Genomic DNA, 116,142 nt, shown 5'->3' on the forward strand with positions numbered 1-116,142 from the left:
AACCGGAAGTGGCGCTGTAGTTCAAGTGGTAGAGCACTAGCCTTGAGCTGAAGAGCTGAGGGACAGTGCCCAGGCCCTGAGTTCAAGCCCCATGACCTATTTTTTAAAAAAAGGTAAATATTTGGACTCCAAAGGCAACCCCACCTCCTTGTACAATTTAGATAATGTCTACTGTGAAAGTCAGAGCAAGCCTTAACGCTACGTGAAATGGGCAGCTCATCATCATAGGATTTCAGGAGCAAGAGTAAGTTTGCCCAGCCTCCTTCCTCCAAAATCTCTCCATTTCTCTACTGTGCTCTAAGAACTGGGACAGCACTGCCTGCTGAGTAGGGCGGGGTCCTGCTTTCCCTGGGTGCATAGCATGGGTCCAGTTTTCACAATGGAAAACCACTTGCCACAGGCCTTGAAAGACTGAGCATTAAGCTGACACATTCCATCTGCAAACCTGCTAAGCAGCAGCTGTTTCTAATTGAGAGGGGGCTAAAGCTAATGATTCTGGAGGATGCCTTGAGATGCAGATATTGGTCAACCAGGGAGGAGTGGAGAAGGGATTGGTCTGCAAAGAGCATTTTCATTATGCAAATTACATTTAGTGTCCATTCTTAAAGGGGCAGCCTCCTCAGTTCAGTCTGTATCAAGTTGATCAATCCAGAAGCACTGCCCAGTTGGCTCTACTACATTTCCACATGAGATAGGAGCCTTTAGGGTTCTGGTGATTGTTCTGTGCTGAGGTATGAGCCTATGGCATTTATGGAAGTTAGCCTCTAGCTACTTCTTATGAATACATATATAAACACACCTTTTATTGCTCAATAATGTTTTCCCTTTTGCAACTTTTTATGAACCACAAAAAAATAAATAAAATGGAGCTTGTCGTTTTAATTTTTTTTCAAGAGAAACAAGCACAAATATATCATCTCTTCCCCAAATGGGAACTTCTGTTGCCTGCTGCTTCTACCAAAAATTATTTGTCAGGGGAGTGGCCAATGTTTCATCATCAACAACTCAAGATATTAATTTGGTCCAAATCCAGCTAATCTGCTCTCCAAACTGAGTTATTGCATTTCTCTTTAGGAGCCCAAACCTCCTCCTGCACAGCACTTGAGAAGCACTGTGGTGGAATTCTTCAGTTCTCTAGGCCTGTGGGATGTGATTCCCACTGGCTCAGCCTCTGATCAATGTTCTCTGCCATAGGCTCCCAAGCAGAAGAACTGATCCTAGCATCCACGCTTTTACATGGCCACTTCCACCCAAGCCCAAGCCTCTACAACCTCATTCCTAATAACCTTCCCAACCCATCCCCCACTCCCTCAGCACCCACCTCTTCACAGCTGAATAACCACATTGCTTCCAGTTTAAAGTTGGAGAGATGACTCTATCACCCAGCTCAGGTATTTAATAATTCTCCCACTCAAGCTCTATAAACTCAAGTGCAGCCTTTTTCATCTGTTGGTGACCTTACACATCCTGGCTCCAAAAGACCTTTCCAGATATATGTTTCATGGTTTTCCACAGCTAACCATGTGGAGGGTCTGACACTCTATGGTGTGAGCCCACACAGGGTGTTACCCTTGACATTGACATTGAAGACCACCAAACTGACTGGCCACTGTAGAGGAAAGGGATATACTAGGGGACTGTGGAAGCTTCCAGAAACAAACAAGTCAGGCCCAGTGAGGCTAGGACCCAGAGGAGCTAGGGGGAGGATGGAGGGTCTCAGAGTAGAAGGAATGCTGGAATGTTTCTAGGGTCCCAGCTATAGTGAATGAATGACACCAGATTCCTGCTTTCTTCCCACACTGCTCAGTTCCCATTGAACTGACTCTGTTGACTGGAGAAGATCAAAACACCACGGGAGATAACAATGCCCATTTTACCCAAAGGAAGAAGAGAATTTCCCCAGAAGCAGCAGCAGCAGCAGCAGCAGCAGCAGAACAAGAAGAAGAAGAAGAAGAAGAAGAAGAAGAAGAAGAAGAAGAAGAAGAAGAAGAAGAAGAAGAAGAAGAAGAAGAGGAGGAGGAGGAGGAGGAGGAGGAGGAGGAGGAGGAGGAGGAGGAGGAGGAGGAGGAGGAGGAGGAGGAGGAGGAGGAGGAGGAGGAGGAGGGGGAAGAAGAAGAGGAAGAAGAGGAGGATGACAACAACGATGACGATGAGGAAGAAGTTGTTAATCATATCAAAACCAACAAGTAATAGAGACTGGGTATCCAAAATTGATGCATACTTCCAACATATCATTTCACCCATCAAAACTCTGCCCAAGGCTGGGAATGTGGCTCAGTGGTAGAGTGCTTGCCTAGCATGCATGAAGACCTGGGTTCAATTCCTCAGTACCACATACACAGAAAAAGCCATAAGAGTGCTGTGGCTCAAGTGGTAGAGTGCTAGCCTTGAGCAAAAGAAGCTGACGGACAGCGCCCAGGCCCTGAGTTCAAGCTCCAGGACTGGAAAAAAAAAAAAAAACACTCTGCCAATCTTTCCCAGCCCAGTGCAGACACCATCCTGAGTCCACAGCTCATCCACACGTGGCGTGCCTCAGCTCCTTTCTTCTACTGCTCCAGGCTTTCTTTGATTTATGAGGATTTTTCTTTGGGTTTGGGTTTGGTTTTAGTGCTAGTAAGAGGCTTGATCTCAGGGGCTTTGGTGTTTTCCCTCAAGGCTGGCACTCAACCCATTTGAGCCACACTCCATTTCTAGCTTTTTGCTGGTTAACTGGAAAGAAGAGTCTCATGGAATTTCCTGCCTGAACTGTCACGCTCAGATCTCAGCCTTCTGAAGAGCTAGGATTACAGGCAGGAGCCACCATCAACCAGCTTGCTTTATGGTTATTATGTCTAATTCAAGGAGTCAGAAAATCTCTCTTCTCTATGTTTCTGTTTCTGGGCTTCTATGAAGGGAATGACAACTATTCACCAAATCCTTGAAAGCAGTACCCACAGTTATATGTGATCTAACCATTTTAGTGCCTGACAAGTAACATGGTCCTATGTATGTTAAGTGCTGCTATTATTATTAGTTTTAATCAATATATCATCATCATTGTCAGTATATAATAAATAATGGGAGACCCATTATTTATTCATCTTCAGAAACCCTAGCCAAATACAGTATACACAAAAATGATTTGCCACTTCTGGTAAATGAATGACTCAATCAATAAGGCAATCAATCGATAAAGACACAAAAAATGGAAATTGGAATTGAAACTGGGATTTGAATCAAACCTAGCCTTTCTCCTTTCACTACCCAAGAAGAAAGCCTCAACTACAAGAGCAAACATCAACACAGATGCCCCATGGATAAAGGGTTTACCTTGAATATTTCATGGCTCTAGAGCAAAAAGCCCTAGATCTATTCTTCTATCACAGGAACAGCCCATGTCTGCAGGAAATTTTTTAATTGGTTACAGGAGGGGGGAAAAAAACAGAAGAAGGGAGGGAGAGAGGGAATAAGTAAGAATTAGAAAGTGGTCCAAGATAATATGAAATGCACACACACACACACACACACACACACACACACACACACACACTCACACACACACACACCAGCCTGAGCCTAGTTTTCTAACCCTGCCAGATGCCTGCTCCACAGCCATCTTTTGCACTAGCTGTGTTCAAGAGGTCGTGATGCTTCTCAGGTGTCCTTGTCTCCATTCCCAAGCCGTCTGTCATCTATGAATTCGGCTAAGTCTTCAAATGTACTTATCTGCTCAGCCTTTGCCACTTTCTACTTGTACCTATAAGTCTTTGCCTATATCTTATCTAGATGGATAGAGAAATGAAGAAAACAAACTAGATAAAGAACTAGATAAAAACATTTACACATCCATGTTCCTTGCTGCACTATTCACAAGAGCCAAGTTATGGAAATAGCCCAGATGCCCTGCTATACATGAGTGGATCCAAACAATGTGGTACTGAACACAGTGGAATTTTATACAGCCATTAGAAAAAACAATATTATGTCATTTGTAGGGAAATGGATAAACCTAGAACAAATCATGTTAAGTGAGGTAAGCCAAGCTCAGAAAGACACACAGCACGTATTTTCTCTCATATGCAGAAGCTGGATCTAAAATACTGGGACACATGGTTTCCCTTTTTTGCAATAACTAGTATACATCTAGGATAATCCTACCAGACAAGCAGAAAAGGTCAAAAGCTATGTACATATGACCATATAAGAACAGGCTAAGGGAAATGAAGCCCAAGATATGGACAAAGAGGTTTTTTTTCTTTGCTGCTGTTGTTTTTAATGTACTATGTGATTTTTAATGTACTATGTGATTTTTTTGTTTCTCTTGTATGTTCTTCTCTCTGTGGTATAAGCCCTGTTATCACTGTATTTGATTCAGATGCCCTGCATCTTGTATATACATTTTTCTAATTTGAGGAGGGGAGGAGAAATAACAAAATGATGAAATAAGGATACAGGTTGACCCATTGTAACAATGAGATGTACAAGACACTATGTTGAAAATGAACTTTACAACTTGGTGGGGGTAGGGAGGAGTTGGGGAGGTGGGGAGGGAAGGGATAGCAGGGGAAAAACAAAGGAGGGGTAACAATGCTCAATAGGAAACGTACTCATTACGTTACTCATGTAACTGTAACCCCTCTGTACAGTACATTTACAGTAAGAAATATTTTTAAAATAAAATACTGGACATAATAAATTATACAGGACTCTAGGCATTCATACACAGTGAGACCAAAGGAAGATACTCTTAGGAGAAGACCAGAAACACACAATCCCTATGTGTATCTGATCATACAAAATAACTTTTTTTTTTGCCAGACCTGAAGCTTTAACTCAAGGTCTAGGGCACCTTCCTTGAGCTTCTTTTGCTCAAGACTAGCACTCTACCACTTGAGCCACAGCACCACTTACAGCTTTTTCTGTGTATATGGTACTGAGAAATCCAACCCAGGCTGCATGCATGCTAGGCAAGCGCTCTACCACTAGGACCCATTCCCAGCCCCACAAAATAATACTTATCAGAACGAACTCCAAGGAATGAAAAGAAGAGGGTTTTTTTTTTCTTTTTTTCTGTTTTCATTTGCTTTTCTTTTTGACTTGTTTGTCTTTGGGAGTATACGGGGAGGCAGAAATGGAGGGATAAATGGAAAACAAATATAGCAATGATACTCATTGGACACCATGTTGAACATGAACCATACAACTTGTGGGTGGGATAGGAGGGGAAAACTGGGAGAGAGCGAGAGAAGGGTGACATTATCCAAAAGGAAATGTATGCCTTCGTCTGGCTTGTGTAACTGTATCTCTCTGTTCTTAGCATTTTCAAATAAAACTAATTCTAAAAAGGAACTAGGAAAAAAATACACTTAAATTTTGCCCATGTCCAGGCAGGTGTGATTGTACACCCCTGTATCCCAGTTACTCAAGAGGTAAAAAATCAAAAGGATTGTGGTTTGAGACCAGCCCAAGCAAAAAGCTAGTGAAATTCTGCCTCCACTAACAAGCCAGGAATAAAGGTTCATTCCTATAGTACTAGCTGCACAAAAGGTAGATATGGGAAGACTTTCCCAAGACCAGACCTGGGCAAAAAGCACAAGACCCTATCTGAAAAACAATTCAAACAAATGTGGATAGAGGCATGGTTCAGGTGGTAGAGCACCTCACCTATCAAGCAAGGCCCTGTATTCAAATCTCAGTACCACAAAATAAAAACCCATGCCACTTACCCAGTAACTTTGGGCCACCCCTCCTTCTTTCTTTTTCATCCTTAAAAATTAACATAATATTCATATGATTGCATTACATGTTAATTGGATTTCAATATTTTCATGTTACTCAGAGTAAGTATGACAGTGATTTATATATATATATTATATATATATATATGTTACATCTTATTATAGATTCCAAGTGAGAATCGTTTTCTTCTTTTTTTAGGGGGGGTGGTTGTGGGGCTTAAATTCAGAACCTGGGTGCTGTCCCTGAGCTCTTTTGCTCAAGGCTAGTGCTCTACCACTTTGAACCCAGCTCCGTGGTTAATTGGAGAGAAGAGTCTCAGGAGGATTTTTCTGCCTTGGCTGGTTTCAACCTCCATCTTCAGATCTCATTATCTCTTGAGTAGAGAGGATTACAGGCATGAGCTACCAGCACCCAGGAAGACTCATTTCTTAGACTAAATTAATATTCCTACTTATTCACAGTTCTGTTTGCTACATCGCCACATAGTTTATGCAATTGGGTAATCCCTGCCCTGCCTGGACATAGGGCTCTATAGGCCATGCCCTGGTCACTAGGGGGCGACATCGCCTGTTCATCACAGGTATTGCCACCTCATCAAACTTTCCAGGCAATGGTAAAGGGCCTTGAGGAATGAATACATTTTTCTATTTCTTACAAAGATATCAAGACACTATGGGTATATTTGAGGCATCAGTATGTCTTCACCCACTCTGCGCTTTGGATATTTAACCAGTTTCCACTTATGAAACAGATTCAGGAGAGCAAGTGTTAATCCAAATCAAACACAAGTACAGTAGTTACCTACTGCTACTGAGATCTTACTTCTACAACACAACCCTTTGCTTTGCTCTGTTCCATGGAGCTGGTGTTTGAGGCCTCCTGCTGCTGCTTCTTGACCTGGTTCTGAGATTCTAACTCAATCATGTTTGAATGGTTATCGGGCCCAGAAATCTTTCTCAGGCTGAGTGTGAGGGTGCTGAGGAAATGTACAGAAGAGCACTAAGGTTTCTCTTGTTAGACGAATCATTCATTCTCTTCTCAAAAGGAGGCTAGCCCATGGATTTGGCTGAACATTCAGTGAAGAAAGCAAACATTGTATGCCTAACCCTCAGAGCTGAGGAAAAAACTGCCCCCTCTCTCTTTCTAGATTTCCTATTCCCAGATGGATTTAAGAATATTGCTATTTTTAACCCATGCTGGTGATTCATGCCTGTCAGCCTAACCACTCAGGAAGCTGAGCTCTGAGGATTATGGTTCAAAACCAACCCAATAAATTGGGCTTTTAACTAGTTTATTTTCAGGAAACCAGAACATCTTCCGGAGCCATGACACAAATAAGAAATATTGCATGGTGGTGAAGAGGAAAGATCTAGAATTGAGAAGACTTAACATTCCAGTCTATAAACCTTGAGACTTCAAGCAAGTCATTTAGCTTCTCTGTACCTCACAAATATTAACAGGAGGACTATGAAATCTACCTGTCTGCTTGGGATGTTTTACAGAAAGACCACTGGTGGAGTTTTTAACTACAGAGCTGCATGAATTTCTAGAGACTGCAAGCATAAGATCAGAGTAGTTGGGCACTAATGGCTCACACCTGTGATCCTAGCTACTCAGGAGTCTGTGATCTGAGAATCATGATTTGAAGCCAGGCCAAGTCTGTGAGACTCTTACCTGCAATAAACTAGCAAAAAAGGTGGATGGGAGCTGTTCATCAAATGGTAGAGAACTATTCTTAAGTGAAAAGAAGCTGAGGGAGAATGCAAGGCTCTGAGTTCAAGCCCCATTAAGAGCACAAAAAGGGGTGGTAGAAGTTAGGACTTCAAGCAAGCACAATTGTAAGCCAGAAAGGATAAATCTGACTTAGGTAAACCGAAAGATGAGGCTTGGGCTGGGAAGGTGGCTCAGTGGTAGAGTGCTTGCCTTACATACATGAGGCCCTGGGTTCAATTCCTCAGCACCACATAAGCAAAAAAAAAGAAAAGAAAAGAAAGATGAGGCTTGAATAAAGGTATTGTGTAGCAGATGTGAATGCAATAACGCGAAGAATAAAAAATGTACTCAGGATGCTGTTCAGCTCAGCTAAAACATAGACAACCAACCAGAGAGTCAGAAGGAAGGAAGCTGAAAATGTCATCTAAGATCAAAAAACAAAGGAGCCAAATAAAAATTACCTTACCAGCTGGGTACTGGAGCTCATACCTGTAACCCTAGCTACTCAGGAGGCTGAGATCTGAGGATTGTGGTTTGAAACCAGCCCCAGCAGGAAAGTCTGTGAGAGTCTCCAATAAACTACAAAAATGCCAGAAGTGGAGCTGTGGTTCAAAGTGGTAGAGCATTAGCCTTGAGCAATAAAAAACTCAGGGACAAGCCCTATGGCCATATATAATATATAATATATAATATATAATATATAATATATAATATATAATATATAATATATAATATATTGCAGTGTTATGGCTTGATTTCAGAGGAAAAGTAGGTCACCACCACGTTGCACAAATACAGCCTTCACCTACCTGTAGTCCCCAAATAAGCTTTTATGGACTGTGGTACCTTTTCAGATGCCTGATTCCTGGCATGAATCTCCTGTAAGTCCTTCAGCAACCCGTCTGTCCGCAGTGATTCCTCCCTTCTCCACCCTCTGGAAAACAAATCCATCCCCAAGCTCCAGTACCTTCGCTTTCCAGTCTCAGAGTTTTCTTGAAATGATGCAACAGGAACATTCTGCATCTCTCCCTTCTCCCTGCAGTGTGCAGCATGAACCTGCCAGAGCTGTCCTAACCAGGGGCACCACGTGACTCCACAGATAGATTCACTCTCACGACCCTAGAGCCCATGATCTGAGAGCAAGGTTTCAGCAGAGATGGCTTCTTTGCTGGGCTGGTCTACAATCCTCAGATCTCAGCCTCTTGACTAGCTAGCTAGGATTCCAGAGATAAGCCGCTGGTGCCTGGCAAATTAGCTATTAAAAATCCCATCTCCAAACCCAGTCACATTCTGAATTACTTGGGGTTAGAGCTTCAATATCTGAAGTGGGAGGAGATATACTGCAGATCATAACAGGTATTCTCTCTCTCTCTCTCTCTCTCTCTCTCTCTCTCTCTCTCTCTCTCTCTCTCTCTCTCTCTCTCTCTCTCTCTCTCTCTCTCTCTCTCTCTCTCTCTCATACACACATACACACAAGAGCACAAGAGGGATGGTAACTTATCAAGAACTTCTAGAAGGTCTCTTCTGGGGCATTACTATGCTTTTATTTTTCTCCTCACTGGAAGTATATTAGAAGAGAGTCAATGGAAGACAGCCAGCAAAGGCTACAGCTTTGGGGGAATGCTTCAAGTCCCCGCATACCACCACACCAGTGTCTTTCTTTCTTACTGGTATTTGCACCTGTGTACCCTTTGCTGCCTCCAAGTTAGATTGTGCATTTCTAGAGAACGTACCCAGGATTTTACTTACACCTGTGGTTCTAGATTCCTGCTCCATTATTGGCATTCAGTACATAATGGGCAAAGGAAGAGAAGAAGGAGAGAAAGGAGAGAGGGATATGGAAAACAAATATCACACTTTAGCTCAGAAACAAATATCACAATCTAAAGCAGGGTTTGGTGGTTCATGCCTGTAATCCCAAGATTTTGGAAGCTAAGGCAGAAGAATCTAGTCAAACTCACTTACCTGAGTTTGACACCAATGAGATTGCCATCTTAAAATAAAAAGACTATAATCTAGAATTGTTATATACATGCAGCCAAAATGCCTAATACAAAATCAAGCATGTAGTAGACAATAACTATATGATAAATAGGCACTAAGTTGTTTTCTTAGTAAAATAAAATCTAATTTTCTTCTTGCACTTTTCGAGTGGATTATGGACAGATTAGCCACACACAAACATCCATCGGATTTTGTAGATGAGTGATTTCTAAATTCAGGATTATAATAGGCTTGTTGTGGTGGTTGTGGTTCCCATGACAACCTCTTTTTACACTTGACTATTTGATGATCCCACAGGTAAAGGAGGCTAGAGTCCTTTACACACACAAAATAAAAGCAACTTGCCTTCATCTCTCCAACATACTACCAAGAATTAATTACCTGCTTTGAGGAATGAACAGAGCATATTCCATCTAGAATGAAAAAAAAAAAATCCAAGCCCTGGGGACTCAGGGGCCTTCAAACGTGAACCTGCTAAGCTGCATCCATTTAAGAAAGAAGTGTTTCCCCCTGCCTTCTCTGTCCCTAGTGAATCACGTGGAGATGAGGAATTCTGGCTGTCCCAGCAGTTGGCACAGTCCATTCTGAGAAGCAGGCCCCAAGGTGCTGATCGTGTCTCTGCTCTTCACACACACTGGAGTTATTATTTAAAACAAGGATTCATGAGAAGTCTTGCATCCAAAAAACCAGATGTGTTTCTCATCACTCCTTAAGAAGTTTGGAACACCTAGATGTCACTGCTGGTGGCTTCGGCTTCTCCTATTAGCTTACGGCAGGACTGATGCTGTGTCGTTTGTGTTCTATTAAAATCCCAAATCCTCAAGGTCCCTGCAAGGTAACAACATAGGGGGACTGAGCCCGAAGCGTTCCTTGGCCTCCATCCCTCGCGTCTTCAGCAAACCCCGCTTCTGCCATCCATGAGCACCTGCTAGGTAGAAGATGGCCACCCTGACCAAGGGTGCAGAAGGGCAAGGTGAGCCCCTCTTTCCCTTCCTAAAACCCAGTGAAACCTCATGCTGCGACCAAGTCCAGCAGCTGCAACACCTTCCAGCTAGCGTCAGATTTCCTGAGCCCTTATATCTCGCTGGGCATTGTGGCTTCCGAGGATCAGGCTGGGGTCCATTACCAAAGCTAATGGCAGGAAGGCCACCAACCCAGATGGCCAATACAGATGTGATGTCGGCATAGCCAGGATACAGACCGGACTGAAAGATGTTTGCGTCTGAAATCCCAGCTACTCAGGAGGCTAAGTCGTTAGGATCAAGTTTCAAAGCCAGCCGAGGCAGTAAAAGTCCCTGAGACTCTGATCACCAATTAACACCAAGAAGCAGAAAATGGAGCTGTGGCTCAAATGGTAGAGCACCCTTGAGGGGAAAAGGTAAGCGAATGCAAGACCCTGAGTTCTAGCCCCATTCTTTAGATTTTGCCATTATGGTTAGATAGAGTCCTTGGCTCATCATAATTGTTAAACACACCCTATTGGCTACTGAGCAAACTTCTTTTCTTTGTTTTGTACCAGCGTTGAGACTTGAACTCAGAGCCTCTAACTTTTGCTTAGCTTTTTTGCTCCAGATTGGCATTCTAGTCCTTGAGCCATACCTCCACTTTTAGATTAAAAAAAAAACAAACTGGTTAATTGGCCATAAGACACTTTCAGATCTCAGCCCCCTGAATGTGAGCCACTGGCACTCAGCACAAGCAAACTTCCTCAAAACACTTCCAATGTATTAGTTAACCATGTTCCTGTGAAACTGTTTTCATGCTTTTGATTATCCGCTGGGGAAACAGAATCTCTGGAAACCTAAGGCGCTTGCTCACAGTCACTCAGATAATGAAGTAGCTTCGGGACTTCTGCCCAAGCCCCTCTGACCTCAAAAGTCATATTTTTAGCTCCAGACTAGGTGGTGTCTCACCTTTGGTCCCGAGGCTGAATTTGGCAGCTTTTAATTACCAACAGACTCCTCATGTACTTTTCTAATGCAAACAATGCTTTGCTGAGAACAACTCTTAAAGAGAAATTGAACAACTAAAGAGTAAATCTGTAGAAGTCAGAGCTTTGGGGGCAATTTTTTTTCCCCATCATATTTCCTGAAAGTCGTCGAAGAAGATAAGGTGGTGCTTCCAGTAAAACTGTGCCGGCCTCCAGATGCTGACTCACTGATAATAGAACACCATTCCTGGAACCCGGTCCTCTTTAAAGTGGCCTGTCAGGGCTCCAGCCGAGATGAAAGGCCGCTGCTCTGGTGCCTCTACCCTGGCGGCTTCTCTGCAGACAGAATGTTCCCAGGCGCCTTCTGTCTGCTTGTACTTATGCAACAGCTAGGGTGTCTCCACAGATGGCAACCAGCACCATCAAATGAACAAGGTTTACTCCTGGGTGTATAGAGGCCCACAGCGATCCAAGCCAGCAGTCAGCAGAGACACCTGCACACTCATGGGTGCTGATGCATGATTCACTACAGCTACACTAGAGAACCTGACTAGGGGCAGCCTATGAGTGGGTAAAAATGCACTACATGTATACATATGTGTATGTATATGTGTGCATACATATACATACATATATATGCACATGCATACATAATGTGTGTGATGTATGTATTGTGTGTATGTATTGTATTGTATGTATGTATATGTGTACAGACATGTTTGTGTATGCGTGAATACATAAATTTGTGTGTATGTGTGTAAAGTTAAATAGGTATAGATATACAGGTGCAAGTATGTAGATATACAGTAGTAGATATAGAAGATAGAGTTAGAAGTAATAGATAACTATAGTTACATTGGAGTATTATTCAGCAATAAAGAAAAAGGTGGAATTTCAATGTTGTTTTGATTTGCATTTCTTTTATGGCCAGTGATGTTGAACATCTCTTCATGTATCTATTGGCAACACTTATTTCTTCTTCTGAGAAATCTAGTTTTAAGTCTTTAGCCACTTATTTATAGAGTAGTTGTTTCTTTGAGGATTTGTTTTAGGGTTTAATTTTTTTTGAGTTCTAAGTATATTTTAGATATGAGGCCATGATCTGATGCATAGCTAATAAAGGTCTCCCATTCTCCCATTTTTTTTGCCAATCCTGGGCTTAGCTCAGGGACTGGGCACTGTCCCTGAGCTTCTTTTGTTCAAGGCTAGCACTCTGCCACTTGAGCCACAGTGCCACTTCCAGCTGGTACTGAGGTATTGAACCCAGGTCTTTATGCATGCTAGGCAAGCACTCTACCACTAAGCCACATTCCCAGCACTCTGAAGACTCTACTTATCCTGCTGGCTGTATCTTTTGTCATGCAAAAAGTCTTCAGCTTAATGCAATCCCATTTATCCACTTTTTCTTTGATTTGTTGTTTCCGGATCTTTACTTAGTAAGTTCTGACCTGTACCCTCATCCTTCCTGTAATATTGTCATGGTATCTGGCCTTGCATTGAGGTCTTTGATCCATTTGGTGTTGATTCTGGTGCAGGGAGATATATACAGATCCAGCTTCAGTTTTCAGTACATGGATAGCCAATTCTGCCAGCGTCATTAGTTGAAAAGGCTGTCTTTCTTCCATCCTTGTTTTTGGCTCCCTTATCGAAGATCAAGTGGCTATAGGGCTGTGGGTTCATTGCTAGGTTTCATTCCATTCCATTGGTGCTCAGGCCTATTCTTGTGACAGTACCAAGCTGTTTTTATTACCAGGGTTTTGTAGTAGAGTTTGAAGTTTGGTATTAATATTCTTCCTGCACCGTTCTTCCTGCTAAGGACTGTTTTTGCTATTCAGGGTCTTCTATTATTCCATATGAATTTTTGTATTGCTTCCTCTATAGCATTGAAGAACATTGTTGGGATTTTGATGGCTATTTCATTGAGTTTGTAGATAGTTTGGGGAGCAGTACTGCCATTATCACAATGTTAATCCTTCGAATCCAGGAGCATAGAAGTTTTTTTCCATCTCCTTAAATCTGCTTTAATTTCCTTTTTCAGGTTTTAAAGTTTTCATCATAGAAGTCCTTCACATCTTTGGTTAATTCTTAGGTATTTTTTGAGGCTATCACAAATGGAATTGCCTCCCTGATTTCAGTCTTACTCTTCTCATTTGAATGGCCATTGTCAAGAAAACTAATAATAACAGCTGCTGACAGGGATGTAGTCAAAAGGGAATGCTACTACACTGTTGGTATGTAAACTTGTTCAACCACTCTGGAAAGCAAAAGACAAAACATAGAGCTTCCCTAAAATGTAGCAATCCACTCCTGTGCATATTTCCTATTGACTACAAACCAGGCCACACTAAAGGCAACAGCACAACCATGTTCATTGCAGCATTGTTTGCCATAGTTAAGATATGGAACCAACCCAGATGCCCCACAGTGGACAAATGGGGCAAGAAAATGTGGTTTATATACACAATGGAAGTCTATACTTCCATCAGTAAGGAAATTGAAAGGCTTGGAAAATGTTATATGAAGCGAAGTAAGCCAGATTCAAAGAAACAAAGTTTACATATTTTCCCTCATTTGTAATAATTAGAATGTGCCTATAATTCTACAAGTAAACCCATGGATAATAAAGGACAAAAAATTACACTTGGACATGACAAGTTAAACAGGACTCTCAACAGTCACACAAACTATTCTTAGGGGAGGATTACAAAAGCTTAATAGCTATGTGCGTATCACCATAAAATGATGCTTATCAAAATAAACTCCAAGAAATGGAAACAAAAGGATTTATTTTAGTTTTTGTAGTTCATTTTTTCTGTTTTTCCCATTTTGTTGCTGTTTTTGATGTTTGAACTTTTTGTCTTGTATGTACCTTTATCTGATTTAGGGAGGGGAAGAGGAAGCACAGAAACTGTGAAACAAAGGGTGAACCAATTCAGCAGTGATACTCACTAGACACTATGTTGGAAATGAACTATACAACTTAGTGGGAAGGGGTTCGGAGGGAAAAAACTGGGAGACAATAAGGGAGGGGGTGACACTGTTGAAAAAGAAATGTACTCCTTACCGGGACTTGTGTAACTGTAAACCCTCCGTACATCACTTTTACAATAATTTTTTTAAAAAAAGCAAAAGAAAAGGAAGTGGTATTATTTGAAAAGAGTGAATAGAACTGGTTAACATTGTGTTATGTGAAATAAGGCAGACTCAGAAAGACAAATATTACGTGTTTTCTCTCATATGTAGAATCTAATTTTTTTTAATGCAGGGGTGACATTGTCCAAAAACAGTAACCCTCTGTACATCACCTTTATAATAACAACTTAAAAAAAAAAAAGAACAAGTGCTTGTGGCTCATGCCCATAATCCTAGCATGTCAGGAGGCTAAGATCTTGGGATCAAGATTTGAGTTTTTGTTTTGTTTTTGTTTTTGTTTTTGTTTTTGTTTTTGTTTTGTCTGTCATAGGGCCTGAACTCTGGGCCTGAGTGCTGTCCCTCAGCTCTTCAGCTCAAGGCTACAGCACCACTTCTGGTTTTCTGGTGGTTTATCACAATAAAAGTTTCATGGGCTGGCTTTGAACCACAATCCTCAGATCTCAGCCTCCTGAGTAGCTAGGATTACAGACATGAGCCACCAGCGCCTAGCTGGGATCAAGATTTGAGACAGCCTGGGCAGATAAATCTAGGAGACACATATCTCCAATTAAGCAGCTAAAGAGTTGAAAGTAGAGGTATGCTCAAGTAGTCAAGCACCAACCTTGACAGAAAAAGCTAAGCAAGGGCTGGGGAAGTGGCTCAGTGGTAGAGCACTTGCCTTGCATGCTCGAGGCCTTGGGTTCGATTCCTCAGCACCACATAAGAAAAAAGAAAAAAGCCAGAAGTGGCGCTGTGGCTCAAGTGGTAGAGTGCTAGCCTTGAACTGAAGAGCTGAGGGACAGCACCCAGGCCCAGAGTTCAGGCCCCATAACCGGACCCCCCCAAAAAAAAAGAAAAAGCTGAGCAAGAGTGCAAGGCCCTGAGTTTAAGCCCCAGTACCAGTGTGTGTGTGTGTGTGTGTGTGTGTGTGTGTGTGTGTGTGTGCATGCACATGCACACACACACACACACACACACACACATATGCAAAAAGGAGATTATTTGAGAAGAGGAAGGGGATCAGTAGGAAGAGAGCCAGGCCTCCAGGAAGGCTTTTTGATGCTTAATTTCAAACAGTTTTGCAAACTTTTCTGCCTGGGCTGCCTTCCAGCGGTGATCCTCCAGGTCTCAGCCTCCCGTAGTTAGGATTGCAGGCATGAGCTATCATGCCGGGCTTCTACCCAATACTGCTTATTCTCTCCACAATCCAGCCCTCAAACCCAGAACTCAATTCCTCCCTGAATGAAAATGCACTTAGTGTGTCACAGGAAGAGCTATGTCCATTCCTTCTTTTGATTGATTTCTATGATATTTGATGCTCTTTGCCACTCCTTCCTTGAGTCTTTCAGACCCTTGATTTCCCCGGTATTATTCTCTAATTTCTTTTCTCCTACTTATTTGGCCATTCCTTCCCATTATCATCTCATGTGTATCATTCTGTATCATTCATCCTTTTCCTCCTGCATCTTACATGGAAACCATCCAATGACAGCCTGGGCCCAACTTTTTATTAACTTCCTCCCTAGGCAACCTCATCCTCATGTCAAATACTGGAATCATAACAAGGGCAAGGATTCACTCACACATGTTTGTTGAATGTATTAACTATCTACCTTCAGCTCTTATTCTTGCCCAAACTACAAATATATATGTGTGTTATACAAATATGTGCTTGTTTATATGTGTCTTATATCACACTTATCACACAATACCTGAATGTCCTATACATATTTCATGTTTATCTAATTCAATAGTAACTCTCTTGCTGGGCACCAATGGCTCATACCTGTAATTCTAGCTTCTCAGGAGGCTAGGATCTGAAGATCAAGGTTCAAAGTCATCCATGTCAGAAAAATCCAAGAGACAATTAACTAGCAAAAGCCCGAAGTGGAGGCAGGTACAGGTAGTTCATGCCTGTAATCCTAGCTACTCAGGTGGCTGAGATCTGAGAATCTCAGTTCGAAGCCAACCTGGACAGGTAGGTCCATGCGACTCTACTCTCCAATTAACCTAGAGTTCAAGTTCCAGTACTGGCACACAAAAAATAAAATAAAAACTTTAAATACTGAAGTGGAGCTGTAGTTCAAATGATAGAATACCAACCTTGAGCAAAATATCTAATCAAGAGCTAAAGGCCCTAAGTTCAAGCCTCAGTATTGGAACACACAAAAAAAGTAGCTTTTTTGCAACTGACTCCCACTCTTCCCTCTTTAACCCTTTAGTTTATAAATGGCAGCATGAAAGTCAGACATCCTGGACTTGCATCTCTAACTAACCAGCAAACAGCTAAAAGAAGAAGTTTGACCCAAGTGGTAGAGTACTAATATGGAGCAAAAAAGCTAAGTGAGAGTCTGAGACCCTGAGCTCAAGCACACACAAACCAAGTTGCATTTTCATAATAAGATTTAGCTAACCTTTGAGTGCAAATCAGAGCTGTAAGTTACCAACACGTTAGATCTTACACCGTGAGCAGCCAGGACAGTGCTGACTATCCCGTATTTCTAATCAGAATAGTTCTCTTGAACAGTAGCTTATTTCACTCATGTAAAATTATTGCTAGCATCCCTCAGGCTAGTTAATAAACCCTTTAGTGATGATAGTTAAACACTAATAGAAGCTACCTGATTTAAAGTTTTTTCAAGTGCTAACTAACCTCCCCCGGAGTCTGTACTTCTGATTAGAGTGGTTCACATATTAGCAAGCTGCCCTGGAGGTAAGTTAAACTAATTCGACATCCACCCATGTGTCATACTTTCTTTGCTGAGTGATTTTAAACTAAATTACAGACAATATATTGCCCTATTTTGCAGGGCCCTACATGCATGCCTAATCTTCCTACTGGGTAATTAAGCAGTAAAGATTACAGATTCAACAAATGTTTTGTTAATGAATAAATGAGTGACTTTGCTCATCTATTAGAACAAAGACACTTGATGGGAACTCAGAATTAATTTGATCTATCCTGACTTCCTTCTTTCATTTCTCTGACATTAGCTATTATTAGTCCCATGCTAATAAAAGTGTTGTCTTAAGAGTTCAAAAGGACAGCCAGGCACAGGGTAACTCAAACCTATAATCTCAGCTACTCAGGAGGCTGAGATCTGAGGATTGAAGATTGCAATCATCCCAGGCAGAAAAGTCTGTGAGACTATTGTCTTCAGTTAACTAGTAAAATGCTGCAAGTGGAGGTATGGCAGAAGTGGTAGAGTGCCATCCTTGAGCAGAAAAGGCTAAGTTAGGGCCTGAGTTCAAGCTCCAGTATGGGCACAATAATAATTTTTTTGGGGGGTCCGGTCGTGGGGCCTGAACTCTGGGCCTGGGCGCTGTCCTTCAGCTCTTCAGCTCAAGGCTAGCGCTCTACCACTTGAGCCACAGTGCCACTTCCGGTTTTTTTCATTTTGCTTATGTGGTGCTGAGGAATCGAACCCAGGGCCTCAGGCATGCAAGGCAAGCACTCTACCACTGAGCCACCTTCCCAGCCCCACAATAATAAATTTAAAAAAAGAAAAGAAAACAATATTTGTCATTTTCATAGAAAACTATGATATTTCCAAAAACAAAGGAGAACCTAGTTACAGCACCTGCAGGACCTAAGTTCTATTCAAAAGTTGAATGACCAGACCCCAAGAGAGGTCTTGCCATCTGTCTCTGTCTAGCTGTCTTTTCTCTCTTTCTCTTCTCTCTCTCTCTCTCTCTCTCTCTCTCTCTCTCTCTCTCTCTCACTTTCTCATCTCTTTCACACACACACACACACACACACACACACACACACACACACACACACACACCTCTTGTTCCAAGAGTTAGAAAAATGCAGGATGGGATTCTAATTTTATCAATTCTTGAAGTAAAATGATAGGGAGGATTTGGGGCTTCCAACAAGGATAAGAGAATGGGCCTTCGATATTCAACCACTGAGTGCTGGGAAACAAACTGGGGCTTGAACTCAGGGCCTGGGTGCAGTCCCTGAGCCTTTTCACTCAAGGTTGGCACTCTAGTACTTGAGCCACAGCTCCACTTTTTGGTGGTTAATTGGAGACAAAAGTTTCGTGGACTCTTCTGCCTAGACAGGTTTTGAACTATGATCTTCAGATCTCAGCCTCCTGAGTAATTGGGATTACTGGTATGAACCTCCAGCACCCAGCTAGGAAAGCAAGTCTTTCTGAGAAAGAAAGTAGCTTCTGGGCAGCAGGGAAAGGAAAGAGGAGTCAAGGTGGGACGAAGTGAATCCACCATTTAATTAGTAATCATCTCTGACCTGTCAGACTCCAATTCCTGAATGACTGAGTCAAAGCAAAAGAGCAGATAATTAGACAACAGGCACTAGAGCAAACGGGATAGATGTGCTGTGCTTTTAATATATTCCGCTTTTTAATTAGCAATCAGGGCTGATTTGTCAGTCATTCTACCTATAATGCATAAAGCTCTGGAACATCCAGAGAAAAGCAAGTTCAGAAAATCAATTATGCTTATATTTACATTCCCTCAAGGCTGAGACGTTGCAAAAACTGCCGGAATATTATCTTTCTCTTTACAAAAGAGCAGAGAGGAAGGGTGAGATTACAATTCAATATAATGAATAAATCTCTGGCTGTTTGGGGAAAAGGTACAAAGCCTGAATATTTATGAGACTAGTAATGGGAAATGCATTCCATAGGACCAGCAACTGTGAAAATAGTGGACCATTTTTAAAGAGTAAAGAAACAAGTACTTGCTCAAGAAGTACAGAATCATCTTTTACACACAAGAAGTTATTTTTAAAAATGTTTTCTGTGCCAGGGTCTCACACTCTTGCCTAGCTTTTAAGTAGAAGGCTAGTGCTCTACAACTTGAATAATAATTCCAGCTGCTAATTAGTTGGTGATAAGAAACCCTCTGCTTTGTCTGTCCAGGCTGATCAAGCCATGATTCTCTCAGATCTCAGCCTCCGGATGAGATAAGATTACAGGTGTGAGCCACTGGCACCTGGCAAAGAAGAAATTTTATTTTTTATTTTTTGTTGGTCATGGGGCTTGAACTCTGGGTCTGAGCACTGTCTCTCAGCTCTTCAGCTCAAGGCTAGCACTCTATCACTTGAGCTACAGCACCACTTCGGGTTTTCTGGTGGTTTATTGGAGATAAGAGTCTCACAGACTTTACTGCCCAGGCTGGATTTGAACCACGAACCTCAGATCTCAGCCTTCTGAGTAGCTAGGATTACAGGTGTAAGCCACTGGTGCCTGGCAGAGAAGAAATATTTTAAACTTCACCCTTTCAATAGATGGTAGTTAGTAGATAGGAAATTTCTCTTCATTCTCAAATAGCCACAAGAATATAGCCACAAGAATGTGGTATTTGGGGCTCCCTAACTTGGCTGGAGCTGGCCTTGAACTTCAACTTGAAATACCCTTGCTTCTGCCTTCCTATTAGCAGGGTTGACAGGCATTTACCACCATGCTAGCGGGATTTCTGATCCAGTAAAATAAGTGTGCATGTGGCTTGTTAAGGACTGCAGGTGGCTTTCAGATGAGTGGTGACTTAACCCTCCAGCAAGGCAGGGAACACATCTGTCTCACAACTTTGCAAGAAGACTATGCTCACATGTTGTGCGCTGTTCAGTCTCACAGTGAAAAGTTATTGATGGTTTTTCTCTTTCTTTCTTTCCTTCTTTCCTTCTTTCTTTCTTTCTTTCTTTCTTTCTTTCTCTCTTCCTTTCTTCCTTTCTTCCTTCCTTTTCTTTTTTTGTGCCAGTACTGGAGCTTGGACTGAGGGTCTGGGCACTATCCCTGAGCTTTTTTCACTAACACTCTATCACATGAGCCACAACTCCACTTCTGACTTTACTGGTTAATTGGTCATAAAAAGTCTCATAGACTTTCCTGCCCAGCCTGGCTTTGAACCATGATCTTCAGATCTCAGCATCTTGAGTAGCTAAGATTACAGGCTTGATCCTCTGGCACTTGACATGAATGCTCTAATTTTAGAGATGTCCCTAACACTAATTTTGAACATCGACACCAATGAAGGGGATATATAAACCAGAAAAGAATTCAAAACCAATTAATTTGTTACAAAGAGAAAATAAAAGACAGATGATGCGGGCTGGGAAGTTGGTTCAGTGGTAGAGTGCTTGCCTTGCATGCTTGAGGCCCTGGGCTCGATTCCTCAGCACCACATAAGCAGAAAAAGCTAAGTGGTGCTGTGGCTCAAGTGGTAGGGGGCTTGCCTGGAGCTGAAGAGCTGAGGGACAGCACCCAGGCCCAGAGTGAGTTCAGTCCCCACCGACCAAAAGAAAAAAAAAAGACATGATGCTAACCAATTGAAGCTGAGCTCTAAAACAGGTGAGGAGGAGGGACACTTCCCAATGGTGTGAGGGAGGAGTTTCTGTCTTTGTTTGGGGAAATAATTGGTGGCACTAGGGGTCAACCCCATGGCTTTGGGCAAGGTAGGTAAGGGCTCTACTGCTGAGCTACCTCCTCAGCTCATAACAATTTTTAGAAACCAATTCATCAAGAATACATAGCTGGTGGGGGGGGGACGAAGGGGAGGATGGGAAGGGATGGGAAGGGGAAACAAAGGAGGAGGCTACAATGCTTGATAAGAAATGTACTCATTATCTTGCCCATGTAATTGTAACCCCTCTGTACAGTATTTTCACATTTAAAAAAAAAGTACATAGCTGGGCAGCAGTGACTCACACCTGGAATTCTGGCTACTTAGGAGACTGAGATCCAGAGGACCATCTTTTCAAAGCCAGCCTGGGCAGAAAAGTCTACAAGATTTCATAACCACAAACAACAGCAACAACAAACAGCAAGGCTGGAGTTGTGGCTCAAGTGGTAAAGTGTCAGCCATGAACAAGACTTAGTTTTAAACCTCAATACTACAAATGAGGAGGAAGAAGAAAGAGGAGGAGGAAAAGAAGAAGGAGGAAGAGAAGGTAGGAGGAGGAGGAGAGGAAAGAAGAAGAAGAAGAAGAAGGAGGAGGAGAAGGAGGAGGACAAGGAGGAGGGGTAGGGGGGGGAGGAGGAGGAGGAAAGAAAGAAAAGAGAAAGAAAGAAAGAAAGAAAGAAAGAAAGGAAAGAGGGAGAGAGGGAGGGATGGAAGGAAAGGAGGGAGGGAGAGAAGAAAAGGAGGGAGGGAACAAAGGAAGGAAGGGAAAGAAAGAAAGGAAGGAAGGAAGAAAGGAAGGAAAGAAAGAGAAAGAAAGAAAGAAAGAAAGAAAGAGAAAGAAAAAGGAAGAAAGAAAGGAAAGAAAGAAAGAAAGAAAGAAAGAAAGAAAGAAAGAAAGAAAGAAAGAAAGAAAGAAAGGAAAGAAAGAAAGAAAGAAAGAAGAAAGAAAGACAAGGAAATGGATTATGAAAGAAAGAAAGAAAGAAAGACAGACAGACAGACAGACAGACAAGGAAATGGATTATGAAAGAAAGAAAGAAAGAAAGAAAGAAAGAAAGAAAGAAAGAAAGAAAGAAAGAAAGAAAGAAAGAAAGGAAGGAAGGAAGGAAGGAAGGAAGGAAGGAAGGAAGAAAGAAAGGAAGGAAGAAAGACAAGGAAATGGATTATGAAAGAACCTACTGCCATTCTGTTATTTTTTTATTATATAGAGGGGTTACAATTACATAGGCAAGAAAATTAGTACATTTCTTATCAAGCATTTGTTGTGCCCAAGTTGCAGGACCCCACCAAGAAAACCACGGAGAGTCAGACATTTCAAAATGCAAAAGCAAGGTTTTATTTAGACTGGCTGTAGCTCAGGCCTCGTCCTACACTCCGACACAGCGGAGCCTAGGAGGAGAGCCCCAACCTAAGGATTTGTAGGGCTTATAAAGGCACACAACCAAGTGTTTGATTACCACCACGTGTTGCTCTGCTAGCTGAAACAGGAAACAAATGGTCACTGCCTCATAACCCTTCATTCCCTCCCTTGACTTATGGTTCTGAGATACAATCTTGTGGTTCCAGCCCAAAACTAAACTCTAGTCCTTCTCTGACCTTAGCCATAAACAACAATACCAATAACAATCAGTCCATTTTTCTTTTCTTGAGGCGTATGCGGAGTGGTTGAGTAGAATGCTTGGAGACTTCCCATGTTTCCCCACGGTCATCCAGGGCAAAGGGGTCAGCTGGTCTGGTGTGGGAGCAGTGGATTCAAGCAGCAATGCCGTCCACCTTAAGGGCAGTAGGTGTAGCTAGTAGCACCATGTAAGGTCCCTTCCACTGTGGTTCCAGAGATCTCAAGTTGTGCCTTCAAACAAATACCCAGTCCCCTGGTTTAAACGAATGGGGGGTAGGAATAGAAGCAGAATCATATAATGCCCTAAGCTGGGGCCATACACTTTTGTGGACAAGCTGTAGATAGTCAAGTTTACATAGAAATTCAGTATCACTCAAATCAGCAAGCAATTCAGTCTGAAGGCTAGGGATAATGGGTGGGTCCATACATTATTTCAAAAGGAGTAAAGCCAAGCTGGAAGGGTGAATTTCTTACTCTAAACAGGGCAAAAGGAAGGAGCAATACCCAGTCTGCAACAGTCTCCAAAGCCAATTTAGTTAAGGTCTCTTTTAGAGTCCGATTCATCTTGGTTTAGTTTTGGCATGTCGATATTTGCTAGGAAAAGTTCCATTTCTGCCAAGTTTTCAAACTTATTAGCATAAAGGTTTGAGATGTATCCCCTTATAATGTTCTGAATCTTGGTTGTTTCTCATCTCTGAGTTTATTTATTTGGGTGTATTCTCTTCTTTTACTGATAAGGGGTCTGTCAATTTTGTTCTTTTTTTTGAAGAACCAATTCTTCATTTTGTTGATTCTTTCTATGGTTTTTTTGGATTCTAATTCATTTAATTCTGATTTAATTTTAATTATTTCTTTCCATCTACTGGATTGGGGTTTATCTTGCTGCTCTTTTTCAAGGAGGCTCAGATGTCTCATTAAATTGTTGATTTCAGATCTCTCCAATTTGTTGATGTAGGAACTCAAAGCTAAATGGCCATTCTGGGTTTTTTTGCATTTGTGTGTGTGTGTGTGTGTGTGTGTGTGTGTGTGTGTGTGTGTGTGTGTGTGTGCGTGTGTGTGTGTGTGTGTGTGTGTGTTTTGGCCAGTCTGGGGCTTGAATTCTGGGCTTAGGCACTTCCCCTGAGCTCCTTGTTGCTCAAGGCTAGTGCTCTCCTACTTGAGACACAGCACTACTTCTAGCTTTCTCTGTAACTAATTGGAGATAAGGCTCTCATAGACTTTCCTGCCTGGGCTGGCTTCGAACCGTGATCCTCACATCTCAGCCTCCTGAGTAGCTAGGTTTACAGGTGCCTGGCTCTTTTTTGTTTGTTTGTTTTTGTGTTTTGTTCATGGGGCTGCTTGAACTCGGCCTGGGTGCTGTCCCTCAGCTCTTCAGCTTAAGGAAAGCACTCTACCATTTGAGCCACAGCATCACTTTTGGTTTTCTGGTGGTTTATTGGAAATAAGAGTCTCATGGACTTTCCTGCCCAGGCTGGCTTTGAACTGTGATCCTCAGATCTCAACCTCCTGAACCCATATTATTTACTCTTAAATGCATGTTTTTTTCAATGCATGGAACATTCAGTTTGTTTCATCTTTGTGTGGTGTATAGTTTGTGTGTCCATGTGTGTGTGTCTGTGTGTATGTGCTTGTGTGGGATCTGAACTCAATGTAGTCTCGTTTAACTTTTATGCCCAAGGCTGGCCCTCTACCACTTGAACCATCCTCTATTTCTGGCTTTTTGATGGCTAATTGGGGATAAGACTCACACAGACTTTTCCCCCAGGATGGCTTCAAACCATGATCCTCAGATCTCAGCTTCTTGAGCAACTAGGATTCTAGATGTGAGCTACCTGCTCTGCTTTGCTCTATCTTAATTCCAGTTCATCTCAACATTTTTGATCAAGGAATTCACAAAATGGGAATGTTTCTGCCTCTAATGTTTTAGAAATATTGTGTTTGGGAAATATTGGACACACTAGGCTAAGTTCAACTTCAAAAGAGGAAGAGGAATCAATTGCGCCCTGGAGAGGTAGCTTCTCATAGGAGGCCTCTGAAGACTGTCCAGGACCTGGAATGTCTGAAGAGAAAAGGATTATGTGTATTTTTTAAGTATCTGCCAAAAAATATTCAAGGTTAAAGATAGTACTGTCTTAGGCTGTGGCATAAGTCTACAAATTAGTACCTAATGAGGTATGACACAATCACATCATCGGTAACAGTGGTTTGAAGGTGGGATGTGGCTACATCAATTGACAGCCGGTTCAAATCTCTGAGGATGGAGGATGAGGTAGGGAGGCTCCAAGGAGATGTGGAGAAGAGAGGAAGGAAGGAAAGAAGAGGGGGTGGAAGGAAGGGAGGGAAGAGTGGAGGGAGGAAGGAAAAGAGAGACAGAGGAAGGGAGGGAGGGAAGATTGTTACAAAAGTTTGTCACTTGCTTTACTGTGCTGGTCAGACTCTCCCTCGCTGGTTTTCAGAAAGATCTGCATTGCAAGAAATTAAATCCAGCCTCTCTGGTTGACAGCTCAAAGTAACCAGTTGCCAACAACCATGTTAGTTTGGACTACAGGTGTGGCTCAAGTGGTAGAGTCCCTGCCTAGCAAGCAGGAAGCTGAGAGTTCAAACTCCAGTAGGATCCCCTCCCCCCCCCCAAAAAAAGAGAGTTACAAAACATTATACCTTTGGGAAAATGAGAAAAGAATATGAATAATTCATCAAAGAAGTACAAATGGACAGTTAATATGCAATGTAAGTCATGTTCGATGACACTGAAAATAATTGTCGTAATTGAGTATTTGTGTTCACTCACAATGAAAATAAAACATCGGAATGAATCAAGCCAGCATCTTTTCACCCAAAATATTAATAAGTGTTAAAATGAAAAATACCTAGTACTGAGGGGGAGCAAGGATTTGGCACTCATACACACTGCCTTTGGAAGACATAAATCTATAAAATCCTTTCAGATGGCAACTTGGCACTACGTACCAAAAGTCTTAAAATGCCTACATAGTTTTGAGAAATTTCACTTCTAGGAATTTATCAAGTATCTTGTAATAAATGTAAAAGGGCTCTCATGACAAAATTGTATAAAACTTGAAAGTTGGAAATAGCTGTAATGTTCCATGAAAAGCAATTGGGTAAATAGATCATGGTCCATCACTGACATTAAGAGTACTCCAATATAAAAAGTGCAATTAATTCAATTAGTCTCCACTAAGAAAATACTTACTGGATAGTAAATGGCACAAAAGGAAAGTAGGAATTTTATCTATTTGGTCATATTTCAATGGAGCCAGAAATCAAATAATAATAATTTCCCAGATGAAGCACAAGTACAACTCCCATTTTGACCTCCCAAAAGCTGGGCATGGTGGTACATGCTTGTAATTCCAGCACTTAGAAGCAGAGCAAAAAGGATCATGACTTTGAGGCAAGCCTGGGTTACAGATAGAGACAATCTTAAAACAAAGCTAAATGAAAATAGAACATCTCCTAAAAGGTTAGAATGAAATTGAAAGATGTACAAGAAGAAAAACAACAAAACGTAGATGAGAGCACTTGCCTAGCACACAAAAGATCCTGGTTTCAGGGCCCTCCAGCCCTCCTGCCCCTAGGAACCCCTTCGAGGAGCCCATCAGCAACAAACCCTTCGAGGTGGACCGTGATGGCCCCGAGGCCGAGGAGGCGTTGCTCCTTCAGCAGATCGACAACATCAAGGCCTACATCTTTGATGCTAAGCAGTGTGGCCGCCTGGATGAAGTGGAGGTGCTGACTGAGAACTTGCAGGAGCTGACAGTGCACCCTGGCCAAGCAGAAGGGGGGCCCTGACTGACCAGCAGGGCAGCAGCCCGGGGACAGGAAAGGATTGGGCTGGGGGGCTGAAGGGAAGGAGGCAGGGAGGGCAGCTGGTTGCACAGAGATTAGGGGTGGGCATCTGCTGTATTGTGCTGTGCACTTTGGGGGCATTTCTATGCACATACAACAGGAAGAATCAGCATTTATTTGCTGGCTTTCCTGCTTTTTTATTTTTTAAATTGGGGGAGAGGAGGCCCCCTGTCAAAGGGACATTCCATTTTAATCGCTGAGCTCTACTCAACGGAGCTGTTGGGCATGGCAGAAATGGCTGCCAAGCACCTCTTGGTCCATTTGCTGCTACCTCACTTTGGTCTTGATGCATCATTCAGGGCAGCCTGTGATGGGGCCTTTCCTGTTGCCAAGATGGGCAGGTCCAGTTCTCCGCTCCAGCAGAAGCGAAGTCTGTGGGTTCCCTTTCACCAGGCCTCCTCTGCCCTGCTCAGAGTTTCTGCTCATGCAGGGGAAGGAGGTGATACTGCGAAGGGAGGAGTTGGGTGCTGGAGGGCCCAGCCCCTTGGGGAGGAGGAGGAAGGGGGGTGAGCTCCTGTCTGTTCTCCCCTCAGTTTAAGGAAGTTAAGCAGGGGTGTCAGTTTGAGTTTGATCATGGGGTTTTTTGGAAATAAGAGTAGTAATGTTAGTGTTGTCGGGGAGAATTTTGTACCTGAACACTGGTCTGATGGACCGCTCAGGGGGAGCCCTCCCTCCCTCAGGGGGGAGGGCTGTGGCGGGGGGGGGGGGGGGGGGGGGATTCTGCTGTGAAAGGATCCAGCATGCAAGTCAGTAATTGGTGATCAGGAAGCTTCTGTGAAACGTCATCACGAGAGAGAATTAAAATTACTTTCAAGGCTCTTGGATGAGCCTTTCCTTGAGGTTCATCCTGACCTGTGGCACTGATGAGCTATTTTCTTACACTTTCAGTATTAAGAAACTGCAGTGTTTGGCGAGGTTCAGGCCAGGATTACTTCCGTAGCCCTGTAGTACTTGAACTGTTCAGCGAAGGGCAGGAAGGGAAATGGTGCATGCAGCTCTGGTGCTCTGGCTGGCGGGAGCCACGCCCACAGTACCAGCCCACATGTTGCCAAGCAGGTGTGCTCAGCTCTGAATAGAGTTTCTGCAGTTATACTGATTAGTTAATGAACAGTTCCTGACCACTAGTCACTTTGTGTCCTTCACCAACCCTTGGCCATGCTTCCAACTTGCTGATATGAGAGTGGAGACTCATTTTCCACATTTTGGTGTAGGTTCCTCTTGATAGATAATGGGAATGCCTGAACTCTGGGTATAAAGAGCTTCATTTGTGTTTACTGGTTGTGTTTTGTTTAGCACCTTCAGGGGCTTTGAGCTAAAGGAAAGTCCTGCAAGAGTGTGGGTGGGGGTGTGGAGGGACCTTTACATACAGGTTCTGTTCAAACAGGACTGGGTGTGGGTTGCCAGTGTCAGCCAGGTGCCCGCCTGGTGTCCCTGGCTGGAGACAGGGACATCTATGATGTTGCCTGTGGGGACCTGTTTCTTGATGAGTCCCAGGTCCTAAAGGCCATTCCTGGGATTCAGGCCCGCAGGCCTATGCCTCTCTGCTTAGACTATGGTTTCCCTCTGCTTCCCATTATCATTGCTGTTCTTAGAGAACGTGTCTCTTAATATTAATTAGCATTGATTCACTGACTGAAGTCACTATCAGTTAATATTATGTAACTAAAACCTGGAGAAACACTTTTTTGTTGTTGCTGTTGGTCCTGGGATTTGAACTCAGGACCCAGGTACTGTCCCTGAGATGCTTTCTGCTCAAGGCTAGTGCTCTACTACCTGAGCCACAGCACCATTTCTGGGTTTTGAGTGGTTAAGTGGAGATAAGAGTTTCCTGGGGACTTTTCTACCCCGGCTGGCTTTGAAACGTGATCCTCAGATCCTACCTGAGTAGTAACATGAGCCACCCGGTGCCTGGCTACAAGAAACACTTTTCAGAGCTAGTTTCAAAAACCTTAGTTTTTAAAATCCAGCTCACTGGATACACTAAAACTGAAAGCAGATTCCTTGGGTCTTACTCTCCTGTGAAACATGACTGGAGAGAACTCACCCCTCACATACACACCTGTACCACTTATCAGAATTCATGGGTTACAGAGACAGGGTGATAGCTGAGAAAAACTGGCCTATGAATTGTAACCACAACTTCATGTCTTTACCTCTTGTGAATGTACCCATCCCCTTCCCCACCGTCTTTCAGGCCATGCAGCTCTCCGTTAATGAGACAAGTTCTTGATATGGACACACGTCATGGTCTCAGATGGAGGAGACTGGGGATTTGGGCATGAAGCTGACTGCTTCTTGTACACCTTGTTCGTATTCCCTGCCTAATAACTAAAGACACTAATTCACTGCCCTTGCTGTCTTTGCTGACTAAAATGAGCCATGGGATAGGCTGGACATTGACATACTTAGATAGAGGGACTTCACAGGTCTCGGGGTGACTGTCAGCTCAGGAGTTGCTGATGTGCATACACTACTCTGGGCCTTGTATCAGAATCTTTTTTTCTAAAAAAAAAAAAAAAAAAGACCCTGGTTTGATTCTCAGAAGCACTCTTAGCCCACCCCAAAAGACCCTGGAGTCATCCAAGCTCCCTGAATTTGTGCATCCTAACTCAGCTACTATCAATTGGTCCTATCATTCCTATTAAACAACTACCCCCCCACACACACTCTGTATTATTTAGCTTATTTTAAAAGTCATATAATTTTTCCAGTTCTCAAAAGAATGTGGTTGGTTTGATTAATTACCAAAGTCCCTGGCTGGACTTAGCTTTTGTGGCATCAAATATTGTAATTTTGGCCTATGGCTCTGGAGAAGATGAGAAGTTGAAGACAAGCCTTAGGTGAACTAAATCTGCCCACAATCATGATTTATTTGGCCTGTACTATGTTGGCCTACACAAAGAGGGAGCTCATAGCACTTCATTTTAAAATAAGAACTATCAGCCAAGTGCTGGTGGCTCAAAACAATAATTCAGGAGGCTAAGATCTGAGGATCAATGTCCAAAGCCAGCGTAAGGAAGGAAAGATAATGAAACTCTCATCTCCATTAAACTACTCAGAAAAAGTCAGAAGTAGAGGTTTGGCTCAAGTGGTAGAGTGCTAGCCTTGAGCAAAAGAAGCACAGCAACAGTGCCCAGGCCCTGAGGGCCAGAAACCTAAAAGAAAATAAAAGAACTGTCAGATTTTCTGGAAAATTCAAAGATCTGACAATACTTAGTTCCGTTGTTGTACTTCCATTTTACTTTGTTTTTGAGTTTCCATGCAATACAATCTAAGCAGGGTCAATTGTGGTATGCCCATACATGCATATGCACAGGCAATGTACTTGGAGCAAATTCACCTCCTCTACCACATTCCCCTTCCTCTTCTCTCCTTTTAACATGTGTTTGATCAGTTTCCTTATGCTGCATACAAATTGATATATATGTAAAGTCTTTTTAAGTCATCCCTCAGTATCCCTTCCTAGTCATTCATCCCTCTTTTTCCATTCCTGTTCTATTATCATTACACTTAGTTTTTGTTCCTATATTGCAGCAGTGGGCAAAAGCTAAATGCTGATCTCCTTACGAAACCATGTTGTCTATGTTGTCTCTAACCAACTCCATGGCTTCTTCCATAGGCTGTCTCACTTCAGTTATGTACCTTGTCTGGCCCTTAAGTTTGTGAGGCGCTGGTAAGTGTTTCTCATTGTTCCAATCATTTGCAACTGATGCTATTCTGTGGGTCTTGGGTCCAAGACCCACTTGAGCCAAGTGCCAGTGGCTCACAGTTATCATCCTGGCTACTCAAGAGGCTGAGATCTGAGGGTCACAGTTTGAAGCTAACCCAGTCAGTAAAGTCCATGAGACTCTTATCTGCAATTAACCAAGAAAAAAAACTAGAAGTGAAATTGTGGCTCAAGCAGTAGAGTGACAGCTTTGCACAAACAAGCCTGCCAATCCAGGTCCTAAGTTCAAACTCCAGAACCAGCACAAAGTAAGTAGCTAAAGAGATAAATGATAGATAGATAGATAGATAGATAGATAGATAGATAGATAGATAGATAGACAGATAGACAGACAAACAGCTGACAAATCTTTGTATCCAAACAAAATCACACTTGCACAATTGTATTAGCTGCATAATTTCCAATTTTCTGCAGTTCTGTCAGTAGGTGTGTATGACTGTTTTAACCCCTTTCTCTTTCTCGGACTTAGAATAAGCATACAGCTGAACAAGTTCCCTATTCTCTGTACCATCCACTTCACTAAATCTAGCCTTCTTCACAAGATTTAGGATCTTTGCTTTGTGTTTATCACTCTCTGGAAACCTTGGAAGTCAGCAACAAATGGTAGGACTGGTTTCTCCTGTGGTCCATTCATTGTTTGTTATGCTACATGCCAAATGCGGTTGATAAATCTCAAGACCTTCTGAATGTCAAAACTCTGCCATAAATCCTTCGGTGAAGCTGCGTTGCCTGCCTCATCAGCCGTATATCAGTGCATAGGGGCCACCATCAGCACCATCATCAGCAAACAATATGCTGCATTTCCTGGGTCCAGAGGCTACCATAATGACACTAGGCAAAAGGCAAAAAGACTAGTGTGATATGATCTCCATCACTGTCAACACAAGAAGGACATCTGGGAGCTTAATCTATTATCAAAAGTGCCTCGTTTGCAACTTGGCCATCCTGTGTGATCTCTGATAAATAGAGCCATTTAGCGCCTTTGGTAATCACTGAAATGCTGCCTTGGTTGCCCAGTCTTTCCAAGCTGAATATCATGTAACAGGCCATTCTCTCTTCAATAGTCCCTAAAAGGCACCGGGGTTTTGAAATGATAGACACCAGCAGAGGTTTGAGCTCAACTTCACAATTCACTTCAAAGCAATGTCAGCCTATTGTGGGTGTTTTATGTTGTGGCACATTCATCTCCTTTTCGGAAAGATCACATTTGTTTCCAAGAAAGCCCAACCTCATCAGCATTAAGATTGTGGTTCTATCACCTTCATCAATAGTTTTCTGCAAACCGTGGGCTCTGGTGCTTTCTTTCACAGGCTTTTCAACAGTCTTTGGAGATATTTGCATATAATAATATGGAGAATCTGATGAGTGAATGCACAATATGTTGAAACTGCTCAAGCAAAGATTGAAGATTATCACAAAGGCAGAGAATCGACTACAGCCCAATCTGTGTTCATAGCCCTGAATCTGTGTACCAATCAAAACAGTTCACTGCTATGACAACATGGATTTGTAACACATTTTCCTTTCAGAGAGTAAGTGGAGGGTGTGTGTGTGAATTGTGTATGTCCATAAAACAAATATTTGGGTAGTGTAAGCCAGATAGCAAGGGATGTAGATCTTAGAATAAGAAAATAGAAGGATATATATGTATATGTATATATATGTATGCATATATGTGTGTATGTACAAAGACATATAAGTGTGCATATAGATATATGTGTATATATAGACACACATATGTATCAAGGTTAACAGCTACTATATCTAAAAGATGGGGGGAAAATAAGTAAAATAGGCCCTGCACTTCTGGCTCACACCTGCAATCCTAGCTACTCAGGAGGCTGAGTTCTGAGGATCATGATACCTAGAGCCAGCATAGGCAGTAAAGTCCAATAAACTACTCAGAAAAAGCCAGAAGTGGCACTGCGGCTCAACTGGTAGAGTGCTAGGCTTGAGCAAAAGAAGATTAGGGATAGCGCCCAAGCCCAGAGTTCCAGCCCCAGAACCAGCAATAGTAATAATAGTAATAACAACAACATTATAATAAGTAAAATAATAAGTAATAATAATAAAAATAAGTAAAATTAAAAATAAAATAAAAATAGAGGGAGAGCAATTTAGCAATTTTTCTTACTTCATTGGGGCTTTTAATGTTTCTAAAATGAATATGCATCAAATTTATGGGTTAAATATGCGAAGTAGATACAACAAAATATGGCAGAGTATTTTACACACGGAACACACAAGGGCACCAAGCAGGAAAGCACCTCACAATATCTCCTATGCACTTACACCGTAGGACTTCATTTAACATGTAACAGACTATTAAAACAGGCCCTTCTTGAGTCCCCTGCAGTGGAGGCCACCCGAAAGGTGAAAGTCAAACAATAAATGACGAAGACCATTTGCAAATGCGGTGTCAGAACACACTGGCCTTCAACCTTTCCCTTACCACTACAGCCAAGGGAATAAAAAAGCTTGATTTATTCTTTTATTTGTGCCAGTACTGGGGCTTGAACACAGGGCCGCCTCCTCTCTCTGGCTGGCACTTTCCCACTTGAGTCACATCTCCACTTTTGGCTTTTTGGCAGTTAATTGGTGAGAAGAGTCTCTCTTGAATGTATTATGCCAGGGCTGGCTTCAAACTGCAGCCTCAAAGCTCAGCCACTTGAATAAGATCTCAGGCCTGAGCCAGACAGCAAAAGGGTTTGTAAAAGAAACCCACAGAGGAACAACTCTACCACGCAGCTGAGGTACTGGAGTCCCCTAGCACGAAAACCCAGGACCTGCCGCCAGACAGCAAAGATGCAATAAGAAAGAAGAGAGATTTGAGTTTCAAAAGATCACTTCCTCCTTTAACACTAGCACTTCGGGTCCAAGCTACAGAAGGAGGCTTGTAACTTCAAACTTGTAAGTTCAAAGCTTTATAAGAAGACTGAAAGTAACAAGAGAGACCACTGTATCCAAATGGAAGCATTCTGGGTTTTGAGACAAAGGAACGCAGGACAGAAAATGTCACAAACAGGTAGAGAAGTCAACAGGCATAAAATAGTGTGCCACCGTTGGGTGGGAGAGAAAGTTGCTTTAATTCTCCACTAGTTTCTGGTACTGAAATGCCACACACGCTGTACCTGTCTCCTTTAAAGGAGCTACAGAATACATCACCTATATCACCTAGGCTACAATACAGCTTCCATGCCAGCCCATGCCCATTCTGCCCCAGCCACTGTCCACTCTCCACACACAGCAGCTGCTTTTGTGTTACAGTTGTGAAAAATGCTGGTCTTGCTGGACGTTGAACTGACTTTTGTTCAGTTTCTGGATGTGCAGAATAAAATGTGTGGTGCATTTCTTACAAGGAACTACTGCATTCACTTTGGGTATCAACCACATTCTTAGCTTCAGTTGACTGGCCCTACTCTCTTTCATCTTCTTTGTATAAATGTATTTTTCTTCTTGTATTTTTTTTTTTTTAGATTTGAAACTGGGACTCGAACTTGGTACCTGACTTTTTGCTCACTGGCTAATGCTCAACCAACTGGGCCATATCTCCAACCCCTATATAAATGTATTTAGGCAAGAAAACCTTAAATCTTTCTGTAATATGCCAAGACAACACATTCATCACAAATACCTATGGAACTAGCATAACATGACTTGCACTAAAATTAATCTGGAATATAATTTGTGTTCTGATGATTATGAAGGTTTTAAGTCTGACATTACCTCAAGGATACAAAAGAAGCATCAATTACTACTGTGCTATAAGTTTGACTAAGCAGATAAAGGAACCTAATGAATGGTAGATCTGATAATAAAAGAAGTTTGAACTTATTTCTAAATGATGAACGAAGAGTGGAAGCTGAAGGACAGATTCAAATGAGGAAATGGAAACTCAATCCCAGAAAGAAGCAGAAAGAAAGGAGGGGAAGAGATGAGAAGAACAGAACAAAGGGAAGGAGGATGGGGAGGGGGAGGAAACAGGAGGAAGGACCCTTATTCTTAACTGCAGAAACCCAAGGGATTCTAAATCAGGATCAGAGGTAGAGAAGAAAGCAAGCGGAAGTGAATCCTAAAAAGAAAAATTATTAAAATATCTCTACTAAACAACATTGGCAGGGTAGGGTGGGGAAAGATAGATAGGGAAGGAAAAAAGTAAGAAATGCCAGTGGAAAGCATGTACAAGAAAGTCACATCCTTCCCTTATTTGCAATAACTAGTATATGTCTGAGTCAAGCAGAAAAGGTCAGATAAGTTGATGTTAGGGAATGAACCCCAAGACAAGTATTAAATGCTTTTTTCTTTCATGCAATTGTTTCTAACATATTTATAAGATGATTTCTATGTTGCTTTGTATGTCCCTCCCCCACGGTATAATCCCTGCTTTCACTGTATTTGATGTTGATATAATTTGTGGAGGGGAAGGGCAAAAACAAATCGTTTAACTAGGGATACAATGGTGGACCCATTGCAACAATGAGATGTACAAAAACAAATCGTTTAACTAGGGATACAATGGTGGACTCATTGCAACAATGAGATGTACAAGTTGTTATGTCAAAAAACGAACTTTACAACTTTGGTGTGGGGGGGAGGATCGAATGGGGGGAGGTGGGGGAAATATGGGAAGGGATGGGAAGGGAAACAATGAGGAGGCAACAATGCTTGATAAGAAATGTACTCGCAGGGCTGGGAAGATGGCTCAGTGGTAGAGCACTTGCCTTGCATGCCTGAGGCCCTGGGTTCGATTCCTCAGCACCACATAAGCAAAAAGAAAAAAAGCCGGAAGTGGCGCTGTGGCTCAAGTGGTAGAGCGCTAGCCTTGAGCTGAAGAGCTGAGGGACAGCGCCCTGACCCAGAGTTCAGGCCCCATGACCGGACCCAAAAAAAAAAAAAAAAAGAAATGTACTCGTTATCTTGCCCATGTAATTGTAACTCTCTGTACAGTATTCTCACAATTAAAAAAAAAAACACCAAGGAAAGAAGATTTTTTTAAAAAAAGTCACATCCAACAAGTATTGAAACTAATATGTGACAGCTTTTGAGAAATAGAAGGGAGCCCTGATAAGAAGCAAAGCTTCACTGGAACTGGACTCAGGAACATTGAGCATTAATTGTTTCCAGGGGTGAAACACCGAACTTATAATCCTAACACATCTTTGTACTGGACAATACTCAATTATAATGTCAATACTATACATTCATTTCCATCTTGTAAACTAACCTCTAAACAAAACCTAGAACTTAATGTTATACAACAGAACATTATAATGGTAGCAATATAAAATTGAAGGTTTAGGTATCAGGAGGCAAGATGAAGTGAAGGGGACGGGAGGGGTTCCATTGGCCTGCTCTGGGGGACAGTATAGCAAGATTGGCGGAGCCAACTAGTTCTACCTCTGGTAAGGTAACCTTGTACAAGTTATGTAACTGCTATCAGACTGTTTCCACCTCTGAATAATGGCAAGCATATCTATTCCATAGGGCTGATCTGAGGATGAAATAAATTAATACGTATAAAGGGTAGACCCATCTCATACCAGTAAGATTCAACCATTTAATAGTATCCAATACTAGCAGTTATGAAATGCTGCCTCACTAGAGTAAAAATAAAACAAAAGGAACCATTGTTTTCAACTGGAAGGAAGAGGAAAGAGCAAACTTCAGTTGATTAAACATGTCCCAGTTTCTCAGAAGCTTAATGAATGAGGTATCAAGTTGACAATCAAAAAACTGGCAGTATTTGTACTATGGTTAGGGAGTTATATAGGTATAGCATTAAAAACACTGAAAACAGGGCTGGGAAGGTGGCTCAGTGGTAGAGCGCTTGCCTTGCATGCATGAGGCCCTGGGTTCGATTCCTCAGCACCACGTAAGCAGAAAAAAAAAGCCGGAAGTGGCGCTGTGGCTCAAGTGGTAGAGCGCTAGCCTTGAGCTGAAGAGCTGAGGGACAGTGCCCAGGCCCAGAGTTCAGGCCCCACAACCAGACCCCCCTCAAAAAAAAAACAAATACTGAAAACAGAAATAGTTATATATATTGTCTTTTAACCGAATAATTGTATCATTATTCTTTCAAAAATAATAATTTGGCAAAAAAAATTAATTCTGAGCTGAAACTCTAAAAGCAGCATGAACATATCAAGCTGAATTATTCTTTTACAAGACTGCCTCACACTTGCTGGAGCAATAGCAAAGCCACACCTCTTAACAGCAAGACTCAATCCTTGGAGAAGTCGAATATTAATGCTTTATGTCACCTTTCAAATTCTACAGAAATGACACTGGCCCAGAGCCCACTTCATCCAAGCTCCTGTGGCTGTGTCTGAAGCTCCAGCATGTGGCTCCAACTAGCAGGGAGGGCCAGTCTCCCCCAAAGACTGCTATATGGGTTACAGTTTCACATTTCTTTTCAATGATAACCGTGGACCATTCGGTATCTCAGTGATGCATTCTTCCCCCACCTCCTAACATTCCTTCCTATGATGCTCAAATCTCCATTCTTCCCAAAGTACATCTTATGAAAATATGTTAGATGAACACAAGAGGAACTACAACACCAAAGATAATTAGACCTGCACCTAATGTGGTTGGTGTTTATCTTAGTGGAAGTACTGGTCCACTTTCCCCTATATAAACCTGTCTTATGTACCAGAACTATCTCAATGCTACCGAGCTCCTTCTGTCTGTCAGGTTCTATGCTGAGAGGTGACAATCTCCTTTGACACATAAACTAGATAACATTTAATACATTCTATGATACTGCGCCAAGTATGTTGGACAGGTAAAAGGAGAACAACAGGGAAAGAGGAGAGTATAAGACTTTTTCAAGAAATCGGCCAGGAGCTGGGAATGTGTCTTACTGGTAGAGTGCTTGCGTAGCATGCACAAAGCCCTGGTTCAATTCCTCAGCACCACATACACAGAAAAAGCTGGAAGTGGCACTAGGGCTCAAGTGGTAGAGAGCTAGCCTTGAGCAAAAAGTAGCTCAGGGACAGTGCTCAGACCCTGAGTTCAAGTCCCAGGACTGGCAAAAAATAAAAAATTAAATTAAAAATAAAAAGATAAAAAATTCAAGAAATAGGCCAGCAAAACTGGCATCCTAGAGAAAAGCACAGTATAGATAAAGGCAAGGTAAAGCTGGGTACCAGTGGCTCGTGCATGGAATCCTAGGAGGATTTACTCAGGAGGCTGAAAGCTGAGGATTGAAGTTGAATGCCAGCCAGGGCAGGAAAGCCCCTGAGATTCTTCTTTCTACTTGACTCCCAAAAAGTTGGAGGTAGAGCTGGGACTCAAGTGGTAAAACTCCAGCCTTAAGTGAAAAAACAAAAGCACCCAAGTCCCATGTGCAGGCCCTAGTACCAGCACCAAAAAAGAAAACAAGGTAAAGAACAGAAGTAGAAATAATTGTTAAGAGGAATTGGCAAGTGACAGCTCGAGGAGGCAGGAAAGGACCTGATACTAGGTCTTCATGATATGCTAAAGAGCATGTATACTGTAAAGTTTTAGGGGTTATTGAACAATTATAAACAGCAGAAAACATTTGGTTATGGAGGCTCTCCTTAGCTATATCCCTACATACCCATGGATGAATAGAGGCTATCTATGAATAAAGGTTATAGAGGATGAACAGATGGACAAGACCAGTTTGGAGATTCATTGGACACTTTGCCAAGTTCCAAACCCAAGCAAGGTCTCTTCTTACTGAAGCCATCATTGAAAGAGGTACTTCCAGCTCACTTCCTGACATGGGAAGTTCTGAGACTCTAAGGTCTCAGAATGGCAAAGCCTTGCACACAAGTGCAACCTGGAATTGCCAGGAACTCAAATCATGGTGCTGTCTGGGACAATGGGAACTGAAAGCTGAGAGCAACCCTCCTACTTTTCACACGCCACGTGGAACTGAGCAAGTGTGGCCAATCCCGCTGAGCAATGTTAACTTTCCCTCCTCCTGTTTCTCTTCAGCATGGACAAGCCCAAGAAACCTGAAGAGAAGACTGCCTTGGATTCTGCTTTTGTGGAACTGAAAGGGACAGGGTAACTCTAGGAGAGTCACATGTGCCTGAAATAAAGCATGGTACTGGGAATGGAGACGGGAGAATGGATCGATGCCTAGGATCTTCAAAATGCCCACAAGGATGAAGACGAGAGGTCAGCCTACCTGGCCTATCTGGATGACTCCTCCCAGGTCTGGCTCAGGTGACAAGGTAGACAGTGTGTCAAAGAAAGCCAGAAATAGGCGAAATGACAGTGGAGGGAAGAAGGGCTATTTCTATTCTTAAAAAAAAAAAACAAAAAACTGATTTTTAGTGTTTTATATATTTCTAGAATACTTTTATTACAGAGCATATAGAAATTTGGACATGCAATGCATAGTGTTTTTTGATTACCGAAACTAATGAATGTCTTCATTTTATATACATATATACACTAGTCCTGTGAGTCTGCAAAATGCAAAGAATATATATATCAAAATCCTAGAGCAGGTAGATAATGATGAAAACTAGAAGCATATCCTTTAAAATAAATAATTTCCTATTTTTTTATTTTATTGCTAGTGTATATGCAACACTTTTTCCAGCTTCCTACTTTATCGCAATTCTTACCTTGGAAAATGCCACCCTTTGAGGAAAATCACGTCTCCACTTTCAAGCAAATGATAAATATTTTCATGTCTTCCATTTTGTCAGAAAAAATGCATGCATACATACACATAAACACAAAATTTACCTAAAAACAGAAACCCATTACCCCATTCTGTAGGTTCCAGATTTTCAAGTTCTGTACCAGCTGGATGACAGTGACTCATACCTGTAATCCTATTCAAGAGTGTGTGATCTGAGAATCACCATTTGAAGCCAGCCCAGACAGAAAAGTCCATGAGACTGTTATCTCTGATTAATTACCAAAAAGCTGCAAGTGGGGGTGTGGCCCAAGTGGTAGAGCACTAGCTTTGAGCAAAAAAAAAGCTCAGGGACAGCGCCCAGGCCCCCAGTTCAAGCCCCAAGACTGGAAGCTAGATTTAAAATAGAACTGGACGTAACTCATACAGAACTCTAGGCATTCATACACAGACCAAAGGAGGACACCATAGGGGAGGAACCCCAAGGTATGTAACTCCTCTAAACATTTAAAGTACTACTTATCAAAACTAATTGCAGGAAATGGAAACATAGGTTTTGGTGCTGGTAGTGATGGTTGTGGTGTGTTTTTCATCTTTTCTTCTTTGTAAAGGGGCACAAAAAAGGAAGGAGGAAGAATGAACAAACGCAGTCATGGTATTCAGTCGACACTATGTGAAAAATGCAACTGTGAGCTAGAACCAGAGGGGGAAACTGGGAGAAAATGAAGGAAGGGGTGACACTGTCCAAAAAGTACATATTACCTTGACTTCCGGGATGTTACAACACCTAATAACAATAAAATTATGCTCTATAAAAATGACTCCCAAGCCGGGCGCTGGTGGCTCACGCCTGTAATCCTAGCTACTCAGGAGGCTGAGATCTGAGGATCGCGGTTCAAAGCCAGCCTGGGCAGGAGAGACTGTGAGACTCCTATCTCCAATAAACCACCAGAAAACCGGAAGTGGCGCTGTAGCTCAAGTGGTAGAGCGCTCGCCTTGAGCTGAAGAGCTGAGGGACAGCGCCCAGGCCCAGAGTTCAAGCCCCACGGCCGACAAAAAAAAAAAAAAAAAAAAAAAAAAAAAAAAAAAAAAAAAAAAAAGACTCCCACATCAGATAGCCCAGGAGACAAAATGCTCTTTAGATTTAATAAAGAAATAAATAAGCCAAATACAAAGCAGAGAGGTTAATGAGGCATTCACACATCTGTGAGAATTCATCTGAAGGAATTAAGACACTGGGAAGTTTTCTTGGGTTTGAACATTTATTTACAAGGTTTTTAGCTAATGTAACTATTTTTAAAATACTACAAAAAATTCATTTACTAATATCTGAAGCAGCACATACACAGTATAAAAAAAAGAAGCTATAGTCACTTAAACTATTAATGCAGGTAACTGAAAAATGCCCAACAATGAAATATTTGCAGTAACCCAGGAAATTAAAAAAAAAAAAAAAAAAAAAAAACACATATTCCCAGAAGCTTGATTATTTTGTATTATCGACTACAAAAATATTATTGGAAATGGTAACATCAGGCTTTGGAAGATACAACAGTAAATTTCTAATATTACACTTAATGTTAAGACCACAATAAAATGTTACCACATATGTATATCTATGTACTTCACAGCAGATCATAAAGCTAATGGTAAATTTGGAATGATTTCATAAAGAGATAAATAATCTTTACCACTATTTTCCATGGTCTTATCCTTTGAAATAAATTCCAATATAGTATCAAACCAAATCAAGATTTGCTAGTGGCTAAAATCCCCCAAAATATACTCACTGAAACAGATATAAGCTTATACCCATGTCTTGCTTTTACAAAATATACAGTTTTTTATAACTTTTCTTTCCTTATCTCAGTTTGTAACAATATGTTCAAACAATCTTATTTAAATGTTATACTTGTTAATAAAGGCAGAATTTAAAACCCACATGCTGGATCTTGAAAACATCTGAGACCAACTGAAAAAGAGCAGTTAAATACATCAAACAGTGTATTGAATGAAGTAAGGCCTCATTATTTAATCAAGAATCTCTGCAGGTTTTTATCTAGTAAGTATAATAATATCACTTAATCTCTGCACAAATGGAGATACACAAATTTGTACTTCCATAAACATTCACGGATACTATACAAACAGAATCACAGTAGTATTTGACACCACCAGTAAAATTTATACCAAATAAATTTTACTATCAGGAGTTACAAAGCTACTGATACAATGAATAATAAATTACTGGTCTTTAGATGAGAATGTGAGCAAAAAGATAAATTACATCAAAATCAACATATTTTTTACATGAATTTCAAAAAATTTTCAAGAAGAAAATCAAATAACATAGTTTAGTGTTACTTATCTTCTTTCTAGCTTTCACCAAGTGCTAACGCAAGTACCATTTAAGTCAGCTTCTTACTAGAGTATGAGGTGTTTATATATGCCTGTAATTTAAGATTTCTGAAGTTTCATATCAGATGAGTTGTGGATCTACTTAAAGTATGACTTCTCCTTTCAAAGAAGGAAGGAAGGCTGACAAGGGACGGAGATGGAATGCCCTGTAAAGACAAATATTTTACAATTAAAATTTTCCTTAAAAAACAAAAAAAAAAAAATTCCCCCCCAAAACCCATAACGTATAGTTCAGGAAGAAACATCCTACTGATAATAGTGATGCCTAACTTTCTTCAGTGAGAAATCTTGTTGAGTAAGCAAGGTATATAAAATAAGTTCCAAGTCTTTGAAAAAAGAAAAAGGAAAAAACTAATGGTTTCTTCTTCTTCCTCTTCCTCCTTCTCCTCCTCCTTTTTTGGGTGCTGGTGCTAGGGCCTGAATTAGGAGCCTAGGAGCTGTCCTTGAGCTTCTTATGCTCAAAGCTAGTGCTCTACTATTTGTGCCACAGCTCCACTTGCAGTTTTTTTTTGAGTAGCCCAGCCTCAGACCTTAGCTCCTGAGTAGCTAGGATTGCAGGTAGGCACCATCAGGGTCCAGCTCTAATGATCTCTTATTAATTCATAAAGAGAAGTGAAAATCACTTCATTGGAGATAACTTTCTAAAATTAAGAAATTAATTTCCAACCATAGTTTGTATTATATATGCAACTTATATTTATGTGTCTACATATTATGTGCAATTTTGTTCCATATGAGTAAAACAGGAGCCCTTATTATAAAGCTGAGCTATCTAAATTCTTGTTTCAGAAATCAGTTAAAACATGATCAGTAGTTTAAAAACAAAAGAAACATGAATATAAAAACCTAAGAATATATTAAAATGAATTATAAGACTCTGCTACTATGACCACACTTAGTGCCAACAAGGCAGCTGACTGTAAGTAAATTCTCATCAATGCAGAAAAATGAACTGATCAAAGAGATAAAAGTAAGATCAAACAAGTGACAAAACAATGATATTTATACAGGTACAAAGCTTACATATGTTTACATAAATACTGTTAAGTCTAAAATTAAAAATCTTATTTGGAATGCAAATTTACATAAGAATTTTGTGAAATTTCTCTAATTTTCCTAAATAAGAATTTCTAATGGAATTTACTCTTCTGGACTGAAAAGAGTAATTGCTTTGCAAAAATATAGTAATATAAAAATATATTTACTGAGCAATATGCAAAGAAACTCTTTGACCTAAACAAGTTACATTTAAAGCAATAAAGTTGTGAATTCAAAAATCCCAACCCCAGTGGCACTGTGGCTGAAGAGGTAGAGCGCTCACCTTGAGCTGAAGAGCTCAGGGACTGCACCGGGGCTCAGAGTTCAAGCTCAATGACAACAACAACAACAACAACAACAAAAATCCCAACCCGCCAACCCCCCACCCCATAAACTGAGTCAATGGAGAAAGAACATTTCCATTTCTTTCCATAAACACACATTTCAAATACTAATAAGCTCCCAATAAACTTCACGAGGCTTATTTCTATTATTGCTTGGCATATCTCCTAATTCTTCACAAATGTCAAAGATGACTTTGATATAATTTTTTTAATTTGAAAAAAAAATCAATATTTCCTTCTAGTAACTTTGAAAAAACTAGCTCAAGAGGCAGAATGATGTATAGATCGAAACCATGAATGCTGGTGCCCACCAGTAGAGTCTGAACACTGAACATAAACACGCTTAGCAAATCCAATTACACAGCTTGTGGAAACAGAATAGGTTATCCGTCAGAATAGAAACAAGCAATTGAGAAGAGGACATGAATGTCTTAAAAGATATTTTATGTTTTATGTACATAGTTTACATAAAATGATATATAACTACAAATAACTAATTCATTTTCTAAAAAATTTTCTATAAAATGCCTTACTTTGAAGACTGTTTATAATAGTTATTATAGACTTTTTTTAAAGTACTTTGATCTTGACAAAGCCTGTAATTTAACAAATGGATGTTTATCTGCATTTTGTAAGCCAATTTGATGGATTAAATTACTTTGTATATATTTCTATAAGTACAACTGCTTTCTCATTGGTTTAGCCTTGATTCTTAAAAATCTATCAAGCATACTCATAAATTTGTCTATAATCTTTTGATGCGCTAACTGAAAATGTTTAACTAGCTTTTAAAAAATATTACTGAATGTTACATGCTTTGTTTGTATAAATTTTCTATTATATAAAAGGCTACCACTGATTACACACTGGAGTTCCCACATGTGCTAGTGAGCACTTAAGTGCTAACTCATTTCATCCTCACAGCTACTTAAACCCATTTTACAGATAGAGAAATTACAGAAGTATATGCAATAGCATGCCAAAAAACAGAGACATGAACAGCAAAGCATGTCTTGAAGATCTAGGTTCCAAGAGTTCCTATTCTTAATTCCCACCCAAATTATTACTTGGCCTATATGAACAACCATAACACACACATGATTTTATGTATAATTTAGTTCTTATACTAATGGCTAAGAACTGCTGATGTCTTTTCTCATTGGTGAAAGGTAAAAGAAGAAGCATGCTGAAGGGAACACAGCTAAGAAGTGACAATTTGCTTTTCTTATCCTACTGGGCTAATAAAAGATTAACAAAAAGAGACATATCATTCCTATACTCGATGACAATAATACATGTCAGAAATTCCCTTATCTAATAATTATGACACTGTTGTGCTGTGGATTACCCAGAAAGTGTCTAAAACATAGACACAAATTTAGAATCCATATAATCCTCTAAAATTCAGTTTCAGAGATGATAATCCATTCATCAAATAAACAGTAAAAGGAATAAATCTCAGTCTGTTATTGAAACCTATCTATATAAACAGAACCATAAATATACATTAGTAAAGTGATCCAGATTGGAAGGGTTCTTTTCTTCATCAGGATGGTAGAACATATATGAACCCCAGTAAAATCTCATACTGAATGAACTACATATTAAGTGTATCTCCAGTTAATGTTTTAGTTGCTTTAAATAAATAAAATTTAAAGATATGATACATTAAAAAAAACATGGGAGACATTAGTGTCTCCTTTTCAAAACAGTTAAATACTCTATCAAGTCCATAAATATGTTTAAGTCTAGTGCGTTAAAACACTTACTGCTAGTGATGACGTGCTAGACAGACGACTCAAAGTGTGCTTATCGGGACTTCTTCCCTCCGCCGAGCTATGGGCTGGCATCAGGGCCAATCGGAGAGCTCTCCTTGGAGTTTTGGAAAAAGAGAATGCTCTTGTGACCTACAGTTAAAATGAGTTGTAATTTGTTAAGGTAATACAAATTCAACACAGTCCATGAGACATTATTTTCTACAAGCAGAGTGTGCAGAACTCCCCATGACATAAACAGTAAGAAAATACAGGATGCTGTAGAATACTGTGCATTTAGATAGTGTTGAAGTACATTGGAAGGAAGAAAAGGAGAGAAAAAAAGCTAGCCTGGGAGACAAGAAACTTGGATTCTTTTTAAGTTTTCTCTTTCTCTTTACCTTTTTTGAATTTGGCAGTGCTCAAAATTGGTCAACCTAAGATTCTTACCTGATTTTGTTAAGAATAGTTGTAAGATCATTCATCTCAAAGCACTAGTACCTCAATTTCTTTACTGAAAATGAAGTCATTCTTTAATCTTCATTCAATAACTTTATCTACTATACATGTTAAATGATGGGAGGAGGGATAATGTAAGGCCTTGACTTAAAAGGGAAATCAAACAAAACAAAACTTGTAAACCTACCCAAACTACATGGCTACAAATTTCCCTGAACACTACAATTCTACTTCTTTTTTTAAAAAGCCCTATTACCAACACACTTATACAGTCCTCGGCAAGTCCAATGAGACAAGGAAGGAAGAAGACGGAAACCTACTTGTAGTGCCAGGAATAGATCAGATATCTTACCTCACTGTGTCCTTTGCTGAAAAGATGAGATGCTATTTAAGATGAATGTGACACATCGAGATGTGACACACCAACACTACATTACTATTGATCTGCTGTGCACAACATCACAGAAACAAGAATGAAAGGCACAGTTCACTACCAGAACCTCCGCCACAGGACAGCACTGAACTAAACCATTTTCTCTGTAGAACGCTTCCTAGAACCAAGGAGTGGCTTTAACCCTGTATACACTGTCTTTACATTAGAGTTCATAGCAAAATTAGTTTCATATAATACCAAAAAGCACACTTTAGAGATATATGAAATAATTGCCCTAAAACTCACCTTTTTTGAAGTCTTTTTGATGGCTCTGGATGCTCTACTCAGCGTACTATCCATATCTTTTGTATTTACCTCAAAGGATTCTGGGTCAGCAGTGTAAATAAGGTTCTCCTGTTGAACATTATACATCATTAATTTTTTTTAAGTACCAACTGATTCTAAATTCAAACCTATGTAAACAAACACAAACATACATACACTCACAATTTATAAATGAAGCTACTCAAATGTACTTCAAAAAATTGCTACATGAAATGCACCACTTTTACTATTTTGAACTGTACTGCTTTAAGGATAGTACACGATAAGTATTCAGAGTAGTTCACAGAAAGAATCATGAACACCAAGACAAGGGGAATGAATATGCATCAATATAAACTCTTACTAATAACCATAAAACCAATCAGCTACAAAGTTACAAGATTTAATGCTTAGGTATAAAGACTACTACAAAACCAGTAACAAAAGCACTTTCCCTAAGAAAATCTCAAGCTGAAATTCAGACTTTTTTCTACTTTTCATTCGTTCCTGAGTTTATATCTGAAAAGATCCCAAATGAGACTTAACTTGGGTGAGGCAAGCCTGGTGTACATACCTGTAATCCCAGCCCTCAGGAGACTCAAACAAGACAATGTAAATTCAACCCTGTGTCAAATTTTAAAAGGAGTTCCTGGGTAACACAGGTGTATAATACACAACTGCCTTGAAATGTTGTACAGAATTTTATGTGAACATGTACTCAGTACTTTTTCCTGAGAGAGTTTCAGTTTCCATTGCTTTTCCAGTAAAGTCAAAAACCTCATCAAAGACAAGAATCACCTGCTAAATTTAACCTTTTTAACAAGATAATCAAGCAAAACAAAGTATTACTTGTCAAATTGAGTTGATTTTCAAAAGGAAATGAATGAGACAAAAATCTTTATGCATATGCCTATAAATAACTTTCCCTTGAAATGTACAGATCTAGCGTGTCAACTGTTACACTGCCCCAGTCCTCTTGCACTCTATTCTGTGGCCAGAGAGAATTTAACAGAGCCTTGTGAAAAGTGGGTTTGTCTGAAACTTCTCTCATATGCAAAATGGAGTAAATACCTAAGCTTGCCTCTAGAAGTTATACGGCTAAAAGAAGATAATACCCAGAAGTACTATCCTGAAGGGAAATGTGAAGCCTTTTTATAAACACAAAGTGGTAAATTATAAATGCCTGTTTGCTCTCTACCACTGACCACCACATAAGACAGACTCAGTTTGCTACAAGTTCTCTCATTTCTTCATTAAAACCACCATATGCTAAATGACTTCTGGGCTAATGTAATCCTAGCCAGGTAATAGTGTTTACTTCTAACTGTCAATAATACTTCTTACTATTTTTACAGTTAAAAAGATTTGGGAAGACACACATTGAAAATTATATAAATCACTAACAACTAGCTAGCTAGTATCTAAGTTTTTATATTCTTACAGATATTTGCTTACATGTAAAAAAAAAGTTGTTTGTTGGGAAAGGTGAAAGAGAACAATGGAAGGGGTAACACTGATCAAGATGCATTATACTTATAAAACTGATTTGTTGAATTCAAACCCCTTTCTACAACTACCTAGAGAGTAATAGTCAGTCATAAAAGCAAAAAAAAAAAAAAAATACTAGCTTTGTATCTTAGGTTTTTTCAATCCTGTATAACGTTATTTGTTTCCTAGACATTAAATTCTAAAACAAAGACTGGGTGCCGGTGGCTCACATCTGTAATCCTAGCCCTCAGGAGGCTGAGATCCGAGGATCACAGTTCAAAGCCAGCCCAGAAAGTCTGTGAGACTCTTATCTCCTATTAACCACCAGAAAACTGAAGTGGCACTGTGGCTCAAGTTAGGTAGGGTGCTTGCCTTGAGCTGAAGAATTCACGGACAGCGCCCAGGCCCAGAGTTTAAAAAAAAAAAAAATCTAAAAAATATATAGTTTTATACAAGCATTAAGAATATATAAGAATTATATATATATTATACTTGGGATATACAACATATTATATAATATAGAAATTATACATAAAGAATTATATCCACAAGATATATATATTTACATATATATATATATATATATATATATATATATATATATATATATATATTCCTAATGAATAGTTGATGTGTCTTTTCTGATTATACCATTTCCTAAGGCAGAACATTAGAAACAGAGAAACATTCAGGTGCTGGAGGCTTACACTTGTAATCCCAGCAACTCAGGAGACTAAGACTTTGAGGATCATGGCTCTAAGCCAACTTTAGCAGAAAAGTCTGTGAGACTTCATCTTCAACTAAACAGTAACATGCTAGACTGCAAGGATTGGACAAGTAGTAGAGCACCGGCCAAAAGCAAGAAAGCATCAGATCCAAGTTGTGCATACAATACATACAATAAACATCTAATTTGGTTTGCAAATTTCACCTATATTTTTAAAAACTAATAGTAAGGTATATTTTCTCCATGTTCTCTGACTGTTAATACTTTCTTGTTGTGAATTATTTCTTCATATACTTAGCCTATTTTTTGTATTGGAATATTAGCATTTTTCTAATGTAATTATGAATATGGTTTAAAGAAATAATTGGTCAGAGGGAAAGAACGATGAGCAAGATGACAGATTAATAAGATCTACAGCTAAACTCAGAAAAGAATGTTTTTTTCATGTAAACACATTTTCATCATCCTGTTTTTGCTTTGTCTCTAAATTACAAAAAATTACAAAGCAATTTGCCAATGCTCTTTTGAATTGGGTCAACTTACACTTAAAAACTGAAAGCTGAAAATTTCAATGGAATTAGCTAGAAAATTACTCAAAGCTGTATGAGAATTTATTTAAAGTGACTGGCTAAAAAATTAACATTCAGTCTGGCAGGCATGGTGTTATATGTCGGCAATTCCAGCACATGGAAGGCTGAAACAGGACAGTATCTCTAAGACCAGTCTGGGAGATAAGTTCAAGGCCAGCCTAGTGAGATCCTAGTGAGGGGCTGGGAAGATGGCTCAGTGGTAGAGCTCTTGCCTTGCATGCATGAGGCCCTGGGTTTGATTCCTCAGCACCACATAAGCAAAAAGAAAAAAGCTGGAAGTGGTGTTGTGACTCAAGTGGTAGAGCGCTAGCCTTGAGTTGAAGAGCTGAGGAAGAGCGCCTAGGCCCAGAGCTCAGGCCCCACAACTGGACCCAAAAAAAAAAAAAAAAAAAGAGAGAGAGAGAGAAAAGAACAACAACCTAATATATAGATAGAATTTGCATAAATTAATAATAAGATAAGCAACATCAATTTACCACAGTATTATATAGAGGAAACTGCCTAGGGCTAAACCTAATAAATGCACATTTTCAAAGAAACTTTATTTATGGCTTTATTTCTGGAAAGATAGTCATGCTTCTGAAAGGAAAACCACTGGGACAGGGGTATGAGACCTAATTCAGTGCATTTCATTTTTTCTCTGATGTGCAAATATTATTTTCCAACTTAAAGAGTGAAAGTGATAGCATAGCTAAAAAGCTAAAATACTGGTAGACTTATATTTACTCCTTAAATACCTAGAATGCAAAATATATCAATTATATGTAATGAATTTAAACTCCTCGGGTACCAATTTTGGTCATATAAATTACACATGTTTAGACAAACTTTCTTCAATATAGGAAGAATATTCTCAGGACACTAATGCAAGGCTTTCTATAAAGTTACTATGCATGAACTCTCTTCTGTTTGCTTTTCATGTAGCACTGGGGCTTGAATGAAGGGGCTTGTGTTTGCTAGGCAGGTGTTGTTCCACTTTAGCCACCCTGCCCATCCTGTCAAATCTTAAATGGATGAAAGGACTCAACTGAAAGTCAGTGAATATCTGAATTTGTAAACAACTCATTTTTCCTTACTTTATTTTTCAACTGGCACACATTTTTAGTATGAAGGGTTTATTATATATTTCCATTCGTGCACACAGGGCACTTTGAACAAACTCACCTTCTCTCTACCATATTCTTATTCCTCCCATCCATCTCCCCCCACCTCTTTTCAAACAGCATTTGGTGGGGTCCATTATGCAGCCTTCATGTATATAAAGAACTCTAAAAGTAACATTTTCACAGCCTGAAATAATTTTGTGGTATAAGAAAAAACAGAACATGAATATTTGCCGCCATCTGGTGGACAATACTTTATAAAATTCTTGCATTTTTGTTTATATCTTATTCTCATGTTGTTATCTTAGAATTTTCAGTTTTTTTTGTTGTTGTTTTTTGTTTTAAGTTTACATTTCAGTAGTGGGGTTATAAGTCTGGAAAGGCTAGTTTAAACCCTCGAGTCTCACATCCTCACAAATGCAGAGGTCATTGCTACAACACTAAAAGAAAACCTCTTCTATACATGTATACCAGTCACTGTGAGAAAACATTCTTCCTTAAAACGACTAGCTCTGGAAGCTTCTGGCACACTGTTCTCCATCATTTTTTTTATTTTGCCAGCATATGTTTTCTACCATTGCTTCCCTCTATGAACCTTTTTGTGGAACAAATAAAATTTTTAAAAGCTAAAATTAAAACACACACACACACACACACACACACACACACACACACACACACACACACACACACACACACACACACACACACACACACACCAGTAACAAGCCATATGCTAAAAGCTAAAATTAAAACACACACACACACACACACCAGTAACAAGCCATATGCTAGTAGCTCACACCTGTAATCCTAGCTTCTCAGGAGGCTGAGATCTGAGGGTCAAGATTTGAAGCCAGCCTGGGCAGGAAAGTCTTATTTCTAATTAACCACCAAAATGCTGGAAGTTGAACTGTGGCTCAACTAGTAGACCACAAGCCTTGGGTGAAAAAGCTACAGGACAGTGCCTAGAACCTCATTACTGCCCTCTCACACACCCAAAAAAATATTAGGAACTGACCAGAAAATAAACAGAGAAAACCAGGAAGTAAATTTTAAAATGGCTATTTTAAAGAAACTCCAGTTTCAAGTAAACACAGAAAAATGGTTAACTGAGACTCTTAACAGAGATGGAATTGAAAAATGAATTAACAAAATTAAAAACATAATAGAAGGCATCAATATCAGGATAGATCAAACAGAAAAAAAGAATTAGTAAGTTCAGAGACTTACTTGAAAATACAGGCAAAGAACAACAAAAACAAAAAAAGAAGAGGAAGAAATCTTGAAGCAACTTTGGCATTAAAGGAGTAAATATCTGGATTACTGAGGTTCAATGATTTAAGCATGCCAAAGGAATATAAAAGCTTAATTAAACAAATGACAACAGGTAACTTCCCAAAGCTAAAGGATACACACATATAGGTACAATAATACCTGCTGAGCAAACACAAGGCCCTGAGTTCAAACCCTTGTACTGTCAAATAGTAACATTAACAACCACCAACACTATATTTAATATACTAAGATAGGCAATATAGAAAAATGCAAAATGGGACATTAAAACTTCAAAGTGAAGGGAGGAAAAGAGAACAAATGGGATTCTCTAGTACTGTATTTTCTCTAGTTTGTGGGAGAGTTTGATATTGTGATTTGTTTCTTTTTTCTTTTGTTTTTTTTTTTTTTTATGGTCAATCATGGGGCTTGAACTCTGGGCTTCAGCTCAAGGTGAGCACTCTATCACTTGAGCCAGTATCACTTCCAGCATTCTCTGCTTATGTGGTGCTGAGGAATAGAAACCAGGGCCTCAGGCATGCAAAGCAAGCACTCTACCACTGAGCCACCTTCCCAGCCCGTGATTTCTTTCTCAACTTTAGGATCTTATTGAGTTGGTATCCTTTCAAAATAGTTATGAGACTTAAAAAGTTGAGACTTTAAACATGTTTTTAAGTCTCATGATAATCTCAAGCAACATTCAGTAACAGACACACAATTAAGAAAACACAGTAGACTAAGAAGCACTGTAATTATAACCTGACTTATAAAATTATTAACACCTCTGTACAACTATATCATCATCACTGATGACAAGCTAATACCTTAACAAGATTTAAAGAATGAGAAATAGGAACTACAACCAAATTAGAAAATGAGTTATAAAATGTTGTGTATCAATAATTACCTTAAATATAAATAAATTATCCAATTAAATGACAGTGACTAAATGCAAAATCACATGGTACATTACAAAAGTCTCACTAAATAAGTTGGGAGTTAGCAAGCTAAGAGAATGTGCTCTGAGCCAAGGACCCAGTTTGTTCCACTGTGCCTAACCCTTACAAAATATTTTCCAAACAATTTATGAAACTAGTTTTTCTGCATCAACACAAAGCTAAAACTCCTACAGTCATTTGGAAGTCATTGGAAATGTACAGATTTAGTCTGAATGCCTGCCCTAGAAGTTTACACTTTGATTTTAGCCCAGCTTTCCAAAGAACTTACAGCATCTGCTTTACAAATGGTGTTGGCTACGTGTCGACATAGCATCTTCAGCCAGTTTTCCTTGGGAAGGTCATCTGACGTCATCTGGAAACTGAGTAGCACATTTGCCTGCTCTGTTGGTGGCCTCACAAGCAGGGCAAAAGCATTATGGCAATCTAAGGTTCCAAAACAAGCATAAATATTATTATTCCTTGAAGACTTGTAAGTTTCTTTGTATCACCAAAACTCAATGAACTTATCTCTTTTCCACATTACCTGCCCCTTTTTTTTTACGGTTAAAGAACCTCATTATATCAAGTTGAAACATTGAATTTATAATACTGTTTATAATGCAAAGAGCCAACAAGAGAACTTGAAAACGTTAAACAGTATTTTCTATTATACTTAAAATTCCTATAATGAAGTTTAAGCAAATAAGAAATGAAGTATCGCTGGGCACCAGAGGATCGCAGTTGGAATCCAGCTCAGGCAAAGTCTGTAAGACTCATCACCAATTAACCACCAGAAAACTGGAAGTGGTGCTATGGCTCAAAGTGGTACAGTGCTAGCCTTGAGTGAAAGAGCTCAGGAACAGTGTCCAGGCCCTGAGTTCAAGCCCCACGACTGACAAAAAAAAAGGTATCATTTCTTAAAAACCTAGAATTTAAGTTTCAAATTAGAAGAGCATTACAAGAATAACAACCTAGGGGAGGGATGGGTAAGCATGTTTTAAGAGATGACACATAAACTGCTCTGTTAAATGGCAACCCCTTTGTAAACAACTGAAGATATTAATTAAAAAATAACAACCTATTGAAAAGTAGATTTAAAGAAATAAATACCTAAATATTAAAAACGAACTACTTTGGATCAAGTTGCTAAAAAGAGAACTTATTTTAACCAAACAGCTCTTTTCTAACTAAAATATTCCCAAATGGATTTAAATAACTGATTCATATAATCCTTGTAAACGCAAACTTTGATCATGAGTGAAAACAGCTTCATTAGATGCTATGAAATTTTTCTCTGAGAATTTTTCAAGTGGCTTATGTCTATAATCCTAGTTATGCAGGAAGCTGAGATCTGAGGATCAACATTAGAAGACAACCCAAGCAGGAATATTCATGAGACTCTTATTTCCAATTAACTACCAAAAAGCCAGAAGTGGGGCTATGGATCAAGAGGCTAGTTAGTCTTGAGCAAATAAGCTTAGGGACAGTGCCCAGGTACACAGGTACTAGACAGGTAATTTCTTTTGGGTTCTGAAAAAAATAAAGATAACTAGAATACTACTTTAATACATGACCATTTCAAAGCTCTTTGACTCATATAGTGCATAGGTTGAGGTAGCATTTTCATTTGAAACAACAAAACTTTGTACCTCAAAGTGGAACTGAGATCAAAGTATGAGACCATCTGCCTCACCAGATCGACAACTATACCTAAACATAACTTATCCATTCATAAACACACAAGTAAATATAAGCTTTCGGTATTTAACCAATAACTTACCAGTGGGCATACCATACCTTCTGTTTCTTTTATGTCCAACACCTTTTTAATCTGAGAAAGAGGCATTAGATGAATATGCTTAAGGGAAGCAGGAGGTCGAGTATGGCCAGGAGGACTTTTAAAAGTGCCAATAACTTTATGCCGTTTTCTTGCTATCTGATTATAGAAAATAAAAATGTTGTAATTGGTAATACAAAGAAAAATGAGACCAAGCATTTAAAAATAAGTAACACTAATTACAAACACTGATCTAGAACTAATTTAGCACAGTTCCACTGTGGCAAAACCATGGCTATAACTGTGTAGCAGAAATGCACATGGATGGGAATGTGCCAAAAATGTCTTAAGCCAGGGGCTGGTGACTCTTCCTTGTAATAATAACTACTTAGGAAGCTGAGATCTGAGGAATGCAGTTAGAAACCAGCCTGAGCACAAAGATCCAAGAGTCTTAGTCTTCAATTAACCACCCAAAAGCTGGAAGTGAAACTGTAGCTCATGTCGTAGAATATTAGCTTTGAGAAAAAGAACTCAGGGACAGTGCCCAGACAACAAGTTCAAACACCAGTAACAAAAAAAAAAAAAAAGTTCCAGAGGTATAAAAGAGCTAGAAAGCAAGAGACTCAAAGTATGAAGGAGCTTTAAATAAAAAGCTTGCTCTTGGATTCTGTCGAGTTCAAAACCAGAAATTTCAATTTAAGAGCAGAATTTTCGACATTTCAGATACTGTACACTGATTAAATAGCAGAGGAAATAATGTAAAAAGTTCTTGCACTTACTATTTCATTCTACTAACCAAAGGAAGCATTAAAAAAGTAATTAAAAATACATTAAACTGATGCTACACGTTACAAGTGCAATGTAATGTTTTAGGCTCTATCTTTCCCTTAACTGAATACACATGTAAAAGTGACAGGTAAGGATACACTGGAAACTGAACAAACTCAGAAAGGATCTGGTAATTTAGGAGATACCAAAATTTTGTGAATTTTATAAGATGTTCACACTTTCTCTCTTTTCACCTTCATAAAGTCCAAGTCTGTTTGCCTTTTTATTATTATGTTTTTTTGGGGGGTCTGGTCATGGGCCCTGAACTCTGGGCCTGGGCGCTGTCCCTCAGCTCTTCAGCTCAAGGCTAGCGCTCTACCACTTGAGCAACAGAGCCACTTCCGGCTTTTCTCTTTTTGCTTATGTGGTGCTGAGGAATCGAGCCCAGGGCCTCAGGCATGCAAGCGCTCCCACTGAGCCACCTTCCCAGTCCTGTTTGCCTTTTTAAAACATTACTTCCTACTGGGCACCAGTGGCTCACTTCTATCTCAGGAGGCTGAGATCTGAGAACTGAGATTTAGAGCCAAGGCAGACAAATCTGAGACTCTTATCTCCAATTAACCTGCAAAAAGCCAGAAGCACAAGTGTGGCTCACTCGGTAGAAAAAGCAGAGCAAAACTTGAGGCCCTAAGTACAGAAAAAAAGAAAGAAAAGATATAGGAAGAAATATATTCTTAATCCAAAATTAGCTTATTTTCTCAAATAATTTATTTTTTTTAATTTTCTTTTTTTTGTTTATGTGGTACTGAGGAATCAAACCCAGTGCTTCATGTATGCTAGGTAAGTACTCACATTCCCAGAACCCAAAATTAGTTTAGTTTCAATAAAACATCACTTGTCATATTAAAAAGAAAGCAGACTATAAAATGTCTATAAGTTTTCATCATGTTAAGAAAGTACCATGCTTCTCATTCCAACTTGCCAGAGTTTTACTTTTCTTAAAGAGATTAGACAATAAGAATTTACATAGCATTACAAACTTTGAAGTCCAAATTTATGTTAAGAATAGGCCAGGGCTGGCTGGGAAGGTGGCTCAGTGGTAGAGCGCTTGCTTTGCATGCATGAGGCCCTGGGTTCGATTCCTCAGGACCACATAAGCAAAAAGAAAAAAGCCAGAAGTGGCGCTGTGGCTCAAGTGGTAGAGCGCTAGCCTTGAGCTGAAGAGCTGAGGGACAGCACCCAGGCCCAGAGTTCAGGCCCCACGACTGGCAAAAAAAAAAAAGAGAATAGGCCAGTTCCTCTTAAACAATTCTGAGACAAAAAAGCTATAAGGGAATAGAGCAAAAAGTCACTAAATTTACTAGGTAAAAGAAATGGGGGCCAGGACTTGGAGCCTATAAGTGGTGGCTAATGGTGTGAATTAAAGTAGAAGGAAGCCAATGAGCCAGCTACAGGAGATATTGAGGCTATTAAAAAAAAAAAATTAAAATATGTTACTGCTACACCAGGAATAAAGGACAAGACACTAAAGGGGTTGTTGCCATTGCCCAAGGATGAATGGAGCCAGTAGACCTAGGAATAGAGGGATAAAACACTAATAGAACAGAGCCAGCAGACCTAGACATTTGAACAGGAAAAAATTTACAAAGCCTCAGGAAGTAAACAAATAGAAGAATAAAGACTATACACAAAAAAAGAAGATTAAAAATAAAGACTATACACAGTTAAACCCCTATGATAACTTAAAGTCAGATAAAAGAATGATTGAAATTGACTCCTTTGTCTAGCACTTATTTTCAAAAGTAGGAAGGAAAGACTTAAAGTCCTTACTATGGGGACACAGTTTAAAATTAACTGGCACATATATTTTTTATGATTATTTATATAATGGTAATAATTTTAATTACTGTTTCTTGTTTTGGTCTTGGGGCTTAAACTCTGGGCCTGGGCTCTGTCCTTGAGCTTCATTTTGTTCAGGCTGGCATGCTACCACTTTGAGTCACAGCACCACACTCCAGCTTTTTATGAGTAGCTTATTGGAGCTAAGAGTCTCACAGACTTTTGTGCCTAGACTGGCTCCAAACTGGGATCCTCAGATCTCAGCTTTCTGAGTAGCTGGATTATGGGTATGAGCCACCATACCTACTGGCTACTACTTTTTGTACTTAAAAAAATACTATTGACCAAGTGGAAATATCATATTTCATTAACTTTATAACTAAGAAACTGAATCGTGAATACAAGTAATATTGTAGTGAGATTATATTTCACTGCAACTATTCTGCCCATGCCATGCCTTGGTCTCTAAGATTCCCTTTTTTATAATTAAATAATAATGTTCATGATATAAATAGGACAGTACTTCGAGAAAAGCAAAGTAGAAAAGGATAAAAGGAAGAGTGCCAACTTTAAAGAGAATGGAAAAGCACAATCATTTTGATGACAACAAAAGGAAGCTATCTAGTGTAACAGAGTCTTCTCCTTAATGTCTATTTTATCAAAATCAACTTTTTTCTGAGATAAAGAAAAGCATTTTTCATCCCTCTAGCCTGTTTAAAAACGTGTATTGAAAAGTTTTGCATAAGTACATAAACATAACCCAATTACTATTTGTCAGATATTGAGAATAGATGAACATTTTATTTGTTTTTGTGCCCATCCCGGGGCTTGAACTCTGGGACTCCATGCTGTTCCTGAGCTTTTTTGTTCAACAATAGTGCTCTACCAGAATCAATTCCAAATGGATCAAAGACCTCGAGGTAAAAGCAGATATCCTGAAAACATTACAGAAAGGAATAGGAGAAACTCTAGGGCTCCTTGGTACCGGTAGAAATTTTCTTAATAAAGACCCAGAAACACAATAAATCAAAGAAAGGTTGGACAAATGGTATTGCATTGAACTGCAGAGCTTCTGCACAGAAAAGGACATAGCTAGCAAGATAAATAGAAAGCCCACAGATTGGAAGGAGATCTTCACTAGCTATACAAAGACAAGAGCCTCAGATCCACAATATACTTAGAGCTCAAAAATCAAATCCCCCAAAAACAAGTCCTTTCAGAAACAACCACCCCAAAGTGGGCTAAAGACTTAGAGTGACTTCTCTGAAGAGGAAATAAGAATGGCCAACATATGATAAATGAAGAAATGCTAAACATCTCTAGCCATAAAAGAAATGCAAATCAAAACACTGAGACTCTACCCCAGTAAGAATGGCCATTATCAAGAAATCTAATAACAACATATGCTGGCAGGGATGTGGCCAAAAGGGAATGCTACTATACTGTTGGTGGATGTGTAAACTTGTTCAACCACTCTGGAAAGCAGAATGGAGGTTACTCAAAAGACTAAACATAGAGCTCCCCTATGACCCAGCAATCCCATTCCTGGGCATTTACCCAAATGTTTACAAACAAGACCATACTAAAGCTATCAGCACAACCATGTTCACTGCAGCATTATTTACCATAGCTAAGATATAGAACCAACCCAGATGCCTCTCAGTAGATGAATGGATCAAGGTGTGGTATATATACACAATGGAGTTCTATGCTTCCATCAGAAAGAATGACATTACTACTCCATTTGTAAAGCAATGGAAAGACTTGGAAAAAATTATATTAAGTGAAGCAAGCCAGGCCCAAAGAAAAATGTAGGTTGCATGGTTTCCTTCATTTGTAATAACTAGAATATGTCTATGATATTCCTAGCAGGGGATCACAATAGCCCAATCGCTAAATGCATAGGACCATATGTAATGAAGCATACCAAGATGAACTTCAAGAACTGGAAACAAATGGTTATTATGTCTTGTATACAGTTATTTCTTTTTTGGTTGTTTTAGTTTTCTATACCCTTTGGCTTGTATATAAGTTTATCTGATCCATGGAAGAGAAAGGGAATCACAGAAACATCAAGGCAAAGGATATGAACTAATGCAATGATGATATTCACTAGACACTATGTTGGAAATGAACTTTACAAATTGGGAGGAAAGGAAGTGTGGAGTGGTTAATGGGAGAAAATGAGGGAGGGGGTAACAGTTTAAAAAGAAATGTACTCATTATGTTACTTATGTAAGGTAATAATAAATATTCATAAATAAATTTACAAATATAAGTTTATAAATATTTTATATATATATTTATTTTTAAAAATAATGCTCTACCAATTAAGCCCAAGTTTATTTCTAGCTATTTGGTGGTTAACTGGAATTAAGTCTCATGAACTTTCCTGCTCAGGCTGGCTTCAAACCACAACTCTCAGATCTCAACCTCCTGAGTAGCTAGGATTATAGGCATGAGTGGCTTAATGCCTGACTTAGATGAAAGTTTTAGAATGATTACATCTAATCTCATATACTGATCACAATACATTCTGCTAATTTAGAGAAGAATCCAGGGTAAATAAGAAATGTGTAGCATTAAATTATCAAGTTTCTCTCTTCCCAACAAAATACTGGCTTAATCTTTGCTAGAAAAACTGCTCAGATTTCAGAAAGAACCCATAAAAATAAGCAGTTTCCAAAATTCATAGCTTAGGCATTTATTTGTTTATAAACAAATTATATTTTCATCTTGACTTAAATTTCAAGTTTTGGAAAATTAATCATACTTCTTAATTTGTATATGTTTGTTTTTTGTCAATTTACTGCAGTGCTAGAATCAAACCTACAGCTTTGCATATGCTAGGCACGAGATCTACCACAGAGTTACAGTCTTAGCTCTCATACTTCTTAATAGTAGATCTTCTAAAAGCACTGTAAAAGAATATTAGTCTACTTCAAGCATCTATATTACACTTCAATCAAAGCTTGCTTGGTTGAAATATTCAGGGAAGTCACAGAGAACAGCTCTGTTATTATATATATCAAGTACAATCCTACCTCCAGGCAGTCATTGAAGAGGAAGAGAGTTACTTGTTCACCTCTGTCACAGGGGTACTCGCCTAGAGAAATTGTTTCAACTCGCTGCACTAAGCTTCGGTGAGAAGATAAAAGATTAGCCTGTAGAGATTGAAAACATCAATAAAAGAAATCAGATCATTTGGTACCAGAAATTTTTAAGAAGTTGTCATTTAAAACAAAGCAGTGCTGAAACTGCTTATTTAAAAACTATAGAAAGAGATAGACACTAGTGGCTCACGCCTGTAATCCCAGATACTCAGAAGGCTTAGATTTTAGGATTGTAGTCAGAAGCCAAGCTGGCCAGTAAAGTTCTTAAGTTCTTATTTCTATTTAACTACTACAAAACTGAAGTGGCGCTATGGCTCAAGAGGTAGAGTGACAATCTTAGAAAAGTTCAAGGAAAGCACCCAAGCACCAAGTTCAAGCTCCAGAAAACAGACAGACAGACAGACAGACAGACACACACACACACACACACACACACACACACACACACACACACACACACACACACACACACACACACACACACACACACACACACACACACACACACACACACACAACAAGAAATAAACAATAATCAAAAAATTCTTACTGGGCATCCATCTACTTCATACACTACATCAAAAATTTGCTTTTGTGCTTCTGTTTTTCTCTTATCCTCATTGATATGCCTGAAAAAAATAATGGGTTACTTTCTAAAACATCTTTAAGTACAGAATAGTACAAATACATCTCTTGTCACAAAAAAACCCCAAATGTTCTTTCATATGAATCTAATTTTGGTGAATTAATCAGATTTTTAAAAACCTATCTTAAAGTATCCTACTACATCAAACATACAATTTTTTTTAGTAAATTATGTCTTACACCCTACTCCATTTTTTATCACCATACATTTTCTAAACACATTAAGCCGGTACAAAACTTCCATGTTAACAAACAAAATGTCAAAGTTCTAAATGTAAGTTTAATCAAAGTTTATGTAAGTCATTCCCAAGTCATATGCTAATCACTTCATTGAAGCAAAAACTAAGACTATTGCTTCCAGACAAATGTAATAAGATGGTATGCATTTATCCATCTGCCTGAAACAACAATGAAGCCAATCAAAACAAAGAAACCTGATTTGATATCAGGGAACTGAGAATGTAATGATTGTACAAAAGCCTTGTCAGTGATCTTAACTCATTAAACATCAGAGTGCTCACACTGGTGACAAACCTTGTCAGTGTAAGGGAAAGCACTTGCTCATGGCTCACAATTAACACACCAGAAAATTCACACTGGGGAGAAACTGCATGAGTGTAAAGGAATGTATAAACCTCACTATTTTGTGGTGCAATGCTAAAGAAGTGAGAAATATGGGAAAGCCTACACCAATTCAGAGTGTTAGGAAATCTTACAAAATGTAAGCAATGTGGGAAGACTTTTTTTTTGTGGGGGAGGGGGTTGTATCTTGTTCAACATGAGAAATTTCGTGATAGAAAGCTCTAAATGTTAGAAATGCAAAAATCTTTTTAAATGGCTTTAATTGACTTCAGAAATTTACATTAGTGAGAGGAACTATATGCAAGGAATATCCTGCTATGTGTGGTGCAGAACTTAATTAACAATGGAAAATTCAAACTAGAGACTATATGAATATGAAGAATGTACACTGAGAGTAATTATCTGCCAACTAAAATTACTGTACCCAGCAAAGTTGTCTTTTAAATTTGATGGAAAAATAAAGACCTATGTATATTAGGATTCCACAGCACAACATGCAAGAATGGCTGTCACCAAAACATCAAACAAATACTGATGAGAATGGGATAGAGAATTATGCACTATTGGTTAGAATGTTATTTAGTCTGGTCACTAAGGAAATCAGTATGGAAGTTCCTCAAAAATCTAAAATTAGAAGTACCATATGATCCTACATACTACATTCTATTTAATTATATATCCAAAGAAATCCAAGCCAACATGTTTACTGCAGCAATACTCACAATAGCCAAGAAACATAAATCAGTCTAGGCACCTGCCAAAGCATGAACTGATGCATCGAATATTGTATATAAACTTAATAAATATATTAAGTTTAATATATAAATATAAACCATAAAGAATTAATTAAATCATGCTTTCATTAAGAGGAAAATAAATGGACCTGCAGAGAATCATGTAAAGCAAGCCAGACACAAGACAATGATGTCTGCAATTGTAGCTATTTAGGAGGCTGAGACCTGAGAACTGCAGTTCAAAACCAGCCTAGGCAAGACAGTCCATGAGACTCTTTATCTCCAATTAACCACCAACAAGCCGAAAGTGGAGCTGTGTCTCAAGTGGTAGAGCACTAGCCTTAAGCAAAAGATGCTTGGGCACAGCACCCAGGCCCTGAGTTCAAGCTCTAATAGTAATAATAATAATAATAATAATAATATGAAAAGATGAACTGGGTGACATTAAGAAGCACTAAACTCATAACCTACTTATATAATTGTAACCTCTTTGCACCACTACTTGATAATAAAAAACTAATAATTATACTTAAAAATCTTAAGTTAAAAAGCTACTAAAAGAGAAAGCAAACCACAAGCCATGGGACTGTAACTGCAAATCACATATATGACAAAAGGTTTTTTGTAGCTTTTTTTTTTTTTTCCAGGGCTGAGGACCGAACCCAGGGCCTTGCGCGTGCCAGGCGGGCACCCTTCTGTTGGGCTAAACCCCCAGCCCCTGACAAAAGGTTTTTTTAACTAGAAGATGTTCCATAAAGAACTCTCAAAGTTTAATTATAATAACTGAGATGTGGCTTTGTAGTAGAGTGATTGTCTAGCATGTGCAAGGTCTGGAATATGACCTTACTACCACAAACAAACCAGTAAAATACAAAAATAAAATCTAGATGGGAAGGCACTGCACATCTGACAGAAATGACCAAAGTGAATGTCGACACTGGGTCTCGGAACTCACCATACAATCTTGGTGGAAAAAGAAAATAGAAAATTTTAAACTGGGCATCAGTGGCTCATGCCTATAATCCTAGCTACTCAGGAGGCTGAGAGCTGAGGATCACAGTTCAAAGACAGCCCAGGCAGGAAAGTCTGTGAGACTCTATGTCCATAAACTACATAGAAAAAGCTGGAAGTGGGGCTGTGGCTCAAGTGGTAGAGCACTAGCCTTGAGGAAGAGCTCAGAGAAAGCACCCATGCCCCAGAGTTCAAGTTCCAGGACTGATTTTTTTTTTAATTTGGCAGTTTATTAAAGAGTTGTCCATTCATTATTATCTAACCTCATCAACCTTACCAGCAATTTAGCCAAGAGAAACAAAAGCACAATTTCAAAGATTTGTTTACAAATCTCATAGCAGTTTTCTTTATAATAGCCAGAAACTAAAAGTAATCAAAAAATAAATATGCTGAGGGGGTGGGTGGGGGATATGAGAACCAGAGAAAAGAATATAACATTAGACTCAATTTAGATAAAACCCTTAAAAATGTACATCACAGTGACAGAACAACAGTTGTCTTGGGATAGGTGGGACAGGAAGAGACAGAAAAAGGGATTACCAAGGAGCATATTTTCTCCTCAATGGGGAAAGAAAGTGTCCCTTACATTGTTGTGGTCAAGGTTTCAAGGGAATATCACACATTTATTAAAAAATTAGCAAATTATAATTATGTACTCACCCTAAGTAGAAAAATAGGCATATTAAAGTCACTAAAAACTTGTATCTATATCAATTTAATATCTGTAAAGTAAGCTGGACATGACAGTGCATCTTTATAATCTTTATACTAAAGAGACTGCTAGAGAGTGCTGGGGCAAGAAGATCTCATGTTTGGAGCCAGCCTGATCTATAGGGCAAGACTGTCTCAAATTTTAAAAATAAATATTTGGTTACATAAGCTATGGATATTTATGTTGTGCAAATTAAATTTTTTGTTTACTTCAATGGCAATTATTGAATTGGTGTTGTCATGGTTGTCTATGGTTGTTTCAACCAGCCATGATAAGCACTTAATCCCTAAACTCAAAAACCTCAAGAATTTTTATTTGACCAAATTCTATATGCCTTACAAACAAGTCAACATTACAATTCAATACTATAATTAGCTCTTGTAATTCAACATTTACTAAAAATATATTATGAGCAAGACACATAAAAGCTAAAGATATTAAGAAGTAAATATGAATGTAAATGTAAACATACTAAAGTAACTTAGATATCCTTTGTAATTTGTCAATTTAATTCTAAATCTAAGGAATTAATAAGGAATTGAAACAATGTACTTACGTCATTACTTCTTTTAGTGATCCAATAGCTTTTTCTAATGTGCTTTTGTCAGGATTTTCATCAGCTGTATGCTTCTTAAGATCTGTAATAATAAATAATTTTTCCATGATTAAAAACAAACTTAAGCTGGGTATGATGGCGCATGCCTATACCCTTAGCTACTATTCAGGAGGCGACAACAAGAGAATCTCAAGTTCAAGGCCAGAAAAAAAAGAGAACAAAACCTGTCTCAACATCAAAAAGGGCTATGGGTATAGTTTCAAGTGCTAGAGTGCTTACCTGGCATGTACAAGGTCCAGGTCAATCCTTAATATTTTAAAAACAAAAAGGGAAATTAGGGCTGGGAAGGTGGCTCAGTGGTAGAGCACTTGCCTTGCATGCCTGAGGCCCTGGGTTCGATTCCTCAGCACCACATAAGCAAAAAGAAAAAAAAGCCGGAAGTGGCGCTGTGGCTCAAGTGGTAGAGCACTAGCCCTGAGCTGAAGAGCTGAGGGACAGCGCCCAGACCCAGAGTTCAGGCCCCACAACCAGACTCCCCCAAAAAAGAAAAAAAAAAGGAAATCAGTAGCTTCCCATCTAAGGCTATCAATCTTAATATATTTTATTTTTAAAGATCCTATCTAATTTTTAGTTGAAAAAATGTTTAGCTGTGAAGCCAGTGGCTCATACCTGTAATCCTAGCTACTCAGAAGGCTGAGATGTGAGGATCATGGTTCAAAGCCAGCCCAGGCAGGAAAGTCTGGGCAGGAAAGTCCATGAGACTCTTATCTCCAATAAACCACTCAGAAAACCAGAAGTGGCTCTGTGCTCAAGTGCTAGCCTTGAGCTGAAGAGCTGAGGGACAGTGCCCAAGCCCCGAGTTCGAGTTCCACGACTGACAAAAAGAAAAAAGAGAAAGAAAAAATGTTTAGCCAGGCATGATGGCACAGGGTCACAAGTCTTCTATTTGAAGCCAACCTGGGCAACACAACCAAGACTCAAAATGAAACCAGTGGTACAGTGTTTGCTAAACCTCAACACACACACACACAGACACACACACACACACAGACACACACAGACACACACAGACACACACAGACACACACAGACACACACACAGACACACACACACACACAGACACACACACACACACACACACACACACACACACACACACACACACACACACACACACACACACACACACACACAGTTCCCTTAAAAGCTCTTTTATAAATCCATCTTTTTAAAATTAACTATTGCCTCAAGTTCCTTCTAGTAAAACTTGGAGACTCCTCACTTCCTCCATTGTACTAGATCCTCACACACAATGCTCAATTATGACTTAAATCATTATATACTTTGCATTTCACATTGAGCCACATGTCTTAGTTACAAAGAGCATTTGGTGTCCTGAAGGGCCAAATTTTTTTCTCTAAGAAGCTCATACTAAATGCTATTACTAAATATGTTACTATGTTTCTTATACCATACTTGACACATATTAACAAACTATATTCAATCTAGTACCATGTGAAAAGCTCAGGATAATCATTTGATGGAATTCTATGCATTAAAAGTACTAGGTGATGTAACTGTAACCCTCTGTATAGTATCTTTACAATAAAAAAAAAAAAAAGTCAAAAGTACTAGGTGAAACAACAGTGAAGACATACCCTGATTTTAAATAATCCTTAAAATCAGTAAAGCAAGAGGTAGGGAAATCATTTTATAAGCCACTAATACTCAATTAACAAACTAAAAAAGTGCCAATTTTAGAGTTTGTAGACAGTTCTTAACCAAAATATTTTATAGAAAAAACAGACACAAATTTAACCTGTTATCTGCTCCATATATTACTTTAGGTTTAGAGATCAAATTCTCTTATTTTTTGTACCTGGTCCAACTCTACCGTCTAACCTGGCCCCAAACTGGCCCCATCCTTACCCTCAGGAGGGTAAGGATTACAGATGTGCACCATGTCTAGATCAAAATTCTTTTTTTTTTTTTTTTTGGGGTCCGGTCATGGGGCCTGAACTCTGGGTCTGGGCACTGTCCCTCAGCTCTTCAGCTCAAGGCTATCGCTCTACCACTTGAGCCACAGCGCCACTTCCGGCTTTTTATTTTTTGCTTATGTGGTGCTGAGGAACCGAACCCAGGGCCTTGAGCATGCAAGGCAAGCGCTCTACCATTGAGCCACCTCCCCAGCCCTGGCTCAAAATTCTTAAGTGCAGACTTTCTTGCTCTTTATAAATTAGCTTTTAGCTGGCCATTGATGGCTCACATCGGTAATCCCAGCTACTTAGAAGGCTAAGATTTGAGGATTAGTGTTCAAAGCCAGTCCAGGCAGCAAATTCCAAGAGATTCATATTTCCAATTAAACACCAAAAGGTCAGAAGTGGAGCTGTAGCTCTAGTGGAAAGCACTTGTCCTAAATGAAAATGTTAAGGGAAATACCTACACTGTTCAAGCCCCAGTACCAGCACATAAATAAATAAGTAAATAAAATTTTAAAGTATCTGTCTTAATACTACTATAGTAAAGCAAAGTATAAAGGAATATATGTATACTTTTCTTAAACCAGAGCCAAAATTTATTCATAAAAACTGAGCTATATATAAAACTTACTACTGAGATTTGTAGTTTTATGTTCTTAAAAAGATAGATACTACAGGTTTCAATTGTATAGTCTAAAATTAAAAGTAAAGTCTAAAATACACAGAAAGAACTAAAAACCTGGGACACATGAAATCATCTGTGAATTCTGTGCTATTTGAATATAAACTGATTTTTAGTCATCATAAGACTTTCTTTAAAAAATAGACAAAAGCATGCAAGTCAACACAGCTAACACCAGAAGGGGTTACCTTCAGGCACGATTGTATTTTTATAGCAAGGATGACTACTTTTTACTTGTTTTTTTGTTTTCCTGGTCAGTCATGGGGCTTGAACCCTTGGCCTGGGCGCAGTCCCTCAGCTCTTCAGCTCAAGGGAAGCACTCTATCACTTGAGCCACAGTGACACTTCCGGTTTTCTGGTGATTAATTGGAGATAAGCGTCTCACGGACTTTCCTGCCTAGGCTGGCTTTGAACCATGATCCTCAGATCTCAGCCTCCTGAGTAGGTAGGATTACAGGCATTAGCCACTGGTACCTGGCTAGGATGACTACTTGTTAAGACAATTTATAATGATGTTTTCTAGGTAAAAGATAAATTTAAGTGCTAAAAACCTAAGAATCTCTGAAAAATAGAAGAATTTCAGAGATAAAACTGAGATGGAGACAAGGCTGACTTACCGGTAGAAGCCTTCAGTTCTAATTCTAGTACCAACCAAAGAGAGAGGGCAAGCCAGAAAGAGCCAGAGACGAAGAACTATTCCAAAGAAATATCTAAAGTAATCTCCAACAGATCAGACAAGTACCATTTAAAAGTAATGCCACACTGGGTAACCTCTGCACTGGTCGGATGAGAAGTTCAACAAGGCTTTGCCGTCCACATTCTGGTTTAGCTTGGTTTATCTGAAAGAAATGTATTCCAAAAAACTTTTAAGTTTTTTTTAAGTCTCACGTAAACATTAACTTACACTTTTTTTTTTTTGGGGTCCGGTCGTGGGGCCTAAACTCTGGGCCTGGGCGCTGTCCCTCAGCTCTTCAGCTCAAGGCTAGCGCTCTACCACTTGAGCCACAGCGCCACTTCCGGCTTTTTTCTTTTTGCTTATGTGGTGCTGAGGAATCGAACCCAGGGCCTCATGCATGCAAGGCAAGAGCTCTACCACTGAGACACCTTCCCAGCCCCTAACTTACACTTTTTAAATTACATTTTATCATTTGGGTCCTTGACAGGAACTAAAAAGAGACCTGGTAAATGAGCAGTGCTTTCAGTTTTAAGCAAAGCACTGTGATGGAATCGTCTCCCAGGACTGAAATGACTCTTAGCCAACAAAGGTCAACATCTCACAGAGAAAGTGCGCTTCTCTACACACTCCTAGGTATCCTGTCTTAAGTTTCTTTTAAATCTAATCATTCAAAAGGAAAATATTAGTTGACACCATAAGATAAACTAAAACAATGATGGAAAATTTTTTTTTAAATCCTACTGGGAAATCTGTGTTTGTAGAGTTAAAAGTACATATAACTTTTTTCCCTTTTCTAAATAAGCACATACATACAGTATGGTCACTCATTCACCTGTGTGTTGACCTCTGCTACTTAACATATCTTTTAAACATCACTGTTACCAATAGGTCTGACCACACTTAACAGATAAACTTTACTCATTTCAATTTCTTTCTTTATTATTATTTTAATGTATTCCTTCAGCAATAATCCTCAGATTTTCACTTGAAAGAACATTAGTAGAGCATCTGCCTAACCACAAGAACCTGAGTTCAAACCCCATTTCTGCCCCCAAAAATGTACATTACCTTCAGAAAAGCATGAAATCGGGGCTTCTGTTTTTCACATTTAATAATTGTTTCCTTGCTCATTTCAAAGAAGTTTACAAAAGGAGGGTAGGTTTTTACCAAATCTTTGGACTAGGAATAAGAAAGGGAAAATAACCATCAATTTCTTAGGCATGCCACCCTTGTACAATGAAACTTAGTCAACAGTCACAATCTGATACATTATATGCAAAAGGAAACTCTAAGTTTCACAAAGCAAATGTATAAACTTATCCTATAAGCGTCTCAGTAAGAAGATGCCAAGCAGCTGTAGTCCTAGCTACTCAGAGGATGATATTTCAAAGATTTCTATTAAAAGCCAGCCCAGGCAGAAAAATTCCTAAGCCTCCATCACTAAATAACTAGTAAAAAGCGAGATTGGAGGTATGGCTCTAATGGTAAAGCACCAGCCAAGCAAGCTTGAGGTTGAGTTCAAACTTCAGTACTATCCAAAAAACCACAAAAAACAATATTACTGAACAAAGTGTATCAATTAGTACACACAGCATAAAACTTAAAAACTAAATAAAAACCCAGAAAGATCAAAGGTATATGTATTAAAGTGTACCATGTATCAATATAAACATGACAAGAAAATTTGAAAACATCCATAAATAAGAAATATATTAATTATATTAGAGCTGATTCACATAGAAAATTTTAATTAACAATGATAACCACTATTAAGAAAACAATTCTATTATCAAAAAATCCAAGCAGAACAAGAAAATGTCTTGGCTAATCTTAGGACATTAAGAGTCATCAGAACAATTTCTGGAAATAATTCTGACATTTGGAATTCTCAACAAACCAGAAAAAAAACATCTAAGACACAACAAGGAACGAAAATCAGGGCATGACCTCCAAAAACAGAAGTGTTATGTTCCTGGTAGACAAGACTTTGAACTTCGCAAGTCCTATTCAAAGAGATTACAAAATTTATACAGTAAAGCCTGTTCACAGAACCTCATCATAATGAGTGTTTTGAATGTTTTATGTACTTAGGCTAGGTATTTCTTGTTTTATTGGGTTTTTTTCTTTCAGTCATGGGGCTTGAACTCAGGGCCTGGGCACTGATCCTGAGATTTTTTTGCTCAAGACTAGTGCCCTACCACTTAAAGCCACAAAGCTAAATTCCAGTTTTCTGATGATTAATTAGAGATAAGAGTCTCACAGACTTTCCTGCCTGGGGTGGCTTGGAACCTCAATCCTCAGATCTCAGCCTCCTGAGTACCTGAGTGAGCCACCGACACCCCACTATGATTTCTTTCTGTTCTTTATTTTGGTTTTCTGAGACAGTCTCAGTATGTAGCCAAGGCTGGCCTTGAACCTCTGATCCTTCTGCCCTGCTCTCACAAGTGCTTAGACTGGCATGCAGCACCACATGCAGCATTTGTTTTTAAAGGACACCGGCCCTCATGCTCTGGACTGTACCCAGGGCCTCATGCATGCTAAGCAAGTGCACTACCATGGAGCTCCATCCCCAGATATGAGGTTCTTATCCTCAAATAGAAGCAGCAATTCATTAGGAACCTTTAAACAGAAAGACAGGAGAGTGAAAAGTATTATCAGTAAGAAAAAGAAAAGCTTATGTAGCAAGTTTGAATAAGATCACTAATCTATGACCATTTATGAATGGTAAGTAATCTGACATAATATAATCTCACTGATCATAGTGAGATAATTAGTGTTATTCTAATGATGATCTTGTATTAGTCTATGTATAAGAAGCACGGTTTCAGCAGCTAAGAACAATACAAACGTATTTTATAAACTCAACTATGTCAAAGTTTGTAAACCTCTGATCATTTAAAGGATTTCCCTGAGTGCTTGATTAGATACTTCAATTTGAAACAGCAAAATTAAAATACTTACATATTTAAGAAAGATGTCACCAATGCTTTTGCTCTCATCCCAGTTAACAATTAGGTCTTCTAGATCATCCTAAAATCAAACCAATTGAAACATTTAAATTGTTTAAAAAGCTTGACAGCTTAATTGTACATCTTAATTGTACAGCTTTTAATACGTCCAAGATATTCAACTGGAAAGAAGTGTCTTCATCTTAATTTGATGTGCAAAATAATATCCCACCCTTCTCCTCAACGAGGAAATGTCTACAAACTAAAAATAAAGAAAATATAGTATCTAGTCAGTAAAACTAACTTCTTAATGTAATAGCTCAATAATGTGTCTTATTCATAAGTTAACTATTCTATTGAAACTATAAATTAATTGGCATTATTAATCTGAAAGTTAATCCTGCTGACATGCTGAGGCATGTCATTAAAAAGTATAGTCCATTAATAGGGTCAGCAAATTTTACTTAAAAGGGACAGATGGTAAACAGTGAAGGCCATATAGTTTCTGTCATTACTGCTCAGCTCTGCAAAGTAGGAACCACCATAGACCATATATCAACACTAAGAGTGGCTCTGTTCTAAGACCCTCTGTACCCTACCAGGTAGTAGAAAAGATTTGGCCCATTAACCACAGCTTCCTAATCCCTGGTCAACAAAGATCTCCATGGTCATGTTAAAATATTACATACTCGTAAAAATTTAGAAGACATTTATAAACTTCACAAGAAAGGAAATGACAAAATGAGATGCCAAAAAATGACATTAAAATTCTAAGTAATTTTACTGCAAAAATCAGTAAGCTCTTTTTTGGGAGGTGGGGACTGATATGGGGCTAGAACTAAGGACCTCATCTGTCAAGTTCTTCACTTATAGTTGGCTCTTTACCACTTGAGCCTCCAATTAGGGCTTTTTGCTGGTTAACTGAAAATGCATGTCTCTCAGATTTGTTTACCAGGGCTGGCTTCGAACTGCATTTCTCAGATCCCGGCCTTCTGAGTAGCTAGCATTATAAGTATGAACTACAGGGCCCATCTAGTAAGTAACCTCTTATCAGAGGGTCTCAATGTAGCAACTCAAAAGCCTGGGAAACACATTCTATGGACCCCATGAAATTAAAACTATTTTTCTAATAAAGAGAGGAAGGTTGTGCAAACAGGTGTAATAGTCAATGTATATAACATGTGATAATAGAAATAATTAACTATGGTGGAGTTGGGATAGATGGAAGGGATAGAGGGAGGGGGAGAACGATGGAACACTGATTAAGACTGAACTCATACATCCATATGTTGAAATGAAACTCATTTGTTCAACAATTTAAACAATAATTTTAAAAAAAAAACTAGTTTCATTGTAATTCTAAGTTATTGACTTTTCTCTCTCCTGCAGCACACACAATGTGCAGTACTCTACCAGAGCAAAATCTAAAGTCACTTTTCTACTAAAAAGAAGGAAAAAAAACTTATACACAATGTAAATACTGTGCTTCTCACTGTATTGTCTTAGAAATTAGTTCTTTTTTCATAACAATGCCATTTGTTATTATGTAATGGGTCATTTTAAATAAATTAATACTTGCACCCATACCTGTAATCCTAGCTACTCAGGAGGCTGAGATCTGAGGACCATAATTCGAAGCCAGCCTGAGTGAGACTCATACATGCAATTAGTTACCAAAAAAAATAGAAGTGGAGCTGTGTGTAGCTCAAGTGGTAGAGAACTAGCCTTGAGCACAAATGCTCAAGGACAGTGCCCAGACCCTGAGTTCAAGCCCTAGAACCAGCACAGAAAGAAAAAAAAAAAAAAAGATACACTGAGGCTGGAAATGTAGCTCAATGGTAGAATGCTTTCTTAGCATGCACAAGGCCTAGATATGATCCCATCACTGAGAAGCAAAACACAATCCTTTATCCCAAGCAGAAGAGGTTCTGCTGGAGGGTGGGTGCTAGCAGAAGCAAGCTGGACAACAAAAGAGGTGGATGAGGATAAGTAAGGTTCCAAGTAGTTTGTTTGCATGTATGAAAACAGAACAAGGAAACACGTGGAAATTGCTTTGCGGAAGAAAGAAGGAGTAAAATAAGAGTGGTAGAGGGGGTAGACTGACTTGGAGGGAGATACGTGTGGACAAGAAACAAAACCCCCCACATCCTCCTATAATACTAATGTATTCATTTGTCAGATATCACACCAAAAGTACAGTCCATTTTTTAAAAGGTAATCAACTGGATTTCATCAGATTTTAAAACTTTTAAAGAAACATACCCAGAATTTTAAGATACTTCTAACTCAATAAAATGACAGCCCAAATAAACAGTAAGTAGGAGAAACTGTAAGGAGGAGGATCTCATGGAAGAGGCCAACCCCTGGGAATAGGCAGGACTTTATCTAATTTAAAAGCAAAGAAGGCCTGAACTATATGGGAAGGGAAATAGGCAAGAGAAACATGACATTTGGAAAAAACTGTGAAACAAAACAAAACAAAACAAAAATCCTCTCTACCAAAGAAATCTAGTGATAGCTTTGTAAAGCATAAAAGATATAAAAGATTAATGTCTTTAAAAGACCCTAACTGGAAATAAAGATAAACTAGCTTTTAGAGCAAAAAGTATTCCTTTAGAGTTCATATCAAGTTTTGAAAATTAAATGAAACAGATGGAGGATTCTGATAAAAGACAAAATACATTCAGTAAATGGTACTTTCACTAACCTACAGTTTTGCTAACTCACAGATCGTTTATACTTTTTACTCATAAGGCATACTAAAAAGTTTTATGTATCTGTCTAAAAACATTCCATAGTTCAGACTGATCCTTTTATTGCACTATAAAATAAACACCAATATGGGAATTTTTTTAACAGAAAACAGTGCTTTTGTTCAAATATCATACAGGAAAAATAAAAAGAAACAACACTGTTTTCCCCTAGTTCTTTTCTTCAGTAGTGAGAGTGGTGAAACCAACACCAACACATCAGATGAGAGCTCATTGCTGAGCGAGTCCCCAGGCTCCAAGCTAGCATGTTGTGCGTATATGTCCGTGTGTACCTGTCCTGGGGCCAGAACTCAGGGCCCAGAGGCTGTCCCTGAGCTCTTTTGCTCAAGACTAGCACTCTACTACTTGAGCCACAAGTTGATTTCTGGCTATTTGGTAGTTAACTGGAAATAAGAGTCTTTCAAGCTTTCCTGCCCAGGTTGGTTTCAAACTGTGGGCCTCACATCTCAGCCTCCTGAGTAGCTAGGATTACAAGTATGAGCACCAGCACTGGGCTGTAAGCTGTTTCGGTTTTTGCTTTTACATAAGTAGTTTAATGAGACTTCCACCTTGCCAGCATGGTGACACAAATCTAAAGTCGCAATTATTCAAGGGGTTGAGGAAAAAGGCTCAAGGTCAAAGTTAGCGTAAGATTCTAACTCCAAAAACAAGTTTTTGAGTAATAAGAATGTTAAAATAGGTTCTGTTGGGGGTAGGTACCAGTGGGATGGGGAGAACCACCTGGAGAGTGAAGGGGGTAATATGGACAAAATGCTTCATACATAAGTATAAAAAACAATAAAACACTGAAAAGTAGTAAGGGGTGAACTTGATCAGGATATACTTCTATGCATATATGGAAATGTCACATGAACCTCCCACACACATAACTAATGCATGCTAATAAAAACAATCTAAAAAAAAACCTAGAGATGAATAGAAAAAAATTGATACAAAAAAACTAAATGTAAATTAAGAAGTTTGTTTTTTGTTTTTTGCCAGTTGTGGGGCCTGAACTCTAGGCTTGGGTGTTGTCTCAGCTCAAGGCTAGTGCTCTACCACTTGAGCCACAGTGCCACTTCAGGCTTTTTCTTCTTATGTGGTGCTGAGGAATTGAACCCAGGGCCTCATGCATGCAAGGCAAGCACTCTACCACTGAGCCACCTTTCCAGCCCCACAGGTTTTTGAATGTTAGGATATGGACCTTATCTAAATATATTAATACAAAATGTGCAATTTTGTTAAACTTGAGTCAAGTAATACCATCAACAGTGTGTAAACTTGTCAACTTTAAAACACTATGTGGTTATAGAAACTCAGTCTTTAGCCAAGACAATCACAAGGGAATGGAGCAGATCTTTCCAAAGTACAAGGTATTGGGGTTCAAGATGTGAAACAAGAAATAGAGCACATGCCTAATAAGCATGCAGCCTGGAGTTGAAGCCCTAGTACTGGAAAAGAAAAAAAAAAAAAAAAAGATAAGGAGGAGAATGGATATTGCTCTCCTTGTTTTAGAGACTACAATTTTTCTATCCCTATAAAAACAAAGAAAAAAAACCCACAAATACATGTTATTATGTTGGCAATACATGTTTATTGTAAGATCATTCTAAATTCTCCATACAATATTTTCTTTGAAATGAAATTTTTTTTTTTTTGGGTCTGGTTGTGGGGACTGAACTCTGGGCCTGGGCGCTGTCCCTCAGCTCTTCAGCTCAAGGCTAGCACTCTACCACTTGAGCCACAGCGCCACTTCTGGCTTTTTTCTTTTTGCTTATGTGGTGCTGAGGAATCGAACCCAGGGCCTCAGGCATGCAAGGCAAGCACTCTACCACTGAGCCACCTTCCCAGCCCCAATACAATATTTTCATATGCACAAGTCTAGCCATTATACAAGGATGAGGAGTGAGAGAAGTGAAAAAAAAAAAAGGTCAAAAAGAAATGTACGGGAGTTCCGGGAAGATGGCGGAGGAGAAGTTGGAATCTGAACAAGCTCTCCCATAGAAAGTAGTTTTAGAGTTCCAGTCAACAGTCCTAAGCCAGAGAATCACACCAAGTGTGCCATCATAGGACAGAGAGTTAGACAAGAGAGGGGAAGCCAAGGAAACGCACCAGCTGCCGCTCCGGCGGCGGGGTCGCGGCGGCGACCACCACCGCGGAGTCATACCTGAGACACAGAGTCGGGGACGAAGGAGCCAGACGCAGAGGACGAGCGGATTCTACTCAACACCAACAAGAACCAACAAGGAGCGGACATCTTCATCCTGCTGTTTGCAGACCAGAGACGACCCAGGATCCAAGACTCGGCGTGAGTACAAGCCCGACGTCCTCACACCTCAGGGAGCAGAGGAAGGAAGGCCACCCCTCCCCCCCCAGCACCGGTGATCTCCATCTTGGATACCAACAAAGCTCGGAGGAGCTGCTAGCTCCAGCTCAGGCCTTGGAATAAAATGAGTCATTTAGCAGGTCACAAGAACTTAACAGCGAAGTGACCTGCCAGACTCAGCTCCATCCAGGGAAAAGTCACCCAGCTCAGGCACCAGCCATCGGAGTGCCTTGCCTCACTGGGTAACCAGAGCCAGAGGCTGCCCCTCCCTCTAGCAGCCACCACAATCAATTGAAAAACAGAAACCCTGAGAATGGCTCCAGGCTGGGCGCTGTGAGCTTTATCACAAAATAGCCCCAGGGAAAAGCTACTGTTTGTTGAAAGGCCTCAACTCTACCCAGAACCTAGCCTCATCACCACATCCCCCTCTTTTGTGACTCTCAAAGCAGACCACCCTCCCAGAAAACTAACCTGGGAGGGGGATCTCAAAATCTTGGGTAAAGCAGAGCATTTTTCTGCCTCTTCCAACCAACCGACTTAAGAAACCAATCAAGCCACAGGACCTCAAGCTGACCAGAGACTCCAACAAGAGACTGGTTGCAGACAAAAGGGAGATACAGGATTCTTCCCACTCCTCCCCCCCCCCCAAAAAAAAAAAATCAAAAGACTTTTTTTTTTCTTCTTCTTCTTCTTTTTTTTGCTTGTTTTTTGTTTTTTGTTACCTTATATATATATATATATATATATATATATATATATATATATATATATATATATATATATAAATTTTTTTCCCTTCTGAAACTTTTATTAATCTTTAATTTTTGCCTCTTCTGAAAAAATAATTGTTTTCCAGTAACTTTTTTTTTTCTCATCTTATAATTTTTATTTTAGGAATACGTGAATGAGAGTTTTCCTTTCTTTTCTTGTCTTCTTTCTCTTTTTCTTTCTTTCTTAATTATCTTTTTGTTTTTTATCTAGCTCTACTGAACTTCTGATCTTTTCTTCCCCATTTCCCATCCTTAAAGCTTTTCACATCTCCTCTATGTCCCTCCCCTTCTCTGAACATATTCACATTCCTCTCTAAATAGACGGTCTTTTAACCTCTATAATAACATTAATTTTTACGTTTCTATTCTTTTTCTGATCTCTTTTTATTCCCCTTTCCGTCTCTTCTTTTTCTCTCCCTCTCTACTTGCATCCTACCCAACCCATTTCCTGCACTGTGATTAGGACATAGTTAACTCTCCCTGTGCCTCCCCACACCAATCTATTCCTATTTTTTACCCACATCTCTCCCTAATCCTAATAATTTCTGGTTTTCCAAATTCTTTTCTGCGGTTCGAAGTCCTTTAACATATAGTCGTTTGATGTTGAATAGATATATCTGTTGAACTAGATTGTATCTGTAGACTATTGACTGTACAAACGCAAACTTTGGTTGATGGTTGCCTTAAGATAGTGTTCTAGCACAAAACTGGTGCAAACTTTATCTCAAATGGGCCGAGTAAGCCGGAAAAACACAAGAAAAATGGCAAATTCGGATATCTCAATTCCCAACCTTGATAATCAGGGATTAGAACAGATAAAGAATAATCCAGAGGAGAGTTCCCAAATAGCTCTACAAACACTAATAGCAAACATGATAAATGAGAAGTTTGACAATGTACAAAGGACTCTGTATGAGCGTGATAGGGAGAGAGAGGAGACATCCCAGAAGTTTATACAGGAATATCATAAGCGTGAGGAAGCTTCTCAAAAACTGATACAGGATTTGCGTGAACAACTTGAGAACACTCAAAGAGAAAGGGAGGAATGGCGTGAGCAGGCAGAGAACACTCAAAGAGAACTGCAGGAAGCCCACAGAAGGGAGGAAACTAATCAAAGAGTAATTCACGAATTAAGAGACCAGGTAGAGAATACACAAAGATCACTAAAGGCATTCATGGAATCCATTAACAAAGAGCTGAAGGAAGTCAGAGAGACCACAAAGGGAATGCTGAATGGAACCCAACAGAAGGAATGGCAGTCCAAAGAAACCATAACCAATCAACTAAGTGATTTGAGAACAAACACTGAACACCAAATTAAGGAAGTAAAGAAATTCATACAAGACCTAAAACAGAGCTTCAACAAAGAACTTGAAGCCATCAAAGCTGACCAATTAGAAGGAAAAGAGATAAAAAACAAAGTAGAGAGTCTTGACAGCAGGTTAGACCATGCAGAAGATCTAATCTCAGGGATTGAAGACAGCCTAGATATTATAGAGAAAGAACATACAACCATCCAAGACAAGTCCAAGAAATATGATAGGTCTATCCAACACCTGGAAGACACCATCAGAAGGCCCAACCTAAGGATAATGGGTGTAGAGGAGCACCTAGAAACAGAAGTTAATGGTCTAGGAAATTTGTTTAACAGGATCCTAGCACAGAACTTCCCAAACATACAAAAAGATAGGCCTATTCAGATACAAGAAGCTTTTAGAACCCCAAATAGACCAGACCAGAATAGGACATCCCACCGTCACATTATAATCCACACAGGATCAACCCAGACCAAGGAAAAGATCCTTAAAGCTGTCAAGGAGAAAAGGTTAATCACCTATAAAGGGAAACCAATTAGAATCACCTCAGATTTCTCAGCAGAGACAATCAAAGCAAGAAGAGCCTGGAATGACGTATGCCATGCCCTAAAAACAAACAACTATCAACCAAGAATACTGTACCCAGCTAAACTCTCCTTCATAACTGAAGGCCAAATAAAAACCTTCCATAGCAAAGAAAAATTGAAACAATACATCTCCCCCAAACCAGCCCTGCAAAAGATTCTTAAAGATGTCCTACACATAGAAAACCAACAAGAACGCAACAAAGGCCAAGAAACTGCACACAAACTGAGAATCCAAGAACCTTAGGAAGAACCCAGTTTTCACAGCCCCCAAGAAGGTGGATAACATGGCAGGAACTCCCAAATACCTCTCAGTCCTATCTCTTAACGTTAACGGACTGAACTCTCCAATTAAGCGACATAGACTGTCTAGTTGGATTAAAAAACAAGACCCTTCTATCTGCTGCCTGCAGGAGTCACATCTTGCCCGTAAAAACAAACATATTTTCAAGGTTAAAGGCTGGAACAAAATCTACCAAGCAAACGGCCCTCATAAACAGGCGGGAGTTGCAATCCTAATATCAGATAAAATAGACTTCAAATTAAAATTCGTGAGAAGAGATAAAGAAGGTCGCTACATACTAATTAAAGGATCTCTCCTTCAGGAGGATATTACAATTCTAAATATCTATTCGCCAAACAATGGAGCACCCAAATTTATCAAAGAAACACTACTTTCCCTCAAATCCCATATAGATCCAAAGACATTAATTGTTGGGGATTTTAACACACCACTCTCCCCACTAGATAGATCAACTCGGCAAAAACTCAACAGAGAAACCGCAGATCTAAACAGCTGCATAGATCAACTAGACTTAACAGACATTTACCGAACATTTCACCCAGCAGCATTAGAATACACGTTCTTCTCAGCAGCACATGGAACGTTTTCTAAAATAGACCACATTTTAGGCCACAAAGCAAACTTGTCTAAATTCAGAAACACTGAAGTTATACCTTGCATTCTCTCTGACCACAAGGGAATAAAATTAGAACTCAACACCAAAAGCCACCAAAGAAAGTCCGGTATCACATGGAGGCTGAACAACACACTGCTGAATCATGAGTGGGTCATGGAAGAGATTAGAAAGGAAATTCAAATGTTCATGCTATTCAACAAAAATGAACACACAAATTACCAGCTCCTCTGGGACACAGCAAAGGCAGTACTCAGAGGCAAGTTTATAGCTCTGAGCTCCTACATCAACAAATTGGAGAGATCGGAAACTAACAATTTAATGACACATCTAAACCTCCTTGAAAAAGAGCAGCAAGATAAACCCCAATCCAGTAGACGGAAAGAAATAATCAAAATTAAATCAGAATTAAATGAATTAGAATCCAAAAAAACTATAGAAAGAATCAACAAAACAAAGAGTTGGTTCTTCGAAAAACTTAACAAAATTGACAGACCCTTAGCAAACCTTATCAGAAAAAGGAGAGAACACACCCAAATTAATAAACTCAGAGGTGAGAATGGAAACATCACCACGGAAACAACCAAGATTCAGAACATTATAAGGGAATACGTCTCAAAACTTTATGCTAATAAGTTTGAGAACTTGACAGAAATGGACCTTTTCCTAGCAAATATTGACATGCCAAAACTAAACCAAGATGAGTTAAACCAGCTTAACAGGCCCATATCAAGCATTGAAATAGAAACAGCAATAAGAGACCTCCCAGCTAAGAAAAGTCCAGGACCAGATGGTTTTACAGCGGAATTTTACAAGGCCTTCAAAGCAGAGCTCACACCAATACTCCTCCAACTCTTCAATGAAATTGAAAGAGAAAGCTCACTACCCAACACATTCTATGAAGCCATCATAACCCTCATCCCAAAACCAGGCAGGGACTCATCAAAGAAAGAGAACTATAGACCCATTTCTTTGATGAACATTGATGCAAAACTTCTCAACAAAATTTTGGCCAATCGACTTCAACAATTCATCCAAAAAATCATACACCATGATCAAACAGGATTCATTTCAGGGATGCAAAGCTGGTTCAATATACGCAAATCAATTAATATTATTCACCACATCAACAGGAGCAAGAATAAGAACCACATGGTCATCTCAATAGATGCAGAAAAAGCATTTGACAAGATCCAACACCCCTTTATGATGAAGGTTCTGGAAAAATTAGGAATCCATGGAACATTCCTCAATACAATAAAGGCTGTATATGACAAACCTACAGCCAGCATTATACTCAATGGTGAAAAACTAAAGCCATTTCCTCTTAACTCAGGAACAAGACAAGGATGCCCACTCTCTCCACTTCTCTTCAATCTAGTATTAGAATGCCTAGCTACAGCAATAAGACAAGATGCAGACATAAAGGGCATCCAAATAGGGAAAGAAGAAATAAAACTCTCCCTCTTTGCAGATGACATGATCTTGTATTTAAAGAATCCCATAGACTCCACTCCCAAATTACTCAAGCTGATTCAAAACTTTGGCAAAGTAGCAGGTTATAAAATTAACCCCCAAAAATCAATGGCTTTTCTATATGCCAACAATGAGAAAAGTGTGGCTGAAATTAGGAAAGCAACTCCATTTGTAATAGCCCCACAAAAAATAAAATACCTAGGAATTAACTTAACCAAAGAAGTGAAGGACCTCTATGATGAAAACTTTAAAATCTTGAAAAAGGAAATCAACACAGAACTTAAAAAATGGCAAAACCTCCCATGCTCCTGGATTGGAAAGATTAACATCGTGAAAATGGCAATACTTCCCAAGGCTATCTACAAATTCAACACGATACCTATCAAAATTCCACCCTCATTCTTCAAGGAAATAGAGGAGGCAATCCAAAAATTCATATGGAACAATAAAAGACCCCGAATAGCAAAAACGCTCCTCAACGGAAAGAACACTGCTGGAGGAATATCAATACCAAATTTCAAACTCTACTATAAAGCCATAGTAATCAAAACAGCTTGGTATTGGCATAAGAACAGACCTCAGGACCAATGGAATAGAATTGAAAACCCAGAAATGAACCTACAGACCTATAGCCATCTAATCTTCGATAAGGAAGCTAAAACAATAGAATGGAAGAAAGACAGCCTCTTCAGTAAATGGTGCTGGCAAAATTGGTTAACTACATGTAGAAAACTTAAGCTAGATCCTTATATATCACCCTGCACCAGAATCAACTCCAAATGGATCAAAGACCTTGAACTCAAAGCAGACACTCTGAAAACATTACAGGATGGAATAGGAGAAACCCTAGGTCTCCTTGGCTCAGGTCGAAATTTTCTGAATAGAGACCCGGAAACACAACAAATCAAAGAAAGGTTGGACAAATGGGATTGCATAAGATTGCAGAGCTTCTGCAGGGCAAATGACATAGCTGGCAAGATCAATAGAAAGCCCACCGATTGGGAGAAGATCTTTAGTAGCCATACAACGGACAAGGGTCTCATATCTAAAATATACTTGGAACTCAAAAAATTAAACCACCCAACAACAAATCCTCAAAGAAACAACTGCCCAATAAATAAGTGGGCGAAAGACTTAAAGAGAAGCTTCTCTGAAGAAGAAAGAAGGATGGCCAATAGACACATGAAGAAATGTTCAACATCCCTAGCCATAAAAGAAATGCAAATCAAAACAACATTGAGATATCACCTCACTCCAGTTAGAACAGCAAAAATCAAGAACTCTAACAACAACAGATGCTGGAGGGGATGTGGATAGAAAGGAACCTTACTTCATTGTTGGTGGGAATGTAAACTTGTTCAACCACTTTGGAAAGCAGTATGGAGGTTCCTCAAAAGACTTCACATAGATCTCCCCTATGATCCAGCAATCCCACTTTTGGGCATTTACCCAAATGTTTACAAACAAGACCACACTAAAGCTACCAGCACAACTATGTTTATTGCAGCATTATTTACCATAGCTAAGATATGGAACCAACCCAGATGCCCCTCAGTAGATGAATGGATCAAGAAAATGTGGTATATATACACAATGGAATTCTATGCCTCCATCAGAAAGAATGACATTTCCCCATTTGTTAGGAAATGGAAAGGTTTGGAAAAAATTCTATTAAGTGAAGTAAGCCAGGCCCAAAGAAGCATAGGTCCCATGGTTTCCCTTATTTGCAATATCTAGTATAGGTATGAGTCAAGCGGAAAAGGTCAGATAATGTGATGTTAGGAAAATGAACCCTTAAATATGTATTTTAATGTTTTCGTTTCTTTCATGCATGTGTTTCTAACGCATTTATAAGATTATTTCTTTGTTGCTTTGTATGTCCCTCCCCCACAGTGTAACCCCCGCTTTCACTATATTTGATGTCAGTATAACATGTGGAGGAGATGGGGACAAACAAGTCGTTTAAGGATTCAGGTGGACCTGTTGCAACAATGAGAAGTACAAAATGTCATGTCAAAACCAGCTTTACAATGTCTGTGTGGGGGGGGAGGGGGGTATAATTGGGTGGGGGGAGGGGGGTAAAATTGGGTGGGGGGAGGGGGGAGGCGGGAAAGGGAAGTGAAGGGTAAACAAAGGAGGAGGCTGCAATGCTTGGTAAGAAATGTATGCATTATCCTGCCCATGTAATTGTAGCCCCTCTGTACAGTATGTTCTCAAATAAAATAAAATACAATTAAAAAAAAAAAAAAAAAAAAAAAAAAGGTTGTTGACCAATTAAATAGAAAGTAAAAGAACAAGTTTCAACTATATATCTAGTTAGGGCTCAGGATGCTTGTTCAGTAGTAAAGCTTTTGTCTGTCATATGCAAGGCCTGGGTCACATGCACACATATGCAGCACACACTAACACATGCACAAACACATACACTAAAAAAGCAAACAGATACTACTTAGCTAATAGGAAACACATGTAAGGTTAAATATAGAACAACTCAAATGTGGCTTAGTGACAGTGTGCTTGCCTAGCATGCATGAAGGCCTGAGTTTGATTCCTCAGTGCCACTTAAACAAAATTTACCTTTATCTTAGTGTGGACATCAAAGATATCTGGGATGCTACCAAAGATAGTTTTAATCTCTTCTGGTGCAAGAATAGGCCCACCACGTTGTCCTTCTTCTTCCAATGGCACCTGAAATAACTGATTGGGGAAAACAGAAGAATATGTTAAGAAGACGGTGGTAAAAAGAAAAACAAAGGTAAAATACACACGGTGGTAAAGGGGACAAGATGTTGAGATGCTGATAGAAAAGAATTAAAAATGTTCCTACATTTAAAACATTTTTTCTTGCAACACTGCCTATCCTACTTATATTGCATACTCTGTATGTACATATGTATACATAATAAATATAACCCTTAAAAATTAATAAAAGCCAAGCAATGGTGACTCATACCTATAAATCTAACTACTCAGGAAGCTGAAACATGAGGATCTTGATTCAAAGCCAGCCCAATCACCATTTGCCAGGCACCAGTATCTCATGATTGTAATCATAGGTATTCAGGAAGCTGAGATCTAAGGATCACAGTCCAAAGCCAGCCTGGGCAAAAAGTGGGAAACTCGTGAAAAAAACACCATTTAAAAAATAACCGAAGAGCTGGAATGTGGCTTAGTGACAGTGTGCTTGCCTAGCATGCATGAAGGCCTGAGTTTGATTCCTCAGTGCCACTTAAACAGACAAAGCTGGGAGTAGTGCTGTGGCTTAAGTGGTAGTTTACTCACTAACCTTGAGCAAAAGATCCTCAAGGACAGTGTCCAAGACCTGAGCTTAAGCACCAGGACTGGCAAAACAAACAAAAAAGTAGCTCCCCCCATTGTTTTGTATGTAGTGTTCCAACTCCATGGTGCACATTATCATTACAGCAAAATCAATACAACAAACCATAATTTACAGTGCTCAGCAGCCCCATGTGGTCAGTAACCATCATATTGTACACCAGATGTACAGAGTTAAGGAAGAAATATAAAGCATGAAATCACTAGGACAACCTATCTTGAGACTATACATGAATAATATAGGTTCTAGACTAGTCCTGAGAAACCCGTATCTCTAATTAGCCAGCAAAAAGCTGTAAGTAGAAGAGTGATTCAAGTGGTGTAGTGCTACCCTTGAGCAAAAAGTCAAGTGAGAATTCAAGGCCTTGAATTGAAGTCCCAGGATTGGCACACAAAGGAAAAAAAAAAGAAGACAGTACAACATCCTTGGGTTGTGGGGACAGGAACCAGTGGGAATGGGGAGAGCTAAAATGGAGAATAAATGGATATGGTAGTCTGTTTGCATGTATAAAAATAGAACAATGAAACCTGCTGAAGTTGTTTTAAGGGGGAGAGTGATAGACAGAGGTAAGGCTGAGCAGGATGTATTGTTTACATGTGTAGAAATATCACAATGAAAACCCTAGTACCACTTACGTTAATTTAAAATTTGAATTAAAAAAATGGATGAGTTGTGCACTAGTAGTTAATTTACAACTGTAATCCTAGTTACTCAGGAAGTCTGACTCCAACAGCCTAGGCATAGGTGGCATATCCAATTATCCATCAAAATGACAGACTGGAAGCTTGGCTCAAGTGGTAGAGCACTAGCAGTAAGTAAGCAAGCCTGAGTTCAAGCCTTAATAATGGCATTGAAAAAAACAAAACAAACAACAAAAAAATAAAAACAGTCAGTTGCCGGTGACTCACGCCTGTAATCCGAGCTACTCAGGAGGCTGAGATCTGAGGATCGTGGTTCAAAGCCAGGCCAGGCAGGAAAGTCCTTGAGACTCTTATGGACAGTGCCAAGACCCAGACTTCAAGCCCCATGACGGGGGGGGGGGGGGGGGGTGTTAAGCAAAGAGAAGAAGGTATGGAGGGTTAAATTGGAGAATTCTATACACATGACATGTATTAAAACAGAACAAAATCTACTGAATTTGCTCCAAGAAAGGGGAGAAGAGAAGTGATTGTAGGAGTGGGGTACATTATATACATGGAGTACATCATGTTAACTCCATGGAATATAGGAAAACCCCACAGTGAAGCTCCTATGTACAACTAATTAGGGAGAGAAAAACTAAGTCTAAAATTGTCACAAAGAACTATAAACAGGTTTAGCAATCGGCATTCATTCATAACTTTTGGCATCACATCTAGTTGTGGCACATATGCTTTTGTAATTGGTCCCCTGTCATATTCTGCTTGTGTCTCTATTAATTCCCACATTCTTAACAACAAAATCCAAGTCCAGATCAGAAACTACCTATCATTTTTTCTATTAAAGATAAACGTGGTGGCCTCTACTTCATTTTCTTGACAATATGTCAGCCTAGCTCCTTCATTACCTAAGACAAATTTATTCCTTCTTTCCAAAGATAACAAAATAATGTCCTATTACTGTCTTTCAGAATCTGAATTTCAGTTTATTCCTTAATAATATCTTCTTCAATTATGTTCTGAGGAATCATGGAATTACTATTTATATTGTGAAGTAATTCCACAGTACATTTTATTATCAGTGAACAATGAGTTAAACATCCCAATGTGATTAAGCACTGTTGATTTCATATGTGATATTTAATGGTCAAGAAAGAGACTTCTTACATCAACTTGCCAACTTTGCAACTATTTGGACAATCTTTTGCCACATATACACAACATTAAGTAAAGCAACAGCTCTGGAAAAGATATCTTTAAACGTTTCTATCATGTCTGAATATAAATGTACTCCCTTGACATCATAAAAAATTTTTTTAAAAAAATGTGATCTGGGTGCTGGTGGCTCACACCTGTAATCCTAGCTGAGATCTGAGGATCACAGTTTGAAGCCATCCCAGACAGGCCAATCCATGAGACATTTATCTCCAATAAACCACCAAAAAGCCAGAAGAGTTGTTGCTCAAGTGGTAGTGCAACAACCTTGAGTATGATAGCTTAGGGACAACATCTCAACGCTGAGTTCAAGACCAAGTATCAGCAAAATAAAAAGTAAAACTATGAAAGTTGTCAGGATCCCAAATGGAAGCACGAGTGTCAACTTTAACCCAAAAGAAGTAAAGTGGGGGCGCTGGGAAGTTGACTCAGTGGTAGAGCGCTTGCCTTGCATGCCTGAGGCCCTGGGTTCGATTCCTCAGCACCACATAAGCAAAAAGAAAAAAGCCGGAAGTGGCACTGTGGCTCAAGTGGTAGAGCGCTAGCATTGAGCTGAAGAGCTGAGGGACAGCGCCCAGGCCCAGAGTTCAGGCCCCACAAACGGACCCCCTACCCCACCCTCCAAAAAAAGAAGTAAAGTGGGCTGTCAGATACTAAGTAACGAGCACAAAGACTGCCTGACAAACTGCAAGTTTGAAGAAAGGTCATCACAGCCTGGCACAAAAGGACCTCAGGAACCTCAGATTAAAGCCACTACTACTGGGGCTAAGGATTACGGCTTCAAAATAAATGACATAATTTCCTCAAATCTGTCTTTAACAAGTCCCTCAACCTAAGTTTCTTTGAATAAATCCACCATGTACTATGACATGCATACTAGTCACAAATAGCTATCATTTGTGTTTAAAGAATCTGATTCCTTTGGATTAACAGGGAACCTGTGAAGCTCTGAATCAAATTAAGTCCTAAGATTAACTACTAAAGATCTTGAAAGTCATTAATAAAATGGTGCTATTTCTAAATGAATAAAATTCCAACTATAGTCACTTACCAGCAGTTTGTCTGCTTAATCACAGACCTATTAACACTAACAAAGTACAGCCAAAACAAGGTAACAATAAAAGTAAATTTCCTAATAAAACTTTTAAATTCTCTACACATGCTATACAGTTCAGTGGATGATGAGGCTCAGTCAATCCCGAATCATTATCAGATTGCTGTGTTCTCATTTCCCTACCCTTGGTGTTTTGTGAAAATCCACCCCTACAGAAGCAAGGGTGCTCAAAAAGGGTGCTCAATGTGCCTAATGACAGCAAATAAGTAAAAAATTGAAAAACAGCTTTCTTTAATGGAAGTTGGGCAGGGCGGGAAAAATGAATGCACGGCCTCAGTATAGCACTCAATTCTATGCAGGCTGCACATGTGGGGTTTCTACAGTGGTCTCCCTTGCACCACACAGCTGCAAACATCAAGGGTCTGCTATCTATTGGCATTTGTAGTATCTATGTTCAGTTAGTATTTGTGTATAATTTTCTTCCAAAATCCAGTATTTTTTATTTTTATTCTTGGGAGTTTTTATGTTTAATGCTAGGAATGAACCCAGTTAAGGTAAGTACTCTACCTCTGAACTACTACCCTACCTCTTAAAGACAGTATCTTTTGGAAAAAACAAAACACAACCAGAAATAGTGGTGTATGCCCATAATTGCAGCATTCAAGAAAACGAAGCAGGAATGCTTCTAGTTTAAGGCCAACCTAAGCTCTGCAGCCAATTTGATGGGGGTCATGGCAAGACCCAGTCTCAAAAAAGAGCAAAAATTATAATAAAAATACAAAGCCAAAACAAGATAAAAATCTTTGATTTTACACTTACAAATGTGGAAATCGTTTTACAAATTGATACTTACTTGAATAATTGTTGCCAAAATATTTACATAATTGCTCTCAGTCTGATAGAGCTCTTTTGCAACTTGCCACCTGGCTGACTGCTTTGAAGGAACTGGAGTAGAATTTTTGGAAGACTTAGTACAAGATTTAGGTGTATCTGAAAGTATTTAATAAAAAAAAACAACAGGTAAACACTTAATTGGAAAACAGACTAAATACAAAATATTGTAAGATAAGATACAGATTTTTTATTAAAGCAGAATTAATCCCTCATAGGATAAAGGCAAAAAACAGAAGGGTTAAAAATATTACTATTCCAAATCAACATTATACTAATAAATAATTTAGGCTCTTCAGTAATGTCAACTGTCATTAAAAAGGAAGGATTCCAAAGTAGAGGAAAATAGAAATAATTAGCAATGTGTGATCAACAAAAACAAAAAACAAAAAAAACAAACTTTCTTTTGCCAGAAGTGAGAGTAAGCCATTAGTGAGAGAAGTAGAGAAATGAGAAATGTGCATGTTAATTTTTTCCTTATAATAAATATAATAGTTATTTAAGAAATGCCTTAAAAGACTGTGATGGCATATGAGTTATAACCCCAGCACTCAGGAGACTGAGCAGGCCAGCATGAGCTACACATTGAGACTTTGTCTCAACACAATACGAGAGCTAGCACATAGCTTACTGGTACAGCACATGCCCAGCATGAACAGTTCAATTCCAATATTAACAGGGTAAAAGACAAGAAAAAAGAAGTTCCTCTATACTTTCAGAAAGCCTTTTAGGTATTCTCAAATTTAGTGTGTGTGTATGTGTATGTATATATTTGTGCACATGTGTTTATTGATGTGTGCTGAGAGTAGAAAAGACTTTAAAATTTTAAAGCAAGTATGGCAAAAAACTTAGAGAATCTATATAAACATTAGTCTTTGTAAAGATAATAAAATGGAAAGCAACATGAAAAAACACTTAAGTTTAAAAAAAGAGAAGAGGGTTATTATGATTACTCAATTACAATAGTAGAAAACTATATACATATGGAGAAGGCATCAAAAAAATAACTAACGTTGAATAAAAAGTTCTTTCTTTAGTTCAAAATATCTTAATAGATTAGAGTGGCTGGTCATGCCTGTTTCAACAATTCCTTTTGTTCTCCAATTATTGGCCTAAACAATCTACTAAAAATAGGGGAGTGGCCAGATACCATGGCTCAATTCCATAATCTTAGCTATTCAAAGAGAACGAGATCTCAGGATCTTGTTTCAAAATCAGGCCAGGTAGGAAAGTCCATGAGACTCTTATCACCAAAAAAGTGGGAAGTGGAGTGATGGCTCAAGGGGTGCCAGGTTCAACCCCCAGTTCTGGCACAAAAATATAAAATAAAAATTTTAAAACAACTGAAAAAAAAAGACAAAAATAGAGAGATAATAGGAACTATGCCAGTTCAACACAAAGTAAATTCACTCTCCTCTGACTTTATTCTACTGTTTTTTCCATAATAACACCTCCTATTTTTTTTTTTTGGGGGGGGGGGTCCGGTTGTGGGGCCTAAACTCTGGGCTTGGGTGCTGTCCCTCAGCTCTTCAGCTCAAGGCTAGCACTCTACCACTTGAGCCACAGCGCCCAAGCCGGAAGTGGTGCTTTTTTCTTTTATTTTGCTTATGTGGTGCTGAGGAATCGAACCCAGGGCCTCATGCATGCAAGGCAAGCACTCTACCACTGAGCCACCTTCCCAGCCCCCTCCTATGTTGTTTGTTTTTTTTTTTTTTTCGGTCGTGGGGCTTGAACTCTGGGCCTGGGCGCTGTCCCTCAGCTCTTCAGCTCAAAGCAAGCGCTCTACCACTTGAGCTACAGCGCCACTTCCGGTTTTCTGGTGGTTTATTGGAGATAGGAGTCTCACGGTCTCTCCTGCCCAGGCTGGCTTTGAACCGCGATCCTCAGATCTCAGCCTCCTGAGTAGCTAGGATTACAGGCGTGAGCCACCAGCGCCCGGCCTTCCTATGTTTTTTTAAGCTAAGGTTAAGAATCTTTTTTGGTTACTCATGGGACTTGAACTCAGGCCTAGGCACTGCCCCTGAGTTTTTTGTGCTCAAGGCTAGTACTCTACCACTTTGAACCACAGCTCTACTTCCAATTTTCTGGTGGTTAATTGGAGATAAGAGTCTCTCATAGCCTTTCCTGCCTGGGCTGGCTATGACCTGTGATTCCCCAATCTCAAGACCCCTAAGAAGTTAGGATTACAGGTGTGAGGCCACCAGCACCCGGCCTAAGAATTTGCTTTTTAAACAGTTCTTGTCATTCTTAACTGGACAAGTTACCTCTCTGTTCCTCAATTCAATCATCTGTGAAATGGAGATAATAAAATCTATTTAACAAATATACAAAATACATAAAACACTAAGCATGTAGTGAGATGTCATCCAATGGAAGATTATGCTTAGTGCTTCCTGTCTTTTCTCCCCATTGAGAACAAAGGTATTAAAGGCAATTAAAGGCTTTTCATATTCATTGTAGTAAGGATTTACCTACATTTTAATAACCACTCTATATCATTAATCTTAAAATTTCATTTTTAAATGCCAATTACCTCCACAGTTAATGCTAGACTCTGGTGTGTTGGAGATATCTAAGAGTGACCCTATAGAAAGGGAATGTTCAGCAGATGGACGCTTCCGGGGAGGGAAAGGTGACATGTCTGTCTCTCTTGAGAGCTGAGCAAGTGTCTCTTTTAAACGACGTCTTTTGCGGTTGCTGTTTGGAGTATTTAGAGAAAGCAGTGACACGGATTTTTTGAGCTCCGGAGTATTAGCCTACAATCAAAAGCACAAAGGATGTGTATTATTTCCATGGTTCTTTACTGAGACAAAGAAAAATACATTTATAAGTCTGACAAAAACATGGAGTATGTACAATATGGTACCTACTTAGATTTTATAGAGAAATAATACCTCACACTCTAAATCATTAATTTCCAAACTAAAACCTCAGAAAGACTGCTATTGTTTTAGTGAATGCCACTGTTCATGTAGACCCAGCGTGAAGGCTGGATTTTCAGGTTTCCATTCTATTGACCATTTTTTTAAGGACATCTTCTTCCTTAGGATTCCCCATTATCCTAATGGATAAATCCTAACTCTTTAGTATATTAAAAACTTACTGATCCTGTCTATGTATTAAGTTTTAGTTTTATCTACAGGATTTCCCACACTAAACTACTTACTATTTTAACACTATCACACTTTTATACCCTCTCACCTATTGTTCTAACTTAAATGTCCTTACCTGATTAGACTGGTATTGGCTTAACAGTTATTTGCCCTTCTCACTCTGATTCAGTCTCTCAGAGTGAAGCTCTCTAGAACATACTTGCCAATAAAGTTGTAAGTTTCTAAACATAAGTCTCATTATTTATAATGGTATAATCAAGAATTACCAAAGAGAATGAACTTGTGTTATACTAAATTAAATGCATTGTTTCAATTAAATCTACATAGGTTAAGAATTTTACTGGATATCTAGCTACTTAATTATTCTAAAAGCCCTAAACATATAATAAAATGTTATGTATACTAATACCAGGCTCACTAAGCCCAAACTATCATTTTTATATAATCAAAACGAGTATGTGGGGATGGGGAACAAACCTGGGGGAGGAACATACCTTGTGATAAAAATACATAGTTTCTCCAGCACGGGCATCCATCTGAATGCTTCCCCAAAACCACTAGATGAGAGAAAGCATTTTAATTGAGAATTAACTTTAGCTTATGAGAGAAGTTATTAGTAACATTTGCTTATTTTTTATATCTCATTGCATTGACTTGCCTCTTGCTTGACAACATAAAGTTTCTTTGAAGGTTCAAATGGAAGTTCTTTAACTGTATTCTCTTCAACTATAAGGTGAGTGCATCTCTCATCTCCTACTGGTAAATAGTTACCTCCTAAAAGAGGAATGTGTATAAGCACAAGTAAGCCAAACTCATCTCTAAACCCCAATCTCTAAAGAAAATTAATTAGGAAAACATTAAGTAGGTCTGGGGAAAGAAATATAGAAAACTTTTTAAACTACCTTGCATTTCAGTCATCTCTTCCATATTTGTCCTTTCTTCATCTGAAAATCCCAGGAAACTTAAAATGCAATCTTGAAATGGAGGAACTTTAAATTCATTTCTAAAGTCATCAACTGCTGCACAGAAATTCCTAAAAACAAAATACTTTTCTAAAACTAGCTTAACATATTCTATTATTTAAGTATATCAATTTGCAAATCTGCAGTAATTCTCAAGGTCTCAACATAAGGTTACTGAAATACATCTGAATGAGGCAATGATGGCTCATGCCTCTTATCCTAGCTACTCAGGAGACTTGAGATCTGAGGATAGTTCAGGAGACCCTTATCTCCACCAAAAAGCCAGAACTGGAGGCATGGGTCAAGGGGTAGTTGTGAGTAAAGAAACCATAGGAAAGCATTCAAGCCCCAGTAGCAGAACAAAAAGAAATAAAGAAAATACATCTAGTTGTGAAATGTTCACAAAAACTTGTTTTAAAAAAAAAACTGTGGGGGCTGGGAAGGTGGCTCAGTGGTTGAGCGCTTGCCTCGCATGCCTGAGGCCCTGGGTTCAATTCTCAGCACCACATAAGCAAAAAGAAAAAAGCCGGAAGTGGCTCTGTGGCTCAAGTGGTAGAGCGCTAGCCTTGAGCTGAAGAGCTGAGGGACAGCACCCAGGCCCAGAGTTCAGGCCTCACGACCAGACCCAAAAAAAAAAAAAAAAAAACTGTGGTTGAATGAGCCTTGAGCTGAATTGTTCAGGGACAGCTCCCAGACCTAGAGCTCAAGCCCCACGACTGACAAGAAAAAAAGAAAGAAAGAAAAGGAAAGAAAGAAAGATCTTTCATGCGATTGTCTTTGTTGCCTTGTATGTCCCTCCCCAATGGTATAACCCCTGCTTTCACTATATATGATGTTGGTATATGTGGAGGGGAAGGAAAAAAACAAATTGTTAAAACAGGGATACAGGAGGACCCATACGAAGGGATGGGAAGGGGAAACAAGGCAGGAGACTACGATGCTTGATAAGAAATGTGCTCATTATCTTACCCATGTAATTGTAACCCCTCTATACAGTATTTTCACAATAAAAAAAAAAAAAAAACTGTGGTTGAGAATATAGCTCAGTAGTAGCTTGTGCTTAACATATAAGAGACTCTCTAGGGTCACAGCCTCTACCGATGTATCTGTAAGTCATCCAGAAAATAACTTCTGAAAAAAACATTAGGATAAATATCTTTACAAAAAAATCCAAGCCCTAGCTATATAGTGAAATTATACATGTATTCTAAAGGTCCATAATTTCACAAAATTATGTAATGGTTTAGTACCACAGCAAGAACTAACAGAAAGCAGGAGATGCAAAGCTTAGCAAACAAGGTAATGGTTTTACACATTAATTCAAATATCTCTACATACACACAAACAAAAAAAAGAACAATCTCAATACTCAGATTCATTATTAGCAATTTTAGAATATTTATAACCAAAATTATTTCACAAAGCAAAATGAAACCCCAAGATATCTTAGATGTCTTTAATTTTTTAACTTAGATTCTACTCCCTAGCTACCCAAAGACTGAATTCAGTTTTTCTATATTATCTAGAAATTTAAGAGGATGGAGCATTTGTTGTTGTTGTGAGAAGTCTCACTCTGTAGCACAAGTCAGCCTCAAATTCATCATCATCCTGCCATAGCCTCCCAAATGCTGGGATTACAAACACTCACCACCATGCCTGGCTAAAGAATTTAGTTTCAGGCACATGAATTTATCTTTCAAACATATGTTGGAAAAAGAAATAACTGTATGTCCAATTCAAATACCAAACCACTGAACTTCTAAAAACTTACTGCTCATCCCGCCTTTCCCATGCTTTATAAATCCATTCTGGCTTCACAATTGGAGTACCCAGGCTCACAGCAACCTAGAAATATTAACATTAAATATAATGAATTTTCATCTTAAATGACTGCATTTAAGTTACTCCTACATAATTACATACACACATTTTTCATACAGTTTTACATTATAGTTATAAAAGAGATGAATACTAAGAACTGTCTCACAGTCAGGCACTGGTGGCTCACACTGTGAGGTACTCAGACGAAATCAAAAAAGGATCTCAGATGGGAAAGGGAAACAAAGGAGGAGGCAACAATGCTTGATAAGAAATGTACTCATTACCTTGCTCATGTAACTGTAACCCCTCTGTAAGGTATTTTCACAATTAAAAAAAAAATCTCACTTCCATATCAGCCAAATTGGTGAGGCTCCCCTTTCTTTCAGTGAATAAGGATTGGTGATGTCCAGAAAGGCCCAGGGAAAATATATAACACAGGGCGCTTAGGACATGGCTCATGGAGAAGAGTGCCCAGAGTTGAAACTCAGAGAAATAAATTTATTTAGATGATGGTTAAGATAACTAAAAACAATCTTTGATTAAGTGGACTGCCATGAAATTTCAATTTGTCTTTTGTTCCTGTTAACTTCCTTGGAAAATGACCAAAACAATGCCTACAGAAAAAATATATATACATATATATAATATATACATGCATAATATATATACATATACATATATATATAGCTGGGCACTGGTGGTTCATGCCTGTAATCCTAGTTACTCAGGAGGATCTGTGGATCGTGTTTCGAAGCCAGCCCAGGAAAGTCAGGAGGAAAGTCTGTGAGACCCGTATCTCCAATTAACCACCAGAAAACCAGAAGTGGCACTATGGCTCAAGAGGTAGAGTGCTAGCCTTGAGCAAAAGATGCTCAGGGCCTAGAGTTCAAGCTCCAGGTCCGGCAAAAAACAAAAGAGTAGAGTAGAGTAGAGAAGAGAAGAGGAGGGGAGGGGAAGACAAATCTGATTAAGTCACTTTAACCTTAGACATTAATTAAAAAATTTACTTAATATTAACATCCACTACATAATGACACTGAGGAAAGTGGGAACAAATGACAAATCTGCAGTGGTATTAACCACAATTCTTAGGGCTACAGGAATGGCTTAAGCGATAGAGAGCCTGCCTAGCTACAGTGAAGTTCTGAATTCAAACACCATTCTGCCAGAAAAATAAAAGTTTTCACGTGGGCACAGTGCTGTAATCTCAGCATCTGAAAGACTGAAGCAGGATGATTGCAAGTTCAAGGCCAGAGTGGGGCTGCTGAAGGCACAGCGCAAGTGATAAAAGCTATGCCTAGTAGGCACAAGATCCTGAGTTCAAACTTGTTCTTTTATAAATTTTACAAGCTAAATCACAGATTGTTTATAAAAATAGAACTCTGCTCTTACAAAACCTACTTAGACAAGGCTGAAACCCTTCTCACAGATCCCAGTGCCCTCATAACCAAAGTAAAGCATCTTTGCTCATGCTATACATATCCTAACCAACAACACTACTCATACTACTACCTCCCTCCAGCTCTACTGCCTTCGTAAAAATATACAGCATGAATTATAATTTTTACCACGTATACTGAAAGCCAAAGTGACATTTCTTATCCTCAGTAAACATAGAAAAGCAGACAAGTAAGTGATAATCAACCCATTCTAAAATAATATTATACAATTGAAATATGCAAAAATGTCATGTTTACATACCCGGAATTTTTCTCCTTCTGTACAGTTTGCCACCAAATGTGTAACTTTTGAATTAAAGTCTTTTCTAATAACTCCACCCATATGATGAACTAATGTCACCAATCTGACCTCAAAAGAAAATTGAGCAATATTTCATTAATTTGAATAAAATTTTAAATAATTTACAATTCACACAGCATTTGCTTCTTTTTAATGTGCAAATAAGATTTTTATAAAGATACTAAATTTTATGTCAAGTTCTTAAGATTATTTTGTCACAGGCAAAATTGTATATAGAAATAAACTTAATATAAATTATTCTGGAAAATTAAGGTAATTAAAGAACTGGCTTTCATAATTCCTAAATGTACCACTCATTTTAATAACACTATATTTCCTAAATATATTTTTATACTACTATAACATCAAGATACTGGCCACAAAATTACTGTAGTATTCATGAATTCTAATATACAAAACATTGTGAAGCAAAAATAGTTTCAATGGCTTATCTGGGGGAGTAAGACTACTACTTTAAAGCTAGACTTAGATATTTAAACACAAAGTTCAAATTAGTAATAGAGCTGGTTAAGCAGATCAGTTAAGAAGATCAGATAATTAAATCATAAACCAGTCATTGTGGACAAAAACATTTAGCTCTTTACAATGCTCTTAAGAATTTGTTTTTTTTTTTCAAAATATTTAGAACTTGATATAGTCGCAATACGTTCTCCTTAAATATTTGTAAAATAAAGTCATAATGCCAAATAATAAAGCCAATTTAAACAAGCCAATTAATTTAAGGTTTTTCAAAATCCTTTGAGATTGTGTTTTGTAATTAATACTTACTAGCTCTTCTTTCTTCCTGAATCCAGTAAAGCATAAAACTAGATTCATCATACTTGTACAGTACAGCGGCCGACATGAAAATGGCAAAGGCTGAGGATACAATTTTCAATCTGTGAGCTTTCTTTTCAGTAAAAATTAGAAGACATCTTTTTCAAGCTAAAAGTATTTCTCCTCTTACAAATCAACTTCACCCCTTTAAAACTTTACTTGCATTTCTAATATGCAACAACGACAAAACAACAAAAATTCAGATTAAAAAAAATTCCTAGGCAGGTGTGGTAATGCATGCCTGTAATCCTAGTATTTGGGAAGCTGAGGTAGGAGGATCACATGGTTGAGGCCAGCCTGAGCTACACAGTGAGACTCTAACTCACAAAAGAAAAAAAGCCAGCACAGGTGGTTCACGCCACCAGTTACTTAAAAGGCTGAGATTTGAGAAGCACAGTTCAAAGCTAACATAAGCAGACAAATCTCAGACTCCTATCTCCAATTAACCGCCAAAAAAAAAAAGAAAGAGAGAGAGAAGGAAGGAAGGAAGGAAGGAAGGAAGAAAGGCAGGCAGGCAGGCAGGCAGAAGTGGACCTGTGGCTCAAGTAGTAGAATATCAGCCTTGAGTGAAATAGCTAAGGGACAGCGCTTCAGTGTCCCTAAGTTCAAGCTCCAGTAGTAGCAAATAAATATTTCCCCATGATTCCTCAAGTATATTTTATTTTCTAAGCATATTTTACAACTAGAAAATTCAACATGAGGAAAGTATATCTAAATTTTTTATTCCAAAATACACTCTGGCATACATTAAATAACTGTAAGCAAAAAGTTATAGACTCATATACTACTACAAATGCTTTCAATTAATATTATAAAACAAATTAAAACATTTAAATGAATTAATAAAATAATTAATAAAAATAATAAATAAATTTAATAAATTTAAAATAATTAATAAATACCAAGAAATTTAATAAATTTAAACCAAATAGGATTCCAAGTCTTGAAGTTAAAAAAAATGGAGATGTTTAACATAATCATTGACTATGGGTGAAGTATTAATAAATGAAGCCCATGACCACAAATACATTCTAGAAATTCTGAAAAATGCAAGCTAATTCTTCCTAAGTCTAATCTTACACAGATCACTTGAATTTATAGTAATCATAGGTAAAAATCATTCACAGGCCTCATAAATTAATTCACCTATTTTTATGAGTATTAAAGGTTTTCATGTGCTCTGGCATCTGTAACAATAGACACAAACTGACAATAAAAAGGCAAGCTTAAAAATGGCAAAACCAGATGGGAAGGGGAGGAGGCAACAATGCTTGATAAGAAATGTACTCATTACCTTGCCCATGTAATTGTAACCCCTCTGTACAGTATTTTCACAATTAAAAAAAAAAAAAAGGCAAAACCTAAATAACTAAAGACCAGTTTAACAAAATGAATACCAGAAAGCAGAAACATGTTTGGGAGGAGTAAAGGGGAAAACACAAATGGAGGAAGGATGGGAAAATGCAGACATTACAATTGATATACATTATGTAAAAACTGACCTATGTAAAACTTGATGATAGGGATGAGAGGGTAAAATGGTTCTCTCATTATGAATGATGGTCATACTTGCAATCCTAGCTACTCAGGAAGCTAAGATAGGAGGATCTCAATTAAAAGACAGCCAGAAAACAAAAGTCGATGAGAAGCCGGGCATAATCCTAGCTATTCAGGAGGCTGAGATCTGAGGATCATGGTTCAAAGCCAGCCCAGGCAGAAAAGTCCATGAGACTCCAATTAACCACCAAAAAACACCACCAGAAAACACAAAGTGGCACTGTGGCTCAAGTGGTAGAGTGCTAGCCTTGAGCTAAAGAGCTCAGGGACAGCTCCCAGGCCCCAGAGTTCAGGCCCACAACTGACAAAAAAATAAATTAAAAAAAAAAAAAAATCCAGGAGACTCTTCCGGCCAATTAAGCACCTGAAAAATGATAGAAGTAGAGCTGTGCTCAAGGGTGCTAACCTTGAGCAAAAAAAACCTCAAGGATAGGACCCAAACCCTGAGTTCAAGCCTCACGATCAAAAAAATGTACTAGACTCACAGCCTGACTTACAGAACTGAAACCCCTTTATACAACTACTAAATCAATAAACTAACGTGCAAAACCATGGTGTTGGGAAAGATGGAAAATAATAACGGAAGCAGTGATACTGATCAAGATGCATGCACTCATAACTGACATTGAATTGAAACCTCTTTTGTACAACTACTTTAAGGTACTAACAAAATGGCAAAAGTAACAAAACTACATAGGAACTAATCATATTGAAATGTTTAAGATAGGTTCCTAATTCTAAATTAAGCAGCAATTGATAAAAATGAGAATGTATTATCTGTTCTATATGGGGAAAAAAGAAACATGATACATTATCTCTTTCAAGACACTACAGATAGTAAGAATTATGTTACACTTACTATTTCACATTAAAAAGCCTTAAATTTAAACTACTAAAGTTTATAATGGGAATTAAAGGAATATGAACAATGGCTGTTATTCTTCTTGTAAGTCTTACATACTCTCAATAATTTCAATAAAATCTGTTCATTAAAAACTTAACCTTGAAAAGTAATAATAAATATATATTGTTCCTTACCTCTCCCTTTTGTGCACAGCTTAAAAGAACAGGTGGTCCAATAATTCTACAATCAGCCTTGTGTAAGTCATTAAAAACAGAATCCTGGAAGTCCGGAACCACGAAGACATTCTCAAATTCTGGGGAATCCAAACCTTCCAGTTCATTCACTGACTCCATCCTTGCATAGGACATTTGCGTTTCCTTCATTTTTCCCCATATAGTGATTGGAAATAAAAATAATTTATAGGCCAAATAAATCAAATCTCTTGCATAGCAATATTTTCAACATCATTAGATTTAGAAAACTCACATATTCAATCCTGATAATCAACTTTACATGTAAAAGCCCTGATTTCTTCATCCACTTATATTTTTCCAGAAAATCTTGTCAATCCACTTTAAAATCTTTTTGCTGGTCTTGGGGCTTGAACTCAGAGCCTGGGCACTGTCCCTGAGCCTCTCTGTGCACAAGGCTAGTGCTTGTACCACTTGAGTCACAGTGCCGTTACGTCCAGCTTGAGTAGTTCATTGGAGATAGGAGTCTCACAAGGACTTTTCTGTCCAAGCAGGCTTTGAACTATGATCATCAAAGACCTTAAATTTAAAGATTATTAAAGGGACAAACTTCTGATGATAGTAGTAATCCCAAAATCATCTAGTATGCATATTAAGCCCTAGAAAATTAAAATGCTGTAATTTTCTTAAGTATGTGCATTTGGACAGTAGAATACAGTAAATATACACACCTACATTTCTTCCTGTACAAATTAAATATCCTCAGAAAAAAATTCTAATAAAAATAACAGCACATAATATTTGTAAAAAAGTTTTAATCTAAATGTGCAGAAGAGAAAGATGTGAGGTGTACAGGCAGTTGTAGGTTAAAGAAAATTACTTATAGTGACTCACAGTTAACACTTTATACTATGTATCTAGAAAGAAAGAATGAAGACATAAAACAGCCTACTTAATTCCAGAGTAAAAAGAACAGGGGGAAAAAAACTGGATAGATGTGTCAATTATTTGTGCCTAATATGCATGAGGGCTGAGTCTCAGCCCATTGGCCTCTCAGCACTCCAAACCACAAATGAAGAATGAAGCCTCATTTCAGAGGGGAGTGGATCTGGAGATAAGGGCTTCAAACAGGTAATTAAGGTCTATGAATGGAGCTCTAAACCAATTTCACTAGTATTCTTACAAGAAATTTGGACTCACAAAATAACAGCAGAGATGTCCAGACACAGAAGGGGCTAGGGGGTATCAGTAAGAGCTCCATGAGGACTCCACAACAAGCAGGAAGCCACTGGTAAACCAAGATATAAGGCTTCAAGAAACAGTAATTGACAGTTTCTTCTTGGACTTCTAACCTCCAGAACTGTGAGAGTAAATTTCTTCTTTTTTTTTTTTTTTTTTTTTTTTTTTTTTTTTGGGGGGGTCCGGTCATGGGGCCTGAACTCTGGCCTTGAGCACTGTCCCTCAGCTCTTCAGCTCAAGACTAGCGCTCTACCACTTGAGCCACAGCGCCACTTCCGGCTTTTTTCTTTTTGCTTATGTGGTGCTGAGGAACCGAACCCAGGGCCTCAGGCATGCAAGGCAAGCGCTCTACCACTGAGCCACCTTCCCAGCCCAGTAAATTTCTTCTTAAAGCAATCTGGTCACTGTTATTTTTTTCAAGCAGACTGAGCACACTCAGCTGAGACGTGAGGTGAACCTCAGTGGAGAGTGCCTGCCCAGCTGGCACAAGTATCTTTCATACACTGAAGCAAATTTGTGAGAATTATCACTTACTATGCTTTGTGATTTCAGAAAAACAGATAATATGTAATAAATATAAAAATATATAAACATGTAATAATAATATAAAATTAAAGAGGGAAAAGAAGCTTAAGAGAAAATTAGCCTGGTACTAGTTGCTCAAGTCTATAATCCTAGCTACTCAGGAGGCTGACATCTGAAGATCATGGTTTGAAGCCAGCCCAGCCAGGAAAGTCCATGAGATTCTTATCTCCAATTAATCATCAAAAAGCTGGAAGTGGAGTTGTAGCTCAAATGGTAGAGTTCCAGGTCTTGAACAATGAAGCAAGGGACAACACCCAGCCCCTGAGTTCAAGTCCCAGTACTGGCAGAGAGGGGGAATAGGTTTAAAGACAACTACGTGATCCTGTACATTCTGAGTCATTTAAATTTAGTAATCAAGTTCTTAAAATGATGGAATTATTTCAAATAGATAGTATAGTTTTGGGTTTCAGATATACCCAAAGTTTAAAACTAAGTTCAAAATAGTTTCTATGTGTCTAGTTTCAAAACACACAGAATATACCCAGGCCTAATTCCAATCACCATCAGTGGAACGAGTTGATCAAGGGAAGTGCAGCATGCCACATGCAATGAGAGTGTCACCTACCATGGTAACAATACTTTTTACTAACTTTTCATCCGCTTTTCCAGGACAACTTTCTTTTATCTTTATAACAGGGATTTCCATTATTTTAATAGTCTGTGGAAAAGAGACTTATGTATAAGATTAAGAAGGTGATGAGGGAAATTATTAAACACTGATGGGGCCAAAAAAAAGTCTTTTTTAAAAGTAAATTGTCAATCAAAACTCCATACCTCTAGGGCTTTTACAAGTTCTTCCTGTTTTCCAGCTTCTTGAACCATTATCACTCGAGTTTCAACCTGAGGCATTTCTTCTATTAAAATGTAAAATGTTTAAATATGTTAGTCAAGTACTAAAAACATAGTAATTGCTACCTCAGGTTCTGGCTATATAGTAAGCCTTCTATCTTTGAGATAACATTCTCAAAAATTGAAATAACATCAGTCCTAATTTAGATAGAAATATTTGGCCATACTCATGTTAGAAAATATATTGTGACAGAGTAAACAAGTATCAGTAGCCCTTTTCTTCCAAGTGCATACACTCTCAGGAAGTTATCCCATTTGCAAAGAAGAAAGGGCACTTAGCCAGTAAGGACTGAATAAATTCTAGCTTAATTGTGCAGCCAGAATTTCTATGCACCACTGTGCAGAAAACGAAGCAGAATCAGCAGTAAGATGTTCCCTTCTTTTCAAAGTTAAGGAACATTAATCTAAACAATAAACAGAAAAATCTGAATAGCAGAGAATGATCCTATCATATCTACTTAATAGCTATGCTTCTAAATATTTTTATTACAATTGCACCCTAAGAAAATCAACAGTAAGTTCAAGATTCAAACAGTAATTCAGGGTTTTCAGAGCAGATAGTAAGCCCAGTATTTAGGAGGCTGAGACAGGAAGATCAGGTGTTCCAGGCCAGCCTGCACCATATAACAAAGACCTTAGTCTCAAAAGCAAGCAACATAGATAATAACAGGTTTTACCTTCAACATTTGAGGCAGATCCAATATACAAGTTTTCCTTAGAAGTTTCAACAACTTTTGCCTCACAAATAGAAGAGTCTGCCAAGCAAGTCCTCCCCAAGGTCGATATTGATATACTATTGTCAGCCATTGTTTTCTATGTTGGCTAAAAAAAGAAAATACACGAAAAAGAACATGATCATTGGGCAAAAATAAGCATTACAGGGCTGAGAAGGTGGCTCAATGGTAAAATGCTTGTCTTGCATGCATGAGGCCCTGGGTTCAATTCCTCAGTACCACATAAAGCAGAAAAGGCTGGAAGTGGCACTATGGCTCAGGTGGTAGAGCTCTAGCCTTGAGCTGCAGAGCTGAATGGTGCCCAGGCCCAGAGTTCAGACCCCACAACCAAACAGGAAAAAAAAAAAAGTATTACAGGCAAAAAAAGAAGCATTACAGCTTTTTAAAAATATATATATCTACAGTAGGTAAGAAGTACTATCCTTAAAAAAAAAAAAAAAAGTCACTCTACTTCTCCCGAGCTTTGGTTTCGCCTCCTGTAAAAATGTTAATATCAGAAATTATAGAAATATAGTGAAAAATAACAAAATATATCACAGTAACACAGATCATTACCAGACATAAAATGCATCCATTTCTATTACTATTTCTATTATTTATAGCACCATAACACCTACCACCATCAATAATACCAATAAAAACTTACCATTCTTATTACATTACCTTATTCTCCCTTCCCAAATCTCAAGTATCTCCAGGACCTAGCCTCTTTTCTCTCTGCCCAACGCCACAATATGGGCACTTAGGCAAACACAACCTGAAACAAGTTTGAGGTCAATTTCTTCAGCAATCTCTACCTGATTTTTAGGTATGGTTCTAAAAGTAAGTAACTATCACTCCTTTAACTCCAAAGAACACCCTTTCAAATTCTACATTGTTTAGTTTAGCCCACCCAATTCTATATTGGTTACAGTTTAGTTCCTTCCAATTCTCCCTTAAAATCCACCAGTCCATATACCAGGTATATTGGAGCAACGATGTAGCTCTGAGCATTTCTGAAAGACAAGTTACAATGTACGTCACAACTATTTGTATTTAAGGATTCAGCTCTCTACCTAGCCAGCCAGTCTTCTAACTTTTGATCTACCACTCTCAACTTACTCTGTATCAGAACTTCTGATACAGAACTTCTGCGTTAGAACTTCTGCTTTATTGTCAGTATCATATTAATTTACAAACAACTCTCCTTATCATTTGACAATTTAGTATGAGTTAGTGCCAATATAACTCTGGTCTATGAAAGAAATTTAAGACTTTTGGGACTTGGAAAAGTTGAAATAAGGCAAGTAGAGAATAGAGAGAATGTTTAATTGGTTTTCACCAATTGGAGCATTGGAGGTATAGCTAAGAGGTAGAGTGTTCGCCTAGCATGCCTGAGCCCCCACAACTCAGGGAAAAAAAGGGGGTGGGTGGAGTGCTAATATTAGTTGATTAACTGGAAGTAAATTCCTAAAATATTCAATAAATTTAAACTAATATAACAAGGAAGACTCTTCTTTACCTGGAGATACACTTATGACCTACCCTTTTCCTATTTCAGGGTAATAAAACATACAAATAATTGTTCCATTCTTAGTAAAGAAAGAGTTCCAGCTGGGTGTGGGGGCTCACACCTGTAATCCTAGCAAATGAAGAGGCTGAAATCTAAGGATTGCTGTTCTAAGCTAGTATGGGCTGGAAATTCCATGAAACTTTTATCTCGAATTAGCAATCAATAGGCTGGGAGTGGAACTGTTGCTCAAGTGACAGAGCGCTAACCTTGAACTACAAAACCCAAAGACAGAGCACAGGCCCTAAGTTTAAATCCTAGGACCAACACACACAACAAAAAGTTCCAGCTGCATGCTGACGAGAAACACTAAGCTATGAACAGCATCATTTCTGAATGGTGATATGAGGGATTGTTACATGCTCACACTGACCTACAACAGTTGTAAAGTTTTCAGTTAGGCAACTTGGCTTCCTGTCTCAGTTCTGTATTTAGTAGATTAACTGTCATTGTCCAGATGGATAAAGCAGTCTAAGTAATACAATTCAAATCCAGTTGTGATGAAAACTAAATACATTTCAAAAAAAAAAAAAAAAAAGAAGGAATTGTTCTCATGTAACATTCACAACATGGATACTGCTTCTTCTTACAATGCGTGCATAATCACTATTCTAAGGTCCTCCAAAGGAGAGCAACAAGGATTTTAAGAGTCTTCATTCAGAGTTAATGACAAATTCAATCTAGTCCTTATTTTAAATCTCCTAAATTTAAGCATTTCCAAGGAATGAGAAAAGGCTCTAAAAAGCTTTCAAAGTTCTCTTTTAAAAAAAAATGTTTATAGGCATTACACCTGTAATCCTAGCTACTCAAGAAGCTAACATCTGAGGTTCACAGTTCAAAACCAGCTCAGGCAGCAAAGTCCATGAGACTGTTACCTCCGATTAAAAACCAAAACGCTGGAAGTGAAGCTAAGCCTCTCAAGTGACAGTGACAGCCTTGAGAGAAGAGAGAGAAAAAAAAAAAACAGGGACAGTGCCCAGGACCTTAGTTCAAGCCCCAAGACTGGTGGTGCAGGCCAACATTCCGGAAGCAGTAGAAAGTGTGGGTTATATAGTGAGAATCTGTCTCAAAACTCAATAGATATGACAAACTCAGAGATATGCACCAATGTGCTTTAAGCACTGGGAAAAGAGGAGGGGCTGTCTAGTAAGCCCAAGGCCCTGAGTTCAAACTCCAGCACCACCCAAAAACAAACAAAACCCAACATTCATAGAGGTTAGCTATGAAAACTCACTTCCAATGTTCTACAGTATAGCAGGGTAACTACCACTGACAAAATTTGTGTATTTTAAGTAGTAGATAGGATTTTGAATGATTTTACAGATCGATAAATGTTTGAAGAAATACACTAATTACCTGATCTGATCATCACACATTGTATACCTGTATTGAAATGGAACATGCCAGCCCAGGCACTGGTGGTTCATACCTCTGTAATCCCAGCTACTCTTGGGAGGCTGGAATCTGACAATTACAGTTCAAAGCCAGCCTAGGCAAGAAAGCCCATGAGACTCTTTACCTCCAATGAACCACCAGAAAAGTGGAAGTGGTACTGTGGCTCAAAGTGGGAGCTAAAGAGCTCAAGAACTGGACCCAAGCCCTGAGTTCAAGCCCCAAGGCCAACCAAAGAAAAAAAATTAAATTAAATTTTAAAAAATAGAACAAGCCTGAGGTTGTAAATCAGTGATAATGTGTTTAGCATGCAAGGGACGCTAGATTCAATCCTGAAAAGAATCAAAAGAAGAGAAAGAGCAAGAGGAGAAGGAAAGATCTGACTAGCCCCAAAACCATTTACAATACTATTTATATTTTCCTATGCTTCCTTCTTTAAAAAGCATCAGTGATTAACACAATTAAAATTGTTTTCTATGTATATCAATTCATTCTGAAAACAGATCTCAAATTTCTACAGACATAATTCAACATAATATCCAACCATTCAATTTCAAACTGGAAAACACCAACCATTTCCCACATTCTTGTACTCCAGCAGCTTCCAAAATAAGCACAGTAGGATATGGATTCCTGAATCTACTCAATGCACCCAATGACAAGACTTCATGGGGCTTTAGATGAAATACTACACATAGACCTTTTAAAACAAACACTTGCTTTACTTTTTCCCTTTAAATCGGTTCATTTAGCTACCTTCCAGGAGGAAGAACCAAAATGTCATTCATTGTGGAGCGGCTGGGGAGGTGACTGGCGCCGACATCAGGATGATACAAGAAATCAGATCGCCAGAGGTTGTTTAGGTGTGCATGAATGGGAACGTACAGTTTTGAGCAGATCTTGGGCTCTGATGACAGTCAGCACGTAGTTACAGCTTAACGTGTGGCAGACACCGACTGATCTCTTTTACGGTACTTTATTTCATCTCGGTGCTCGTTAACCCCTAAACCATACACAGGTGGGGCAGGGGAGGGGCCTGATGGGCGGCCTCGATTCAGGAATGGAGTCTAGAGAGAGACACGACCTAGAGTATGTCCGGACCTAGGCGCCGCTGACCCTGAGGCTTTCCATTTAAGGCTAGCGCTCAACCACTAGAGTCACACAGCACGGTCTTTTTATTGGGGGGAGGGGGAGGTGAAGGGGACGGGGTGGATGCAGGGACGGGGTGGATGCAGTTCATTGGAGATCAGAGTCTCACGGACTTTTCCTGCCCGGGCTGGCTTTGAACCACGGTCCTTCAGATCTCAGCTTCCAGGGTAGCTAGGATGACAGGCGTGAGCCACCGAAGCAAAATCTGAACCAATAAATCCAACTTCCCCCCCCCGCCCCCAGGGACGAAACTCCCCCCGGGGGCCCAAAGGCCGCAGGCGTCCCGGGGACGTCCCGAGGCCGGGCCGCCCGCCACACCCCTCCACACACCGCGCTCCCGCCCCGCGCGCGCGCCCGCCCCGCGGGCCGGGGGACCGGCCGTCCCGCCACTGCAGGCCGCGGGTGGGGCAATCCGAGGCCTTCAGGCCCGGCAATCTGAGGACCTCAGGCCCGGCAATCTGAGCGTTTCAGGCCCGGATCCCACAGCCGGGAAGCCAGCGCCGGGACTCCCGGAAAGCGCGGTCTCCCACCGGGGCGAGGACGCTGACCGCAGGCCCACGGGGCCCGTGGCTCTGAGGACGTCGCCCGCTCACTCCCGTACACCACACCACACCACACGGACCTCACCAATCGGAGGGGCGGAAAAACAGTCCTGGGAGACCGGCTTCCTTCAGGCGTGCAGCCCGCTGCCGGAGGCTGCCTTCTTCTCCAACTCAAAAAGCGAGCGGCGCCCTCCCACAGCCATGCCAATTGGCGCGTGAGGTCAGCTTCCTCCCCATAGGCCCGCGGCTCCAGGGCGCCGCTGATTGGTCGTCGCTCAACGCCCGCCTCCCTACAGAGGGACGACTGATTGGTGGAGCGTGTGTTTCAAATGAGCCCAACGGCTGGAAACGTGAAGACGTCGCAGGTTCACAGAGAAGTTGCCCGGATGTGGCCACGAGGTGGCGGTGTTGATATCTGGGGAAGTTGCAGGTGTCTCCGTGGCTACCGCTGTTTACCGGGTAAACAGACCCTTTCCCGCGGAGGACCATCAACCTCCGGCTTGCTTGCTATTATTTTAAGTACCATTGTATCCTTTGCAATTTTTAATATTTCTTGGATTTTTCTAAAATATCTACGCCCTTGCATTAAATAATAATAATAATAATAATAATAATAATAATAATAATGGGCAACACGATCGGTTGGAGCTCCGGGAGTTTTTAAGGAAAAAGCTTCCTGGTGTCCCCTCCCCCACCATGGGAACGTTCACTCTCCTCTAAACTCCAGCCAAAGAATGTATGGCTTTTTATCTTGTGACTAACATTGCTAGTATGAAAACAATTCTTTGTTCAGCTTCTCAACATGTAACACAATTACAAGAATATATAACAATCTGTTTAAGAACTTTTTTTTTTTTTTTTGGCTAGGTATGATAGTCCAAGGCCATAATCCCAAAGCCAGGGAAGCTGAAGCAGGAAGATCAGGAGTCAGAAGTCCATCTGGACAGGCACCATAAAATAAAATAAAATAATCCCCTTCTGTGGGTGATTCTTGCCTGATTGTTGATTTCAATTTAAAAAAAGGGGGGGGAGGGAGGGAGAATCTGTTCTTTAAAACCCTAAATCTTCAAAATAATTTGAACTGAATACTTAAGATTAAACAGGTTCTTGGGGGGGGGGGGAGGAATGTTGGTTTTGTTGGGGTTTTATGGTTTTTGTTTGTTTTTTTTATTGGTTTGAACTTGGGGCCTTGGCACTGCTCCTGAGCTCTTTTGCTCAAGGCTACTGCTCTACCACTTTGAGCCACAGCCACAGAAACTTCCAGTTTCTGAGTGGTTAATTGGAGATAAGTCTCATGGCAACTTTTCTGCCCTGGCCGTCTTGGAACCACTATCCTCAAATCTCAGTTTTTGGATTATAGGTGTGAGCTACTAGCACCCGATTCTTGGGGATTTTTTTTACAGCTTCCTCATTTTTTTAAAGAAACACAGAGTGCCTAAAAAGTTTATCATGCAATCCACAAAATGAGTGAAGTGGTCTATAACCCTGATTTTTTTTTCTTTTTTTTTTTTGCTTGACAATGTTTATAGGCTGCTATTCATTATAATACTGTAATAACTGTTAGGGCAAAAGAAAAAGAAAGATAGATTTGAAATTTTCCTTTGGATTGTGCTTGCATATTTAAACGTGGGTGTACCCAGCATTCCAAAAATTCTCATCCCTGAAAAATCTATTCAGCTACTGTGGAAAGCAGCCTACTTCCTTTGTGCTCTGCTAGAACTGGGCTTCCTGCCCAGATCTAATGGTGGATTATATGTGGTATCACTGCAGGAAAAAGCTGTACATGATTTATCTCAAAGGACATGTGGCAGTTTATCTAGCAAACAGCAAATGCAATCACCAGTCTCTGGTTTCAGGTTTTCATTTTTTCAGCAAAGTTGTGTGTGTGTGTGTGTGTGTGTGTGTGTGTGTGTGTGTGTGTGTGTGTGTTCACTCCTGGGATTTGAACTCAGGATTTTGCCTCTTTCTAGGATGGCACACTGCCACTTGAACTATAGCTCTAACCTTGCTTTTTGCTGATTATTTTGGAAGTGGAGTTTAGGAAACTTTTGCTCAGGGCTAGCCTTGAACTGCAGTCTTCCAGATAAGAGAGATATGAACCTCACAGACTTTCCTACCTGGGCTGGCTTCAAACCTTGATCCTCAGATCTCAGTCTCCTAAGTAGCTAGGAGTCTAGGAATAAGCCACTAGTACTGAGTGCAAATTTTTGTGAATTGTAAGGTAACCATTGTAATTTAATGAGTACAAAGATGAGTCAGGAATAGATACTTGCCTCTCAAGTCCCCACAATCCTGTTAGGGAGAGTATTGAGTAAGCAAATAGTTACAATGCAGGGGAGGGAAGGAAAAAAGTGGTTGTATATTTCTAGATTACTAAGCACATTACATTATTTAATTCATTAAGAAAGCCAATGAGTAGACATCATGAAAACTCATATTTGAAAACATTAGGAAAGATCTGACTTTTTTAGTACATATATGTTTTAATATATTAATTTTATTATTAAGGTGCTGTACAGAGGGTCACCATTTCATAAGTCAGGTAATGAGTACAATTCTTTTTGGACAATGTCTTTTTGCACAATGTTTCCCCTTCCTGTCCCTGCCCACAAATTCTGTAGTTCATTTTCCACATAGTGTATGGATATACAATGGATATACTATGACTGCATTTGTTCACCCTTCCTTGTCCATTTCTGTGCCCCTCCCTTTTTTTGTGTGCTGGTACTGGGTCTTGAACTCAGGGCCTGGGCACTGACTATAAGCTTTTTTTTCTCAAGGCTAATGCTCTATCACTGGAGCCACAGCTCCACTTCTGGCTTTTGGGTGGTTAATTAGAGATAACAGTCCTATAGACTTTCCTGCCTGGACTGGTTTCAAACTTTGATCCCCAGATGCCAGCCTCCTGAGTACCTACACGTGTGAACCACTAGAGTCCAACTTCATTCATGAAAAGGAAGGAGACCCTGGCAGCAAGGAGACTTTTGTAACAGTCCAGGAGTCATGGTCCTAGGCTCATGAACAAGGAACTTGGTAATTTAAAAAAGAAGAAAATGGGAAAGGTAGGATGAACAAAAAGTTGAAGATTGCTGGACTAGCAGACACAGGAGAATCATATAAAGTTCAATGAGAAGACAGGTTTCTATAATTGGTAGCATGCTGTGGGAAGCTGTCATTATAGCAAGAAGTAGTGTATTCTCAGAAGCCTCTGCCCTTGTTCCTCCAGGAAATAAAATTATTAGAGTGACTATGAACACTAGTCTATCCTGGACTGGTGCTAGATTACAGCCCCTAAAGGATTGCTATCCAATTAGTTTATTTTTGCAATGATTTTAGGAGTTTTAAAAATAGTGCTACTCTGTGGGGCTCCAGTGGCTCTTGCCTGTGACCCTAGTTATTCAGTAGGCTAGGATCTGAGGATCACAATTCAAAGCCAGCCCATGGGCAAGTTTATGAAACTCTTATCTCCATCTAACTACCTGAAAACCAGAAGTGGAGCAGCTGTGGCTAAAGTGGTAGTCTTCTAACCTTGAGCACAAATACTCAGGGACTGACTGCACCTAAGCCCTGAGTTCAAGCCCCAGGACTGGTACCCTCCCCACCCCCCACAGAAAAGAAAATAATGCTACTCAAAATATGATCAGAAGCCAGGTGCCAGTGGCTCACACCTGTAATCCTACCTAGTTAGTAGGCTGAGACCTCAGGATCTCAGCTGAGATCTGAGATCAGATTTCAAAGCTAGACCAAGAGAGAAAGCTCATGAAACTCTTCTCTCTAACCACCAAAAAGGTAAAATGGGGCATAAAGACAAAATGGAGCTGTAGCTTGAGTGGTAGAGTGCTAGCCTTTAGTAAAGAATACTCAGGGACAGAGCCCAAGCCCTGAGTTCAAGCCTGGGGCTATCATATATAATATATATATATATATATATATATATATATGTATGTATGTATGTATATATATATACATATATATGTGTATATATATATATATATATATATATATATGTATATACGTGTAATGACCAGATTCAGTTTGTGAGCTCACAATGAGAGAAGTATAGAAATTGAGAGTAAGCATTTAGAAACATTGGTGCTGGTACTACAGGTGACTTCAAGGCCTGTGGTTCTTGCTGAGCATTTTCCACTCAAGGCTCCTGCTCAACCACTTGAGCCACCCCTCCATATACAGCTTTTAGCTGGTTAATTAAAGGTAAGAGTCTCTTGGATTTGTCTACCCAGGCTGGCTTCAAACCTCAAGCCTCAGATTTCAGCCTCCTATGTAGCCACAATTACAAATGTGATTGACCATTGCCAGCAAGCATTTAGAAATTTTCATAGCAAGTTAATGTTGCTTTGTCAACCAACCACACAATCAGAGTAATTTAACAAAAATATCAGGTTAGTATGGTCACACTTACCTATAGTCTTAGCTACCTGGGGGCTGGGTCAGGAGGATAACTTGGACCCAGGAGATTGAGAACAGCCTGAATAACATAGTGAAATGATAAATAAATAAACTTAAAATCATACTTCAAAGCTAGGTCCAGGTAGAAAGTCCATGAGACTCCATGTCAGCAAAATGAGCTCCCTTCCCATAGCTTAGTCCACTCCTTCCCTTCTCCACAGCTTAGCATGCTCCCTTCCTAGGCAACACTAGGCCAGTGTAGCAAAGGCAGTAAATAATCAACTTCCAACCCCCTTTACCTTGGGATGGCACTTTTCTGCAGCAGCTACCACCACATAAAACAACAAGAGCCACTTAGAGTGACCTTCAGGTCTGGGCAGTTGCAAGACCCTTATCTACTATTTGGATAGCAGCCATAAATCCCAGTCGCCATGATGAAGCCCCTGGCCCACACGTCTAGGTTATAACCAATATAACCTATATATAACCTATATAACCTATAACCTATAACTTCCTAGGTTATATAGGTCACCCCAGACAATAGATGGTGCTTCTTCTCACTTCTCCCTTGTGAGAAGGAGTCTTGCCACCCCCCTTTTCCTGGAAATAAACCTTTCGCTGTGCATGGTTCTCTGGCAAAGTCTAATCTTATTTAAGCCTACACTCCATTTTCAATTAACCATGAAAAAGCCAGAAATGGAGCTGGGAAGAACACCAGCCTTAACTGAGAAAGCGAAGAGGTAGGAGCCAGGCCCTGAATTCAAGCCCAAGTATTGGTACACGTGCATGCACACACACGCGCACGCACGCACACACACACACACACACACACATTCATAGAATGCAGAACCTCCTTCATCCTCCTTATTAATCCAACCTGGTCCTGGTAGTGCCTACCCCCAATGGAGTCTATTTCTCTGTTCTCACTTTTCACACTATGAAGGTTTTAAATTTTCAAATGTCCATCTCCAGCTCAGACACCTCTCCTGAGTGCCAAAGGCATACAATGAACTGCCTACCTGCATCTCCTTTGGAGAACTTCCAGGTTGTGAAACTAATCGCCAAATTGAGATCAATAGAAATCTAAAAGTTCTAGAATTCCATTTCTCCTGCATTTTTTTTCTTTTCCTTTTCTTTGTCAGTGGTGGGGCTTGAATTCTGGGCTTGGGCGCTTTCTTCAGCTCAAGGCAAGCGCTCTGCCCACCTGAGCCATAGCGCCACTTCCGGCTTTCTGCCTGGGCTGGATTTGAACTGTGATCCTCAGATCTCAGCATTCTGAGTAGCTAGGATTACAGGCATGAGCTACTGGCGCCCGGCTTCTCCTGTATTTTCTAAGCAAGTAGTACCACCCACTTAGTTGCCCATGACTCTAGAACCTTGAACTCTTCTGGTCCTTCTACCTCCAATGTAATATCCAGCAATCTTGAGCATCTCTCTTTGGAAATCTGAGTCTTTTCTATCCCTCCTGCTACCCAGTTCAGGACTGCAACACTCTTATACATACCATCAATTATTTCCAAGCCAGCATCCTATCTAGCTTCTGCCCCAGATAACAGTTCTATAGTATCAGAACAATCTCTTCAAATGCAAATCAGATTGTGTTACCCACCCTCCAGTACCTCAGCCCTGAGGTTGGTTTCATCTTCCTTAACTTGGCAAGCAAGGTTCTCCTTCCAGATCCACCTACTGCCCCCTTCCCTTGCCAAGCAGGGAAGACCCACTTGGTGTTAGGAGTTGGAGTCCCAGGGTCCAACTTAGGCACGGCACTCTACACTGAGGCAAGATATTCATGCTTAATTTGAAACTAACAGTAGCTTTACATAATCAACTTTACCTTCCTACAGTTTGTGAAAAGTTACCATTCAGAAAGAAGATGATAAACTGGGTGTGGTGGGCCACACCCATAATCCCAGCATTCTGGAGGTTGAGATGGGAGGATTACAAATTTACAGTTCACCTGGACCAGAGAGTGAGACACTTGCAGCCCAACATTTTGTTGGTTCCTTGAAAATAAAAATCTCAAAAACTATTCTGCCTGGGCTGGCTTCCAACCATGATCCACTTACTTCAGCCTCCTATGTAGGTAAAATTAATGGCACGAGACAACCAGTGCTCAACTCTCACCCTTGAATTCTTTCTTCAGTGAGACGGAGAACCTGTCGTTTCTCAGGGTTGAGTTTGTTCATGGCATTTGACCTAGTTGGAAGGAAAGCTTAGCCTAATGGCTATTTTTCTAAGGCAGGACTGTTTACAAGGATTTACAGGTGGGGCTGGGAAGTTGGCTCTGTGGTAGAGCACTTGCCTTGCATGCCTGAGGCCCTGGGTTTGATTCCCCAGCACCACATAAGCAAAAAGCCGGAAGTGGCACTGGGTTAAAGTGGTAGAGCGCTAGCCTTGAGCTGAAGAGCTGAGGGACAGCACCCAGGCCCAGAGTTCAGGCCCACAACCGGCCCCCCCCCCCAAAAAAAAGGATTTACAGGTATTTACAAAGTGCCAGAAAAACCCCAAAGCAAAGTACTATTGAAGAATTACAAAATATTCTAAATTAATTAATTCTTGAAAAGAACACATGGCCCAGAAAAGCTGGGGGGCAATAAGACTTTTTTTTTTAATTTTTTTATTGTAAAGATACTATACAGAGGGTTACAGTTACATGAGTGAGGTAATGAGTACACTTCCTCTTGAACATTGTTACCCCCTCCATTGTTTTCCCCCTACCATCCCCTCCCTCCCTCCCTCCCCCAAGGTTCTTTTTTTTTTTTTTTTTATTGTGATTAAGTGATTACTTAATTTCCGGAAATTCACAGTATTGTGGAATAATGATGCTCATTTAAAGTCACAAGTTCATTCTAACTTTCCTGGAGCAAATTGTCTATCACAGTCTGTAATATATAACGGTGCTCACATGTTATATACTATATATGTGATCAGCAGCATGGGGATATTTGGTAGTGGTTCAACCAGATGAGTGGGAGTTCTTTGTTTCTTAAGTCCTGTTAGTTTTGTCATATCACCTAACATTTTGGATTTATCATCCACTTATCAGGGAGACCATGTACTGTTTGTCTCTTTGTTCTTGGCTTACCTCGCTCAACATGATTCCTTCTAGCTCCATCCATTTCCCTGCAAATGCCATTATTTTGTCATTTCTAATGGCTGCATAATATTCCATTGTGTATAGATACCACAATTTTTGGATCCATTCATCTGTGGTGGGGCATCTAGGTTGTTTCCATATCCTAGCTATTGCGAACAGTGCTGCAATAAACATGGAGGTGCACGTGTCCTTGTATATTGGTTCCTGTTGTTCAGGGTAGATGCCTAGAAGTGGTATGACTGGGTCGTAAGGGAGGTCAATCTTTAGCTTTCTAAGGACCCTCCAGACTGCTTTCCAAAGTGGTTGTATGAGTGTACATTCCCACCAGCAGTGTAATAGGGTTCCTCGTTCTCCACATCCCCTCCAGCATTTGTCGTTGGCTGATTTGTGGATGTGGGACATTCTGACTGGGGTAAGGTGGTATCTCAGGGTTGTCTTTATTTGCATTTCCTTCACCACCAGGGATGATGAACATTTCCTCATGTGTTTCTTTGCCATTTTTATTTCTTCATTTGAGAAGTCCCTCTTTAGTTCCCTTGCCCATTTAGTAATTGGTTTGTTAGGTTTGGGAGGGATTAGTTTCTTGAGTTCCCTGTATATACAGGATGTTAACCCCTTGTCTGATATATTGCTGGTAAATATTTTTTTCCCAATTAGTTGGTTGTCTTTCTAGCTTGGTTGCGATAGCTTTATCTGTGCAGAAGCTTTTTATTTTAAGGTAGTCCCATTTGTCGAGTCTCTCTCCAATTTGTTGTGACCCTGGGACTCTGTTCAGGAAGTTCCTTCCTGTGCCTATTAGTTCAAGTGTCTCTCCTACTCTGTCCTGCAGTAGTTTCAGAGATTCAGGTTTAATGTTAAGGTCTTTAATCCATTTTGAGTTGATGTTGGTGCATGGTGATAGGCTGGGGTCCACTTTTAGTTTTCTGCATGTGGCTGCCCAGTTTTCCCAGCACCAGCGGTTGAAGAGGCTGTGTTTCTTCCATTGTATGTCTTTGGCTCCTTTGTCGAATATCAGCTGGCTGTAGGCCTGTGGATTTATTTCTGGATCTTCTATTCTGTTCCATTGGTCTTCGGGTCTGTTTTTGTGCCAGTACCATGCTGTCTTTGTTATTATAGCTCTGTAGTAGAGTTTGAAGTTCGGCATGGATAGCCCTCCCATATTGTCTTTATCCCCTAGAATTGTTTTGGCTATTCTAGGTCTTTTGTTGTTCCATATGAATTTTTGGACTGTTTTCTGTATTTCAGTGATGTACGTCATTGGGATTTTAATAGGAATTGCGTTGAATTTGTATATTAGTTTGGGAAGTATTACCATCTTTACTATATTAAGTCGGCCTATCCAGGAGCATGGGAGGTCTTTCCATTTCCTAGTGTCTTCTGCAATTTCTTTTTTTAACTTTTTATAGTTCTCATTAAATAGTTCTTTTACATCTTTGGTTAGGTTAATTCCTAAATATTTTATTTTTTGGGAGGTTATTGTGAATGGGGTTGCTCCCTTTATTTCCCTCTCTTCCTGTACATTATCAGTGTATAGGAAGGCAACTGATTTTTGTGGGTTTATTTTGTATCCTGCTATTTTGGGGGGCAATAAGACTTTTAATAACAAATATGAAAAACTTAGCATAAAAGTTAGGGAAATACCATGGGGAAAAGCATGAAATTAATGTGATGTAGATGATCAAAGAATTTGTAAAATCAACAACTTTTTAATAGAAATTGGCTGCCATATGCTATTAAATAACTTGTCCATGTTGGGTGCCAATGGCTCAGGCCTGCAATCCTAGCTACTCAGGTGGCTGAGATCTGAGGATGGATGTTGTTCAAAGACAAGACTGGGCAGGAAAAAAAGATTTTGAGACTTTTTTCCCCAGTTAGCCACCAAAAAGCCAGAAGTAGGGCTGTGGCTCAAGTGGTAGAATGCTAGTCTTGAACAAAGAAAAAGAAAAAAGAAAGAAAAGAAGATCAGGGACAATGCCCAGTCCTAAATTAAGTCCCAAGACCAAAAACAAGAAAGAAAGGAAAAGAATCCATCTGTGAGTGTTTTTCAAGCGTGAAGTCATGTCTTCCCACTTCATAAGAAAGAACAAGAATTCATTAATCAGATGATAAAATCTCTAGCACTGATTACAGGATTAATGTTGAAATTCTATTCATAATGTAAGCCTCCTTTTACAATGTAATTTCACATAAATTAGTCACAAACATTGAGAAAGCTAAATCATTCATTTTACCTAAGAAAAAGAAAAAAAACATTGGGCCCAGGAAAATCTGCAAACTATGGAGTTTAAAGTTTTTCTGTTCTTTCAATGATACCATTTCTTGCCACATACACAGTTCTGTGATGTAACTGTGATCACTCTTGTGCTAAAGCTATTTTACTCATCTTTTGCTTTTTCCCCAGTATGTTACTTTTTGGTGAGAGTTCTTGTATTTCCCTTATTAAAAGACTTTTTTTTTCTTCAATCTGTCATGGAGCTTGAATTCAGGGCCTGGGTGCTGTCCCTGAGCTTTTTCACTCAAGACTAGTGCTCTACCACTTTGAGGCAGAGTTCCACTTCTGGTTTTCTGGTGGTTATTTGGAGATAAGAGTCTCATGGACTTTTTACCCCTGCTGGCTTAGAAGCCCGCATCATCAGATCTCAGACTCCAGAGTAGCTAGGATTATAGGCGTGAGCCACCAGTGCCTGGCCTATTTATTAAAGACA

The 116,142-nt window shown here is 39.3% G+C and overlaps 1 protein-coding gene across 2 annotated transcripts; it reads right to left on the reverse strand.

The window, feature by feature from the left end:
* Positions 1–40,051: 40,051 nt before the first annotated feature.
* On the reverse strand, positions 40,052–106,096 carry Ect2 (epithelial cell transforming 2). 2 transcript variants are annotated; one of them, XM_069991883.1, is made up of 25 exons: positions 106,014–106,096; positions 101,245–101,389; positions 100,493–100,572; positions 100,284–100,376; positions 97,898–98,080; positions 95,255–95,344; positions 94,427–94,534; positions 92,676–92,749; positions 90,845–90,975; positions 90,601–90,716; positions 90,437–90,499; positions 89,363–89,585; positions 86,792–86,928; positions 82,272–82,391; positions 69,569–69,637; positions 67,676–67,786; positions 66,674–66,770; positions 63,270–63,351; positions 59,580–59,658; positions 58,961–59,080; positions 53,330–53,468; positions 51,822–51,976; positions 45,394–45,501; positions 44,271–44,408; positions 40,052–41,265 (listed from the first exon to the last, which is right to left on the reverse strand). In XM_069991883.1, the coding sequence occupies exons 2-25, from the start codon at positions 101,372–101,374 to the stop codon at positions 41,176–41,178; spliced, it is 2,736 nt and encodes a 911-aa protein (XP_069847984.1). In that variant the 5' UTR covers positions 101,375–101,389; positions 106,014–106,096; the 3' UTR covers positions 40,052–41,175. The 2 variants fall into 2 exon arrangements, with proteins under 2 accessions (XP_069847984.1, XP_069847985.1); XM_069991884.1 differs by lacking the exon at positions 100,284–100,376.
* Between the last annotated feature and the right edge of the window lie 10,046 nt (positions 106,097–116,142).

Source organism: Dipodomys merriami, unplaced genomic scaffold (assembly GCF_024711535.1).
Source record: "Dipodomys merriami isolate MVZ:Mamm:240054 unplaced genomic scaffold, mDipMer1.0.p SCAF_40, whole genome shotgun sequence".
Lineage (NCBI taxonomy): Eukaryota > Metazoa > Chordata > Mammalia > Rodentia > Heteromyidae > Dipodomys > Dipodomys merriami.

Bases quoted from the DNA above. Each gene is read 5' to 3' on its own strand.
- Ect2 (XM_069991883.1), bottom strand. From the start codon at position 101,374: ATGGCTGACAATAGTATATCAATATCGACCTTGGGGAGGACTTGCTTG. The intron at 82,392-86,791 runs GTAAGTATCAAT...TTCCCCAATCAG, and splicing joins TTTTGGCAACAATTATTCAA to TTATTTCAGGTGCCATTGGA. The intron at 41,266-44,270 runs GTAAGTGTTTTA...TTGTCTTTACAG, and splicing joins CTAGCACGTCATCACTAGCA to GGCATTCCATCTCCGTCCCT.